Here is a 141,085-nt window from a genome sequence, read left to right on the forward strand (position 1 = left end):
AGGGTATTTCCCCGACTAAAGTAAAGTTGTTACTGTATTGGGACGTAAGAACTCTCTTCAAGGCTCTAAACTAATTTCAAAATATGGTGAGACAAGAATTTGGGTGAATCTCATCCTAGCACTGAGGAAGGAGCCAGACGCTGACAAGTACAAACTGTAGAGTTACGTCTATGTAAATAAAAGCCAGTCCTTGCTGTTGGAAGTCAGGGGCTGGTAACATGGGTGTGCTGGATGTGGGGTGGCTCCTCAAGCAGCATCGTACCTGCCCACTTTCCAGGGTGTACATCACACTTCATAAAACATTTAAAAGGTAGAGAGGGGATGCCTATAATCCCTGCACTTTGGGAGGCTGAGGCAGGCAGATCACTTGAGCTCAGGGGTTCGAGACCAGCCTGGCCCACATGATGAAACCCCCTCTCCACTAAAAATAAAAAAAAATTAGCTAGTGTGGTGGCATGTGCCTCTAGTCCCAGCTACCTGGGGGGCTGAGGCAGGAGAATTGCTTCAACCCAGGAGGTGGAGGTTGCAGTGAGCCCAGATCACGCCACTGCACTCCAGCCTGGGCGACAGAGTGAGACTCCATCTCAAAAAAAAAAAGGTAGAGAAGGAAAAGGACCAACAAGGAAGTAAACGCCGCCATGATTTTGCTTAAGTATCCATGACTAGAAGGAAAATTTCCCCAATGACCCTCCAATTTCACCTCCCAAAGTAGCCATAGTAAGAGCTTAATGTGTCTCTGTGACTGCCTGTTATTAGTCCATTTTCATGCTGCTGATAAAGACATACCCAAGACTGGGCAATTTACAAAAGAAAGAGGTTTAATGGACTTACAGGTGCACATGGCTGGGGAGGCCTCACCATCATGGCAGAAGGCAAAGAGGAGCGAGTCCCCTCTTACACAGTTGGCAGCAGGCAAAAAGAGAGCTTGTGCAGGAAAACTTCTTGTACAACAATCAGGCCTCGGGAGCCTGATTCACTGTCACGAGAATGGCACAGGAAAGACCGGACCCCATGATTCAGTTACCTTCTACCGGGTCCCTCCCACAACACAGGGGAATTCAAGATGAGATTTGCGTGGGGACACAGCCAAATCATATCACAGCCCTTTCTCTTTGAAAGCAGTCTCTTGCAGAGCAACACCAACAGCTCACTGGTGATGCTACCCCAATACCCTATTTAGGAGCTGCCCCAGAATCTGCAGAGCCACCACCCACACCACATTCAACAAACAAGACAGCAGCTCCTCCCTTGTTGAGGACCACAGGCAGCACCCAAAGGACAGGGTAGCCCGTGGGGATGTGGCTCCCCAGCGTCCCTGGGCTCAGCTCAGGGCTTGGCACACTTTTTTTTTTTTTTTTTTTTGAGACACAGTGTCACTCTGTTGCCCAGGCTGTAGTGCAGTGGTGCCATCTCAGCTCACTGCAACCTCCGCCTTCCAGGTTCAAGTGATTCTCCTGCCTCAGCCTCCCAAGTAGCTGGGATTACAGGCATATGCCACCATGCCCAGATAATTTTGTATTATTAGTAGAGATGGGGTTTCACTATGTTGGCCAGGCTGGTCAAAGCAGATGTGCCCTCAGATGAGTTTGCTTCAAATTTATTTAAAACAAAGGCTGGGTGTGGTGGCTCATGCCTGTGATCCCAGCACTTCGGGAGCCTGAGGAGGGTGGATCACTTAAGCCCAGGAGTTCAAGACCAGCCTGGACAACATAGTGAAACCCTATCTCTATAAAAAATACAAAAATTGGCTTGGTGCAGTGGCTCACACCTGTAATCCCAGCACTTTGGGAGGCCAAGGCAGGCAGATCACAAGGTCAGGAGTTTGAGACCATCCTAGCCAACATGGTGAAACCTCCTCTCTACTGAAAACACAAACATTAGCCAGGCATGGTGCTGGGCACCTGTAATCCCAGCTATTCAGGAGGCTGAGGAAAGAGAATCGCTTGAACCCGGCAGGCAGATGTTGCAGTGAGCCAAGACCTCACCATTGCACTCCAGCCAGGGCAACAGAGCGAGACTCCATCTCAAAAAAATAAAAAATAAAAAAATAAAAAATAAAAAAAATTAGCCAAGCATGGTGGCACAAGCCTGTAAGTCCCAGCTATTCAGGAGGCTGAGGCAGGAAGATCTATTAAGCCCAGGAGGAGAAGGCTGCAGTGAGCTGTAATTAAACCACTCCAGCCTGGGCAAGAGAATGAGACCCTATTTCAAAAAACAAAGAAAGAAGAAAAGGTTTTTTGCCTTCAGAGCTTTTGGATTTCTGGGTTGAATTGCAATTGCTAGATCAAAGATCTGGCCTGTGAGCCTGAAGAATCAGGGCCAAGACGGTCAGAATGGGTACCCCTCTCCCCAGCACAACAGGAACAGCAGGCTCGACGCCCGGGACTGGCCTACCCGCCGCTGCCTCACCGTCATCCCCCTGCAGCCAGCCTTCCCAGATCCCTTTGAACCGGCCACCCAGGCTTCTTGGCAGCCCTGCCAGGCCACTTGTCTTCAGGTCTGCCAGGGGAGGTGGGGAGGAGGCGGGAGGAGATCGTGCAGAGGCGGTCTGGGCTGCGCCAGAGCTTGGGGTGCTGAGCCTGTGACCAGCTGTGAGCAGAACCCAGCCATGGCCAGCCCGGGGCTGCTGCTCCTGCTCTTACTGACGGCCCTGCCACTGCTGTGGTCCTCCTCACTGCCGGGACTGGACACTGCCGAAGCTAAGGCCACCATCGCAGGCCTGATCTTGTCTGCGCTGGAGAGAGCCACCGTCTTCCTAGAGCAGAGGCTGCCCGAAATCAACCTGGATGGCATGGTGGGGGCCCGGGTGCTGGAAGGTGAGTGAGCCCCCGTTCCCCTGGCTGGACACTAGGAAGCTAACTCTCAGCTTTGTCCTCCGCCCTGCTCTGTACGCCTGAGACTTGGCAGCCTTCTGGGCCCAGAATAATCTGCCTCAACTATAAGGAGAGAGGAAGGGAAGCCGGGGGTTGCGGCCCAGCTGTTACGAAATTTTTTAGAAGTAGGAAAGATTTAAAGTCAACATGGGGAAGGATTTGGAAATGATCATTTTCTAAGAAGGAAATGATCCATTTGGCAGTCCCTCCTGACACACTACAAACAAGGGGAGTAGAGAGAGTGCCCCAAAAATGGATATTTGTGGGACGGTCCCTCCCCTGAGTGAGGTGGCTGTGGACAAAACTGACGACCCTCAAGATCGGGTTCCAACCCCGCTTCCTCCACTTCCATCCAAAGCCTCCTGAAGGTTTTGCAAAAACAGTCAAGTGTTTGTTTAGCTTTCAGAGATATAAGATCCCCAAGAAGGGGACTGGAGACAGGCCAAGGCAAACACACACATGCACACATCTCACACACAAGCATGCATGCACACATGTACACACACACGCACACATCACACACACAAGCATGCATGCACACATGTACACACACAGGCACATCACACACACACAAGCATGCATGCACACATGTACACACAGGCACATCACACACACACAAGCATGCATGCACACATGTACACACACAGGCAGATCACACACACAAGCATGCATGCACACATGTACACACACAGGCACATCACACACACAAGCATGCATGCACACATGTACACACACAGGCACATCACACACAAGCATGCATGCACACATGTACACACACACGCACACATCACACACACAAGCATGCATGCACACATGTACACACACAGGCACATCACACACACACAAGCATGCATGCATGCACGCACGCACACACATCACAAACACGCATGCATGCACACACACATCACACACACAAGCACACATGCATGTACGAATGCACACACACACACACCATGAATTGCTGTGGGCCCCTCCTTGCAGGCCATCCTGAGCAAAGTGACAAAGACCCCAGGTTGGTATCAGCAGGGGCTCTGGGCTGGCCCTGGCTCCCAGGCCAGGCAGTGGGCATCGCCCCACACCACCCTCTTTGGGTTGCCAGAGTAGTTTTCCACCTGGCCAGGACTCAGAAGTGGCAGGAGAGGCACTGGGATAGTCTGCTTCCTCGCAGCCGCATGCCCTCACCAAGTGTCCTCTCCTCACCCCTCATCCCCCACGTGGCATCCTGGAGAGCCCTGAGATCACACTCCTCCCCTCCTGGCCAGGGCTAGGGTGAGGCCAGAGATACACCCCGGGTCCCCTTCATTTAACCCAGCCCTGTCTCAAAGCTCCTCTAGAAATTCATCAGCATCAGCATCCCCCAGACTGGAGTGCAGTGGCACCATCATAGTTCACTGTAGCCTTGAACTTCTGGCTCAAGTGATCCTCCCACCTCAGCCTTCCGAGTAGCTAGGATTACAGGCATGCGTCACCACACCTAGCTAATTTTTAATATTTTTTTGTAGAGATAGAGTCTTGCTATGTTGCCCAGGCTGATCTCAAATTTCTGCCCTCAAGTAATCCTCCTGCCTTGGCTTCCTAAAGTGCTGAGTCTAGAGGGGTGAGCCACTGTGCCCAGCCTAATGTCTCTAATGGAGGAAGGGGCCCACCAAGGCTGAGATGTGGCCTTGCAAATTGGGTTCTCCCTGGGCACCTGCCATGGGTAACTGACCAGACAGCTTGCAGAGGAGTAACTTGTTTTCCTCATTCCATAGGCAAGGAAACTGAGGCAGAGAGAGTTCAATAGCCTCCTGACACCTCACAATGGATGGCTGGTGGGGTGGGGTCTAGGACAGACCCACCCAGTTACATGAGTCTCTTGAGGGCGAGTGGCATCACACTGACTCGTGTCCAGCCCCCTTGCCAAGCACAGTAGTGAGTGTGCAGCAGGTGTTGAACAAGCACTCATAGAACCAAGGGACAGAATCTTGTCATCAGGGGCAGATGGCTTCCACGGGGGCAGGTGCTTTCTGGGGTGCATGTGATAGTTAAAGCTTCAGTTCACTTAGAATCTGCTCCACGTGGGCACACCCCAGGTGCACTGTATGGGTACTTCAATACCCTCTCCCTGTCCTTCCTGAGGTTACACCCATTGTTATTATCCTCTTTTATCAATGAAGGGAGGGGGGTTCTCTTAATCATGACTGAATAGCATTCACTGGGAAAGCCCCACCACCCTGGCCTCAGATCAGGGTCCCCTCTCCTTGCAGCCACAGTGAGCCCAGCTTCTCCACCCACGCTCTGTTCCACAGCCACTGTCCCTTCCCCTTGCAATAGTCTTGCTGCATAACAGATTCCCCAGGAATTCAGCCACATAACACAACAGTGGACTCTGCCTAAAAGAGAGCAAAGGTGGTACCAGTGCCTAGAACATGGCTTCAGAACTGGTTTGCCCGGGTTCGAATCCTGGATCTCCCCCAACTGGCTGCATAACACTGAGTTATCTGCTCTGGTGGAGTCTGGGTTTCCTCATCCTTCCACTGCAGCTGGTAGCTGGGAGTATCACGTGATCATGCACATATATCACATGAGATTACGTGTCTATGTCGTCTTACCCTTGGGGCTCAGTACTTGTCAGCCATTACCATTTCCATCTATCCAAGCATTGAGCACCCTTGACTGACGGCAACAGCCTCCTCGTCTGTCTCTCTCTAAACAATGAGCTCTGCGTCAGTAGGGTCGAAGTCCCATTGCAGTGGTCCCCAACCTTTTTGACACCAGGGACTGGTTTCATAAAAGGCATTTTTTCCATGGACCTAGGTAAAGGGGAAGGTTTTGGGATGATTCAGGGACGTGACCTTTATTGCGCATTTTTTAATTTTTAATTTTTATTTGAGACAGAGTCTTGCTCTGTCACCCAGGCCCCAGTGCAGACGCCACCTCAGCTCACTGCAACCTCCAGCTCCAGTTCAAGCGATTCTCCTGCTCAGCCTCCCAAGTAGCTAGGACTACAGGCCCCCGCCACCACACCCGGCTAATTTTTGTATTTTTGGTAGAGACGGGGTTTTACCATGTTGGCCAGGCTGGGTCTTGAACTCTTGGCCTCAGGAGATCTGCCTACCTCGGCCTCCCAAAGGGCTGGGATTACAGGCATGAGACACTGTGCGCGGTCCAGTTTATGTTTGCTATTACATTAAAACATGTAATTATACAACTCGCCTACAGGGCCACTGCCCTACAGGGTTGTGGGGTGTTCCCTATTGCTGCGTTGAGGCACTGGATCCGAGAAATAAAGAGACAGGACACAGAAAGACTGGAAAAGACAGCTGGGCTCGGGGGGCCACGCCACTTACAAGCAGAGACAGTCGAGGCCCTGAACGTCCAGAAGCATCTGTATTTATTAGGTATGAGACAGGGTTTATTTATTAGGTAAGGGTCATGAGTGAGATCATCTATAGGCTTAGTGATAGGGCAGACATAATCACGTGAGTACCAAGCGAGGGGGCCACCCCATTAGGTCACCTAGTTAGAGAGGTGGGCCATGCACAGTAGGGGGCTGTGCCGTGCACAGTAGCAGAGGGTCGTGTACAAAAAAGGGGGTCCACCCCCATTAGGCCACCGAGGCAAGGAGGTGAGCTGTGTGCAACAAGTGCCGTGCACAACACTTCTTATCTGGGCGCTGGAGACTTCACAGGATGCCTACAGAAGGATGCCATAAACCAGTGCAGTGGGAGCTGGCAGTGTGCCCTTCTCTAAGATACCTTATAGGAGGAGGATTTGAGCCAGCACAGTAGCGAGCAAAGCTGACAGGGTGTACAGCCGCCGTGGCGCGATCACACCAGGGGGGTTCTTCTCCCTCGGTTGTTCGGGGATCTCGGGCCTGAGGCCCGCTTTCCACAAGAACTGAATGCGAGGTACAGCCACTCCTTTTCAGGGGGAGTAACTCTTGCTCCACGCTGGCCATGCACGGGTACTGAGTGCTGCCGTCTAGGCCCTGACCTGCCACACAGCGTGTGCCCTTTCAGGCAGGGGCGCTACCGCCTGGGTCTTCCGTTCTTGTCCTGGCCTGGCTGTTTTCCCATGTACTGTTTCTGCTCTGCCACTGCTCTAGGCATTCCTCCTGCTACAAACTACTACATGGTTATCTAGAAGGATTATATAAATCAGCATGAAATGAGTAGGACAGCTCCAACGACAATCCATGACATGATTACACAGAAAGATTATATAAAACTAAGGATGGTTACATAGATAAGCTAGATATAAGATTCTATGGAACTAAGTATAATTACATAGATAAGCTAGATATAAGTAAGCAGGAAGTTATACTTCAGGCACTAATTGTGCTTGGCGTCTGCCCAGCTCTCCAGCTCTCCTTCCTCAGCGCCCATGTGGGGGTTTACCCACACACTCGCCACAATATAGAATCAGTGGAAACCCTGAGATTATTTTCCAACAACTAAATAATCCCATCTAGGGCAATGGGAGACAATGGCAGATCACTGGACATTAGATCCTCATAAGGTGTGTGCAACCTAGATCCCTCGAATGTGCAGTTCGCAGTAGGGTTTGCACCCCTGTGAGAATCTAACCAGAAGCTGATCTGACAGGAGGTGGAGCTCAGGCAGTAACAAGAGTGAGTGACGAGAGTGGCTGTAAATTACAGACTCACCCACTACTCGCCTCCTGCTGTGCGGCCTCGTTCGTAACAAGCCAAGACCAGTGCTGGACTGAGCGCTGGGGACCCCTGTCCTGTCGGACTTCGTAGACCCAGTGCAGTCACCGGAGGAGACACTCTGACATACTGGGGACTGCTCCCTGTCGGCACTCCCAAGGCCGTCCTTCTCCCCTGCGGGTTTGCCCACGGAGGGGGCTGAGCAGAGGGGGGCGTGCAGCATCCTTCTTAACTTAGCCCATCCTCCCTAACAAGGCTCCTACCTGATGGCAGCTGCCCTACCTAGTCCCTCGCCCTCTCAGCCCTGCATGGATGCTCTGGGTCCTGTCTCCCCAATCGATGTCTGGCCACCTCTGGATCTTCTCCATTCTCTCCCACCTCATCAAAGCCACAGCTAGCCCACAGGATACCCCTGTGGGAATTAGAAGAAGGTCCTTCCTTCCTGAAGTCACTTGACAGCCATCTGCTGGGAAATTGTCTTACTACGTACACAAACCCATGATCTGAATGTGTGTTGCCACTGTGCAGTGTACAACCTGCTCACCTGCACAGGGTGGTTCTCCACCCTACAACCTGAATCGTTCCCTCATTATTCCTCATGCGCAGCAGACCCCAAGTCTCCTTAATGCATAGTAATGGCTGAACTTTACCAAGTGCTTACTCTACACTATGAATAAGACTAAGTCCTCTCTGCACATTTGCTCACTCTAGCCTCATAACCCCCTCCAAGAAGGAAGGACTATCATTATCCCCGTTTTACAGATGAAGAAAGTGAGATGGAGAGAAATTAAATTACTTTCTCTGGTCATCCAACAAGAAAGCATCTGAGTTAAGGATTCGAGGATTTGGACCTCAAGTATCAAGGATCTGAACCCAGGCCCGACTCCAAAAACCAAGCTCGCAGCCACCCGCTTCTACCACTCCGACACCCATTCTCATAGCCCAGATCACCCCATTCTGACCTCATTTCCAGTCAGCTCAGCAAATCTTTCCCGGCTGTGTGCTGGAGGAGGCAGAGAGGCTCCCACAAAGCATGAGACCTTGGAGGATTTTTTTTTTCCTGTCCCAAGGCAAAAAAAAAAAAAAAAAAGTACCAATTCCAAATGGTAGAATGAATGTACTCTGATCCCTTCCAGAGCAGCTGAAAAGCGTTCAGGAGAAGTGGGCCCAGGAGCCGCAGCTGCAGCCGCTGAGCCTGCGAGTGGGGGTGCTGGGGGAGAAGCTGGAGGCCACCATCCAGAGATCCCTCCTCTACCTCCAGCTGAGTGACCCCAAGTACCTAAGAGGTGAGCACCCACAGGGGTGTCCCATTCCTTCCGGAATATCGACTCTGGGGATATTGACTTTCATAACCCAGCATGTGCTCTCCGGGGCAAGGCTGGGCTGGGACATTCCTTTTGGAATATCGACTCTGGGGATATTGACTTTAATAACCCAGCATGTGCTCTCCCGGGGCAAGGCTGGGCTGGGTCAGTCCGTCATGAACTTCGATCTGTCTGCCAAGCAAGCCACAGATGAGCTCTGGGGACATGAGGTCATCCTTGACTTCAGAGTCTGATGGCCTCTCCCACCCACACAGAGGGGTGCGGAGTAGGCAGGGTGTCTTCTCTCACGCATTCAGTGCATGCCCATGCTTGAGGTCCTGGTTCTAGACCAGAGCAGAGGGGCTGGGCAGGGTGGGGCTATCCCAGAGGGGAGAGTGTCTAAAAGGCCATTTGACCCTTTGCACAGCAAACAGCAGAGTCCTCTATCACCAAATTATTTTAATACATTTCATTAAATGTCGGAAGAAACTCCTGAAGTTGTCCACACTCTATTTTTCTGTATTTTTAGTAGAGATGGGGTTTCACCATGTTGGCCAGGATGGTCTCGATCTCTTGACCTCATGATCTGCCCACCTCGGCCTCCCAAAGCGCTGAGATTACAGGTGTGAGCCACCGTGCCCGGCCAATTTTTTTTTTTTCTTTGAGATAGAGTCTCCCTCTGTCACCCAGGCTGGAGTGCAGTGGTGTGATCTCAGCTTACTGCAGCCTCCACCTCCCTGGTTCAAGCAATTCTCCTGCTTCAGCCTCTCAGTAGCTAGGACTACAGGCATGTGCCACCACACCAGGCTAATTTTTATATTTTTAGTAGACACGGGGTTTCGATACATTATCCAGGCTGGTCTCCAACTCCTGACCTCAAGTGATCTGCCCACCTCAGCCTCCCAAAGGCTGAAACACCATCTCTACTAAAAATACAAAAAAAAAAAAAAAAGTGGGGCGTGTTGGCACGAGCCTGTAGTCCCAGCTACTTGGGAGGCTGAGGCAGCAGAATCACTTGAACCCGGGAGGCAGAGGTTGCAGTGAGCCTAGATCACGCCACTGCACTCTAGCCTAGGTGACACAGCTAGACTCTGTCTCCAAAAAAAAAAAAAAAAAAGAAAGAGCTGAACATAGCTCACTGCATTCTCCAACTTTTAGACTCAAGCAGTCTTCCCGCCTCAGCTGGGACTCCAGATGCACACCACCATACCTGGCTACCTTTTTTATTTTTGTAGAGAGAGTCTTGCTATGTTGCCTAGGCTGGTCTTGAACTCTGGGCCTCAAGCGATCTTCCTTCCTCAGCCTCCCCAAGTGCTGGGATGACAGGTCTGAGCCCTGCGCCTGGGAATCTAACCCTTATCTGGAGCTTCCACGGGATGCAGTGGGTTTAGTCAAAGCTATCCCAACGCTCTTCCTGATGATTAGGGGAAAAGGGTTTTATAAGCAGAAGGAGCTTTCTTGAGTTTTTCAAACCCAATCTGGAACCAGCAGACAGGGCTCAGAGCCCCGAGCTGTACCTGCCAGTGGGCAGGTCTGCAGGAGTGGGTGGGTGGCCCATCCTGGATCGCCCCCACACAGCACCGAGCCTCACCTACCTATCCTCTCTGCCAGAGTTCCTGCCGACCCTGCAGCCCGGGTTTTGGAAGCTCCCACATGCCTGGACCCACACCAATGCCTCCTTGGTCTACCCCACGTTCGAGCCCCAGGACTCGTTCTCGGAGGAGACCAGCGACATGTGCCTGGTGCAGCTGCTGGGAACCGGGTGGGCCCCAAACTCACCCTATTTGCTGGAAACACAAACACACTCTGCTGGTCCTGTCCCACTCATTCTTCTCCAAGCCCCCAGGGCTGAAGCCAAGGCTTTGTGCAGATCCGGGTGCAGCTCCCTGAAGCTGCCAGGCACTGCCCTCTCCCACTCCAGTGGGGTCCCCCTTGCTCCAGCCACCCACTGGTCTCCCATGCCACAGCAGGTCTTCCAGCAGCCATGGCTGAGCACACCATCTCCAGGTCCCCGGACAAAGCCCCAGTTCTCCACCCTTCCAAGTCCCCAGCCCCCTAGAGGCCGCTTTTCAGACTCTCCAAGGCTCCCCCCACCCACCCACTAGGCCTCAAGAAGTCTGCCCTACCTCCAAACCCCATCCTACCTCTGACCCCAGCACACAGCAGACCTCCTGGGAGGGCCTCTCCAGCACCTTGTATAGCCACAGATGCAATGTGCATTTGGACTGTGGGCCTGTCCCCATCCCCAGTGAGGTTGCAGGTCCGGGAAGCCAGGACCGAGCCTAGCTGGGCTCCTCATTTTATCCGGGTGCTGGGTGGGCCCGGAGCAAGGCCCCAGGGCGGCCCTGGGTGCAGGTGCCTGTGGACAAAGTGGGCAGCAGGTGCCCAGGGCGCATCCTCTCAGCTTCCTTCAGAGCAATGCTTGGGCCAGGACACAGCTGGGCTCACGGAGGGCTTGGCCCTAGCCAGGGCTCCTGCTTTTTTTGGTTTTTTTGAGAAGGAGTCTCACTCTGTTGCCAGGCCGGAGTGTAGTGGGGAGATCCCGGCTCACTGTAACCTCCACCTCCCAGGTTCAAGTGATTCTCCTGCCTCAGCCTCCCGAGTAGCTGGGACTACAGGCTCCAGCCGCCACGCCTGGCTCATTTTTGTAGTTTTAGTAGAGACAGGGTTTTACCATGTCAGCCAGGATGGTCTAGATCTCTTGACCTTGTGATCCACCCACCTCAGCCTACCAAAATGCTAGGATTATAAGCATGAGCCATCTCACCCAGCCAAATATATACATATATATATATATATATATTTTTTTTTTTTTTTTAAAACAGAATCTCACTCTATCATCCAGGCTGGAGCGCTGTGATGTGTTCTTTGTTGGCTCACTGCAATCTTGACCTCCCAGGTTCAAGCGATTCTCCTGCCTCATCCTGGGATTACAGACGTGTGCCACCATGCCCAGCTAATTTTTGTATTTGTATTTTATTTATTTAGAGACAGAGTCTCACTCTGTCTCCCAAGTTAGAGTGCAGCGGTGAGATCTCAGCTCACTGCAACCTCTGCCTCCAGGGTTCAAGTGATTCTCCTACCTCAGCCTCCAGAGTAAGTGAGATTACAGGTGCACACGACCACACCCGGCTAATTTATGTGTGTTTAGTAGAGACAGGGTTTCACCATGTTGGCCAGGCTGGTCTTGAATTCCTGAGCTCAGGTAATCTGCCTGCCTCGGAGGTGAGGTTTCACCATGTTGGCCAGGTCTCGAACTCCTGACCTCAGATGATCTGCCTGCCTCAGACTCCTTAAGAGCTAGAATTCCAGGAGTGAGCCACCGTGCCTGGCCAGTGCAGGCGAAATAAGCATGTTGGGCCCAGATTCCAAGTGGTTTATATTCAAGTACCCACTGTTTAGGGCTGGAAAAGACGTGATTTGGGGGCCCCACGGAGCCGTAGGAAGTTTCAGCTTCGGTGGCTTCCTCAGGCCCAGGATAGCTACAGCGTCATGTCCCCTGTGCCAGGGCAGCCAGATTTAGCAAATCAAGATGCAGGACAGCTGTATTTTCTCTGGCAACCCCCATGCCCAGCTGGGTGTCTGGAATCTGCTAGGAGTTCCAACAACTATAAATAGGGGCCACATCACTACCTGGGAAGACTCAGGGTGGGTCAGCGCTCCATCTGTATGTAACAGCTTGAAACCACTTTCCCCCAGGATGGACAGCAGCCAGCCCTGTGGCCTCTCGGACTTCTGCAGGAGCCTCATGACCAAGCCCAGATGCTCGGGCTACTGCCTGTCCCACCAACTGCTCTTCTTCCTCTGGGCCAGAATGGTGAGTGCCCAGGGAGCCCCCACCATGCAGGGAAAGGGGAAGGAGAAAGGAAAAGGGACGGCCCGGTGCAGTGGCTCCTGCCTGTAACCCCAGCAATTTGGGAGGCCAAGACGGGTGGATTACTTGAGGCCAGGAGTTCAAGACCAGCCTGGCCAACATGGTGAAACCACTTCCCTACTAAAAATAAAAATAAATAAATTAGCAGGACATGGTAGCACGCACCTGCAATCCCAGCTACTAGGTAAGGCTGAGGCAGGAGAATCGCCGGAACCCAGGAGGCGGAGGTTGCGTGAGCCGAGATTATACCACTACATTTTATATGTATATATACATTTTATATATAAAGATAACCCTACATTTCTGCATATGTATATTTATATTAATAAATAAAATATATATTTATATATTTTATATATAAATATATAATTTATATATATAATGCATATATATATTTATATTTATAAATAAAAATATATTTATATAAATATATATTATATATATTTATATATAAAATATTTATATATTTTTATTTATAAATATAAATATATATATGTTTCTTTATGCAGAAATGTAAGGTTATCTTTATTTCAAAAAATGTGATTCAGTGTCCAGAAATTCTTAGCTGAGGAGGCACTCCCTGTTTTTATTCAACAGAATTTTCTAATTATTATTTCTTTGCAAGCTGTGACAGACCAATATTTTTGTAAATACAAGAAGAACCATAGTGCAAGGGAATTCTTTTGATCATTAACCTCAACAGGTGGAAAGTCACTCTGACCACCACAACAGAAGTGTCTAAAGCCTGCTGCCAACGCCAGTTCTTCTCTCCCAGCATGGGGAGCAGCCAGCCTGTTCTTGGTGCGCACTTTGAGTAGCACTGAAGCCGCCCATGGGATTAGTCCGGTTGTAGATTGCAGTGTACCCCTACCCACTCGATCATTCAAAGAGCATCTCCTAGTGGCACAGGTTTCACATTGGGTCCTGAAAATACAAAAATCAGTCTCCACTAAAAATACAAAAATTAGTCTGGCATGGTGGTGGCATACACCTGTAGCCCTAGCTGCTTGGGAGACTGAAGCAGGAGAAGTACTTGAACCCGGGAGGTGGAGAGTGTGATGAGCTGAGATTGCACCACTGCACTTTAGCCTGGGCAACAGAGCAAGACTCTGTCTCAAAAAAAGAAAGAAACTCTTCAGGCTCTGAAAGATGACTTTAGCAAACCAAGATCACACAGCTCCTCAGTTGCAGAGCTGAATCTTGAACCCAGTTTTCTCTGATGATGGAGCCCCAGCTGGCTGGGGGTATGCATGGGGAAGAAATCCTGCAGAAAGGAGAAAAAGACCTGCCCTAAACAGCCACTTGCAAGACTCTCGCAGATCTGCAAGACTTTCCCATAACAGGGCATGCGTCTGTCACCTGTAGCACTGAGCGCCTTGTCTTTGGGTGTTTGTCTTCCCAGAGCGGGTGCACACAGGGGCTGTTCCAGCAGAGCCAGGACTACATCAGCCTCTTCTGCGCCAACATGATGGACCTGAACCGCAGAGCTGAGGCCATCGGATACAAATACCAAACCCGGGACATCTTCATGGAAAACAGTATGGCCAGCATTCTGCCCCTGGGACAGAGAAGGAGGGTGTCCCCCGCCCAACACACACACACACACAGAGTTGCCAGATTAGGCAAGTAAAAATACAGAGTGCTCAGTTAAATTTGAACTTCAGATACACAGTGAATTCATTTTTAGTATAAGTTTATCCCATCTACTGCATGGAATATACTTACACTAAAAAATTATATTCATTGTTTATTGAAAACTCAAATGTCACTGGGCATCCTGTATTTTACCTGCCACTGTGTGACAGCTTCCTGCCCCCAAAGGCTGCCCCAGTGATGGAGCTCTATACAGACGGACCAGGTGACTGTCAGGCGGACCCACAAAGCCTTACGGATGAGATAGAAAAGGAGCGCTTGGGTGGGTGCTCGCTGGCTGGAATGTCTAAACCCCTCTACTGGCCCTAAATTTGGAGCAGCCCTGACCAAGGCCCTCAGTGGGAGGCGGGACACAAGCCTGGGAGCCCCTAGTTGCTCAGGCAAAGGCTGGAGCTGCCTTCTTCCAGCCCCTGCATTGAATGCTCACCTCCTGATGCTGCCTAACCCAGGCAGATGGAGGCAGCTGGCACCACAGCAGCCCTGGGGAGTGGGAGGAGGTGGGCCTGCGGGACAGGCCTGCAGAGGGCCCCATCTGTACTTTCAGTCATGTTCTGTGGAATGGGCGGCTTCTCCGACTTCTACAAGCTCCAGTGGCTGGACGCCATTCTCAGCTGGCAGAAACAGCGGGAAGGTTGCTTCGGGGAGCCTGGTGAGCTGCGCTGCCGCCCTGGCTAAGAGTGGGGGCACTAAGGGCTGGGGGGGGCGGGGCAGGGCTGAGTTTCTAGGCCAGGTGTGTAAACAATGCATTGGTGTTAAGGATGCTGAGAGATGTGTAACCTGCAGGTGCATGCACACACACAGAGACATGTGCACACACAGGTGGAAATGAGCTCAGAGTTTTGGAAGCCAAAATTCGGCAAGACAGGAGGCCATCCTGTTGGAAGGTGTTGGCCCCTTCAGCTACGTTAGCAAGCCCATTTGTATTGCACTCTTTGATGCTGCAGATAAAGACAAACCCTAGACTGGGTCATTTATAAAGGAAAGAGGTTTAATAGACTCACAGCTCCGCGTGGCTGGGCATGCCTCACAATCCTGGTAGAAGGTGAAAGGCCCGTCTTACACAGCAGCAGACAAGACAGCATGAGAGCCAAGCACAAAGGGAAACCCCTTATAAAACTATCATTTCAGCTGGGAGTGGTGGCTCACACCTGTAATCCCAGCACTTTGAGAGGCCGAGGCGGGCAGATCACAAGGTCAGGAGATCAAGACCATCCTGGCTAATATGGTGAAACCCCGTCTCTACTAAAATGCAAAAAATTAGCCAGGTGTGGTGGCGTGTGCCTGTAGTCCCAGCTTCTCAGGAGGCTGAGGCAGGAGAATCACTTGAACCCAGGAGGTGGAGGTTGCAGTGAGGCGAGATCACGCCACTGCACTCCAGCCTGGATGACAGAGTAAGACTCCATCTCAAAAAACAAAAAAACTTTCAGATCTTGTGAGACTTATTAATGAGAACCAGATGGGAGAAACAGCCCCCATGATTCAATTACCTCCCACGAGGTCCCTCCCACAGCCCGTGGGAATTACAGGAGCTGTAACTCAAGATGAGATTTGGGTGGAGACACAGCCAAACCCTATCACTAGTCATTGAGCAAGTACACACTGAGCACCTGCTAATGGGCTAGAGACCATCTAGGCTCTAGGGAAAACCAGAGCCTGGAGGAAAAGAAACGTAGATCACCTGAACAAACCGAGAATCGAGGTAATTGCAAGTTCTGATAAGAGCTATAAAGGAGGCCACAGGGTGAGGAAGAAAAGAACACCAGGGAAGGTTCTCCAGGTAGGTGGTCAGGAAAGACCACGTGGGAGGAGGTGACTAACAGGGTAGAGAGGCAGAGGACTCAGCCACTTCCTAGCCATGTGACACCTGACAGCTGGTCCCTTTGGAATAAGCCACTTAACCCCTCTGAGCCTCAATGTCCCTGTCTGCAAATAAATGAGCATAATAATAACCCACCTTCCTGAGCCGCAAGGAGAGTAGACATAACACATTTGAAGCCACACAGCCTGTGCCAGGTACAAGACAGCTCCCAGGAAATGCTATTGTCCCCATTACAAGCTTGGGATGCTCCAAGAAGCAAACGCTTTTGAAATAAGATGGTCTGTTTTTAAAACAGAGTTTAGGCCAGGTGCAGTGGCTCACACCTGTAATCCCAGCACTTCAGGAGGACAAGGCAGGCAGATCACAAGGTTAGGACACCAAGACCATCCTCGCTAACACAGTGAAACCCTGTCTCTACTAAAAGTACACAAAATTAGCCAGGCATGGTGGCACATACCTGTAGTCCCAGCTACTCGGAAGGCGGAGGCAGGAGAATCGCTTGAAACTGGGAGGTGGAGGTTGCAGTGAGCCGAGATCGTGCCATTGCATTCCAGTCTGTGCAACAGAGTGAGACTCCATCTCAAAAAAAAAAAAAAAAAAACCCCAAAAGGTTATACGATGAAGAATCTTAGGCCCCCACACGTACAGCATCGGCAGGCTGGGGATGGGGCTGTGAAACTTGCCTTTTTTGGCTTTATTATTATTCTCAATAGACACATAATAATTGTACATATTTATAGGGTACAGTGTGATATTTCAAAACATGTATGTATATAATATGTAATGAGCAAATGCATCGCCTCAAACATCTGTCATTTCTTTGTGTTAGGAACATTCCAAATTCGCTCTTCCGGCTTTCTGAAAATGTACACTAGGCTCATGCCTTATAATCCCAGCACTTTGTGAGGCCAACGCAGGTGGACAGTTTGAGCTGGAGCTCAAGAATGAGAAACCAGCCTGGCCAACAGGCAAAACCCCATCTCTACGAAAAATATCAAAAAAAAAAAAAATGAGCTGGGTGTGGTGACACACATCTATGATCCCAGCTACTGTGGGAGCTTGAGGTGGGAGAATCACTTGAGCCCAGCAGGAGGTGGAGGCTGCAATGAGCCATGACTGCCCCACTGACCACTGCATTTCAGTGTGGGTGGCAGAGTGAGACACTGTCCCCCCCAAAAAAAAAAACAAACAAAAAACCACGAAACAAATTGTTGTTAATTGCAATCAGTCCTCCTTCAGGCAGCACTAGCGCATCCCTTAACCAACCTCTGATTATCTCCTCTCGGCTATACTCTTCCCCACCTCTAGTGAACACTATTCAATACTCTACTTCTTTTTTTAGAGATGGAGTTTCGCTTTGTCAGCCAGGCTGGAGTGCAGGGGTATGATCTTGGCTCACTGCAACATCTGCCTCCCAGGTTCAAGCGATTCTCCTGCCTCAGCCTCCCAAGTAGCTGGGATTACACTCTCCTACCACCATGCCCAGCTAATTTTTGTATTTTTAGTAGAGACAGGGTTTCACCATGTTGGCCAGGCTGGTCTCGAATTCCTGACCTTGAGATCCACCTGCCTTGCCCTCCCAGAGTGTTGGGATTACAGGTGTGAGCCAGTGCACCTGGTCTCAACACTCCACTTCTATGAGATTAACTTTTTTAGCCTCCACATATGTGTAAGGACATGCAATATTTATCTTTCCATGCCTGGCTTACTTCCATTAACATAATGCCCTCCAGGTTCATTGATGTTGCTGTGAATGAAAGAATTTGTTTATTTTTATGGCTAAATAGTATTCCATTGGATCTGTACACCACGTTTTCTCTATCCATTCATCTGCTGATAGTCACTCGGGTTGCTATATCTTGACTACTGTGAATAGTGGTGCAGTAAACATGGTGGTGCGGACATCTCTTCAGCATACGGATTTCCTTTCCCTTGGATAAATACTCAGTGGTGGGATTGATTGCTGGATTATATGATAGTTCTATTTTTAGTTTTTTGAGAAATCGCCATACTGTTTTCTATGATGTCTGCACTAATTTACCATCCCATGAAGAGTATGTAAGAGTTTTCCTTTCTCTACGTCTTTGCCAGAATCCGGTTTTGTTTGTTTGTTTGTTTGTTTGTTTGTCTCTTTTTTTTCTTCTTTTGAGACAAGTTCTCACTCTGTCACCCAAGCTGGAGTGCAGTGATAGGATGTCAGCTCACTGCAATCTCTGCCTCCCAGGTTCAAGAGATTCTCAGCCTCAGCCTCCTGAGTAGCTGAGACAACAGCAGGGTGCCACCAACACCTGGCTAATTTTTGTATTTTTTGTAGAGACAGGGTTTTGCCATGTTGCCCAGGCTGATCCTGAATTCCTAAGTTCAAAGCAATCTACCAGATTTACCAGCCTCGGCCTCCTAAAGTGCTGGGATTAGAGGCATGATCCATTTTTTGTCTTTTTGATAGTAGCCATTTTAACAGGTGTGAGATAGATGCTATCTCATTATGGTTTGATTTGCATTTCCCAGATGATTAGGGATGGTCAACATTTTTCATAGACCTGTTGGCCATTTGTATGCCTTCTTTTGAGAGATATCTATGCAGCTCATTTGCCATTTTGTTTTGAATTATTTTTGTTTTTGTTTTTTGAGACAGAGTTTTGCCCTTATTGTCCAGGCTGTAGTGCAATGGCTTGATCTCAGCTCACTGCAACCTCCACCTCCTGAGTTCAAGCAATTCTCCTGCCTCAGCCTCCCAAGTAGCTGGGATTACAGGCATGTGCCACCAGACCCAGCTAATTTTGTATTTTTAGTAGAGACGGGGTTTCTCCATGTTGGTCAGGCTGGTCTTGAACTCCTGACATCAGGTGATCTGCCCACCTTGGCCTCCCAAAGTGCTGGGATTACAGGCATGAGCCACTGTGCCCTGTAAAACTTTTTTTAAAAATTAGCTGGACATGGTGGTTCATGCTTGTAGTCCCAGCAATTTGGTAGGCTAAGGCAGGAAGGATTGTGTGTGTCCAGGAGTTTGAGGCTGCAGGGAGCTATAATTGTGCCACTGAACCCAGCCTGGCCAACAGAATGAGACCCTGTCTCTAAAATAAAAAAACAAAAAGAAATAAAAATGTAAAAAAATAAAATTTATCTTGAGAAGTTCAACTTTTGCTCTTTTCCCAGATGCTGAAGATGAAGAATTATCAAAAGCTATTCAGTATCAGCAGCATTTTTTGAGGAGAGTGAAGAGGCGAGAAAAAAAATTTATAGGTAATGGAAATACCCAAGGGAGTTTCTTGACATGAAACTGAGATATCCCAGCAAAACAAAGGCCTGTGTTTATTCTTTGCTGTGGACAAACAGCACCTGGCCTTACCAAACAGGCACTAATCAGAGGGCCTTCGTGTTTGGGAGGTGGAAGGGAGGCTAGGGGTCCCAGAGGGCCTCCTCTTAGAAAGTGGGGAGACAGCCTGGGCAACGTGACAAAACCCTGTCTCTACTAAAAATACAAACCTCAGCTGGGCATGGTGGTGCACACCTGTATTCCCAGCTACTCAGGAGGCTGAGGCATGAGAATTACTTGAACCCGGGAGGCAGAGGCTACAGTGAGCTGAGATCACACCAGTGCACTCCAGCCTGGGTGACAAAATGAGACTCCGTATCAAAAATAATAAGAATAAAATATCAATAACTGCAGGCAAAAGCAGGAAGGGATACAGAATAGCCAGCTCATAGATGAGATGTCCAGCACGTGTGGGTATCTGATTCCCATGACTAAACATCTCTCCATCAGCCCCACAGTGGCCTCATCATCCACCTACAGGTGGACAGGAGTGAGGAGTGAAAGCAGAATCCAATCAGTTTTGTAGCTGCCACCAAAGGTCATGCAGGTGAAGGGAGAGAAGTTCTCGGTAGACTTCCAGAGCCCCCTGCCCCAGCTAGGCCCTCCTGACACAGGGGAAGCTGGGGCTGCCTATGGCTGGGGTGGTCAGGACCTGCTGTGTACTACCTTGTCAGCTGCCTGTCCCCAGAGCCAGACAGCCCAACATGAGGACTGTCCTAGGGACTGAAGCGGAAGCTACAGAAATTCCAGAGTCCGAGGCCTTTCGTGGGCCCCCCTAGGTTGACCAGCAGCCTAGAAAACTGCTGGGGAGTGGTGTGCTCATTCTTGTACTTATGACACATGTCCCCAGAGCAAGAGGCACCTGGCGCAGAGACTAGTAGCACGGGGTCTGAGGTCAGTCTGTGCGGGTTCAAGTCCCGCTTCTGCCTCTTACTTGCTGTGAAAGTCACACAAGCAGGCTGGGCATGGTGGCTCATGCCTGTAATCCCAGCACTTTGGGAGGCCGACGCAGGTGGATCAATTGAGGTCAGGAACTCAAGACCACCCTGGCTAATATGGTGAAACCCCATCTGTACTAAAAATACAAAAATTAGCCAAGTATGGTGGCACGCATCTGTAGTCCCAGCTACTCGGGAGGCTGAGACAGAAGAATCGCTTGAACCAGGAGGCGGAGGTTGCAGCGAGCCGAGATTGCATCACTGCACTCCAGACTGGGCGACAGAGCAAAACTCCGTCATCTGTAAAATGGGCACCAAACTGTTGGGGCTAATAACTGATCATCGTGCAAAGCCCTCCCCATCGAATTTGCCACACAGTAGCCACTGAGAGGCAGGAACTGCCAGGGTTAGTCATTCGGCACCTTGAAATCTGCATTCTCCCTTCCTTCAAGGGACCTGGCTGGAGTCCCCTTCCCTTCTCAAAGTGTCTGGGTAGTGGGGAAAGAATTCCTGGCTCCCTCCCACAAGCAGACAGATGGTAACACTAAAGGCATGCTGCCCGCTTTGAGTTGAAAGAACTAACTACATCTGAGGGTTATTATCTCAGGCAACTGCTTAGGCCTGAGACTCTAACTCCATGAGGCATGAGGTCACATGGGACTAGAAAGACTAGAGGCAGCTAAGAGGAAGCCACTGGGGTCAAGAAATGAGCTGGGGAGTTACCAGGGCCAGGGAGCTCAGCTCAGCTTCCCGAGCCTCAGTTTCCCCATCTCGGATGAGACAGGATTATAGTGCATGTGGTTTACGGAGGTAGGTAAGTCAGGGAAGCAGACTAACCCAGGCAGGAGCTAGACAGGATGCAGTCTCAGGCCAGATCACCCTGCAGGAGTGGAGGGGAATGCCTGGGAGCATAAATCGCACAACAGGGTCATCCCCCTAGGACAAGGTGGCCAGTCTTTTTTATCCTTATATTGGTAAGTTATTTGGAAGGGACATACCTCCCAGAGAAGGGAGCCCTTAGCAGCTGGTGGAAGAGGAGTCAGCCCAGCAAAGGGGGCCTAAGGGAGCATCAAAGCGCTCACACAGCATCTTGCAAATTGCCTGGAATGAGATCTGAAAAGCACTTTTTTTTTTTTGAGATGGAGTCTCGCTCTGTCGCCCAGGCTGGAGCGCAATGGTGCAATCTCAGCTCATTGCAGCCTCTGCCTCCCGGGTTCAAGAAATTCTCTTGCCTCCTCCTCCCAAGGAGCTGGGACTACAGGCGCGCGCCACCACACCTGGCTATTTTTTGTATTTTTTAGTAGAGATGGGGTTTCACCATGTTGCTCAGGCTGGCCTCGAACTCCTGATCTCAAGTGATCTGCCATCCTCAGCCTCTCAAAGTGCTGGGATTCCAGGTGTGAGCCACCGCACCCGGCTGAACTGAACTTTCAATGGAACTTTGTTGAATAAAGGCACTCACAGGGGCCTCTCTCCCCATAGATGGCTGTTCCTCCCACAACACAGCCACAGCGGTGGCAGCCCTGGGTGGCTTCCTCTACATCCTGGCTGAATACCCCGCCGCAAACAGAGAGCCGCACCCATCTACACCATCACCACCAAGCAGCCACTGACACAGACGGTTCCGTGTCTGCTGCCTGGAGGAACAGACCCCTTTAGTCCTCCTCCCTTAGATCCTGGAGGGCGTGGGTCACATCCGGGGAAGGAGGCATCTGGAGGATAAGCAAAGCCACCCCGACGTCCCATCTTGGGTTGTTTGGAAGCCCTCAGTAAGCAGGGCTAGGTGATGTGGGGGCCGGGAGGGACCTAGGTGTGAGCGGATGAATAAAGTTAGACTGCAGCTGCCCCAGAGTGGAGTCTTGTTTCTCAGCCTTGAAGACGGCCCTGGACAACCTCTCGGTCTTTGTTTCAACTCTCCGATCCCACGCAACACAAATTCTTTTTTCTTTTCTTCTCTTTTCTTTTTTTTTAATCGATGAGGTCTCACTCTGTCACCCAGGCTCACTGCAGCCTCGAACTCCTGGGCTCAAGCAGTTCTCCCATCTCGCCTCCTGAGTAGCTGGGACTACAGGCGTGTGCCATCACGCCAAGCTAATTTTTAAAATTCTTTGTAGAGATGGGGTTTCGCTATGTGGACCTGGCTGGTCTTGAACTCCCATCGTCAAGCAGTCCTCTTGCCTTGTCCTCCCAAAGTGCTGAGATTACAGGCATGAGCCACTGCACCCAGCCACAGATTCTAAAGAGCCCCATAAACTGGTGTCTTAAAGACTATTTATTCAGGTGTCAAATATTGTATCTTTCCCAGTGGGAGAAGGAAGGGTCTCTGGAAAGAATAGTTCAGGTCATGAGCTAGAGATGACCATGAAAGGCAACACACACTTCTTTTTATATCCTGAGCACGGAACTCTGCCATATGCTTACATTGCATCACACAGCCATCTGTCATTTTACAAAACACAGTATAACACAAGGGTTGATGGTGTGGTTCTGTGGCCAGGCTGCCTAAATTCAAGTCCCAGCTGTCTGTGACCTTGAGCAAAGTCACCAACTTCCCTGGGACTCGGTTTTCTCATTGCAAAATTTGGAAAATAATAAACCCTTCCTTGGTCAGGCACAGTGGCTCCCTCCTATAATCCCAGCACTTTGGGAGGCTGAGGCAGGAGGACTGCTTGAACCCAGGAGCTGGAGACCATCCTGGGCAACATAACAAGACACTCCCACCACGCACCCTCAGCAGGATAGTAGTCCCAGCTACCCAGGAGGCTGAGGTGGGAGGATCCCTTGAGCCCAGGAGTTCAAGGCTGCCGTGAGCTATGATTTCACCACTGCACTCCAGCCGGGGCAACAAAGTGAGAGTCTCAAAAAAAAAAAAAAAAAAAGCAGGGAGGGGGACGGTCAGGCACAGTGGCTCATGCCTGTAATCGCAGCACTTTGGGAGGCCAAGGCGGGTGGATCACGAGGTTAGGAGTTCAAGACCAGCCTGGCCAACATGGTGAAACCCTGTCTCTATGAAAAATAGTTAGCCAGGCATGGTGGCATGCACCTGTAATCCCAGCTACTAGAGAGGCTGAGGCAGAGAATTGCTTAAACCTGGGAGGCAGAGGTTGCAGTGAGTGGAGATCAGGCCACTGTACTCCATCCCGGGCAATAGTGTGAGACTCCGTCTCAAAAAAAAAAAAAAAAAAAAAAAAAACAGCCCCTATGTCAAAATTACCTCCACTGCTGTGAGGATTGTTTTTGTAGACTACTGGGATCAGCGACCGTAACATACTAAGTGCCAGGTAAGCGTTAGGTCCTGCCTCGAGTGATGATGCCACATTAACTGAGGACACCTCTGGAAGCTGCCAGAAGAGGCCGCTACCTTGTCACCGTTTCTCCCATTCCCAGCTTACAGCTCTTCCCTCGAGCTCTGACTCAGTGTGACTATATCTGAACGTGTTCCCTGGAGCTCTGACACGAATTTAGCAGTAAAACCTTCTGGAACCTTATTATGGGTTCCACGGCTGTCTGTGGTGCATGCAGTAGACTCCAGGGTGGAAAAAACAGCTGAAAACCCAGTCCTGGGGCTGCAGACCTGTTTCCACGCACTGTCCCTCTTTGCCTCCAGGTGGAAAATCACTGCAGATCATCCTCCTTTGGCAACTTAGTCAACTTTGAGCATCTGAATTAAAATATCCCTGGCTGTTTCTCTGCCCAGCTGAGCAGCCCAGGGTGGGCAGTGGGGCGATAGTTCTTCTCCATCTTTCCTTTGAGAGGTAGACTCCTCTGACCTGATCCTCTGCTTCAGTGCTCTGAATGACTTCCCATGACGGCTCTTAAAGTTATCAGACCCCAAGGACTGTTCCTGGATTGCGCTGACAAATTTGACTTGCTTTCTAGAGGTTGCTGTTTTCTTGGGGAACCAACGGCCAGAATGTAATATCCACATGGCCCTCTGTGTGCTTCAAGGATTTCTTTCACGTTGTCTTGCAAACAAAAGTTTTCCAAAACAGGCACACAACCTTGAGAGAAGTCAGCTGCACATCAACAACTCCAGGGGAATATGCTCCACCTCTGTGCTTCCTGAACTGGGGATGGAGTCCTCACTGGAGCCTGACACTGGTTCATTTCAGAAAGCTTCAGTTACCAAACCAGGGAGAGGGTGAAATGACTGAGAAGAAAGCAGAGTGGGCCGGGCACAGTAGCTCACACCTGTAATCCCAGCACTTTCGGAGGCTGAGGCGGGTGGATCACCTGAGGTCGGGAGTTTGAGACCAGCCTGACCAACATAGAGAAACCCCATCTCTACTGAAAATACAAAATTAGCCGGGCGTGGTGGCACATGCCTGTAATCCCAGCTACTCAGGAGGGTGAGGCAGGAGAATCGCTTGAACCCAGGAGGCGGAGGTTGCGGTGAGCCGAGATTGCACCATTGCACTCCAGCCTGGGTAACAAGAGCAAAACTCTGTCTCAGAAAGAAAGAAAAGAGAGAGAGAGAGAGAGAGAGAAGGAAAGAAAGAGAAGGAGGGAGGGAGGAAAGCAAGGTAAACATGAGTCACTTTCAAGGAAAGGGAATCCTTGCTCCCGCCTGTCATCCCAGCACTCCTGAACGGTGAGACCATAAATTCCCGTGGTTTGAGCCACCCTGTTGATGGTATCTTGCTACAGCAGCCCCAGAAACGAATGCAGCACCTGCCTCAAGAAGCCATTTCTAGTCCTAGCAACGCGGTCCCTGCAGCCCACCCATACCAGTGGGAAAGCAGACAACCTGTCCTGATGGCCTGGCTCACAGCCTAGTCCTCTATTTAAAGGACCAATGTGAAACTGAAATTTAAAAAGAACTTTCCCAAGGCAGGTGGATCACTTGAGGTCAGGAGTTCAAGATCAGCCTGGCTAACATGGTGAAACCCCATCTCCACTAAAAATACAAAAATTAGCCAGGAATGGTGGCTCGTGCCTGTAGTCCCAGTTACTCCAAAGACTGAGATAGGAGAATTGTGCACCTGGGAGGCAGAGATTGCAGTGAACCAAGATCATGCCACTGCACTCCAGCCTGGGTGACAGAGCAAGACTGCAACTCAAAAAACAACAAAAAAAAAGAACTTTCTCAGTGGCAAGCCACAGCCAAGCCACAGCCCAAAACCCCCCAGGAATTTATCCACTCAACAGACACATCCAGCCCACACAGAGCTCGTGTCCCTTCCGAGTCTCTCCTACCCTTCTGGATATTTTTCCCCGGACATGCACATGGCTCACACTCTACCTTGTCCCAGTGTCTGCTCAGATGCCCTCTCATAGCACCGGACACGGTGGCTCATGCCTGGAATCCCAGCACTTTGGGAGACTGAGGTGGGTGGATTGCTTGAGTTCAGGAGTTGAAGACCAGCCTGAGCAACGTGACAAGACCCCATCTCCACAGAAAATACAAAAATCATCTGGGCATGGTGGCCCGTGCCTGTGATCCCAGCTACTTGGGAGGCTGAGGCAGGAGGATCACTTGAGACTTGGGAGGTTGAGGCTGAAGTGAGCTACGATCATGCCATTGTATCCCAGCCTGGCTGACAGTGGGAGAATTTGGTCTCAAAAGAAAAAAGGGGAACCGTCCAAAGGGCTTGAAACGAAACTCGAGGTCAAGACAAGGAGCACCCCACAAATGAGAGTCATTGGTCCTCCTCGTTGGAGCAGACAGCTCCTAGCAGCCTCCTGCTCAAGTGGCAAGGAGAGGAAACAGCAGCCACAGGCAGATTGTTTGGAGTGGATGGGAGGAAGACAGGGCTTAAAGGAGGCTTGGGACTTGGAGTGAAATGAGAGGGCGGGGGATGGAAAAGCAGGTCCTAGCATCAACCCCACCTCAGGGCAGAGGGGCTGGGCGGGGCGGGGCTATCCCAGAGGGGAGAGTGTCTAAAAGGCCATTTGACCCTTTGCACAGCAAACAGTAGAGTCCTCTATCACCGAATTATTTTAATCCATTTCGTTAAATGTCAGAAGAAATTCCTGAAGTTGTCCGCACTCTAGTTTTCTGTATTTTTAGTAGAGACGGGGTTTCACCATGTTAGCCAGGATGGTCTCGATCTCTTGACCTCATGATCTGCCCACCTCGGCCTCCCAAAGTGCTGGGGTTACAGGTGTGAGCCACCACACCCGGCCAATTTTTATTTATTTATTTATTTATTTATTTATTTATTTATTTTGAGATAGGGTCTCCCACTGCAGTGGTCCCCAACCTTGGCATCCCAAAGAACTTGGATTACAGGCATGAGCCAGCATGCCTGGCCCCTCTTTCTTTTCTTTTCTTTTTTTTTTTTTAAGAGATGGGGTTCTTGCTGTGTTGCCCAGACTGGCCTGGAACTCCTGGGCTCAAACAATCCTCCTGCCTCTGCTGGGATTATAGCCATGAACCACCATACCTGGTTGAAAGTGTTTCCTCTTAAGATGTAAATATAAGATGTAAATACTCGCCCTCTCATTTCACTCCAAGTCCCAAGCCTCCTTTACGCCCTGTCTTCCTCCCATCCACTCCAAACAATCTGCCTGTGGCTGCTGTTTCCTCTCCTTGCCACTTGAGCAGGAGGCTGCTAGGAGCTGTCTGCTCCAACGAGAGGAAAAGGAATGAGTTATCCCAGCACTTTGGGAGGCCAAGGCGGGTGAATCACGAGGTCAGGAGTTCAAGACCAGCCTGGCCAACATGGTGAAACCCCATCTCTACCAAAATAATAATAATAATAATAATACAAATAATTAGCTGGGCATGGTGGTGGGCACCTGTAATCCCAGCTACTCGAAAGGCTGAGGCAGGAGAATCACTTGCACCTGGGAGGCGGAGGCTTCGGTGAGCCAAGATTCTGCCACTGCACTCCAGCCCTAGCAACAGTACAAGACTTCAACTCAAGAAAAAAAAAAAAAAAAGACTTTCGGAGACTTTCTCTGTCATGTTGCTTTAGTGTGAAGCAGTTGTGAGAACGGTGTCTGCAGAACTGTTGCCTGGAATGAGGTGTGAGCGAGCAGGGGAGGGCGGGAAGGGACTGGTGAGAGCCGGGGCGAGTCAAGCCAGGCTTTCATGCCTGCTTCCCCACTCCTGTCCCTCAGCGGCTAATTCTCTGCTCCCCTCGCCCACGAGAGGCAGGAAGACTGACTTGGGCAACGTCCCACCAGTATCCTTGCTTTTTCCTGGTCTTCACCTATTTCTTTCTTTCTAGTTTTTTATTTCCATAGGTTTTTGGGGAATAGGTGGTATCTGGTTATGTGAGTGGTGATCTGCGAGATTTTGGTGCACCCATCACCCCCAGCAGTATACACTGAAACCAATTTGTAGTCTTTTATCCCTCACCTCCTTCCCCCACTTTCCCACACCAGTCCCCAAATTCGGTTTGGTTTTGTTTTTGAGGCGGAGTCTCACTCCATTGCTCAGGCTGGAGTGCAGTGGCGGCGATCTCAGCTCACTGCAACCTCCGCCTCCCAGGTTCAAGCAATTCTCCTGCCTCAGCCTCCTGAGTAGCTGGGATTACAGGCATGTGCCACCACGCCCGGCTAATTTTTGTATTTTTAGCAGTGACAGGGTTTCTCCATGTGGGCCAGGCTGGTCTCAAACTCCTGACCTCAGGTGATCCACCCGCCTCAGCCTCCCAAAGTGCTGAGATCACAGGCGTGAGCCACCATGCCTGGCCCCATTTTATCATTCTTACGCCTTTGCATCCTCATAGTTTGGCTCCCACTTGTGAGTGAGTTTCCGTTCCTGAGTTACTTCATTTAGTATAATAGTCTCCAGTTCCATCCAGGTTGCTGCTAATGCCATTAATTCATTACTTTTTATGGCTGAGTAGCATTCCATCGTATGTCTATACCGCTGTTTCTTTACCCAGTCATTGATTGATGGGTGTTCGGGCTGTTTCCACGCTTTTGCAGTCGCGAATCTGCCCCCAACCCCAATCTGGTTAAATCTGATTTGTCCTTTAAGATTCCCTGAGGCTGGCTGGGCACGGCGGCTCATGCCTGCAATCCCCGTGCTTTAGGAGGCAGAGGCTGGCGGGTCACGAGGTCAGGAGTTGGAGATCAGCCTGGCCAAGATGGTGAAATCCTGTCTCTACTTAAAATACAAAAATTAGCTGAGCACAGTGGCGTGAGCCTGCAATCTAGCTACTCAGGAGGCTGAGGCAGGAGCATTGCTTCAACCCAAGAAGCAGCGGTTGCAGTGACAGAGCCAGACTCCATCTCAAAAATAAAAATAAAGATTTCCCGAGGTTGTCCCTTGCTCTATGAAGCCACCTCCCCTCCTCGCACCTGCTTTCCCTACACTGCTCTATTCAAATGCAGAATTTCTGTGGCACTGTTTATGTGCTTAGAAAAACTTGGCAAAGGAGGAGCAAACCTCAAAGTAGGGGAAAAAACAAAGTCAGAACTTGCCAAAGACGGTCTGTTCCTGCAACTCCTGAGAAAGAAAAAACAGCGCTTCTGGAGGAGGCAGGGAGCAGGCGTCAGGCCTGGGCTCTGCTGGTTATTTTTAGAGCCCAGTGAAAGATCAGAAAGATAGATTCCCTTCGCATTAATCTCTTTGCGTCAGGCCAGGTCATTTAAGCCCTGGGAGGAGCCGTCATTTTGCACGTGGTTAAAGAAAGTGAACTAGGAACGTCAGAGTTGCTCCCGGACCCCTTTGAGGTCCCTAAATTGTATTAGTTTCCAAAAGCAAGACGTCAGCATGGCCACGTCCTCTGTCAAAGCTTAAGAGTCTGGCCCACGCCTCTCTCCTGGCCCTTGGGAAATGCTAGCAATCTTTGCATTCTTTGGCTTATGACTGTGTCACCCCAATCTCTGCCTGTCTTCATCTACCATCTTGCCTCTGTGTGTATTTGTCTTTTATAAGAACATCAGTCAGATTGGATTCAAGGCCCACCCAACTCCACCAGTATCACCTCACCTTAACTAATCACATCTTCAAAGACCCAATTCCCAAATAAGTTCACGTTCTGAGATTCTGGTAAGGACGTGAGTCTGGAGGAGACACACTCGCACGTGCTCGCTCTCTCTCTCTCCCTCCCCCCCACTTTTTTTTTTTTAAGACAGAGTCTCTCTCTGTCACCAGGCTGGAGCGCAGTGGCTTGATCTTGGTTCACTGCAACCTCTGTCTCCTGGGTTCAAGCAATTCACCTGCCTCAGCCTCCCAAGTAGCTGGGAGTACAGGCATGCGTCACGATACCCAGCTATTTTTGTGTGTGTTTTTAGTAGAGACGGGGTTTCACCACGTTGGCCAGGATAGTCTCGAACTCCTGACCTTGTGATCTATCTGCCTCGGCCTCCCAAAGTGCTGGGATTACAGGTGTGAGCCCCCACGCCCAGCCTGGGGGAACACTCTCTAACCAAGTTCACTAACCTAACCCTGATCACACTAACCTAACCCTGATAACCCTGGCTCAACGGAGCAGTGGCAGGTAGACGTGCCTGAGATGAAGCACCAAAGGTGCTGACTGTGGATGAAAAGGAGCTGGCCTGGCCCCTATACCTGTGTCCCCCCTATACCTATAGTAGTGAGGGAAAAGGAAAAGAAAAATCAGTGGGGAAAATTCCAACCTCAGAAGCGGCTTGCCTGAAAAGTCACAGCAACTGGCAAAATTAAGCCTGCACACAGATAAGCAGACGGGGTCCCGTGCAGAAGCCCTTTGTTCTTTGTAAAACTAGCAGGCTCCCAGGAAAAAGTTTCCTCCCCTTTTCAGACACATACACAGTGGGCTCCATGGAAACTGGCACAGGGAGGAGGGGCTCACCTCAAACAAACCCACAGTTACACAAACAAGAGAAGCAGCGCTTTGTGCTTGCCTAGAGACAAGCATGAGGGGAGTTGCACAAGCAGCTTTACTGATACGCTACTCAGTTACAGCGAGGAGAGCAGTTTCTCATAAAAGTTTTTTGCGGCCAGGCACAATGGCTGACACCTGTAATCCCAGCACTTTGGGAGGTCGAGGCAGGCAGATCACCTGAGGGCAGGAGTTGGAGACCAACCTGGCCAACACGGTGAAACTTAGTCTCTACTAAAAATACAGAAATTAGTGGGGCGTGGTGGCGTGCACCTATAATCCCAGCTACTGGGTGTAAGGTCATTTAGGCTGATGGCACCACGGACCGCATGGTAACCTCTGTGACCTGCATGTACACCTCCAGATGAGTTCCTAGAAACAGAAAGTCTGCAGTAACTGGAAAACCACAAAAGGGAAGTAATGAGACATTCTTTTTTTTTTTTTTTTTTTTTTTTTGAGACAGAGTGTCGCTCTTGTTACTCAGGCTGGAGTGCAATGGCGTGATCTCAGCTCACCACAACCTCCACCTCCTGGGTTCAGGCAATTCTCCTGCCTCAGCCTCCTGAGTAGCTGGGATTACAGGCACGCGCCACCATGCCCAGCTAATTTTTTGTATTTTTAGTAGAGACGGGGTTTCACCATGTTGATCGGGATGGTCTCGATCTCTTGACTTCGTGATCCACCCGCCTCGACCTCCCAAAGTACTGGGATTACAGGCTTGAGCCACCGCGCCCGGCCGAGACATTCTTCTATTGTTCCTATTCCCACCTCAACTGACAAGGCCATTGGACTTTGTAACTGACCTTGGTCAACCTCATGACTGCAGACCCTACATCCCCCTCCCAGCTTGCCCTAAACTGTAACTTCTGTAACTTTCCACTGCCTACCCAAAACCTGTAAAACCAACTCTTATCCCACCACCCTCCCTGACTCTCTTTTCGGACTCAGCCCGCCAGCACAGGAGTGAATAAACAGCCATGTTGCTCACACAAAGCCTGTTTGGGGGGGGATCTCTTTGTTCAGAGTGTGCGTTTTAACACTCAGAAAGCTGAGGCAGGAGAATCATTTGAACCTGGTGAGGCAGAGGTTGCAGTGAGCTGAGATCACACCACTGCACCCCAGCCTGGACAACAAGAGCAAAACTCTGTCCCAAAAATATATATATATATATTTGTTGTATTTAGCGGTAAATCTGACAATCCACTCGGACATCCCTCTCCACTTCGGAGAGCTTTCTTCTTTCCCATATTAAACATTTGCTCCAACCCCACCCTGGTGTCCATACTCCTTAATTTTCTTGGAGGTAGGACAAAGAACCCTGGGTACTAGTTCAGACAAGGAGAAACTGCTACATTAAGGTGCATCGGCAAGACTGCAACAGTATCAGGCCAGCTAGACTTGCCATGGCTCCTGGAATGGCCATGCACTGCGCCAGCACCAAATCGTCACCTAACCCTGGACCCTGCACCGGGAGAAGGGGCCTGAAGAGACTAAGCCTCTCAGAGGAAGCTTGAAGCACATGCTACAAAATAAACTGGATTCTACACCCAGGGCCAGCTTCATGGGCTCACTCAGAAGGGCCCTGGCTTGCTGTAACCATTTGCTCTGGCCATCTTGAAATTCTGTTATGTTTTCTGGGTTTTTTAGCAAGCGTCCCAGGTTTTCATTTTGCACTGAGTCCCACAAACTATGTAACTGACCTGTCTTCAAAAATGTCAAGGTCATAAAAGACAAAAGGCTGAGGAAGCTTCCAGATTAAGGGAGATCAAAGAGACATGACAACTAAAAGCAACTCCTGGATTACAACAGGGTCGGAGGCCCGGAGTGGGATAGCTATAAGCCCCTCCCCAGCCAAAAAAAAAAAAAAGACATTATAGGGGAAATTGCCAAAATGTAAAGGTTAGCTGTGGATGAGATCACATAACGGCGTCACTGGGAAATGCCCTAATGTCATTTGTCCTGTGGTTTAAAAAATGCCCTTGTTCTTAGGAGATGCATAGTGAGGTACGGGGGAAAGAATCATGATGTCTGCAATCTGGTTGCCATTGGTTCAGGAAAAAAACAAAGTACAATTGATTAAACAGGACAATCCCAAAAAAATTGCTAACCATGAATACAAGTTCTACGGGAGTTCTTTATGCTCTCCTTACAACTTTCTGTAGGTTTGAGATTGCATCAAGATAAAAAGTCACCCGCGCCCCCCTACCCCCCGCCCCCGGCCAAAAAGAGCATTGGCAATTCAGTCCAAGCTGAAAGCCGCCACCCAGGGACTTGAGTCACGTGAAGCGAGCCCACGTGACCGGAGGCCCGGGTCCAACATGGCGGCCTCCACGGGTCGCTGGCTTGTCCTCCGGCTTGCGCTACTCGGCTTCTTCCGGGAGGCGTCCGGCGGCCTCGGCTCAGGGTGAGTGCGGCTCCCGGGGCAAGCCTGGTTCGGGGGTGGGTCCCCCCTGTCTTCTGACCTCACGAGGACAGCCCTCCGAGCTCACGCCCGCCCGTCCCCACAGGGCCTCTCGCGACGACGACTTGCTGCTGCCCTATCCACGCGAGCGCGCGCGCCTGCCCCGGGACTGCACACGGGTGCGCGCGGGCAGCCGCGAGCACGAGAGTTGGCCTCCGCCCCCCGCGACCCCCGGCGCCGGCGGCCTGGCCCTGCGCACCTTCGTGTCGCACTTCGGGGACCGCGCGGTGGCCGGCCACCTGACCCGGGCCGTTGCGCCCCTGCTCACCTTCTCGGTGCTGGAGCCCGGCGGGCCCGGCGGCTGCGCGGCGAGACGACGCGCCACCGTGGAGGAGACGGCGCGGGCGGCCGGCTGCCGCGTCGCCCAGAACGGCGGCTTCTTCCGCATGAACACGGGCGAGTGCCTGGGAAACGTAGTGAGCTACGAGCGGCGGGTGAGCAGCTCCGGGGGGCTGCAGAACGCGCAGTTCGGGATCCGCCGCGACGGGACCTTGGTCACCGGGTGAGGAGGCAGGGAGACCCGTGCTGTCGCGGGCAGAGGGGCCGAGATATGGGTTGTAGCCGTGCCTCGGTGTTCCAGTCACTTAACCAAGCTGAGCCTCTGTTTCCTCATCTACGGAATGGGGATAGGAATCGCTTCCTTGCAGACTTCATTCAGCATCCAGCATCACTGAGCACTTGCTTGTTTGAGGCAATGTGCTGCGCCCTGGTTACGATATTAGTGAGCAACACACAGTCTTTGCCTTAACAGACCTCCCCCATTACTAAAACAATCAACAAAAGCCAGGTAAATCCGTAACATACATTCTGATCGCTCTGTATGCAACAAAGCAACCATCGGGGTGAACCGGTTGTAAATCCAGTGTTGATTTTAGGGAGGGTGATCTGGAACAGGCCTCTCCGAGGTGACCTTTGAGTTGAGACTTTAAGATTAATCACTAAGTCAGCCCAAGTCAGAACTGGAGGAGGAGCATTTCAGTCCAAAGGAACCCCAAGTACAAAGGCTCAGAGGTGCAGGGGCTTCTGTGTGTGTGAGAGACTGAAAAAGGTGTCAGACACCAAATCAGCGAGATTGATGATTTGAATTGTTTTAAATTATTTGAGGCTGGGCACGGTGGCTCACACCTGTCACCCCAACATTTTGGGAAGCCAAGGAAAGTGGATTACCTGAGGTCAGCCTGGCCAACATGGCAAAACTTCATTTCTACTAAAAATATAAAAATTAGGTTGGGAGCGGTGGCTCACCCCTTTAATCTCAGCATTTTGAGAGGCTGAGGTGGGCAGATCCCCAGGTCAGGAGTTAAAGACCATCCTGGCCAACATGGTGAAACCCTGCCTCTACTAAAAATACAAAAAAAAATTGCTGGGTGTGGTAGCAGGCACCTGTAATCCCAGCTACTTGGAAGACTGAGGCAGGAGAATCACTTGAACCCGGGAGGCAGAGGTTGCAGTGAGGTGAGATTCTACCACGGCACTCCAGCCTTGGCAACAGAGCAAGATTCCATCTCAAAAAAAAAAAAAAATTAGGCATGGTGGTGGGCACCTGTAATCCCAGCTGCTCGGGAGGCTGAGGCAGAAGAATTGCTTGAACCCAGGAAGTGTAGGTTGCAGTAAGCAAAGGTAGCACCACTGCACTCCAGGCTGGGCAACAAGAGTGAGAATCGGTCTCAAAAAACAAACAAAAAAATTATTTGATGATGTCAAAGCTTGTTCTGATCCTAAGTGGAATCAGGTGGGAGAGATCGGGGAGAAACGAGGAAGCCAATGAAGAGGGCGTTACTGGGATCAGGTGGTAGTTGGGCTGAGTATGGCCTGGAGATTGAGGGCCATAGATGGATTTGAGCTCTGTTGGGGGCTGGTTGTTTCTATTCAATGGAACTTACACTGTTTACAAAGGCGCATGGGGATCGTATTGTAAGAACCCTCTCTGGCTTCAGCTCTGACAACAGGCAGATTGCTAGGGCTGTAAAATTGTCTCAGCCACACTCAGGCCCCAACATGTTCCTGAGGCCGGGGAAATCTAGCCACCAGGCTGGGATGGCCAGGGGGAAAGGAACCTAACTCCCTGCAGCTGCCCCTGCTGGTGAGTGAGCTTCCTACCTTCCCTGGATCCAGGTACCTGTCTGAGGAAGAGGTGCTGGACACTGAGAACCCCTTTGTGCAGCTGCTGAGTGGTGTCGTGTGGCTGATTCGTAATGGAAGCATCTACATCAACGAGAGCCAAGCCACCGAGTGCGACGAGACACAGGAGACAGGTTGGATGCAGAGGCTGTTGGCAACAGCCTTCTTGAGGACCAGGACCAGTGGGCTGTGGGGAGCTGTTCTTAAGTCTTTCAACAAGTTTTTATTGAGCAGCTACTTTGTGCCCAGCACTATTCTGGGTTCTGGGGATTCATGGGAATGAAGACAGGCTTTTATGGAATATATAAGAATGAAAATAGTGGTAGAATATGCTGAAAAGAATGGGTAAGTGCTCAGAAAGAAAAATAAAGTTGGAGGAAAGGGGAGAGACGGGGACAGGAGCTATGGGCGCTGGAAAAGAAAAGTGAAGAGAAAAACATCTTCATGGACCTGCAACATCAGCATGGCCCAGGAGCTTGTTCCAAAGCCCCACCCACCTCAGACCTTCAGATTCAGAAGCGAGGCTCAAGAGTCTGTTTTAACAGGTTTCCATGGTGATTCCGATGGACACTCAAGGTTGAGGACCACTGGGATGCAGAATCCTGGGGTGGGGACGGGATACCATGGTGCTGATATGGGCGTGGGCTCTTTTAGAGTCAGCAGTAAGCTGGGTGTGTGGCTCACACCTGTAATACCAGCACTTTGGGAGACAGAGGTGGGAGGATCCCTTGAGCCCACGAGTTTAAGACCTACCTGGGCAACACAGTGAGATCCATCTCCACCAAAAAAAAAAAAATATGAAAATGAGCCAGACGTGGTGCTGTGTGCCTACATGTAGTCGCAGCTATTTAGGAGGCTGAGGTAGGAGAATTGGTTGAACCCCAGAGGTGGTTGCAGTGAACCAAGATCGCACCACTGCATTCCATCCTGGGTGACACAGCAAGAGTCTGTCTTGAGAAAAAGAGAGTGAGCAGTGAAGGAATGCCTCACTAAGCAGGTGATCGGACAAAGGAACAAGCCGTGGGAGAGCTAGAGAAAAGCTCAGTTCTGGGCCAGAGGGAACAGGGAGTGAAAGTGGCTGCAGGGTGGTGAGCAGATTCCCAGGAGTTGAGGCAGGAAGAGGAAGAGGCTGGGGAGGGCACGCTGGCCCTTTGGACCTTGTTCTAAGAACGGGGGAAACCGTGAGAGGGTTTTCATCTGGAGGCCTGCACAGCTCAGTTTACCTTTAAGAGGAGCCCTCCTGGCTGCCGTGGGGAGACTGGGATGTGCAGACAGGAGGCTGGGAGATGAGCAGGGAGGCCGCTGTGCTTCCCAGGGAGATACCTCGTAGCTCAGACCGGTGGGAAGTGGTTCGGCCAGAGGCAGGAGGCCTCCCGAGGGGCTGGTGATCAGCCAGCCTGCTTCTCCTTCAGGTTCCTTTAGCAAATTTGTGAATGTGATATCAGCCAGGACGGCCATCGGCCACGACTGGAAGGGCCAGCTGGTGCTGTTTCATGCAGACGGCCAAACGGAGCAGCGTGGGTGAGTCCTGGGAGCTGAGGACCCCCGGCCGGGGCTCAGTCCTGCTGGCAGGAACACTGACCCAACCACAGCCACCCTTCTAACTTTACCTGCTTTCCAGGGTGTTCACACCTATATGTCCCTTACCCAGAGGCCCCCCTCCCCCCCACCCACCCCGCCTTCCTGCAGGATGAGGGTCCTGAGATCTTTCCCAATTCTAAGAACTCATCATCTCCAGCTTTAGGCCTCACTCTCCTGAGCCCTGGTTGGGATACAAGGAAGTGGTCCCAAAGTTAGTAGGGAGGAGACCTTGGTTCCAATCCCAGCTCAGCCATCCTGTGTCGTAGACAAATCACTCAGCCTCTCTGAGTCGCATTTCCATCCTCTGGAAACAGAGTGGGTTGGTTTGCTCGGGCTGCATAACTAGCACACATTTAGCAGCACCTCACCGGGAGTGTCCTTTTGTTTGTTTGTTTCTTTGAGACCCAGTCTCACTCCGTCACTCAGGCTGAAGTGCAGTGGTGCAATCTCAGCTCACTGCAACCTCCACTTCTTGGGTTCAGGCAGTCCTCCCACCCCAGCCTCCCGAGTAGCTGGGATTACAGGCCCCTACCTCCACACCTGACTAATTTTTGTGTTTTTAGTAGAGATGGGGTTTCAACATGTTGGCCAGGCTGGTCTCAAACTTCTGACCTCAAGTGATTCTCCCGCCTCGGCCTCCCAGAATTCTGAGATGACAGGCATGAGTCACTGCACCTGGTTAGTTTTTCTATCTGTAGTACAGACAGGGTTTCAGCATGCTGGCCGGGCTGGTCAACTTGGAAGGTTCTATGTTGAGGGTATCCCATGGACAAGATGCTGGTTGGGCAGAGCTTTTCTCGTATATGGGAAAGATCGTCTTGTTTAGGTTATTGGCGAAATTTATGTTCTCTCGGTTGTGAGACTGGAGTCTTGGCTTCCCTGCTGGCCGCCATCTGGGGCCTCAGCTCCTTCAAACTGCCCGGGTTCCTTCCCACGTGTGTCCCCCGCTCCCACTTGTCCAGCTACCCTCTCATCCCCCTCGTATTTCAGATCTCACTTGCTCTTCTACCACCAGGCAGTTCTCTGTGTTTAAGGGCTCCTGTGATTCCAGGGGCCCCACCCAGATCCTCCGGGCCATGTCCCCTCCCTTAAGGTCCCTGTGCCGTGTAACCGCACAGGCATGGGTGTGATCGCGTGTGTTCACGGCTTCCGGGGACTAGGGCGAGACATGTTTAGGGGCGGGGACCACTTAGCAGTGTGCCTGCACTGTGGGTGTGACGCCGTGCCCTCTGGAAGGCAGAGGAGTTAAATTGGTACCAGTGGTGGGCGCCGAGCCTGAGCAGAGCCGCTTTGTGCCGCAGCATCAATCTTTGGGAGATGGCAGAGTTCCTGCTGAAACAGAATGTGGTCAACGCCATCAACCTGGATGGGGGTGGATCTGCCACCTTCGTGCTCAACGGAACGTTGGCCAGTTACCCGTCAGATCACTGGTAAGCACATGAGAGTCCGCCTTCGTGACAGCTGCAGCTCAGGTCTGCCCCAGCCTGTCTCATTCAGCCAGTGGTGAGTGCCTGCTTTGTGCCAGGCCCCGGGGATTCAAGAGAAATTGCTGCAGTCCCTCCCCCAGGATGCTAGTACTACCCAGGCCTGGGAACAGGGGTCAGTTGGTCAGCAGAGACCTCTATGACAAAAACGCAGAAGTGAGATCTGAAGGCGGTGGTAGCTGGGTGGGGTGGGAGAGCCTTCCAGGCAGAGGGCACCACGTTTGCAAAGGCCCGGTGCTGGTGGGGATTACAGGGAACGGAAGAACCTATGAAAGGCTGGAGAGGACCCGGTACTGGGGCTCACACCTGGAGTCCCAGTGCTTTGGGAGGCCAAGGTGGGAGGATCTTCTGAGCCCAGGAGTTCAAGACCAGCCTGGGCAACATGACGAGACCCCGTCTCTACAAAAAAATTAAAAAATTTAGCTGGGCCTGGTGGTGCATACCTTTAGTCCCAGCTGCTCGGGAGGTTGAGGTGGAAGGATGGAAATACTTCATCTCAAAGGTAGGGAGGTAGATAAGATGGATGGGTGGGTGGGTGGAAGGAAGGAAGGAAAGACAGACAGACAGACAGACAGACAAGGTAGGGAGGTAGATAATCGGATGGATGGGTAGGTAGGTAGGTAGGTAGGTAAGGTAGGCAGATAGATAAGCTAGGCAGGCAGGGAGGGAGGGAGGTAGACAGAAGAGAATGTAGAGAGGGGCTGGGGGGCAGCCCTGGGGGAGTTGAGGGGCTGTCTGGGGGTGGCCTGTCCTCACATACTCCTCTCTGCAGCCAGGACAGTATGTGGCGCTGTCCCCGCCAAGTGTCCACCGTGGTGTGTGTGCACGAGCCCCGCTGCCAGCCACCCGACTGCCATGGCCACGGAACCTGCGTGGACGGCCACTGCCAATGCACCGGGCACTTCTGGCGAGGCCCCGGCTGCGGCGAGCTGGACTGCGGCCCCTCCAACTGCAGCCAGCACGGGCTGTGCACAGAGAGTGAGTAGGGGCTCCGGGGAGGGGGCTCTGGCCGGCCCTACCTTGCCCGGGCCCTCACCTGGCCTCCCCGGTCTTATCTCGGCAGCTGGCTGCCGCTGTGATGCCGGATGGACTGGGTCCAACTGCAGTGAAGGTAGGAGCCGCCACGCCACCCGTGGATGGGGAGACGGTGGCCCCGGCAGCGTCCGCTGCTCCCCTGCTGCCCCGTCCCCTCCTTCTGGTCTCGGAACTGCTTGCCTCTTGTCTCTTGCCCCTCCCTCGCCTGCATGTCACTGCGCGATTCCCCTGCGGCCGCTGTGGCCCATTCCACAAAGGGCTTGGCTAAAACAAGGACCCCCGGGCCTTGGTTCCAGACCCACCTTAAATCCAGGGTGATCTCATCTGGAGATCCTAACTGAAGTCCCTCTGCAAAGATTCTGCTTCCAAATAAGGTCACACTCAGGGCTAGCCCAGGGAGGCAGGCAGTGCTTTGCCTTTAGCCCAGCTCTTCGTGCGTGGGGCAGGGCGGATACCCTGCCCTGTCAAGAGAGGCTCTGACACCGGAGGCCTTGAAGTCCCTTCTCCCATCTCCTCTCCATAGAATGTCCCCTTGGCTGGCACGGGCCGGGCTGCCAGAGGCCTTGCGAGTGTGAGCACCAGTGTCCCTGTGACCCCCAGACTGGCAACTGCAGTGTCTCCGGAGGTATCTGCCCCTCCCAGGGGAAGGGCCATGGGCAGACGCTCTGCTCCGGCCCCTGCAGCCTGTCTGTGGTTTCTTACAGTAAAGCAGTGTCTGCAGCCACCTGAAGCCACCCTGAGGGCGGGAGAACTCTCCTTTTTCACCAGGTAGGTGTCTCTGTGGGAGCTGGAACCAGGGTGGGAGGAATTCCCTTCTCTCCCGCTCTCTTCTCCTGCGAGGTCTGCCTCTGCCCGGGACTGAGCAAGGCTTTAGAAAGTGTGGTCTTGGTATCCAGCTGGTATTTCCAGATGTAGGCCTGGGACAGTCACAGCTGTTGCTGGCAGCCACAGGACAATCTAGGAAGATGGTGAGAAGGGCCCCATGCTACTACCCCATTGAGACTGATCAGGAAAGGCTGAGGTGTGCATTTTCCCGGCCCGAAGACTCAGGACTGACTTTCTCAGCTCCTGGTACAAAGACCCCCAGACCTGAGACGCTCGCGTCGTCTCTCAAGCGCCCTGGTGCCCTTGGGCCTGGATTGGTGATTTTCTGTTTTCTAATGCAGTGGGTCTCGAACTCAATCCTGCCAGAGAATTTATTAAAAGAGATGGCTGGGCCCCACCCCCAGAGTTTCTGCATCAGTAGGTCTGGGGTGGAGCCTGGAAATCAGCATTTCTGATACCATCCCAGGTGAAGCAGAGGCTACTGGTCCCAGGACCCCACTTTGAGAACCTCTGTTCTGGTGGTTCTCACCTCTGATAGCCCAATCCCATTACCGGGGCACTCCCCAAACCCTGGCAGCGGGAACTCGGCCTGGGTGTAAACAAAAAGCCTCCCGGGCATTGTCCTAGAGCTCCCGGGGCACGCTCTCAGAACGGCAGATTCCAGGAACCTCCCAGAGATCCTGGTAAATCTGGGGTGAGGCCCAGAGCTGCCCATGCCTGGAGAAAAGGCCCTGAAGCGCTCAGTTTGAAAATGGACCAGGGCGAGGACACAGCTGCACCCTCAGGCCTTAAATTCAGGCTACTCCCAGTCTGAGGCTTTGTGCCCCGCTACCCTGCAGGTCTGAGAGCCAGTAGAGGCCTGGCTTCGGGCCCAGCTCCTGAGCCCTGTGCATGTGCTTGATTTTACAGTGAGGGCTTTTGCCCGAGATACATAGGAAGGTAAAAAACATTGCAAGCCCCTGCCCTTGTCCCCTGCCGGCTCCGTGCTCTAGGGGAAGGGAGACCAGTTCTCCCCACTGTGTCTGCTTTGGGGGCCTTGGAGCAGAGCCCAGGGTCTCTGAGTGCCCAGCCTGTGTGGTCAGCATCCCCCTGGAGCTCAGAATGCAAACTGGACTAGATGAGCTCCCAGCATGGGGGGCAGGGTGTTTTCTCACTCTGTCACCCAGGCGGAAGTGCCATGGTCCAATCATAGCTCACTGCAGTCCTCCTGTCCCAGCTTCCCAAGCAGCTAGGACGACAGGCACATGCCCCCACGCCTGGCTAATTTTATTTTTTACTGTTTTTTGGAGATGGACCTTGCTATGTTACACAGATGAGGTGTACGGTCCTGGGCTCAAGTGATCCTCCCGCCTTGGCCTCCCAGCCTCGGGCTGTGGTTTATTTAGCTTACACAATTTGTAAAAATTTAAAATATATTAGCAACATCTGAACATCAGTTGCATTCACATTTTTTTTTTTTTTTTGAGACGGAGTTTTCGCTCTTGTTACCCAGGCTGGAGTGCAATGGCGCGATCTCGGCTCACCGCAACCTCCGCCTCCCGGGTTCAGGCAATTCTCCTGCCTCAGCCTCCTGAGTAGCTGGGATTACAGGCACGCCCCACCATGCCCAGCTGATTTTTTGTATTTTTGGTAGAGACGGGGTTTCACCATGTTGACGAGGATGGTCTCAATCTCTTGACCTCGTGATCCACCCGCCTCGGCCTCCCAGAGTGCTGGGATTACAGGTGTGAGCCACCGCGCCCGGCGCATTCACATTTTTTAAACTTTTTTTTTTTTTTTTTTTAAAGACAGAGTCGTCTCACTCTCACTAAGGCTGGAGTGCAGTGGCGCGATCTCGGCTCACTGGAACCTCTGCCTCCCAGGTTGAGGTGATTCTTCTGCCTCAGCCTCCTGAGTAGCTGGAATTACAAGTACCCAGCTAATTTTCGTATTTTTAGTAGAGACAGGGTTTTGCCATGTTGGCCAGGCTGGTCTTGAACTCCTGACCTCAAGTGATCCACCTGCCTCCTAAAAATACGAGAATTAGCCAAGCGTGGTGGCTCCAGCCTGTACTCCCAGCTACTCAGGAGGCTGAGGCAGGGGAATCTCTTGAACTCAGGAAGTGAAGGTTGTAGTAAGCTGAGATCATGCCACCGCACTCCAGCCTGGGTGACAGAGCAAGACGTGTGTGTGTGTGTATAGAGAGAGAGAGAGAGACAAATATATGTATATAAAATAATATATATATGTATATGTATTACATATACAGTATATGCTATATACTGTATATGTAATACATATATATTACATGTGATACATATTACATAATATATTGCATGTATAATATATACTATATCATATGTATGTAATATGTATATTACATAAATGTGTGGTATAGGAACCACATGCATATGTAATATGTGTTTTCTATATTACATACATATCTATTAGGAGATGGGGCAGCACAGACCTGCATTGTACGTCATTGCTGCCTCTGCTGTTCCCTGAACATGTGTTAAATGTGGCTTCACCCTCACCTAGTCCGTTTCGCTCCTGATATTCCCTGTGTGGTCCCTGAAGGCACCTGAATGAGTGCCCTCTGTGCTGGGTGGAGCGGGGAGGCCCCTCCAGCGTTCCCCCAGCCTCGAGTCCCACAGCCCCCCACTTGGGGCTTCTCTCTCCTTCTCTCCGCAGGGCCACGTGGCTGACGCTCACCCTGGTGCTGGCCTTCCTCCTGCTCCTCAGCACCACAGCAAACCTGTCCTTGCTGCTGTCCAGAGCACAGAGGAACCGGCGACTCCGTGGGGACTACGCCTACCACCCACTGCAGGAGATGAATGGGGAGCCCCTGGCCACAGAGAAGGAGCAGCTGGGGGGCGCCCACAACCCCTTCAAGGACTGAAGCCTCAAGCTGCCTGGGGTGGCACGTCCCGAAGGCTTGTTGCCCCACGGTCCAGCTTCTGCAGGGGAAATGTCCAGGCCCCTGGCACGGACCATCTGAGTGTCCTCAGCCCCTCACCTGGCTGCCCACCGGGGCACCTGTGGCCCTAGCGATCCCGTTCTCCCCGAGGGACTGAGCCTCCTGCTTCCTGCCTGCCTGTGTCTGCTGCCGAGAAGCCTGTGCAGAGGAGGGCCGCCGCGCTGCCAGAGAGTCTCCCTCCTCCTGGGGAAAGGGGCTGCCCGCAAACCGAACTCAGTGACCAAATCATGACAAAACAGCACATCGTGGCTGGCGCCCCGGCTGCAGTGGAAGGGACCAGTTCATCCTGTGACACAGGACCCCTTTTCTGGATTTGCCAACTCGAATTGGATTTCCTGTCACGGGAAGCTCATTGGAAGAAGGGATGGGGGGTGAAATCATGTTTACAGACCTATTTTGTCATCCTGCTGCCAAGAAGATTTTTTTAATCACTTGAATAAATTGATATAATAAAAGGAGCCACCAGGTGGGGTCTGGATTCTGCATCATGGACTTCTGGGCACTGCTGGGGCTTAGCAGCGGGCGCTTATCCTGAAACAGAGGTCACCACGGCGGCTGCAAGCCAAGTCCTGCTCCCTGCTTGTTTAAGCCAGTGCTGCTCAAACTTTAATATGCCACGGGTCATAAGGAGATCTTGTTAAAATGCAGGTTGGGGCCTCAGGTGAGGCCAGCAGTTCATTTCCAGCAAGCTCGCAGGCAACGCTGATGCTCCAGGTCTCTCAGGGTCTTGCTCTATTGCCCCAGCTGGAATGCAGTGGTGCAGTCTTGGCTCACTGCAGCTTCAACCTCCTGGGCTCAAGTGGTTCTCCCGCCTCAGCCTCCCAAGTAGCTGGGACTACAAGCACATGCCACCATGCCTAGCTACTTTTTTTTAAACTTTTTACAGAGAAGTGGTCTCACTGTGTTGCCTAGGCTGGTCCTGAATTCCTGGACTCAAGTGATCCTCCTGCCTTGGCCTCCCAAAGTGCTGGGATTACAGGCATGAGCCCTTGCACCCAGCCTGCGATTTCTTTTTTTTTTTTTTTTTTTGAGACGGAGTTTCGCTCTTGTTACCCAGGCTGGAGTGCAATGGCGCGATCTCGGCTCACCGCAACCTCCGCCTCCTGGGTTCAGGCAGTTCTGCCTCAGCCTCCTCAGTAGCTGGGATTACAGGCACGTGCCACCATGCCCAGCTAATTTTTTGCATTTTTAGTAGAGATGGGGTTTCACCATGTTGACCAGGATGGTCTCGATCTCTTGACCTCGTGATCCACCCGCCTCAGCCTCCCAAAGTGCTGGGATTACAGGCGTGAGCCACTGCGCCCGGCTGCCTGTGATTTCTTTTTAATTTATCATTGTGATACCTATTTTCGTTGCCTGCCCAACTTCCTGTCTGTCTGCTAGCAACAGCCCTGTCTTAGGCTGTGTTTTCCCAGAAGCAGAAACTGAGCCGAGGATGTGAGAGCAAGTAGTTTATTGGAGAGGTGAGCCCAGGAAGCAGTGGCAGAGGACAGGGAGGGAAGGCAGCCAGCGCAGGATGCAGAAGTGAGCAGGTCTTGGCTGGAGCCGACAGGGCTCGGTCCTGCTGGGGACCTCCGGGAGAGATGATAGAACAGGTCTCAGTCGTACCACTCCGGGGCAAGGAAGCTGGGGTGTTAGCCAACACCCAGTCATCGATGGTTGAGGGCCACTCCTGGGGTTTGACTCCCTGGCACTGCCAGTCTGCCCTACACAGAGACTGAGTGTGCCTTGGCAACCACAAGGAGCTGTGGGAATGTTGCAGTGTCTTGCAACATGGAGCCTTCCATGGTAATGAGAGTGCCCGGGGAGGCGGCCAGGGCTCCAGGATCCCTGGCTGTGAGTCTCTAGCGTGTTGCTTCCAGGCTTGTATCACTCCCCGATTCTCCATCCAGGCAATTTGGGTGGCGCTGTTTTCTCTCCACATGTTGCAGGTGAGCCTCAGAGACTGGTCCAGAGTTAGGCACCTGCCCCGGGTCAGCCAGTTAGAGCCCGCCCTGGAACTTCTGCTGCAGCTAGAAGAAGAAACTCTTTCTGCTGGGATTCTCTAACTTCCAAGGTGTGGACCACAAGGAGGAGGAAGGGAAACCAACTCTTTTCCAATGTGGAGAAGACCTGATCAGAACCAAGAGGTGGAGAGGGAGAGCCAGTATGGAAATGGACTAAACCGAGGGTGAGGGAGACCATGATTTGAATGCCTGGATCCAGCTATACCTGAAGCCAGATCATTCTTGGACTTCTAAATTACATAGACTCATAAATTCTCATTTTTGCTTGAGACAATTTGTATTGAGTTTTAGGGGTGTCTCACAACCCAAAACGTGTGGCCCTTGTACTGTTAAAGGAGATGCACATTTGGGGGCTCAGGCACTTAGATTTTGGACTGCAGAGCTTAGATAGGACATGGAGCAGGAGGCAGAAGTGTGTGAGACCCCAGTACCTACCTATGGTGGTGGTGGGGCCACAGATAAACAAGAGCTGAAGTCATCAAGCTGCAGGCAAGCTGGCTGGGGATTCACATGCTCCAATCCCGGCAGTGTGAGCGTCCTCTCCCCGACCCACGGTAGTGACTAAAGACCCCCAGGTACAGGCACAGGGGTCGTGGACTGCAGGCTGAAGTCTCTGCAGCCCAACTGGGAACCCTGAGAGTTCCAGGTGCTGGGCTGTCGCCATGGTGGCACGTCTCAGCTGCTGGAGTGCTCTGCACAAAACTTGACTATCCAGTGGGTGGGCTTTCAAGGACTCTTGGGGGCCCCAAAACAAAGGAAATTCGTGCGTGTGTCCTGAGTTTTCATGGGATTTTCCAAGGAATCTGTGTCTGAAAAAAAAAAAAAAAAAATCCTGGCTCAGAGGCTTCCAGTTGTGCTTTCTGCCAGCTTGGGCAACATGGCCCTGCCACTACAAAAAATACAAAAATTAGGAGCGGTGGCACGCACCTGTGGTCCCAGCTACTCTGAGGCTGAGGTGGGAGGATCGCTTGAGACCAAGAGGTTGAGGCCACAGTGAACCATGGTCACGCCACCGCACTCCAGCCTGGGTGACAGAGACCCCATCTCCAAAACAAAATAAGATTTTTGGAGACCTGCATTCCTCCAAAATGGGCTGGAGGGGACAGGGCGCTAAGGGAGGCAGGGAAGTGGGCAGGGAGGCAGGGAGACGTTGATGGCTGCCACCGCTGGCATCCCTGGAGGTCCTGGTTCCTTTCCTCTCAGCCCTCCCAGCTCCCATGGCAGCTGCTTGCGTCCAACCCGACTCCACAGAGGTCCCAGGGGACCGCGCCCCAAGAACTGATCCCAGAGGCAGCCTCTGGGCCACAGGGAGCCCTGCGCGTGCTTTGCCTGCTCTGGAGCTGCAAGACAGGCATCAGCAGGGCCCTGCAGCTCAGGCCTGGTCCCAGCTCCCGCCCACCCTCCACAGCTCCGTCTTCCCCCACAGAGCTGTTCTTTCTCGCCACCCGCGAGTCAGCTGGCTGTTCCTTTGAAACCCGCCGCCCACAGTTCCAGAGAAATCCATGGAAGAGTCACCACCAGTGAGCACACGGAAGTGCAAGCCGCCTCCTCTCCCCTGACGAGCTGTGCTGGGCAGGGCTGGGTGGCAGAAGCTGGCTGGACAGATGAACCTTGCGCCATCACTCAAAACACCACACCTGCTCTGCTGTCACAACCGACCACCCCAGCCACCAGCTCCAGAACGAAGGCTTTTCAGAGTCCAGGGATCTATGCGGCAGCCAGCCCCATTCTTTGTGCCCCAAGAGACCTCAATGGAAGGACAGGTGGCACCCTGGACAGGGTCCAACACACTTCTGATGTCAGGACTGCGGCTGTCTTGGGACGTAGCTCTCCAGGACACCAGGTCTGGCACTGTGGTAAAACCCCAGGGGGCAGGGCAGAGCAGCCCAGGAGAGATGGATGACAGGCCCTCACTTTCACCTGGATACCTGGCAGGTAAATTCCAAGCAGTGCTGAGCAGGGCCCGGAGATCTTCATATCTGTTTAATGCAGATATAACTGTGTTTCTGGTTATCTGTTGTGTGTATACATAATAAGTTGAATAGCATGCCCCAAAATTCATGTCCATCTGGAACCTTAAAATGTGACCCCATTTGGAAATAAGATTTTTTTTTTTTTTTTTTTTAAGACAGAGTCTTGCCTGTTGCCCGGGCTGGAGTGCAATGGCAAGATCTCAACTCACTGCAACCTCTTCCCCACTAGGTTCCAGCGATTCTCCTGCCTCAGCCTCCTGAGTTGCTGGGACTACAGGCACACGCCATCACACCCGGCTAATTTTTGTATTTTTAGTAGAGATGCGGTTTCACCATGTTGGTCAAGATGGTCTCGAACTCCAAACCTTGTGATCCACTCGCCTCAGCCTCCCAAAGTGCTGGGATTATAGGCGTGAGCCACCGTGACTGGCCTGAAATAAGATCATTGCAGATGTAATTAGTCAAGGATCTCAAGATGTTACACTGGACTTAGGATGGGTCCTAAATCCAATGACTGGTGTCCCTATAAGAAGGTGAGACACAGAGAGAGGAAGGCTGTATGACGGTGGAAGCAGAGATTGAAGTATTGAGACCATGGGCCACAAGGTGCCACCAGAAACCAGAAGAGGCAAGGAGGGGCTCTCCCCTACAGCCTTCAGAGGGAGCAGGGCCCTGCCTCCGCGTTGATTCTGGACTTCCAGCCTCCAGAACTGTGAAAGAATACGTTCCTGTTGTTTTAGGCTACTAAGTGTGTGATAATTTGTCACAGTGACCCTAGGAAGCTGTTACAGTATATTTCTGCTTTATATATAAAAATTGTAGGCCAGGCATGGTGGCTCACGCCTGTAATCCCAGCACTTGGGAGGCCGAGGCGGGCAGATGACCTGAGGTCGGGAGTTTGAGACCAGCCTGACCAACATGGAGAACTCCTATCTCTACTAAAAACACAAAATTAGCCAGGCGTAGTGGCGCATGCCTGTAATCTCAGTTACTCAGGAGGCTGACGCAGGAGGATCGCTTGAACCCAGTGGGTGGAGGTTGCAGTGAGCCGAGATCATGCCACTGCACTCCAGCCTGGGAGACGAGCAAAACTCCATCTCAAAAAAAAAAAAAAAAAAAAAAAAAAAAAATTGTGATCTTCCCTCACATGGCCCAATAACCTAACCTAAGATCCTTAACTAATTACATCTGCAAAAAACCTTATTTCCAAACGAGGTCACATTGTAAGGTTCTAGGTGAACATGAATTTTGGGGCATGTTATGCAATCCATTACATATGCATACAATATATATGATACACAGTTATACCTGCATTAAAGATATGCAGATTTGCAACCCCTTGGGAATGACTGTCACCCGTCTCTCTTTTTTTTGGGGGGGGGGGGTTGGGAGGGTGGGGTAGAGTCTCTCTCTCTCACCCAGGCTGGAGTGCAGTGGCACAATCTCAGCTCACTGCAACCTCTGCCTCCTGGGTTCAAGTGATTCTTCTGCCTCAGCCTCCTGAGTAGCTGGGACTACAGGTGCATGCCACCACACCTGGCTAATTTTTGTATTTTCAGTAGAGACAGGGTTTTACCATATTGGTCAGGCTGGTCTTGAACTCCTGACCTTGTGCTCTGCCCACCTCGACCTCCCAAAGTGCTGGGATTACAGGCATGAGCCACCGAGCCTGGCATATCATCCCTGTTTCCAGTGCTCTAAAGAAAGGATGTCCAATATTTTAGCTTTCCTGGGCCACATAAGAACAAGAATTGTCTTAGGCCACACGTAAAATACAGTAATGATAGCTGATGAGCTGACAAAGAAACACACACACAAAAACTCAATGTTTAAGAAAGTTTAAGAATTTGTATTGGGCTGCATTTAAAGCAGTCCTAGGACGCATGCAGCCCACGGGCCCCAGGCTGAACAAACTTGCTCTAAAGTCTTTTAAACAACAGCTGGAAAATTCTTGTTTGAGCCCAGAGAAAACCTCCAGGGTTTTAGGAAGACGAAAATGTGAGTTTATCCAAATGGAAAACATTTAATGCTGCTGGTTGGAGCAAATGATCAGGCAAACAACCCATCATGTTTCACCGGCTCAAACAGACTTTTTTTGAAAAGAATTATACTATTCTCATTGAACAATTAGTTTTACAGGGGGAGGGGGAATTCCAGAGAATGCAGGGTAGAAAAAAAGAATCTCAAGCTCTCCATATTTCAACCTCTGGGAAAAAACGTTCTCTAACTGCCAAGGGAAATACCACTCAGAATACACTCCTTCAGACTGGAGGATTTGCCCAGAAAACAGAAACAGTTTCTTTCTTCTTTTCTTGAGACAGGGTCTCGCTTTGTCACCCAGGAGGAAGTGCAGTGGTGCAATCATGGGTCACTCCAGCCTCGACCTCCAAGCAATCTTCCTGCTTCAGCCTCCCAAGCTGCTGAGACTATAGGCGTGCACCACCATGCCTGGCTCATTTTTAAATTTTTTTGTAGAGACAGGGTCTCACTATGTGACCCACGCTGGTCTTGAACTCCTGCACTGAAGCAATCTGCCGACCTCAGCCTCCCAAAGTGCTGGGATTGTAGGTGTGAGCCACCACGCCCGGCCCATACAACAGTTTCTAAAAAAGAAAAACTGCACACCCAACTCAGAGAGAAATCGTTCTTGACGATTCTGGGTACAATCATGAAAAACAGTGAGAGGCAACCTCAGGAAGAAAACTGGAGTCTTTGGATGAGAAGCATTAAGTAATCAGAATGACCACTGACATTAATTAAGCGCTTTCTGCATTCTGGGAGCTGTGCTGAAGGCTTGACAGCCACTCTCTCATTTCATCTCACTACAACCTATTGAGGTAGGCACTGCTCTCCTCACTTTACAGATGAGGAAACTGAGGCACAGAGAGGTTAAGTCACTTACTCAAGGTTATACAGCTAGCGAAAGGAAGGCTGGGGTTTGAGTCCTGGTCTAAATTCAAGACCAAGGCGCCCAGACACCAACTGTCATGCTGCGTGTGGGTTGCTTCTGTCCTGGTCGCAATGGATTAATGAACTAATGATGTAAGCAGCCCAAGCCAAGGCACCTGCAGCCTTTGGCTCAGGGGAAATTCAAAAGCTTGGCAATCCCTTCCTTGGATTATGTTTAATTCCAGGTGTCCTGGAATTAAAGAAGAATGACCTTGATGATGTTTCAGCATGGGTCCCAGAGACCTCCACATGGAAGGAGCGCCGGCCGGAGCGACGCCACCATGGAACCTACTGGTTCTGTGGTCCAGCTTCTCTTGGCCACTGGGGGCCTGACCCTCCCAATCCTGCTGCTGCTTCTGGAGGGAATGCCAATCACAGGACCCTAGCTCCTTGCCAGTGTGGGCCACAGGAATGAACATGTGACTCAAGCTGGGCCGATCGGAGCCTTCCATGAAATTAGAGATGGAAAAGCATCTCTTAGAGATTGTAAACCCCGAAGTTACAGGCTCTGGGCTGCTGGCAGCCACCTTTGCCACCAGATGGAAGAAATAATGAGGTCAGCATGCAAAGAGATGCAGACTTGAGAGGCCTGGGTGCAGGTGAAAGGCCTGAGGACATTAAGCTTCCAGATCCAGCCATACCTGAAGCAGCCTCAGTCTGCCCATCGCTGCCTGAAACTTAGCAGAAACCCAGGGCTCTCCCACCCTCTCCAATCAGGGATGGTCAGGGTTAGGCCACACTGGCCAAGTGCTGGGGACGTGGATTTTCAGTGCAGGGTGTGCTGTTCCCCCAAAGAACATTGCCTGTAACTCACTTAACTGCTCACCAAGCACATCTTGATACTGCATAACAGAACGTTGTTATGCAATCAAATGCCCAGGTGAACACCCTGCATTTCTGCCTCCCCAGTCCCAATCCTCCCTGAGGCACCCATTAGCCCTTTTCAGAGCAGGTGGTTGGTTCCAGAGATGTGCATGTGATCCAGACTAGCCAATCACTGCACCTCACTGCAACCCCTGGGTCACAGTGATTGGTCCAGATGGGGTACATAACCCTGCTGGCCAATCAGCATTCTTCAGTGTCCCTGGCAACTGTGATAGGTTCAGGAATTGACCTGGGAACCACGCCACTTCCAGGCTAAGGCTCAACTCTGGGATGTGGGTAGAAGCCTTTGGGAAGAAGAGGCTCCCTTAGGCAGACAAGCTGCTGGGGGGGAAGGGCACCTAACAGTGATGGTCCCCTGCACAGTGAAAGCAGAGCAAGAGGTGGAGAGCGGGAGCTGGGCCTGGCTGACATCACTAAGCCTGGATCCAGGGAGACACGAAGGTGTGGCATGGAAGACGTCTTGGTCTTGGCCTTGGCCTTGGTCTTCCTTCCGCAAAGCCAGAAGGAGATGGTTCTGTCCTTGCGATCTCAAGAGCCCTGACACCACACACAAGCCTGGGCTGGATCCTTGCCATCCACTCCAGACACCCCAGCTTGGGTAGCATCTAAGCCTGGGGCTTCAGCCCACATGGTCCCAGGCCCTGCGGTGAGCTGGCTTCTCATTCTGGACATTTCCGGACACTGAAGGCCAGCAGGCGGCCCTGAAACCCTCGGCCGCGCTATCTGGAGACCAGAGAGCTGCTATGAGACTGGCCGGAGGAGGAGGACGAAGTGGCGGTGCTGAGCTGGGAGAAGCCGCTGGTGCAGGATTCCAGGCTGGACATGGAGCCCCTGGGGAGGAAAGGCACGGCACACGTGACCCTCTCACAGTGGCAAAGCCCTTAGGCTGACACGCAGCAGTGGAAAAGCTGTTGACGCTGCAGTGAGGCCCCAGGGCCCCGGGCCAAGTGCAGACGGACGACAAGCAAGAGACACCATAAAGTGAAAAGCACTACCCAATTCCCCACAACCCCATCTCCCCAGACGGAGCCCAGCCTGCCACAGACCCGTCAGGGGCTCTCTTGACATAAGGCCCCAGCATGGCCCAAGGCTGCCACAGCCCAGGGAGTCCCCGTCCCTGTGTCCAGTCTCACTCCCTCCTTGCTCTTTTCATACAAACTCCACAGGCCTCCTCCCAGCTCCTACAGTGGACTTTGTGTGTGCTGAGTCTGAAGCAGAAGCCCCTTCTCTTCTCCCCGAGCTGTCTGGTTATCTCCTACTCCAAACTGCAGGGCAAGAACTTTATTTTCTTATATAGAGATGGGGGTGAGGGGGTGTCTCACTATGCTGCACAGGCTGGTCTTGAACTCCTGGGCTCAAGCAATCCTCGCGCCTTGGCCTCCCAAAGCTCTTGGATTCCTGGTGTGAGGCACCATACCCAGCCTCTGAGAACTTTCTGGGATAAACAGCTGTATATCGGCACAGTCCCACACACCAACCACCGGCCACGTGAGCTGCTAATCACTGGAAATGCGGCCCATGCAATGGAGTTACTAAACTGTTTCATTTTGCTTACTAAGTTAAACTATTTCATTCTGCTTACTAAGTTAAATTGCTGCAGGTGGCCAGCAGCGACCGGATGGGACAGGGCCACTTTAGGCTCTCACTACTCAAAGCATGGTCCGGGAACTGGCAGCACCAGCGGTGCTGGGGCTTGTTAGAGATGTGGAACCTCGCCAGGTGCCATGGCTCATGCCTCTCATCCCAGCACTCTGAGAGGCTGAGGTGGGAGGCTCACTTGAGGCCAGGAGTTAGAGACCAGCCTGGGCAACATGGCGAGACCCTATCTCTACAAAATATTTAAAAATTGGCTGGGCGTGGTAGCTCATGCCTGTAATCCCAGCACTTTGGGAGGCCGAAGCCGGCAGATTGCTTGAGGCCAGGAGTTAGAGACCACCCTGACTAACATAGCAAAACCTGTCTCTACTAAAAACAAAAATTAGCTGGGCATGGTGGTGCACACCTGTAATCCCAGCTACTCAGGAGGCTGAGGCATGAGAATCACTTGAACCCAGGAGGCAGAGGTTGCAGTCAGCAGAGATCAAGTCACTGCACTCCATCCTGGGTGACAGATTGAAACTGTGTCTCAAAAAAAAAAAAAAAAAAAAGCTAGGCATGGTAGCATGAGCCGATAGTCCGAGCTATTCAGGAGGCTGAGGTTGGGGGATCACTTGAGCCCAGCAATTCAAGGCTACAGTACGCTAGTATTGCACCACTGCATTCCAGCCGGGGTAACTGAGTGAGACTCTATCTCCAAAGAGAAACAAATAAATAAAAAGACCCCCTGGTGACTTGGCTACACACCACTTAGATCTCACTCCAATGTCACATTCCAAATTCCTCTCCTCAGCCCTCTCCCAACCCAAGACCAAACGCCTGTCCTGTGCTCTGACAGCGCTCTAGGTTAAGCCCCCGAGCGCCTCCTGGCTGGGTGGCTGATAGAGTTTGTCTCTGGGCCCCGACCCAAATCTCCTCTGGAATTGTAATCCCCAGGTGTTGAGTGAGGGACCTGGTGGGAGGAGATTGGCTCATGGAAGCAGTTTCCCCCACGCTGTTCTCATGTTAGTGAGGGAGTTCTCAGGAAATCTGATGGTTTAAAAGTGTGTGCCTGCCTTTGCTCTCTCTCTCCTGCCCCTGTGCCTTCTGCCATGATTGTAAGTTTCCTGAGGCTTCCCCAGTCATGCAGAACTGTGAGTCAATTAAACTTCCTTTCTTTATAAATGTCCCTGGCTCAGGTAGTTCATTCGTTCTTTTCTTTTCTTTTTCTTTTTCTTTCTTTTCTTCTTTCCTTTCTCTCCCTCTTTCTTTCTTTCTTCCCTTTTTCTCTCTCTCTGTCCCTTCCTTCCTTCCTTCCTTCCTTTCTTTCTCTCTCTCTTTCTTTCTTTCATCTCACTCTGTTGCCCATGCTGGAGTGCAGTGGTACAATCTCAGCTCGTTGCAGTCTCCTCCTCCCAGGTTCAAGCCATTCTCCTGCCTCAGCCTCCCAAGTAGCTGGGATTACAGGCGTGCACCACCACACCCAGCTAAGTCTTGTATTTTTAGTAGAGACTAGATTTCACCGTGTTGGCCAGGCTGGTCTCGAACTCCTGACCTCAGGTGATCCTCCCACCTCAGCCTCCCAAAGTGCTAGGATTATAGGTGTGAGCCGCCACACCTGGCCTCGGGTAGTTCTTTATAGCAGTGTGGAAACAGACTAACACAGTGACCTTGGTCATGGCATCCATCGCTGCCCATAGTTAACTTGGGTGTGAGCATTTGTCTCTGCTCCATGACGGCACACCCCATCTGTGTGGTCCCTCCAGGATCCAAGCCACTTCCTGCCCCCTGAGGGTGACCAGGAAATGGCCTTTGAACTGATTTTCTCATGAAGCTACAGGAGGACAGGGCAGTAAGGTTCTCTCATTCTGATCACCCTAGACAAGTTGGTGTGCAGCGTCCCGTCCAGCCCAGCCCTCTGGCTTCCACATGCCCAGCTTCAGAATCAGCCTTCCCAGAGGCAACACTCCAATGCCTGTGTCTATTCCTCTGTGTCCCTCTGGGCCTCCACCTGTCACCTCACACTGAGAACCGATGGCCAAAACATGTGGCTTCAGAAAGAGTGAAATCGACAGCCACCCTCTGGGCTACCCATGTTCCTGGAATCCTTGGAGCTCCACCTGGAATTTGGGGGGTCTAGACTCAGCACCTTCCTGCAGCCTCAATTTTACCCCCACAGTAAAGCATTTAAAATACAGGCTGGCACGGTGGCTCACACCTGTAGTCTCATCACTTTGGGAGTCACAGGCGGGTGGATCACGAGGTCAGGAGTTCGAGACCAGCCTGATCAATGTGGTCAAACCCCATCCATACTAAAAATACAAAATTAGCTGGGCATGGTGGTGCATGCCTGTAATCCTAGCTAGTGACGAGGCTGAGGCAGGAGAATCACTTGAACCTGGGAGGCAGAGGTTGTGGTGAGCCAAGATCGCGCTCTTGCACTCCATCGTGGGCAACAGAGTGAATCCATCTCAAAATAAATTAATTAGTTAAATAAAAAGAATTTAAAGTATTATTTTTCAGATGAACACTAACGCAGCAAAAAAATAAAAGAAAACTAACGCAGATCCATCACAAAGCAGGGTGTGAATTCATGTTCTCTTTTATAAAACGCAAAACCTGGAAGAAATTGCCTTCTCCACCTCCTGACCTTCTCCCTGGCTTCTGCTGCAGCAGGCATACTGCATGCCCAGGGGACAGGCAGCTTCCCCCAACCATCTCATCCTCATGATACACCCACAGGGCTGGGCTCCAGTGGTTCCCATTTAAGGAATGATGCACCTGAGGCTCAGAGAAGTAAAGTGATTTGCCTGAGGTCACAGAGCAACCAGGAAGCGCTGGAGGTCTTAACCACTAGACTTCCCTGTCTCTCTGAAAGCAAGCAACTTCGGGAGAGTCGTCCAAAAGGCACTCTTTTAGAATATTCTAGAACATTCCCATGGAATTCTAGGAGTGACGGGAGGCCCACATGAGAGGATTTCAGACTCCCCTTCTCCCCTCCAACTACTCCAGGGTTTCATTGGAAGGAAAGGCCCTGCTTCGGAAGTAGAGCTGGGCCGTCCTCATACCCCGTCGGGGGCTGGGTTACCTAAGAACTCCATCCATGCCCGTGCTGGGCCCCCGCCCAGGGAGAAGCTGACCCGGCTGGGAGACAAGCACCAGGCATCTGCTCTGTAAACAGCCCCAGCGCCCATCCTGCCCAGGCCCCCTCTCCCCAGCCCTCCTACCTGAAGTCCTCAGAGGCGAGCACCTCACAGTAGTAGAGAAGTTTGCACTTGGGGCCTGGGCTGTGCAGAGCCGTCAGGACGTCGTCCACTCCTGGGAGGCTGCAGGCCACGCTGCCAGGGGGGCTGTGCATTTGCCACTGCAGCAGGTAGACTCCGGGCCACCGGGTCACATGGGAGCCCTGAAACACAGAAGCCCTGCCCTGAAGCCCTGGGTCCTCCTGAGGACACGTCGAGGGGCCTGAGACTTCTCGGGCTCCTCATCACTAGGCTTGGAAAATGGGGCTCTTCACGCTCTGTCCCTTTCACTAATCCACCAGCAAATCTTCCTGTCGGGACCTCTGGAAGCCATCATTGCTATTACCCCTGTATCCTGGGACCAGACCCTCCCTCTTAATCTGGAAAGGAGCTGAAGCCTGGGGTGGGGGTGCAATTGCAGGATAACAGAGGCTCTTAAACACCTGGATTTGGCGGGGCTTTCTCCCTGCTGAGCGGGATTTGCAAACCAAGGGGATTAGGAGAGGGATTTGGGCCAGGAGCTCACAGGTGCTTAGAGAGAATCTGCAGAGGGGTCAGGGAGAGTGGGAAAGGGAAGTGTTCGGTTTTTACAAGAAGAGCAACTTTGTGTGGCCAGATGCTGTGGCTCTCGCCTGTAATCCCAGCACTCTGGGAGGCCGAGGCAGGCGGATCACCTGAGGTTGGGAGTTCGAGACCAGCCTCACCAACATGGTGAAACCCCATCTACTAAAAATACAAAAAATTAGCCAGATGTGGTGGCGCATGCCTGTTAGTCTGGCTACTCAGGAGGCTGAGGCAGGGGAATCTCTTAAACCAGGTGGCAGAGGCTGTGGTGAGCCAAGGTTGCGCCGCTGCACTCCAGCCTAGGCAACAAAAGCATAACTCCATCTCAAAAAAAAAAAAAAAAAAAAGAAGAGCAACTTCGGGTTGGCCTGGGTTGAGATGTTCGTTGGGATCCAGGGGTGGCTGTGACAGGCATGTGCAGGACGGCCCTCCACCCTCTCCCCTGGGAGACTCCGGTGAGATCGCCAGCGTCTGCCAGTGCTCCTGGAGCCGGTGCTTCGTGTGTGCATGTGTAATTTGGGGGGTCAGAGAATGAAGATCCACTTGCAATGCTGGCCTCCTGGAGAATGTGGGGGCCAATGGGGGCAGCCCATATTCTGGCTACACATCCAAGTTCCGTTCCAAGACTACATTTCCTTTGTTTGGTTTTTTTTGAGATGCAGTTTCACTCTTGTTGCCCAGGCTGGAGCGCAGTGGTGCAATCTCAGCTCACTGCAACCACCACTTCCCACGTTCAAGCAATTCTGCCTCAATCTCCCAATAGCTGGGATTACAGGTGCATGCCACCACACCTGGAGATATATATATATAGTTTTTTCAGTAGAGATGGGGCTCTCACCATGTTGGCCAGGCTGGTCTCGAACTCCTGACCTCAGGTGATCCACCCGCCTTGGCATCCCAAACTGCTGGGATTCCAGGCATGAGCCACCACGCCCGGCCCAAGACCTACAGTTTCTTTTGCATCAGTTCTGAAACTGCAGTGTGCATCAGAAATCTGATTGCTGACCTCAAGACTTTAGCGCCTCCCCTTCCATTCACACTAACTTTGGACCCCTACGCAGTACTCACGCTGCCCTCATGTCCACCCACCCTCTCCCTGCGGCTTCCATTTTGTTCTTTCTGTTCCTTCCACCTGGAATGTCAGCCCCTCTCACCCCCTCCCAGACCCAGCCACAACTCAAGGTCTTCTTCCATATTGAAGCCACTTCAACGCATGCAGGTGACCTGGACTTCTAATTCCATCACACTCATCCTGTCCCCATGTGTGAGTTAATGCAGTGGGTTGAACAACGTACCCCCAAAATTCATGTCCAACCAGAACCTCAGAACATGACCTTATTTGAAAATAGGGTCTTTGTGGTTAAGGATTTAGGGTGAGGCCAGCCAAAGTGGCTCACGCCTTTAATCCCAGCACTTTGGGAGGCTGAAGCGGGAGGACAGCTTGAGGCTGGGAGGTGGAGGCTGTAGTGAGCTGTGATCGCACCACTGCACTCCCAGCCCCACAACTGTGTCTTGATCATGGATAGAGTGAGACCCTGTCTCTTAAAAAAAAAAAAAAATCAGGATTTAGGGTGGGTTCTAAATGCAGTGACTGATGTCATTACAGGAGATGGGGAGATTTGCGACTCAGAAGAGAGACAGACAGAGGAGAAAGCCCTGCAAGGATAGAGGCAGAGACTGGGATGATGCATCCACCCACCAGGAAGACCCAGCATTGCCAGGAGACACCCAAGGCCAGGACAGAGGCACAGAATGAACCCCTCCCTAGAGCCGTCAGAGGGAGCGTGGGCCTGCCCACACCTTCGTCTTGGACTTGTGACCTCCTGAACTGTGAAACAATACATTTCTGCTGTTTTAGGCCACCCTGTTTGTGATAACTCATTACGGCAGCCCCAGGAAACAAAAACACTCAGATCCTGTTAGGATTCCCATTTCTCAGATGGGGAAACTAAGGCTCCAGACCCTGTGCTTCTCCCAAGACACCCGCCGCCTCTCTGCAGAGTGCCTCGTGCTTTCTCGATGCTGCATCAGCTGCCTCCCATTTCTCAGATGGGGAAACTAAGGCTCCAGACCCTGTGCTTCTCCCAAGACACCTGCTGCCTCTCAGCAGAGCGCCTCGTGCTTTCTCGATGCTGCATCAGCTGCCTCCCATTGGGCGGGTGAGCACTTCATTACATGAGACACTGTGTGTCTTTCCTCCACCCTGTCCTGCAGGGTCCCCAAGGCTGGGGACTAGCAGCCCATCTGTCCTCTGCCGCATGCCCAGGAGCCTGGCACGCAGCAGACAGTGAATGAGGGATCCAGAGAATGCAAACCTGTATGCTCTCCCCTTCCCGGCAGATGAGGGGAGCCTCCACACGGCTGTAATCCCTGCCCAGGACCCAGCCTTTGTCAATCAGCTGCCCGCTGGCCCTGGTCCCTGGGTCCCGGGTGCCCGGCCTGGGCACCTGCTTGGTGTGATACAGGCTGAACACCACGTCCCCTCGCAGGATGTCAAAGTCCCAGGTGATGACCGACTCCCCTTCCAGAATCTCCACGGCCACCTGCGTGGAGACAGGCAAGGTCTGAGAGTCACAGCCGAGACGGAAGAGCTGGGGTTGGGAAAACAGTGGCAGGGGGGCTGCGGGTGACCCCTGAGGTCTTCTTTCCCAGGCCACATGGTTGTTCCCTACAGGAATGCCCTCCTTTTTTTAGTTTTCTCCTGAGACCTGGCCTGCAACAGCTCTCTGGCATAAGAATCCTCGTCTGGCATGGGCTTGGTGGCTCATGCCTATAATCCCAGCACTTTGGGAGGCTGAGGCAGGTGGACCACTTGAGGTCAGGAGTTCGAGACCAGCCTGACCAACATGGCAAAACCCCATCTCTACTAAAAATACAAAAATTAGCCAGGCGTGCTGGCACACACCTGTAATCCCAGCTACTCAGGAGGCTGAGACACAAAAATCGCTTGAATCCGGGAGGCAGAGGTTGCAGTGAGCCGAGATAGTGCCACTGCACTCCAGCCTGGGAGACAGAGCAAGACTACATCGCCAGAAAAAAAGAAGCGGAGTGTTGAATAGTGGTGAAACCCCATCTCTACTAAAAATAAAAACAAACAAAAATTAGGCAGGTGTGGTGGCCGGCACCTGTAATCCCAGCTAATCAGAAAGCTGAAGCAGGAGAATTGCTTGAACCTGGGAGGCAGAAGTTGCAGTGAGCCAAGATCGCACCACTGTACTCTAGCCTGGGTAACACAGTGAGACTCAGTCTCAGGGGAAAAAAAAAAAAAAAAGCATCCTTAATCCTCATCTCAGGCTGTATTTTGGGGTCATCTGACCTAAGATGACAGACACCACAGCCCAACAGACCCCACCCCCCGACCAGGTCCCCCTGGCACCTCGTGAGGGGCCCCTCGGAGCACACTGGCTGAATGGTAGGTCTCGCTCCACTGCCGCAGCTGGTCTGCCTGCTCCTGCTCCTCTTCCGTCATGTAGAGGGACTTGGGGACCAGCCCTCCTTCAGGGACATTACACTGCAGGTGAGAGATAAAGGGTGGCGGGTCAGGGCCAGTGGAGGCCTGGCTGGCCTGACCCACAGGAGGGTGCCATGTGACCCCAAAGCCATTCATAACAGCAACCCCTGACTGACTGGGCTGTGGGCTTCCCTGACCCAGTGAAATCCCCAGGTCCACCAGTGCAATAGAGACTATTCTTCCCGTTGCACAGAAGAAGGAATGGAGGCTCAGAGAAGTCAGGCCACTCACCCACAATCACACAGCAGAAAGTGAGTAAGCCTGGGCACAAACCCACATTCATCAGGCCCATGCTCATGTCCCTTTACGCCGGTGCCAGACTGACAGCCAGGCTGCGGCCTCTCCACTCCGCACCCCAGAGCAGCTGCCTCTTCCCACCCCTAGAAATCAGGGTGGAACCGTCGCTGCACTAGGCTAATTGACAGATTTCCCCAAACCAAAGGCACCCTGGACAGCCAGGCCTTGGCAGACCCCTCTGCCACCACCAAGCAATGATTCCCCCCACCGTGTTTCACTTGCAGAAACACTGAAATCAACAAGCAAGGCCACCCTTCCATGTCCTTCTGTAAGTCACTCTCAGATCTGCAGGCCTGTTTGCTAAAAATAAGTCGTGTGTGCCACGTGTCACAAATGGAAAGAGCAGACAAGCCTGGAAAAATTCCTAGGAAAAGACTTTTTTTAATCCAGAAATGATGCAAGCTCACTGTTGGGTATTTTCTTCTGTTAGACGCGAAGAGGGCCCAGGCCACTGGTGGCCATATGAGACGACAGGGTTGTGACCTAGAATCACCCCAGCCTGTCATTTCACCCCCAAGGGAGGCAGGAAAAGAGTTCTGGACACTGCCTCCCTTGAAGCGGTGGCCTAATCATCTCAGGCTGTGTGGCTGTGGGTTGGAGACCAGTTCTAGCTCCAGGGTTTAGAGCTGCAGAGACATTCAGGTCACATCCCTGCAGTGAGTAAGCAGGTAAACTCACTGCTGCGGCCGCATGCAGGGGCTCACGCCTGTAATCCCAGCACTTTGGGAGGCCAAGATGGGCAGATCATCTGAGGTCGGGAGTTCGAGACCAGCCTGACCAACATGGAGAAACCCCATCTCTACTAAAAATACAAAATTAGATGGGTGTGGCAGCTCACGCCTGTAATTCCAGCTACTCAGAAGGCTGAGACAGGAAAATTGCTTGAAACCAGGAGGCAGAGGTTGCAGTAAGCTGAGATCACGTCACTGCACTCCAGCCTGGGCAAAAAGAGTAAAACTCCATTTAAAAAACAAAAAGAAACTCACTGCTGTTTAGCAATATCTTTGATGGGAATACAGAATGGGTAAGCCTTTGACTGCCCTTGTCTTTAGGCTTCCAGAAACTTCTATCTTACTCACTATGTTTGAAGGACCCAAGATAAGCCCAACCTCAGAAAGGCATCACCTCTCTTTGAAGCAGCTTCTAAAGCAATCCCGTTGGCTGCCAGGAGCCAGCAAGGCCCTCCCCAAGCAGAGCGCACATGCAGCACCCAGCCCTCCTCCACCTCCCAGCCCCACTCCGGGAATCCCAGCCTCCCTGCCAGGCGGGCCCCCTCCTCCAGCCCAGGTCTGGCTGCAGACAGACGTGGACGCCTCACCACACTCTCTCCCCCAAGGAAGTCAGGGATCACTTCTCTATCCAGATAGTCCACAAGGCCTCCAGGTCCCTGGTAGTTGCTGCCACTGTAGATGAGAAACTTGTGCCTGGTGTTCTCGTTGATGAAGGGGCTGATCTGAAATGCGGACATAAAGGCAAGATGGGAATGTATTTTTTAATTGAGATATAATTCATATAACATAGAATTAATCTTTGTAAAGTGCACAATTCAGTGGCTTTCGGTGCACTCACCAGCACCTCTGTTAGACACGTTCAGCTGCCCGAAAGGGAACCCCGTTCCCAGCCCACACTGACTTCGAATCTCCCCTCTCCCAGTCCGTGGCAACCACCCATCTGCACTCTGTCTCTATGGATTTGCCTATTCGGCACATTTCTTTTCGTTTCTGTTTTTGAGACAGAGTCTCGCTCTGTCGCCCAGGCTGGAGTGCAATGGTGCAATCTTGGCTCACTGCAACCTCCATCTCCTGGGTTCAAGTGATTCTCCTGCCTCAGCCTCTCAAGTTGCTGGGATTACAGCACCCACCACCACGCCTGACTAATTTTGTATTTTAATTTTGTACTTTTGTATTTTCACCATGTTGGCCAGGCTGGTCTTGAACTCCTGACCTCAGGTGATCTGCCCGCCTCGACCTCCCAAAGTGCTGGGATTACAAGTGTGAACCACTGTGCCCGGCCCTATTCCGCACATTTCACATAAAGGAGATCACGCGGTACATGGGCTTCTGTGTCTCGTCTCTTTCACTGAGCGTCATGTGTTCAAGCCCTCTCCGTGTTGGAGAATGGATCAGTGCTTCCTTCCTTTTTATGGGCGAATGCTATTCCATTATGTGGATGGAACAGTATGCCACAGTTTGTTCATTCCAAATGGAATCCATTTCAAAACTGAGCTCTAAGCCACATGTTGATAAGGAAGGAAGGGGAGGGAGAGAAGGAAGGAAGGCGTCCTTGGCATGGTAGGAGACAGGCCAGTTCAACAGGGAACGTCATAAGCAAGAGATGGATGAGAAACCTGCAATCCCCTCCTGCAGGGCTCTCCCCTGTCCGCAGCCCCACTGCCCTCTGTGCTGTGCTGGGCCCCCAGGAGGAGCCCGGCCCAGGCTCCGACTCTTACCAGCGTCCAGAGCACGGGGAAGACTCGGGGGGCTCGCACGATAAGCAGCCGGCCCAGGGTCTCTGGGTAATTGTCTTCGACCACCTCGATCATCCGCAGCAGGGCCTTCACCCCTGGCCGCCACAGGTGCCGCATGTTGAGTCCCTCCAAGTCCAGCAGGCAGGTCCAGGAGCTGCGGGAGAAACGGCCCCAACTCCACCTGGCTCTGCCGCGTCCTGGGGCTACCAGCACCCTCCCCACGGGGGATGAACAGAGAGGCTCCGAGAGGCAGGGCCGGGAACAGAGGGGGGTCCTGCCACAGTGGGGAGCCCGCGCAGCAAAAAGGATCAGAGTGTGGACTTCGGGGCCGAGCACCCGAATTCAAGTCTCACCTCCATCGCTGAGAGCCTCGGGTCAGGGGCAGAGACCCACCCTTTCTCTAGGACAGTGGCAAAGGGAGTAATAATCCCCATCTGAAGCAACTGCTGTTAGGATCAAGTGACATGGTATATACAAAGCTCTCTGCAAGGACGGGCATGCTGCCTGCCCTCAATTAAAGCTGGTTATCATGGCTGGGCGCTGTGGCTCATGCCTCTAATACCAGCACTTTGGGAGTCTGAGACAGGGGGGTCGCCTAAGGTCAGGAGTTCAAAACCAGCCTGGCCAACATGGTGAAGCCCCGTCTTAAAAAAAAAAAATGCTGGTTATCACGAGTGGCCATTTAGGCTTAGTGTTCCATGACTGGAATGCTCAGCATGTAGAAGTTATACCTTTCCTCCTGCTCAATCTCATCACCAAGATCTGATTACAAAAATTCAAAAACTTGCAACCTCAGACATAAGTGAGTTCACTGTTGAAAAGACGCTAACTACTAAATAGAGCAGAGATGCCAAGAGCATGCGCTCCACAGTCAGATGGTCACGATTCAAATCCCAGTTCTGCCACTTGCTGTGTGACCTTGGTCAAGTCCTTAACCACTCCGTGCCTCCGTTTCATTACTAGCCATTCATTAGGAAAATAAGTGTTTGACTGCAGTGGCTGGTGTCTGGCAGCCTCTCCCTCTCAGATTTTTTTCCTTAAACCTGCACACACCTCTGCAAAGCATCCCTTCATGAAACCTCCTCATTTGAGCCATCTGGGGTGAATTATGCTCCCAGCCAGGACACTAACTGATTGATTCCCACTCCCACTCCAACATATATCTCCTGAGAAAATCTCCAGAGACCAGCCTGGCCAACATGGTGAAACCGTGTCTCTAGTAAAAATACAAAAATTAGCTGGGCGTGGTGGGGCACACCTGTCATCCCAGCTACTTGGGAGGCTGAGGTGGGAGGATGGCTTGAGCTCAGGAGGTCAAGGCTGCAGTGAGCTGTGATTGTGCCACTGTGCTCCAGCTTGGGTGACAGAAAGCCTGTCTCAAAAAAAAAAAAAAAAAAAAAAAAAAAAAAAAGCTGCTTTGCCGAAGAGGAAGCGGCTGCTTAGAATGGTTTGCCGCCTTTGGGGGCGATGTCACCGTAAGTACTGGCTCTGGGAAACAGCTCAGGAACAGCGGTGCGGGGGAGTCAGAGGACAGTGGGTGCCTGCAGAGGACAGTGGGTGCCTGGATGTGCCATGGCACCCAGGAGGTTGGCCTGTACTGGGAGACAGAGCCAAGGCAGAACACGTGGTAGAGAGCTGATGTCAAAAAGCAAAGTCAAGGAGATTGCTGAGCAGAGTGGCAGGGTGAAGTCTGTGAGCCAAAAGCCAGATGGGACCCGAGGTTCAACTCCAGCTCCGCCGTGAGCAGCTCGCAAGCTTCGATGGGATTACCATCCTGAGTCTCAGTTTCCTCATGCATAAAAGTGGGGGTGTTTACGGGCCCTGTCTTGAGGCCCAGAAGACCACTGTGGGAACTGGGGGAGAATGAAGCCCCTAGCACGCTGCCCAGTGCACTGCGCACGCACAGCGGACCCCCTCCATCCTCTGTCTTTGCTGTTTAAGGAGGATCTGTGCCCAGCCCGGGTGCTTGCCTGATGGGACGGCCCAGCTGCCTTGTGCTCCCCTCACACCGCTTCTGTCCTTCCTCGTTGACAGAGAGAACCTGGAAGGGAGAGACCGTGATGCTGAACGTCCACCTTGCTGCTCCACCCCACGCAGCCCTTCCCAGGCCCGGCCCGGCCACGGAGTCCGGGAACGAGGCCCCCGACTCACGTGCCGCAGCAGCGCCTCCTCCCCCACGGCCTTCATCAAGCCCTTGGTGTCCATCTGGCCCAGGCGGAGGATGTAGAGGGGGCGGCCGTCTTTGCGGATGGGCGAAGCAAAAAGAACAGCTCGTTATTTCGAGGGCTGCTGAGGAAGGGGCAGGTCACAGCTGCAGGTGAGGGTCTCACCTCCTCAGGCTGCAGCCCCCAAGGCCCGATCCAGCCTTCACTTACTAACACTCTGGCTGCTTCCAAGAGGGGCCGATGCCACTTATTTTGAAAGATGGGAAAATGGAAGAGTTACAGTGAGGATAAGGACCAGCGCAGTGGCTCACAGCTGTAACCCCAGCTTTTTGGGAGGCTGAGGCAGAGGACTGCTTGAACACAGGCGTTTGAGACCAGCCTGGGCAAGAGAGTGAGAACTCTTCTCTACAACACATTGTTAAAAATAGCTGGGTGTGGTGGGGCACGCCTGTAGTCCCAGCTACTCGGGAGGATGATGTGGGAGAATTGCTTGAGCCCAGGAGCTTGAGGCTGCAGTGAGCTCGGATTGCACCACTGTACGCCAGCCTGGCAACGGAGTAACAAAAACAAACAAACAAACAAAAGGAGGGGCTAACACCACTGATCATAAAAGGCAGAAAAACAGAAGTGTCAAAATAAGGATAAGTTTCAGACATGGTGGTTCACACCTGTAATCCCAGCGTTTTGGGGAGGCTGAGGTGGGAGGATCACTTGCACCCAGGAGGTGGAGGTTGCAGTGAGCCTTGATCACGCCACTGCACTCCAGCAGTAACAGAGCAAGGTCACTCCAGGATGACAGAGCAAGACTCTATCTCTAAATCAGGCGTCCCCAAAATACGGCCCGCGGGCCGCATGCGGCCCCCTGAGGCCATTTATCCGGCCCCCTGCCGCACTTCAGGAAGGGGCACCTCTTTCATTGGTGGTCAGTGAGAGGAGCACAGTATGTGGCGGCCCTCCAACGGTCTGAGGGACAGTGAACTGGCCCCCTGTGTAAAAAGTCTGGGGACGCCTGCTCTAAATAAATAAATAAATAAATAAGCATAAGGAGGTGCACCACGGGCGAAACCCAGCGAGGAGCAGGAATATAGGAACTCTCAGTACGTTGTCGGCAAATTTTTCTGTCAACCAAAACTGTTCTACAAGTAGTTCATTCAAAACAAAGTTTACAGAGGATATGAACCACGTCGTGAAGGACTACAGAGAGAGTGGGCACAATTTAGCTCTTAGCTTTCTGTCATCTGGAGGAAAAAGGAAACATGAAGAATTATTTACTAATACCGCAGATTCTCGTATTCACTAGAATAATAAGATAGTAATTATGCTCTCTAAAGCCATAGTGAACACTGAATTACAGACACTGTTTCTAGGAAAATAACAGGACTAGGTTTCCAGAAGTCTCTGGTCATAATGCTTTTTTTTTTTTTTTTTTTTTTTTTTTTGGAAACAGAGTCTCATTCTCGTCACTCAGGCTGGAGCGTAATAGCACCATCTTGGCTCTGCAACCTCCACTTCCTCGGTTCCAGCGATTCTCCTGACTCAGCCTCCCGAATAGCTGGGAATACAGGCATGTGCCACCACGCCTGGCGAATTTTGTATTTTTAGTAGACACGGGGTTCCTCCATGTTGGTCATGCTGGTCTCAAACTCCCCACCTCAGGTGATCTGCCTGCCTCGGCCTCCCAAAGCACTGGGATTATAGGTGTGAGCTGCCATGCCCAGCTCCCCTAGAACTTTCAGAGGGAGCAAGCCCTGCTGATGCCTTCACTCCAGACTTCTGGCCTGAAGAACTGTGAGAAAACACATTTATACTGTTTTAAACCATTAAGTTTGTGGTGATTTGCTACGGCTGCCCTTGGAAATGCATATAAAATGTATGCACCTGTTACCTAGACAATCACAATGATCCCATCACAAGTAATGGTGGGCTCACTTAACCCAGTGGAGAAACGTCTCTTCCTCAAGCCCCAGAGCCTTCCAGCTCTGGTTCTTCCTAGGTAGACTGTCACTTCAGAGCATTGCTAGATGCTCAGAAAAGGCAAAAGGAAAAACAATAAGATGTTAACATGAAGTCTGCCGTTTATAGCGCATTTGGGCTGGGCGGGTGGCTCACCCCTACAATTCCAACACTTTGGGAGGCTGAGGCAGGCAGATCACTTGAGATCAGGAGTCTGGAACCAGCCTTGCCAATATGATGAAACCCTGTCTCTACTAAAAATACAAAAATATTAGCTGGGTGTGGTGGCGGGTACCTGTAATACTAGGTACTGGGGAGGCTGAGGCAGGAGAATCACTTGACCCACGGAAGCGGAGGTTGCAGGGAGCTGAGATGGCACCACTGCACTCTGGCCTGGGCAGCAGAGTAAGAGTCCTTCTCAAAATAATAAATAAAGTGCATTTGGCAGTGCCCAAAGTATGCCCTACACATGATGTGGGTGGAGGCACACACCGATGTCCTGGTAATGCCAGCCCCCGGCATAGAACTCCTCCAGCAGGGCGGGGGGTTGCCAGGTCTGAAGGAGGAGATCCACCTGGTGCTGCTTCCGCCAGCTCAGGGACTGGCACAGCATTTCCCGGGCCTTGTCCAGGTGGAAGTCACGAGCCCGCAGGAAGCGAAGGATGTGCTCGTCTTTGGGAATCTGAGAGACAAAGAAGTAAAAAGCCCACAGAACGGTATTCCCTGACCCGACAGATAAAATTACAGAATCAGAAACATGGTGAGACCCTATCACTATAAAAAGTACAGAAATTAGCGCGGTGTGGCGGTGCTTCCCTGTAGTACGAGCTGATTGGGAGGCTGAGGTGGGAGGAACACTTGAGAATGGGAGCTGGACGATGCCGTGAGTGGAGATCGCAGCACTTCACTCCAGCCTGGGCAACAGAGTGAGACACTGTCTCAAAACACAAAAAAAAAATTGCACAAAATGAGGCCGGACTCAGTGGCTCACGCCTGTAATCCCAACACTTTGGGAGGTCGAGGCGGGTGGATCACCTGAGGTTGGGAGTTCGAAACCAGCCTGACCAACATGGAGAAACTTCATCTCTACTAAAAATACAAAATTAGCTGGGCATGGTGGCACACACCTGTAATCCCAGCTGCTCAGGAGGCTGAGGCAGGAGAATCACTTGAACCCAGGAGGCAGAGGTTGCAGTGAGCCAAGATCGTGCCATCGCACTCTAGCCTGGGCAACAAGAGCAAAACTCCATCTCAAAAAAACTAAAATTAAAATTAAAAAAAAAAGTTATTGTCTGGGTGCAGTCTCTCACCCCTGTAATCCCAGCACTTTGGGATGCTGAGGCAGAAATATCACTCAAGCTCAGGAGTTCAAAACCACCCTGGGCAACATAGTAAGACCCCATTGCTAAAAAAAAAAAAAAAAAAAAAAAAAAAAAAAAAAAAAAATTTAACTGGGCATGATGGTGCATGCCTATAGTCCCAGCCACTCAGGAGGCTGAGGTGGGAGGATCACTTAAGCCCAGGAGGTTGAGGCTACAGTAAATTATGATTGCACCACTGCACTCCAGCCTGGGCAGCAGAGTGGGAATCCGTCTCAAAAAAAAAGTTCTTTTTTCTTCTTTGAAATAGAGTTTCACTCCTGTTGCCTAGGCTGGTATGCAATGGTGTGATCTCGGCTCACCGCAACTTCCGCCTCCCAGGTTCAAGCGATTCCCCTGCCTCAGGCTCCTGAGTAGCTGGAATTACAGGCACATGCCACCACGCCCGGCTAATTTTTGTATTTTTAGTAGAGACGGGGTTTCTCCATGTTGATCAGTCTGGTCTCGAACTTCCAACCTCAGGTGATCCACCTGCCTCGGCCTCCCAAAGTGCTGGGATTACAGGCGTGAGCTTCCACGCCCGGCCTGAAAGTTCTTATTCAACAGAGCAGAACATAAAGTCCATGCTTGGTCTCTACATACACTGTCTATGTACACGTTATGGGAGATGGTGCCTAAAGGCAAAATCTGTTTGCCATCCAAACTTGCCCACACAAAGGCATTACGTCTCTGGGAGGGGAAAAGTGTACATGGTTTCATGCACATGGGACTATAGAACAGCAGTTCTCCACCAGGGGTGGCTCTGCCCCCCAGGGGACATTTTGCAATGTCAGGAGTCATTTTTGCTCATCTTACATGGGGGCAGGGAGCTACTGGCATCTGGTGGGCGGAGGCCAAGGATGAAATTAAACATCCCACCATGCACAAAGCAGCCCCCACCATCAAGGACCATCCAACTCCAAATGTCCAAGTGCCAAAGATGAGACACTCTGCTCTCTGTGATAGGCACAGCACGGGTGGATCACCTGAGGTTGGAGACGTGAGACCGTATGTAGTAAAAATAAAGCAAGGGCCAGGTGTGGTGACTCACGCCTGTAATCCCAGCACTTTGGGAGGCCAAGGCGAGGGATCACCTGAGGTCAGGAGTTCAAGAGCAGCCTAGTCAACATGGTAAAACCCTTTCTCTACTAAAAATGCAAAAATTCGCCAGGCATGGTGGTGCATGCCTGTAATCCCAGCTGCTCAGGAGACTGAGACAGGAGAATCACTTGAACCAGAAGGCAGAGATTGCAGTGAGGATCGCACCACTGCACCCCAGCCTGGGTGACAGGGTGAGACTGTGTCTCACACAAAAATAATAATTAATTAATTAATAATAAAGCAAGAGATAATGTGTCAGCATTATCATCTCACCTTATCATCACACCTCATCTCGCCTTTCCTTCCCACGAACCGAGGCTGAGTACCAGTCACTGCCCATTCATCCACTGCTCCAGGGGACACCCCTGTACCCACCTTGCCTTTGTGGGTCTCCTGTAACCAGTGCCGAAGCTGGATCAAGCAGCTCGCCTGCATGGGCGTGAGATGGCCCAGGCACCTCTCAATGTAGTCCGCGTCCAGCTTGTCCCCTTGGAGGAGAAGGGGGAGCTTCAGGACAACAGGGAGACGGCGAGTCTCTTTACCACGTGGTCTGTCTGCCCTTCTTTACTGGCTGCCTCACTGACTCCGAACCGTGGTTCCAAGCCAGACGGGGCCCCTGCCCCAGAGAGCAGCAGCAGGGGCTCTGAATGCATTCATTTCTCCAACAACCCGTCGTGGGGCAAACCCGGATCTCACTGTGAGACAGGGTTTCTCTTTGACCCTGGGAATTGAAGATAATTCCCACCCTCTGGGGATGTCCGAAGGATTCTTAACAGCATGGGCTGACGCTCAATGCCTGCTCAGAAGCACCAGGTCTCAGTGAGCTCTCCCCACACCCCAGTGAGGCAGGCATCACTATCATCCCCACTTTGGAGAAGATGAAACGGGCGTGGTGACTCACAGCTGTAATCCCAGCCCTTTGGGAGGCCAAGGCGGATAGATAACCTGAGGTCAGGAGTTTGAAACCAGCCTGGCCAACATGATGAAACCCGGTCTCTACTTGAGGTACAAAAATTAGCCAAGCCTGGTGGCAGGCGCCTGTAGTCCCAGCTATTTGGGAGGCTGAAGCAGGAGAATCGCTTGAACCCGGGGGGGTGGACATTACAGTGAGCCGAGATCACATCACTGCACTCCAACCTGGGTGGCAGAGTGAGACTCTGTCTTGAAAAAAAAAAGAAAAGAAAAAAGACAGAGAAAGAAGACCAAAATCGAGGCCTAGCGAGGCGGCGTGACCGGCCTGGGTAGAGGCATGTCGTGTACCCAGCATGAAGGAGGTGGTCAACAAACTCCAGCTCCCTTCACTGTCCCTACTCCACGGCCCCCACTGAGGGGTGTAAGGCTTTTGACGGACAGAGCTTAGACTTTACAACACAGCCGTGGTGTCTCTTTAGGAGCCTGGGAAGCACAGGGAATGCCCCACTGGGCAACCTCGTCCCCCACAATTGGGTGGTTGCAGTCAGAATGTTGCCAGTGTGCGGAGGCCGGGCCCCAAGCCTGGGTCCTGTTGCCCAACTCTTAGCCATTAGGGTGGCAGGTGCTGGCAAGCAGTGGCCTCTTGGCACCTCGGCAGTGGGTGCAGATGTCACACAAAGCAGCAGCCTCCATGGGCAGAGCCAGTTCTCTGTGGACAGATGGCGAAATAAGGAAACAGACTTAGTGCATGGCCAGCAGCATTCCCCGAAACAGAGAAGCCCAGAGTGAGGGGTCACGCCAACCACTATGGCAGGAGGCTTCTGGGTAAACAGAGCCGGGAGAATGCTGGCAGAGGGGTGTCTTGTCCAGACCTCGTGTGGTCAGAGGCAGAGATGCCGGAACCAGGGAGGGAGTGGAGACGGGATGAGGAGGAAACACGAGGGAGACAGGAGCTCCCAGCGCCCTTCCGGCCCCGGGCAGATATGAAGGCTCTTTCTATGTCTGAGCACAAAGCCTCAGTGATTCAGGAGAAGGCAGAAGGGGCATGTGGTTGTCCTCTGCCAGCCACCCTGAGTGCCTGGGCTGCTGGCAGACAGAACAATGGAGAAGAAAGGACGGACCTGTGCAAAATGGGGAAGGTACAGGGGACGCGGCCACAGAGAGTGTGCACAGGAGGGAGCAGGAGAGGACACTGTTGTAAAAAAAAAAAAGTGTAAGTACAACAGCAGCCTGCCAGCACGCACAGTCGGTGCACAATAAATACTTGTTGCATGTAATGCCAGCACTTTGGGAGGCCAAGGCAGGAGGATCGCTTGAGGTCAGAAGTTCAAGACCAGCCTGGTTAACATGGTGAAACCTCGTCTCTACTAAAAATACAAAAATTAGCCAGGCATGATGGTGCACGCCTGTAGTCTCAGCTCCTCAGGAGTCTGAGGCAGGAGAATCGTTTGAACTCAGGAGGCGGAAGTTGCAGTGAGCTGAGATGGTGCCACTGCACTCCAGCCTCAGTGACAGCAAAAAAAAAGAATAAATACGTGTTGCATGAACAAACCTCATTCTTCCTAAACAGAGCCCCAGATATATTATTAGTTACATGGCACTGCCATCCAAGTCTGTGAGAGTCAGAGATGTCCCCACACGGCAATGGCCCTAAAAACATTCCTAAATGTTTTTCTTAAAGGAAAAACCTTATCAACATGAGCGCACGTCTTATGCATGCCTAGAACTGGATTTGTGGTGTACACACAGTTTGTTTCCTAGGATTTTTCCTTTTAACATTACATTGTGAACTTTTTCCATGTCTGTAAAAGCCTGAATGGTGACAAAGGGCAGGTTGCCTTAATATACAATGAGCTCTTACAAACCAACAAGAAAGCAATAGGCAAATAAAAAATGGACAAAGGACAAGAACAAGTATTCGCTACTAAAAAAAAAAAAAAAAAAAAAAAAGGAAAAGGATCCCTAAACATGCAAAATCAGTGCATGATCTCACTCATAATGAAAGAAATGGTCACCAATTGACCAGCAATCACTTTTGTTGCCTTTCAGAAGTCTGAAATGTTTACTAAGAGTTTTGTGGGGAGCTGGGGTGAAGTCAGGAATAGATGCAGTTAGACACTTTCAGTGGGAACAGTGATTAGTACAACCTCTTTGGAAGTCTAATGGATAAATCTACCCCAATTTTACTTGCACATAAACTTTGAACCAGCAATTCCACTCTTAAAATGTTATGCTTTGTATATACTCACATACATTTTTTTAAAATTCTTAAGTACCCACATGTACCATATTATTTGTATTTTAAACAACTGAAACAACCTAAATAGGGTTGTTTCCTTCAATAACAAACTAGTGAAATAGACTAATTCAGAATAATTAAGGCCAGGCGCAGTGGCTCACACCTGCAATCCCAGGATCTCGGGAGGCCAAGGCAAAAGGATCATTTGAAGCAAGGAGTTCAAGACCAGCCTGGGCAACATAGCAAAACGTCATTTCTACAAAAAATAAAAATAGGCCAGGCACAGTAGCTCACACTTGTACTCCCAGCATTGTGAGAGGCCAAGGCAGGTGGATTACCTGAGGTCAGGAGTTTGAGACTAGGTGCCTGGTCAACATGGTGAAACCCTGTCCCTACTACTGATACAAAAATTAGCTGGAGATGGTGGCACATGCCTGTAATCCCAGCTACTTGGGAGGCTGAGACAGAAGAATCACTTGAACCCGGGAAGCAGAGGTTGCAGTGAGCTGAGATTGTGCCACTGTACTCCAGCCTGGGTAACAGAGTGAGACTCTGTCTCAAAAAAAAAATTAATAATTAAATAAAAATTAAAATTAAAATTAATTATCTAGACATTGCAGTCCCAGCTACCCAGGAAGCTGGGGCAGAAGGATCATTTGAGCCCAGGAGTTCAAGGTTTTGCTGAAACACAATTGCACCACTGCACTCCAGCCTGGGCAACAAAGCAAGACCCTGTCTCTAAATAAATAAAAAATAATTATTAATAAGTAAGCTATGGTGCAACCACACCATACTATGAAGTATGAAAAGAAGACATAGCCACTGATTCAGGAAGTTTGTCAGGCAACATTTGAAAGTGGAAAAAAAGCAAAATATCAAATGGAATGTATGTGTTCTCATGTATTCAACATAAGACATACATATATGTATGCATGTACACACATACGTTTGTGGATATACATACATATTATGTGCATATATATGCCTCAACAGCTTCAGGACACAGAAACACAAAACTATTGTTAGCCTCTAGGGAGAAAAAAAGAATCTCGCTTCTTTTCTTTTTTTTTTTTTTTTTTTTGAGACAGAGTTTTGCTCTTGTTACCCAGGCTGGAGCGCAATGGCGCGATCTCAGCTCACCGCAACCTCCACCTCCTGGGTTCAGGCAATTCTCCTGCCTCAGTCTCCTGAGTAGCTGGGATTACAGGCACACGCCACCATGCCCAGCTAATTTTTAGTATTTTTAGTAGAGACGGGGTTTCACCATGTTGACCAGGAAGGTCTCGATCTCTTGACCTCGTGATCCACCCGCCTCGGCCTCCCAAAGTGCTGGGATTACAGGCTTGAGCCACCGCGCCCGGCCTCGCTTCTTATATCTTCCAAGCAGTTGGAATTTTTTTCTACTATGATCATGCATTACTCATATAATTTGAAGTAGCAATAGCAAATGTAATAATTAGTAAATTAATAATAATTGGTACGTTTGTAAATAGTGAAAACAGGGAGAGGCAATGTCAAGGCACCAGAGGTGAATTTCTGATCTAAAAATAAATGAGTTTTCCAGGCGCAATGGCTTATGCCTGTAATCCCAGCAGTTTGAGAGGCTGAGGCAGGTGGATCACTTGAACTTGGGGGTTCAAGACCAGCCTGGCCAATTTGGTAAAACCCCATCTCTACCAAAAATACAAACAATTAGCCAGGCGTGGTGGCAGATGCCTGTAGTCCCACCTATTCAGAAGGCTGAGACAGAAGAATTGCTTGAACCTGGAAGGTGGAGGTTGCAGTGAGCCGAGATCATGCCACCGCACTCCAGCCTGGGTGACAGAGCGGGACTCCATCTCAAAAAAAAAAAAAAAGAAAGAAAGAAGGAAAAGAAAAGAAATAAATGGGTTCGGCTGGGCACGGTGGCTCACACCTATAATCCCAGCACTTTGGGAGGCCGAGGCGGGAGAATCACGAGGTCAAGAGATCGAGACCATCCTGGCCAACATGGTGAAACCTTGTCTCTACTAAAAATACAAAAAAAAAAAAAAAAAAAATTAGCTGGGCATGGTGGCACAGGCCTGTGGCCCCAGCTACTCGGAAGGCTGAGGTGGAAGAATCGTTTGAATCCAGGAGGCGGAGGTTGCAGTGAGCTGAGGTTGTGCCACTGCCCTCCAGCCTGTGCAACAGAGTGAGACTCCGTCTAAATAAAAATTTTAAAAAAAAGAAAGAAAAAAGAAATGGGTTCTACTCTTGGACCAGTATGGAGAGAGGGAAACGCAGTCATTGGAGAGAGGAGGCTGTATCTGTCCAAGACCCAGACCCGTTTTCAGGAGGACCTGAGGCAATTCTCCCCCACCCGCCCCAGGGCCCCCCATGGAGCGAGAGGGCCTGCAGCAGCCTCCTTGGGCTGAACTGGCCTTCGCTGCATGACCTACCATCCATACCGACCGCCTCCAGAGCGGGGCCCAGAGCACTACTGGGCCCCTGGGCCTCCAGGGAGCCGGGGTTCCTTGGTCCAGCCTGGTTGCGGGCATCCTCCTCACGGACCGGGGCAGGCGTCCAGCGGGGAATGTGCGAGGTGCCCTGGGAGATGAGCTCATTCAGGTAATGCTCAATCACCTCCTTCCCCTGGAAACCAGAGAGATCCAAGACACATGAGCATGGGGCAGGATGGAGGGAGGTCACTGGGTCCCCACAAGGAGTCACCCCCAGCCGGCTCAGGTCCCAGCCTCGACACAAGGCTACTGAGTGCTTGAATGTGGCCGGGAGGGAGGGAGAGAGGCTGTAGGTGTCAAACACCCGCCCGATTTCCAAGGCTTGGTTCGAAACAAAGAATGCAAAATAGCTCGGTAATAAGTTTTTCAGTTTGGGAGTTGTTTTTGTTTTTGTTAATTTTTTTTGAGACAGTGTCTTGCTGTGTTGCCAAGGCTGGGGTGCAGTGGCGCCATCTCAGCTTACTGTAGCCTCAACCTCCCAAGATCATGAGATCCTCCTGCCTCAGCCTCCTGAGCCGCTGGGACTATAGACACCCACCACCACTCCCAGCTAATTAATTTATTTTTTTTTTTTAGAGATAGGGTCCACTATGTCGCCTAGACTTCTCTGAAACTCCTGGGCTCAGGTGATCCTCCCACCTCAGAATAATAAGTTTTATATTGATAACACATTTGACAAAAATGTTATTAAAGTTAATTTCATCTGTTTCATCACAAGAACAGGTCTTTACTCAGGGATAAATCTGAGGTCTTTACAGCAAGCAATGATCATTTAATCTAAAATAAATAAAATAAAATAAAAGATTGGGCATGGTGGCTCACACCTGTAATCTCAGCACTTTGGGAGGCCGAGGAGAGCAGATCATGAGATGAGGAGTTCAAGACCAGCCTGGCCAACATGGCAAAACCCCTTCTCTACTAAAAATACAAAAATTAGCCCAGCATGGTGGTGTGCTCCTGTAATCCCAGCTACTCAGGAGGCTGAGGCAGGAAAATCACTCGAACCTAGGAGGCGGAGGTTGCAGGAAGCCGAGATCATGCCACTGCACTCTAGCCTGGGCAACAAAGCAAGACTCCATCTCAAAAAAAAAAAAAATTAAAATAAAATAACATTAAATTAAATTTAATTTAATTTAAAACACCACAGAATTATCTGGTGTCCAGATAATTCACCACATAAGCCTGGACATCTTGCAGTGCCAGAGCTAGGATTAAGGTGCCCCCTTTACAAACCAGTGACTTTCCATCCATTATCTCATGGTGATTTGGTCATTACTAGAGTACCCACTTAACAGATAAGAAGACTGAGGTCCAGGGAGGGTAAGAGTCTTGCTGGATGTCATGCGGCTGCCAGTAGCGGAATGAGTCTGTGTTAGTTACCTCCAGTGACTAACACAACCCACCCCTTACCCTCTTGACGTTGGCAGTGTACTGCTTCATGGCAATCTTCTCCAAGGCATTTTCAAAGCCAAAGAAGGACCGGATGTCCAGTGAGGCAGACTGCTCAAAGCAAGTCCAATCTTCGTTCTCAGGGTGAACCTGAAAGTCAGGCAGGGGCCAAGCCGGGGACTCAGTGTTGGGGGCACCCTGTCCTCCCCTGGGTCTCTCCCACCGACCTGGGCCCAGGCAGATCCTGCGATGGACACCAGATCAAGCCTGGAGAGGGTGGCAGGACCAAGGGGTCCCCACCCATAGAACAACGCAAAGTTCAAACTGTCAGGGAGCAAAGAGCCTTCTCATGAGAAGCCGGGAGAATGTGGATCTCAAATCTGCAGCCCTGCCCTTTAAATATTAAATGCATACACAGAAAATTAGATAGAAATACATGTGTTTAGGCTGGGCATGGCGGCTCACGCCTGTAATCCCAGCAAAGGATTAATCCCTGCCAAGGTGGTTGAATCAGCTGAGGTCAAGAGTTGGAGACCACCTGGCCAACATGGTAAAACCCCTGTCTCTACTAAAAAACCAAAACTTATCCAGGCATGGTGGTGGGCACCTGGAATCCCTGCTACTTGGAGGCTGAGGCAGGAGAATCGCTTGAACCTGGAAGGCAGAGGTTGCAGTGAGCTGAGATTGAACCACTGCACTCCAGCCTAGGCCACAGAGCGTCTCAAAAAAAAAAAAAAAAAAAAAAGCATGTACAATGGTCTATCATTGCTATCCTGGGGTTATCATCATAAATGTGAAAACGACCCAACAAGGCAGGATCTGCCAATGTACCCAGTTTACAGATACGCACAGTGTGGCCCATTGTCACTCACTCAGCAAGAAAGTGGCAGAGCTGGGTCCCATCAGTGAATGCCTGTGGGCGCCTCATTCCAGCCTCTGATCAAGACCTAACCCCTGTGGCCTCACCTTGTCAGACCTCACTCATGCAGTTCCCACCCCCAGAACGCTGTTCCCAGCCCTTCATGGGCAGCTCCTCTCGTTCTTCAGTGCTCAGCTTCAGCGCCCTCCCACCTCCTCTGACTCCCACAAATCTCCCTGCTGGATCCAGCCTTAGCACCATGGCAAACGCATACACACTTATTTGGTTTTGTTCCACTGGAATGGACCTTTCGTAAGGGCAGCGGTCAGGCAGTCTGGTCCACTGCTGGGTGCTTAGCACTTGGCAGGATGCCTGGCACATAGTAGGTACTCAATTAGTATGTGCTACAGAATTATTATTATTCATTATATTCAAAGGTAACATTTACATAGAACTTAATATGTGCCAGGCACTGGTCTAAGTGGTTTGTGTATTTAGCTTCATTTAATCCTCATCACGACCTATGTGGTAGGTGTGATTATTATGCCCATTTCACAGATGAGGAAACTGAGGCATAATTTCATGAAAGAAGGAAGAAAAAGAGGGAGGGGAAAGAGGAGGGAAGGGATAGGGTTGCCAGATTTAGCCAATAAAACACAGGATGTCCAGTCACATTTCAATTGCACATAAACAACAAATAACCTTTGCGTATAAGTATATCCCAAGCGATATTTGAGACACACTAAAAAAAAATGATGGGTTGTTCATCTGAACTGCAAAGGCAACCAAGCATTTTGCATCTTACCTGACAATGCCCCAGGAAGAGAGGGCTGGGGAGAGGCTCAAGGAATGTAGGGACACAGCTCTGGGCACAGGTGGGTCCCAGGGCCAAGTGGGTGCAGGGGCAGGTGGGTGCCAGGGGCAGTTGGGTGCCAGGTGCAGGTGGTTGCAGGGTGCAGGTGGGCACCGAGCGCAGGTGGGTGCCAGGGCGCAGTTGGGTGCCAGGCACAGGTGCGTGTGGGGCTCAGGTGGGCACCAGGCACAGGTGGGTGGTGGGAGTGGGCGCTGAGGGTGTCCTGGGCGCAGGTGGGCACCAGGCACAGGTGGGTGGCTGGAGTGGGCGCTGAGGGTGTCCTGGGCTCACCGTGTAGCTGCAGTGCTCGTTCACCAGCACGCGGTTGGCGAAGGTCTCGTTGTGCGCTTCGATGAGAAGTGTCCTCTCCTTCCAGTTCAAGATGTTTGTCTGCACGAAGACCACGTGCTCGACACCTGCGATCTGCAAGGGAAGTAGGGGGAGGCGGAGGTGGATGCGGGGGGTGGAGCACACAGGAATGGAGAGCAAGTCCAGCGGGCCTGCCTCAGTCATCCCCTGCCCTGATCCCCAAGTCCCTAACGCCACCTCCCAGCCAGCCCGGACCCAGGACCCCGACCACAGACTCCCGCCCTGCCGCCCACCCACCTCCCGCCTGGACCCCTGACCCCCACCTCTACTCCCCAGCCGAGCCTCCCAGCCCTCGCCCCTCCTGGGCCCGGGGTCCCCGACCAGGGTTCTGCCACCCACACCCTGGAACCCACATCTGGACATTAAGTCACACACCCACTCACCCCCACCCCGCTCCACCTCCTGAAACCGCCCCGACCCCCCCACCGCCTGGTCCCCAGCTTCCGCTCCCAGCCCTCCCGCACCCCCGCAACAGGTCCCCCCAGGGCCGCCCACCTTCCGCAGCAGCCGCGGGGCGTCCACGCGCAGCCGGCAGCTCCGTTCCACCACGTGCACTGCCCCGTCGGGGCTGCGAGACTCGCGCAAGACCTCACTGCCCAGGAAGACAGGGATCTGGGGGCAGGTGGGGAAGCGCTTCTCGTAAGCCTAGGGGCAGAGAGGCAGTCAGTGCCCGCGGTGGGGGGTAGAGGGACTCACCTGCCCAGCGCGACCTCCTTATCTGCTGTGTCACTTAGACGGGAAAGGCAGCCCCGGACGCTGGAAGGGGCAGGGATTTTGCAGTCCTTACCAACAATCCTTCCACCTCTTGTGACCCAGGCTGGAGTGCAATGGCACAATCTCAGCTCACTGCAACCTCTGCCTCCCAGGTTCAAGCGATTCTCCTACGTCAGCCTCCCATGTAGCCGGGATTACCAGCATGTGTCACCACACTCAGCTAATTTTTGTATTTTTACTAGACACAGTGTTTCACCATGTTGGCCAGGCTGGTCTCAAACTCCTGACCTCAGGTGATCCACCTGCCTCAGCCTCCCGAAGTGCTGGGATTATAGGCAAGAGGCACCGCACCTGGCCACATGTATATATATGTTGTTTAAATGTATTTATAAATATATGTGAATATAAATATATACAATTTATAGTGTGGATATATCTTTCTATACACAATGTAAAAATAGGGTTCTATATAATATATGATAATTTTATAAATATAGATAATATGTAAATACATATATATATATAAATATGTAATGTTATATAAATGTACACATGTAAATATATTATTTTTAGATGGATGCATAATATATTCCATATATAAATATATAGGTAGGCCAGGCACGGTGGCTCACGCCTGTAATCCCAACACTTTGGGAGGCCAAAGCAGGCAGATCATTTGAGGTCAGAAACTTGAGACCAGCCTGGCCAACATGGTGAAACCCAGTCTCTACTAAAAAATACCATAAAAAATTAGCTGGACATGGTGTCACATGGTTGTAATCGCAGGTATTCAGGAGGCTGAGGCAGGAGAATAGCTTGAACCCAAGATGCAGAAGTTGCAGTAAGCCGAGATCATGCCACCGCACTCCAGCCTGAGTGACAGAGCCAGACTCCAACTTAAAAAAATAATAAATAAATAATATATATATATATATATATATATATATATATATATATATGTAGTTTAAGGAGCTTATTTTACATATGAATATAGGTATTATTTAATATTTTTGATGTATGTGTTCATATAAATATTCAGCAATGTGCTTCCTATGAGCCATTAGAGGGTAGCCCTGCCTGGGTGCAAATCCCAGCCCTACCAATTATAAGCTGTGTGACCTTGGATGGGTTACTTAACCTGTCAGTGCTCTGTTGCACGGAGTCGTCCTGAGAACTGAGCAAATTCCTGTGGGTGCTGGAAAAGTGCTGGCTGGGATTATTTCCTCCAACGGCCTCTCCTTGTGTCTCAAACAGGATTTGGCCACGAGCACAGGAGGTTAAGCTGGATTCCATGCCGCTGTGCCCTTCAAAGGGAAGGGGCCCTCACTGTCCTCAGGGCCACTTCAGGTCAGCCCCAGGCTCTGTGCTGGGGCTGCTTGCTTCTGTGAGGGCGGAGTTCCTCCCAGGCGGGGGTGCAGAGCTGGGTGAGGGGGGCTGGAGGGGCTGGAGGGGCTGGAAGCCCATGAACGTGAGCTTAGGGAGGGCAAGAGTCCGAGTCCGTTCTAGAAGGGCCAGGGTCAAGGCGGTGGGGGCGCACCCCGGCACCTGTGGCTGACCTTATTCCTTATTCCAGCGGGGTCTGCTGCTAGCGCCTATCACAGCCCACGTGCCCCGGAATTGGGATCGACACACGCTCCAAAAATAGTGCCGGTGTCTGAGGACTGGCACCTCCTCCACCTTCCCTCCTGGCTCCCAAGAAGAGAGGCAGGGGGAGGGGGGCCGAGGAAGAAATGGATACATGCCCAGGAGCCCTCGGTGTCACCCCAGATCGGGCAAGGCCGGCCAGCCTGTCCTCCACCCGGGCCCGGAGGACGGAGCTGCCTCCCGACTTATCTCCAAGTTCGTTGCTGGGACAAACACATCAGCTTTGGAATAGGGAGGCCTCATTCCCCCAGAGAATGCAGCATGGGGCTCCTGGGGTCTGGACTCAGTGGGCTGGCAAGGGAGACCCCCCAAGAACTGTGTCTGCACCATAGATCTCAGCCACACTGTACTCACTTTCAAAGGAAATCATCTCCCAACAGAGGACAGGGCGCAGAGCAAAGCCAGTGGAGGCGTGGAGGGGTTTCGGCCACCTGGTTGGAAGCCCAGCTCCACCTCCTTCCAGTGAGGCATCGCTGTTTCATCATTTGGAAAAATCGTATATGTCTCACGTACTTGCCCAGAGAGGCTCACTAATTTACCCAAAGCCACACAGCATGGGATGGTGAACCCGGATTTGAATCCCAGTGGAGCCCAGCCCCCACTCCCTCCAGGAACCGCTTGCTCAGAAGCTGGGCTTGTTCTCGTGGGCAGCTCAGAAACAGAGCCAGGCATTGTTTTCCCAGGCCTTGCGGTCACATCTTCTCCTTCCTTTTCCACCCTCTGTCCTTCAGCTCCTGCCAGGCAGCGGTCACACCGCCCCTGAGCTTCTCCCCTTCCTTCTACTGTTCAGTCTCCCTCCTGTTCCTTGGACAAAATGGTTTCCGGGACGATATACTCAGAACAGGCCTTGAGGAGGCCGGGCGCAGTGGCTCACGCCTGTAATCCCAGCACTGTGGGAGGCCAAAGTGGGTAGATCACTTGAGGTCAGGAGTTCGAGACCAGCCTGACCAAGATGGTGAAACCCCATGTCTACTAAAAATACAAAAAAATTAGCCAGGCATGGTGGTGCATGCCTTTAATCCCAGCTACTCAGGAGGCTGAGGTGGGAGGATTGCTTGAACCCAGGAGACAGAGGTTGCAGTAAGCAGAGAACACGCCCCTGCACTCCAGCCTGGGTGACAGAGCAAGACTTCACCTCAAAAAAAAAAAAGGCCTTAATGCTGAGAGTATATCCTGCAATTTTTATAGTGGTCCCCAGGCTCTGTGTGATCTGCTCCACCCACCTACCTCCCACCCCAGCCCCCTCACCAGGCTCCAGCCACACCGGCCTTATGCGTTTAGAATGATACGTCAAGCGTGTCCCGGACATGGGGCCTTTGCACACTTGCTGTTCCGGATGCTTAGAACACTGATCAGTTTCCTTGACAGTGAAGGGGATGGGTCCCATGAGTCACGGAGCTTTTCGGAGGGGTAGGAGGCCTGGACTGGGGCCAAGGAGATGCTCAGGCTTCAGGGCCTCATCCATGCTAGTCCTTCGTCTTCCTGGGACACGCTCCCTGCCCCTCCTATGCGTGACTGCCTCTTCCTCAGCTCTCCATCCTTTTACCCTTTCATTTCTTTGACAGCGTTTACCGGGCCTTGTAACAAGAGACTTGAGAAGGAGGATCACCTGCTTTTCCAAAGCACAACCTCACACATGTGACCGGCTTGGTCCTCGGCACACCCTCGGGGTAACAATGCTAACTGGCAAAGAAGAAAATAACACGAATTTGCCCATGGCCCAAACAGCCCCAAGGAGGGGATCAGGGAGGGGATCAAGCCGCAGACTCAGCACACGCAGCCAGTCAAGAGCCAGCGTTCCTGACTCACTTCCCATCCTAACAAACTTCTTGCTCCAAAGGCCCGGTCTGGAGCCCCCAGATAACAGGCGCAGGGGAGGGGGGCTGGTTGGCTTGGCCACGACTTTCTCTGACTTCTAAAGGAAAGGAAGGTGCTACTCCCAGTAGGCAGTGGCTGCTCCAGTGAGAGAGCTATATGTTTTGGGAGGACCCTCGAGCTGAGCTCCCTCTGGAAGGCATCCATAGCCAGTTATTCAACATCAGAGGACTTCCATGATAGTTGGACACTGTTGTTAAGGACTTTCTATTTTTGTTGTTGTTGTTTTGTTTTGTTTTGTTTTGTTTTTTGGAAATGGAGTTTTGCTCTTATTGCCCAGGCTGCCATGCAATGGTGCGATCTCAGCTCACCTCAACCTCCGCCTCCCGGGTTCAAGCAATTACCCTGCCTCAGCCTCCCAAGTAACTGGGACTACAGGCATGTGCCACCATGCCTGGCTAATTTCGTGTTTTTAGAAGAGACGGGGGTTTCTCCATGTTGGTCAGGCTGGTCTTGAACTCCCGATCTCAGGTGATCCGCCCGCCTCGGCCTCCCACAGTGCTGGGATTACAGGAGTGAATCACTGCGCCTGGCCATTAAGAACTTTCTAAAGTGTTAACTGCCTCACTTCATCCTCACAAGGCCCTGGTGAGATGGGAACTAGTATTTGCCCTTTTTACAGATGAGCAAGTTGAAGCTTAGGAAGACAGAATGACTCACCCAGCAGCACATGGCTAGGGGGTGGTGGGATTGGTGCGTGAGCCTGTCTGCCCCCAACGCCAGTCCTGAACCCCTTGTCCTGCTTCAGAGTCACTCCCACACAGGAGGGAAGCCTGGTTCATCCTCTCAGTTCATGTTCAACCCAGTTCTGACCCTCCTCTGCCCCTGTTCCTGGGACAGTCCCATTGTGTTTGAAAATGTGTCTCTCTCCCCAGCTTGACCAAAGGCACCTCTGAGGGTCTAGCCTCTTTGCCAGGACATCGCCTACCTGCTTCTGACTTGGAGAAGATATTGAATATACACTGGCTGAGGCCGGGTGCAGTGGCTCACACCTGTAATCCCAGCATTTTGGTATGCCAAAGCGGGAGGACTGTTTGAGCCCTGGAGTTCGAAACCAGCCTGGGCAAAATAATGAGACCTCATCTCTACATAAAATAAGAAAATTACCCAAATGTGGTGGTACACACCTGTAGTCCCAGCTACTCGGGTGGCTGAGGCAGGAGAATTGCTTGAGCCCAGGAGGTCAAGGCTTCAGTGAGCTATGATTATGCCACCGCACCCCAGCCTGGGTAACAGAGCAAGAACTTGTTTCTTTAAGAAATAAAATAAAGGCCATGCACGGTGGCTCACACCTATAATCCCAGCATTTTGGGAGGCTGAGGCAGGCACATCACTTGAGGTCAGGAGTTCAAGATCAGCCTGGCCAACATGATGAAACCCCATCTCTGCTAAAAATACAAAAAAATTAGGCAGGCATGGTGGTACACACCTGTAATGCCAGCTACTCAGGAGGCTAAGGCATGAGAATTGCTTGAACCTGGGAGGAGGAGGTTGCAGTGAGCCAAGATCATGCCACTGCACTGCAGCCTGAGCAACAGAAACTCCATTCCAAAAATAACAGTAATAATAGAGCTGGGCATGATGTCTCACGCCTGTAATCCCAGCACTTTGGGAGGCTGAGGCAGGCGGATCATGAGGTCAGGAGAGACCATCCTGGACAATGTGGTGAAACCCCGTCTCTACTAAAAATATAAAAAATTAGCCAGGAGTGGTGACATGTGCCTATAGTCCCAGCTATTCAGGAGGCTGAGGCAGGAGAATCACTTGAACCTGGGAGGTGAAGGTTGCAGTGAGCCAAAATTGAGCCACTGCACTCCAGCCTGGCAACAGAGTGAGACTTCATCTCAAAAATAATAATAATAATAAATTAAATTAAACTAAATAAAACACTGAATAAAAATCAAATGCCTGCCAAGTGGATAGGGACCTTACCTAGAAGGGACCAGGGAGCCCCAGAAGATCATAGAGCACCTCTCCTTGCAGGAAGGTTGCATCTACTTTCCGTGGCTTACATATACATGACCTTACCACAGCTGACGTCCAGATGACAGCCTGGCATGAAATGGCTTTTGTAGGCATTTAATTCAATATTTGTTCATTTTAACTCAGCAAGGTTTTTTTTTTTGTTTTTTTTTGTTTTTTGTTTTTTTCTTGAGATGGAGTCTCACTCTTTTGCCTAGCCTGGAGCACAAAAGCACCATCTCAGCTCAATGCAAACTCCACCTCTCAGGTTCAAGTGATTATCCTGCCTCAGCCTCCTGAGTAAGTGGGATTACAGGCATCCACCACCGTGCCTAGCTAATTCATGTGTTTTGAGTGGAAACAGGTTTTCACCATGTTGGCCAGGCTGGTCTCAAACTCTTGACCTCAACTGACCTGCCTACCTCACCAGTCCACAGTGCTAGCCATCACGCCTGGGCCTGCAGGTTTCTTTTTGTATTCTGGAATTATTACATGTATTTGTATTTATTTTTCTTCCTTTCTAGACATTGCTGTGACCCTTGAGAAACTGTGGGCCCCGGGCACCCTGCCCTGGAGAGGCCCTGGTGGAGACCAAACAGGCCCCAGCCCATGCCTGTGGTACCTCCCAGGGCCCTACAGGATCAAACAGCTCACAGAATCTTTCTGTGCTGGAAACCTGCTCATGCACCAGCTTTGTCCCTGCCTAAGAGCCTCAGCTGCCAGCTCCTGTCCCCACAATTGGCCTAGCCACCCACGAATGAGACCAGAGCCTCTCCCTGCTAAACAAACACATGGTCTGGCACTGTCAGGGACACAAGGCCACAGAAGGATTCGGTTACAGCCCTTCTGCCAGGTGGCTGGAGAGGACATCCAAGGCTGACCGCTCAGAAAAGGCGATGGTCCAAAGCCCAGAGCCCACAGCTGCAAGGCCACAGTGGGGTGGGCAGGGACCAGGCAGGGCTGTCTCCCATAGGGCCCCCATCCTGCAGAATCGATATGGACACAATTACTGTGTTGAGATGAGAGGCTGGAGCTGGGTAGCCCTGAATTCCCACCCAGACTTGCCCAATTCCAGGCTGGGTAACCCCCTCTTGCATCTGTAAAGTGAAATAATCATAGAATCTCCCAACTAGCACTCCATTGGGCCTGTTTCATTCCTTCACGTATCACAACTGCTGACGTAGGGTCGTCAGCCCCTGACATCCCTGAATTTGCAGTGCTTTGCAAAATGCCTAGCACATCATCGACACTCAATGGACATTTATAGGATGAATGAATGAACCACAGCATAGCACCGTTGTTAAGAGAGTGGGCTATGGGGCCTGGATTGGGATCTCTGCTCTGTCTCTCACCAGTAGTGTGAACAAGACGTCAAGCTCTCAGTTCCTTAATTTGCTTGTGTGTAAAAGGGGGAGTAAGAAAAGCAGCTACCTTACTACTCATCAGAGGAACAAAGGGCTTAGCTCGTGTAATGTGCTCAGAACAGTGCCTGGCACATGCTTCATTCTACATCACCATTTGTTAAATAAATTTTAATTTTAAAAATGAGTGAGATTTGATAAAGTACAGAAAAGCTATTTCTGCTAATCATTTGACAGAAGATCCCTCCTCCCCTCCTTCCTTCCTTCCTGCTCTTCCTCATCCAAATTCAAAGGAAGCTGAAATGCTACTTACCACAAAACTTCCAGTAAGAATGCAGAAAGAGGCTGGGCACCATGACTCACACCTGTAATCCTAGCCCTTTGGGAGGCTGAGGTGGGTGGATCACCTGAGGTCAGGAGTTCAAGACCAGCCTGGCCATCATGGTGAAACCCTACCTTTAAAATAAATAAATAAATAAATAAATAAGAATGCAGAAAGAAGCCCAGGTGTGGTGGCTCACTTCTGTAATCCCAGCCTTTTGGGAGGCCTAGGCAGGTCGACCATGAGGTCAGGAGATCAAAACCATCCTGGCTAACACAATGAAACCCTGTCTCTACTAAAAATACAAAAAATGATCCAGGCATGGTGGCATGTGCCTGTAGTCCCAGCTACTCAGGAGGCTGAGGCACAACAAACATTTGAACCTGGGAGGCAGAGGTTGCAGTAATCAAGATTGCACCACTGCACTCCAGCCTGGACGATAGAGCAAGACTCTATTTAAAAAAAAAAAAAAAAAAAAAAAAAAAAAAAAAAAAAAAAAAGGCCAGATGTGGTGACTCATACCTGTAATCCCAGTACTTCGGGAGGCTGAGGAGGGCAGATCATTAGGTCAGGAGATCAAAACCATGCTGGACAACATGACAAAACCCCAACTCTACTAAGAATACAAAAAAATTAGCCGGGCCTGTCAGTGCACACCTGTAGTCCCAATTACTCGAGAATTTGAGGCAGGATGATTGTTTGAACCCGGCAGAGGCTGCAGTGAGCTGATATTGTGCCACTGCACTCCAACCTGGGCGACAGAGGGAGATGCTGTCTCAGAGAGAGAGAGAGAGAGAGAGAGAGAGAGAGAGAGAGAGAGAGAGAAAGGAAGGAAAGAAGGAAGAAAGAAAGAAAAGAAAAGAAAGAAATCACATAAGACATAGCCTTCTGCATCTGACCTCTCTCACTCAGCACCATGTTTTCAGCCCATCCGTGATATATGTACACCATGGAATACTACTCAGCCATCCTCCCAGGACTTTGGGAGGCTGAGGCAGGAGCATTATTTGAGGTCAGGAGTTTAAGACCATCCTGGCCAACATGGTGAAATCCCATCTTTACTGAAAATACAAGGAATTGTATTTTTAGGAAATAAATAAATACGTGCATCTGTGCTTCCTTCTTTTTCACTTCTGAATACTGTGCCATGGGGTAGACCCCCCAACTCTTGCTAGGGGTGTTCTACTAGAGCTGCTGAATGGGTCATCAGCCACCCCAATGGCAGCAGTGCCAACCCAGCTGATGAGGGGAAGTGGGCCTGGCAGAACCAAGCTGTCACTGTTCCGGAAGCCCTGAGATGACTGTTGTGAATAATCCATCATTGCAGCTGCAGATGGCCCGGGAGCTAAAAAGCCAGTGCTCAACCCAGCAAAGCCAGCCTGGGACACATGAGAAGGAGACACAGGTTCAGAACAGCCTCTGCAGCCAGCATACCTGGACTCAGCGAGAAGACAAGGGAGGGGTGTAGGGGAGTGGCAGAGACACAGCACAGGGTCAACATGTGACCCCAGCTCTGCCACTTGACAGCTGGGTGTCCTCAGAGCAACCTCTCTGAGGCTGTTTTTCTCAGAAAAAAAAAAAAAAGGATGAGGATGCTGACTCAGTCGAGCCAGTTTTATTCCTTCACTCCTCACACCTGCTGAAGCAGCTTCATCAGCTCCGACATCCCTGAATTTGCAGTGCTTTGCAAAAATGCCTAGCACATAGTCAACACTCAGTAGACATTTACAGAATGAATGAATGAATAACAGCATAGCACCGCCTTTAAGAGCCTGATCTCTGGAGTTGCTGCAACAATTAAAGGGGCAATGCCAGATACCACATAGTTGTTTTTTTTGTTGTTTTGTTTTGTTTTGTTTTGTTTTTGAGACAGAGTTTCACTCTTGTTACCCAGGCTGGAGTGCAATGGCGCGATCTCGGCTCACCGCAACCTCCGCCTCCTGGGTTCAGGCAATTCTCCTGCCTCAGCCTCCTGAGTAGCTGGGATTACAGGCATGCGCCACCATGCCCAGCTAATTTTTTTTGTATTTTTAGTAGAGACGGGGTTTCACCATGTTGACCAGGATGGTCTCGATCTCTTGACCTCGTGATCCACCCACCTCGGCCTCCCAAAGTGCTGGGATTACAGGCTTGAGGCACCGTGCCCGGCTGATACCACATAGTTGACTTGTTTTCTTAATGGACAAGAGCAAACCAATGGAGACTTGAGCAGAGATTTGTACACAAATGTTTACAGCAGCATCATTTACACCATGATCAAAAGGTGGAAACAGCCCCCGTGTCCATCAACAGATGAATGGCTAAATGAAAGGTGATGAAGTCAAACAATGACGGATCCTTCAGCTTTAAAGAGGAGTGAGGCACTGGCGCCTGCCACAACACGGCTCAACTTGGAAGAGACTGTGCCCAGGGAGATAAGCCAGACACAAATAGACAACTATCGCACGATTCCTCTTATATGAGGTACCTAGAATGGTCAAAGTTGCAGAGGCAGAAAATAGAATAGTGGTTAATGGGAGCGGAGGGGGACGGGGAGTGGAGAGTTAGTATTTCATGGTACAGCGTACCAGTTTGGGATGATGAAGGAGTTTTGGAGATGGACAGTGGAGATGGTTGGACAATAATGTGAACGGGCCTGGCGCTGTGGCTCATGCCTGAAATCTCAGCACTTTGGGAGGCTTAGGAGGGCAGATCACCTGAGACTGGGAGTTCAAGACCAGCCTGACCAACATGGAGAAACCCCGTCTCTACTAAAAATACAAAATCAACCAGATATAGTGGTACATGCCTGTAATCCCAGCTACTTGGGAGGCTGAAGCAGGAGGATCACTTGAACCCAGAAGGAGGAGGTTGCTGTGAGCCAAGATGGTACTATTACACTCCAGTCTAGGCAACAAGAGTGAAACCCCGTCTCAAAATAAATAAATAAATAAATAAATAAATAATGGGAATGTACTTACGTCACTGAACTGTACACCTAAGATGGTTAAACTGGTAAGTTTTGTTTACATGTATTTTATCACAATAAAAAAAATACAGAGTGAGGCCAGGTGCAGTGGCTCACACCTTGAATCCTAGCATGTGGGAGGCCAAAGCGAGAGAATCACCTGAAGCCAGAAGTTTGAGACAAGCCTGGGCAACAGAGCAAGACTCCTACCTCTACAAAATCGTTTAAAATTAGCCAGGTTCAGTGGCACCTGCAGTCCCAGCTACTCAGGTGGCTGAGGTGGGCGAATCACTTGAACCCAGGAGGTTGAGGCAGTGAGCTCCAATTGCACCACTGCACTGTAGCCTGGGCAATTAAAAAATAATAATAATAAGCCACTCACTAGATGGTCTGCAGCCCTACCAGGAGCATTTGTCATGGTTTGGAATAGGACGTTATATCTGTGTTTGTTTGTTTACAGTCTCAACGCCACCGTCTCTATGTAGGTTTCATTTACCACTGAATTCCCTGGTGCCTCATACAACAGCTGGGACATTGTAGATGTTCAGCCAATATTTATCAAATGAATGAAAGAAGGAAGGAATGAGTGAATGCCCAGGTGCCAGGAAAATAAAATAGGACAATGGAACCATCTTTCTACATATCCCTGGGAGATTAAGTCACATAAGTACGGGTCTCCCTAGTCTCAGAGTGAGTGGATCTACGTCTACACTACCAGGGCACATCAGCAGGTGCACAGCCCAAAGCTCTACCTTCAGAGAGCTAGGTTCTGGAAGATACTTACTGGGCAGGTGAATAAAAGAGTAACTCCCCCTCAGTTGTCAGAACAGGGTTCATCCACAGGGATTGAACAATGAATCAGCCATCAACAAAGCTGGAGAGGGAGAGTTTTGCCTGTTTCTGTTGTTGTTGTTGTTTGTTTTTTGTATGTTTGTTTTTGAGGCAAAGTCCTGCTTTGTCGCCCAGGCTGGAGTACAGTGGCAAGATCACAGCTCACTGCAGCCTCAACCTCCTGGGCTCCACAGATGCTCCTGCCTCAGCCTCCCAAATAGCTGGAATTATAAGCACACACCACCATGCCCAGCTAATATATTTTTTTAAGACAGAGTTTCACTCTTATTGCCCAGGCTGGAGTGCAATGGCACGATCTCTGCTCACTGCAACCTCTATCTCCCGGATTCAAGCGGTTCTCCTGCCTCAGCCTCATGAGTAGCTGAGATTACCAGCATGCACCACCAAGCCCGGCTAATTTTGTATTTTCAGTAGAGATGGGGTTCCTCCATGTTGGTCAGGCTGGTCTCAAACTCTTGATCTTAGATGACCTGCCCACCCCAGCCTCCCAAAGTGCTGGGATTACAAGCATGAGCCATCACGCCTGGCTATTTTAATTTTTTGTAGAGACAAGGTCTCGCTATGTTGCCCAGGCTCGCCTCAAACTCCTGGGCTCAAACAAACCTCCTGCCTTGGCCTCCCAAAGTGCTAAGATTATAGGCATGAGCCACTGCCCCCTGCCACTTTTGCCTGTTTTTAATAAGCTCCCTATCCTGTGGCTGCAACTGGAGACAAAGTCAGCTGGGGTCTAGTTCTTACTACTTCCTGCTTCTGCACAATCGGATATACCTTTAAGCTGGGAAGCCGTGTCCCCTCCACATGAGGACTCACCCTGGGAACACCTGGCCTCTCCAGCACTGGGAGAATGTCAGCCCGTGCCACCCATGTGCACACAAACCCTCTGCGGAGTCTCAACCACGCGTCAGGAGCAGGGCCCAGGGACTCTCAGGATCAGCTTGTGCCCCTGATGGCTCTGGGAGGGTGGATGACTTAGCAAGGCCAGCCCAGAGCAGCTTGACATTTACAGGATATGTCAGGATCTTGCTCAGAGGGGAAACGCTATTTTAAATTTTCCAAGTGTCTCAGGAGTGCCTCCAGACCTCCAACGCCTCTGCTTCCTGCTCCCCCACGACGCTGCCAGCCACTTTCTAACCTGTACTGGGCTCCAGTTGAGCTAGTTCAGTTCTTGGAGAGACAAGTTGTGCCCCGTTGGCCTTTGCAGAGGCTACACCCTCCCCAACACCCCCCACCTCCCCTCTCCCTGCTTCCCCAAAACTCTCATCCTGGCTAGTTCAAATGAGCTTCCCATGGCTTCCAATGGGTTCTTCTTTGTGTTCCTAAAATGCTCTGTTCTTCCCCATTACAAATAGTTCTACATGGCATTTGCCTGTCAACCCCTCACCCCACAAGACTATGCTGGGTGTTGCCTGAGGGCCGGAACCACATCCAAAGAACTACAGAGACCAAGGGCAATGGCTCAAGCCTGTAATCCCAACACTTCGGGAGGCAGGCAGTTTGCTTGAGCCCAGCAGTTCATGACCAGCCTGGGCAACACGGTAAAAACCCATCTCTACAAAAGATACAAACATTGGCCTAGCATGCTTGTACATGCCTGTACTTCTAGCTACTTGGAGGGCTAAGGTAGGAGGATCACTTGAGCCTGTGAGGTTGAAGCTGCAGTGAGCTGTGATCACAGCACTGCACCCCAGCCTGGGTGACAACCAGAGACCGTGCTCAAAACAAGGAAGAAAGAAAGAAAAAGAACCAGACGAACAAGGCAAGACAGACATAGCCTTGACTTCCTAGGGCTTCCCTTAATGAAAAATACCCATATAAACAAGTAAACAAGCAAATTCCATGTAAATAAGGAAACAAATGAACAGAATTAATGATGCATTTCAAAAAATACAAAATCAGGCCAGGCATGGTGGCTCATGCCTGTAATCCCAGCACTTTGGGAGGCCAAGATCATCTGAGGTCAGGAGTTCAAGATCAGCCTGACCAAAATGGTGAAATCCTGTCTCTACTAAAAATACAAAAATTAGCCAGGCATGGTAGTGAGCACCTGTAATTCCAGCTACTCGGGAGGCTGAGAAAGGAGAACAGCTTGAACCCAGGAGGTGGAGGTTGCAGTGAGCCAAGATCACACCATTGTGCTCCAGCCTGGGCAAAAGAACAAGACTCTGTCTCCAAAAAAAAAAAAAAAAAAAAAAGGCTGGGCGGATTGGCTCACATCTGTAATCTTTGGGAGGCCAAGGCAGGCAGATCATAAGGTCAGGAGTTCGAGACCAGCCTGACCAATATGGTAAAAGCCCCATCTCTACTAAAAATACAAAAATTAGCTGGATGTGGTTGTATGCGCCTGTAGTCCCAACTACTTCAGACGCTGAGACAGAAGAATCACTTGAACCCAGGAGGTGGAGGTTGCAGTGAGCCAAGATTGTGCTACTGCACTCCAGCCTGGGTGAAAGAGCAAGACTCTGTCTCAAAAAAAATAGTACTAGATCAGTGCACATTTGAGCCTCGAACTTTGGAAGAAAAAAAAAAGTTCTAGGAATCCACCTACCACAGTCTTTGGCACACAGCAGTAACTCAAAACCTATTTCTGGAACGCACACATATATGAATGTATAAATAAGTGTACACAGAAATGAATGAATGAGGGCCTTACATTTATTTCAGGGCCCTCTGAGATCAGAAGACACTTTTCAGGGCAGAGGATCACCTCTGTTCCACCAGCCCACATCAGAGCAGCATCCAAGGTAGAAAACATTGCCTGCCTTAATCTGTTAGCAACAGGATCAGATGACCGGCTCCAGGGAGCTAATTTAAACTCATTTAAATAAGGCCCCTGCTGCTTTGTTAAAACTATGTCCATAACAACGAATCCAACTGTAACTGCTTTTGGCCTAAGCCACAGAATTTACCTTCACAAGCTGCTTCTTATTAATAATGCATTGGCTAAATCACAAACTGTTTATCAATACAGCAAGGCCATGTCTTTAAATATTTTGACCTTAATTGCTGAAGGACAGAACTTCACTTCCATAACCCTTCCTCCACAGAAAAAGCCTTTTGCTTGGGAAATTCTACTTCAACTCATCTTCCTAATTTAGCTTTGCAAAACAAAGATGACCTGAAGCTACTAGGCTTTGGGGCCCCACCGGGACACCCAGACAGTGGCCGGACAAAAAGCGACCAGGCCGTTCCTAAAGCCACGATACTGCTGGTGGCACACAAATGTTTTCGGAAAGTCAAGGCCAGGCACAGTGGCTCAGGTCTGTCCCAGTGCTTTCGGAGGCCAAGGCAGGACGATGACTTGAGCTGAGGAATTTCAGACTAGCCTAGGCAACATAGGGAGAGCTCATCTCTACAAAAATGTTTTTTAAAATTAGCCAGATGTGGCCAAGCACCGTGCCTCACGCCTGTAATCCCAGCACTTCGGGAGACCGAGGTGGGCGGATCACCTTAGGTCAGGCATTTGAGACCAGCCCGACCAACATGGAGAAACCCCATCTCTACTGAAAATACAAAATTAGCCGGGCATGGTGGTGCATGCCTGTAATCTCAGCTACTTATGAGGCTGAGGCAAGAGAATCGCTTGAACCCGGGGAGCTGGACGTTGTGGTGAGCCAAGACTGAGATTGTGCCATTGCACTCCAACCTAGGCATCAAGAGTGGAACTTCATCCCAACAACAACAACAAACTTAGCCAGGTGTGGTGGCGAACATCTGTGGCTCACTATTCAGAAGGCTGACGTGAAAGAATCGTTTGACCCTGGGAGGTCAAGGCTGCAGTAATCCATGGTTATACCACTGCACTCCAGCTTGGGTGACAGAGCGAGCCCTGTCTCCAAAAAGAAATAAAATAAAATAAAATAGAGAGAGGAAGGGAAGGAAGGAGGGAAAGAGAAAGGAAATAAATGTAAGGAAGGGAAGGGAAAGAAAGGCAGGGAAGGAGATAGAAGGTGAGAGGGGAGGGGAGGGGAGGGGAGGGGAGGGGAGGGGAGGGGAGGGGAGGGGAGGGGAGGGGAGGGGAAGGAAGGAGGCCAGGTGTGGTCAAATCTATAATCGCAGCACTTTGGGAGGCCGAGGTGGGTGGGTCACTTGAGGTCAGGAGTTGGAGACCAGCCTGGCCAACAGGGTGAAACCTCTACTAAAAATACAAAAAATTAGCCAGGCATGGTGGCTCACGCCTGTAATTCCAGCTACTTGGGAGGCTGAGATGGGAGAATCACTTGACCCTGGGAGGTAGAGGCTGCAATGAGCTGAGATTGTGCCATTACACTCCAGCCTGGGTGACCAGAGCAAGACTTTGTCAAAAAATAAAAGTTAAAAAAAAATGGGGGATTGGGGGAAAGAAAGAAAGTTGGAGCCAGAATCCGAAGAGTCCAGCTGTGGGCTCTGACTGTGGGATCAGATTCCCTAAGTTCAAATCCCAGCTCTGAAATGTATTCCCTAAAATTAATATGTTGAAGTTCTAACCCCTGGTGCCTGTGAATGTGACCTTATTTGGAGTTATGGTCTTTAGAAGTAATCAAGTTAAAGCGAGGTTATCAGAGTGTCCTTATAAATCTAATATAACTGGTGTCCTTATAAAAAGGGAAATCTGGACACAGTGAGTGACCGTGTGAAGACTAGAGTTATGCTGCCCCATGTCAAGGAACGATCTGAGGCTGGGAGTGAGAGAGGCCAGGAGCAGATCCCGTCCTAGACCCTCCAGAGGGAGCGTGGTCCTCCTGACACCTTGACTTCAGGCTTCTGGCATCCAGAACAGTGAAGTAATACACTGATGTTGTTATAAGTCACCCAGTTTGTGGCTCTGTGGGACCACGAACACTGGTCACTGACAGACAGTGTCCTGGACCTTGCTGAGCCTCAGTTCCCTCTCCTGCTACAGATCTGACTGCAGTAATCGACCTGCCTCTGAGCTGGCCTAAAGAGCTGGCCACAGGTAGTGTTATAAAGGCTCCCGGGCTTGGCTGGTGTGCCAGGGGCCAGAGTCTGGGGGGGTTGCACTGTGTTCTCCTTTGCAGGGTTCTGAAAGGGTCAAGGCATCCTGATGGTAACTGCCTCTGGCCCCTGGACCACACACTCGGCCCAGATGCCACCGCAGTGACCAGATCCTCCATCCGGCTCTGAGAAACAGTTGAGCTCATAGTTGGGAGTGTAAATTCTAGAGCCAAACTGCCGGAAGTTGAGTCCCCGCCTGCCACATGCTTGCTTTGGAGGCTTGAATAAGCCTCTCATCCTTAGTCTCCTCCTCTGTCGAATAGGCTACCCACAGAACGCATCTCACGGGATGCCTACGAGGAGTTAAGAAGTGAATGGACTCAGAACAGTGTCTGGGGCCAGGTGCGGTGGCTCAGACCTGAAATCCCACCACTTTGGGAGACCGAGGCAGGTGGATCACCTGAGGCCAGCAGTTTGAGACCAGCCTAGCCAACATGGTGAAACCCCATCTCTACAAAACCACAAAAATTTAGCAGGGCATGGTGGTGGGCACCTGTAGTCCCAGCTACTCAGGAGGCTGAGGCAGAAGAAGTACTTGAACCCAGGAGGTGGAGGTTGCAGTGAACTGAGACCATGCCATTGAACTCCAGCCTAGGCAATAGAGCAAGATTTGGTCTCAAAAAAAAAGAAGAACAAGAATTGGGGAATGTGCTGAGGCCTGGGGCAGAGATGGAGACTGGTGGGTCTGGTTCTTACCCACCACCCACTTGGGAAAAGAGACAGATAACCTAGGTTCGACTCACAATAGCCTGGGCAGAACATGGCCTTTGGGACCCAGGTGACCTGACCCCACAGCCTAAGACACAGCCTTTGCTTCCTCTATGCAAGAGTCTTCACAAGACACCGCCACCCACTCACCTTCTGGGACCCTCTTCAACACTGGATACTCCCGCTGCCTCCACTGTCTTAATTGTTTTTTTCTGTTTACCAAGATAATAAAAGCTCACTGTTTTGAATCCAATGATACAGAATGCTGTCACGAAAGAAAGGAAGGCTGGGCGTGGTGGCTCGTGCCTGTAATCCCAGCACTTTGAGAGGCCAAGGTGGGAGATCACTTGAGCCCAGAAGTTCGAGAGCAGCCTGGGCAACAGAATGAGACCTCATTTCTATAAATGTATATATAACTTTTGATATACAAAAATTTAAAAATTGGCTAGGCATGGTGGTGCATGCCTGTGCACCCAGCTACTCTGGAGGCTAAGGCAGGAGGATGGCTTGAGCCCAGGAGATCAAGGCTATGGTGACCCATGATTGCACCACTGCACTCCAACCTGGGCAACAGAGCAAGACCCTGTCTCAAAAAGAAAGAAAGAAAAAAAGGTGGCTCGTGCCTGTAATCCCAGCACTTTGGGAGGCCAAGGAGGGCAGATTGCTTGAGGTCAGGAGTTTGAGACTAGCCTGGCCCACATGATGAAATGCTGCCTCTACCAAAAACACAAAAATACAAAAATTAGTTGAGTGTGGTGGCACACACCTGTAATCCCAGCTACTCAGGAGGATGAGGCAGGAGAATTGCTTGAACCCAGAAGGTGGAGGTTGCAGTCAGCCAAGTTCACACTGCTGTACTCCAGCCTGGGCCACAGAACGAGATTTTGTCTTAAAAAAAAAAATAAAAAAATAAGTTGAGGGAGGAAAGATCCCCTAGAATCCTTCCCTTTGGAAGCAAATTTCACGTGAAGGGATTTAGAGAGAGATGTCCATTCATTTGACTAGATAAATTTTTGAAGTGAGAGTATTAATTTTAAAAAACTTTAAAGCCAGGTCTAGCAATTTTGTAACCAATTCCTCAAAGCCCAGTTTCAGTCCTTTGTGTCACTGTCAGTGGACTTTTGAAGAAGCAAGGGGCATTTTGATTCCGAAGTCAGTTTTGTTAGAAAAACTGAAAGGCCAGCTTTTCTGGTCACTTGGATGCAGTGAAAATAGCTGAGTTCATCTGAAACTTCCCCAGCATCTGACCCACACTGAGAGCAAGTGTTTAACTGAGAAACAAAGACGAACATTAAGTACAGAAAACCCCTTCTGTGCCTCCACAGTGTGCAAGTTATGTTGAGTTATGCAGCTATTTTGGGGACAGTAATGTTTTGTCAACAGTCGGCAAAGTGGCTTTGTTGTCAGTATTGCTGTGGCTTGGGACCATTTCACAGACAAGGACTCTATGGAAGACAGGATGACATGGTTGTGCCGTCCCTTTGAAAAATACAAATAATTTAAATTAAGTACAAATAATAAAGATTTTTTTCTTTTTTCTTTCTTTTTTTTTTTTTTTTTTTTTGAGATGGAGTTTCACTCTTCACCCAGGCTGGAATACAGAGCCACGATCTCGGCTCCCTGAAACCTCCATCTCCTGGGTTCAAGTGATCCTCCTGCCTCAGCCTCCTGAGTAGCTGGAATTATAGGTGCCTTACACCACTCCCAGCTAACTTAGTATTTTTAGAAGAGACAAGGTCTGAGGCAGGAGAATCGCCTGAACACGGGAGGCGGAGGTTGCAGTGAGCCAAGATCGCACTGCTGCACTCCAGCCTGGCCAACAGAGTGAGAATCAGTCACAAAACAAAAAGAAATGGGCTCAGAAAAGTTCAGCAACTTTCTAAAGATATACAGCCAGAGAATGCATGGCAGAGCACAGTGGAGCCCTCAAGCTTCCGAATCCACGTCCCTGGATCACTTCACCATCCCCTGATGTTCCACTCCCGTTACACAGAAGCAAAGTCACACAGCCACAGATAAAAACAGTAACAATCGTAGCTGGATCTCAGTGAGCATTTGATCTGCGTCAGCCCTGTACCAGGAGCTTTTATACACATTGATTCATGTAATCCACAGCATGACACAAGGATTTGGAAGCCAGGAGATTCCCATTTTAGAGATGAGAAGTGGAGGTAAAGTGACTTGCCCCACGGTCACTCAGCTAGTCAGTCAGGGAGCTAGAATATGACCAGCACACCAGTTCCTGCCTCTTTGCTGTCCTAGAACCATCTGCCTGTAACAGCACAATGTAAATGGATGGTTTTAACGATGCTTTTAAATCCTCTGTGTGACAATAAACACACATGTGTGTAGATTCTTAGAATAAGACAGGACACACAGCCACCAAGAGATATGAAAGTTCCTGGAGAGAAGGCTGGAGTTAAGCCGTCAGTGCTGGGGTGGGACAGATGGAGGTGGATTCTAGTGTTTCTTACACTTTCAATACATTAATTAACAAGACTTTGGTATAATAACAGGGACAGCATATTTTGTGAGCTTCTTCTGAGTGCCCAACATACAGCCAGGAGCATGAAGAATTATCTCATTTATTCCCCTCCCCCACAACCTCACAGCATTGCCCCCATGTTATGGAGCTGGGAAGTGAAGCTCCGAGAGGCAGAGGGATGGAGCCAAGAAGGAATCCCATGTCCACCTGTCTCCACCTCCTGCCCCAGGGTGCAAAGACCAGTGATCTAGGAGGCTAAGGATCTGGCAGCCAATTCTAGGCATCCAACTGACTCGCTGCACAACACAGAGCAAACCTGCCCTCCCACTCCCTCTCTCCTCCTGTTGTCAGCTTCCTTGAAGGGGAGGGAAGAGGGTCTGTGAGCAGAAGGCGGGCACTGTGGTTAAATGTGAGGTTCTAGAGTCTACTCTGCAGGGATCTGAGCTCCCTAACTGCACCTCTTCCTAGCTACAGAACTTACCATCAACCCTTCACCTGTCCAAGCCTCAGTTTCAGGGAGGAAAAATACAAATAATAACAGCTATTGGGAATTGGAAGAAACATCATTTGTAAAGACAGTGCTGTAAACATTCAATGAATGGCTGCTGTCATCACCACCACCATTCCATTTATCACTGCAATTATGCCATTACATGAAATGATGGCAGTGGCTTGGCCCCTGATACCTTTGTTTTCTGTCAGGGGACTCTAAAGTAAGGGAGCAGGTCAGCTTCAACAAGGGGAAGGAAGAAAGATCTTGTGTTTTGGTCACTGGGCCAAAGATAGGATGGTGGGATAGAGGGGCCACTAGTTAGAAGTTAAACCCACCAGGTCAGCTGAGTAGAGCAGTAATTCCTTCTGATCTGGGAGTCTAAGTAGCTCTATCTTCCTGCCACCATAGCTGATCTCAAATCCCTCCAACTGTCACGTGGGAAACCCAAGAATCAGAAGTCACTCACCGCCATGACCAGCTCAAATGGGTACTTGTAGACTCGGACAGGAGACTGGTATCTCTGCACCATGTTCAAGCCGGAGCACCAACGGAAGCCACCAGGCAGGGATGTGCAGAGAGCCTGGGGTGAGGGGTGACTGATGAGGTCGCAGCTCCCTTGAAGGGAAGCAGGGATATCACCCATCAAGTGAGAGGGGCAGCCCCTGGTCCCACCCACACAGCTCCCCAGCCTTCAAAGTGAGAAGGCTGATGCGATCCCCAAATGACTCCAGGCCAGGCCCCAACGGCTCCTCTGCCATTAGCCATGGCCCCAGATCATGCTCAGCCTTCCAAAAGCAATCAGCACCTCCAAACTTTCCTCTACCCCCACCCCTTCAAACTGAGGGCCCCCAGAAGCCTCACTGCCACCCTCACAGACACACACACACGTTTGCAGTTCTTACACTCCCACGGTTCTCTTCACGCATGCACCCCGCAGCTTGTCACAGACGTCCTGGCCCACAGCCCACCCCCAAGTCTCCTTGCACCTGCCCTCCCATTTTCCTCCCAGACAACCTGATTACACACACAACCTTCACCACATTTCACAGGCACTGTCTCTGCCACACACATGCACACACGCAGGTTCCCCTCCCACACGGGACTGCCCTTGCTCACGCCTCCAACTTTGCACACACATCCAGCTCCCCGAAACACACACCTGCCCAACTCCACACACACAATTCCCCTGGTGTGCACATACCCTTGCGCACATGCACACACACGTACACACACGTAGACACACTCGCACACACATGCACGCACAGGTTCCCGCAGCTTTGCTCACCCTCGACCTCGGGAGCCTTCGGGAAAGCAGCCTCGGGGAAGTGCCCTAGAAGCCCGCCGGGTTGGGAAGCGCAGCGCGCCCGGGCTCTCGCGGCCGCCGGGCCCGGAGCGCAGCGCCTGGGGCGGGGCCCGATCGCGGCTGCCTAGCCTGGGGCGTCCCGCCGTGAGTACCCTGCGACTTGGACAGCCGGGGAGGGCAGGAGTGGAGGGAACGAGACCTTTCTGGCGGAGAGCGTTCCAGCACCCGGGACAGCGGAGATCCTGGCCTGGCCCTGCCCCTGATCTGGCCCCGCCCACGCCCCGGTCATGGCCCCGCCCAGGTTGGCCCTGCCCCCTGACTGGTCCCGCCTCACTCTGGCCCCGCCCCAGACTTACTCCACCCTGGTTCTATCCCCGCCCCTTATTTTATACGTCTCTTGCTTGACCACGCCCGCATCCCAGATCTTTCTGCAGATTGGTCACGCCTCAGGGAGCCCCCGCCCCCTGCACTGGCCCCGCCCCTAAGGCACTCGGCTTCGGGAATGGCACGGCCCTAGGAAGACCCCCAACAATCTAGCTCTGTCCGTAAGCGGATCCTGCTTCCGGGCCGACCTGCCCCTCTTAGTACTGTTTACATTTGTAGATTAGCACAGTTTATTTCTTTTCCTAGCTCAAATTAACCTCTCCCTCACCCCGCTGCACCTGGGTTTGACCGGCTCCTCCACCTGTCCCCAACCCACGCCCCGCGCATACACCTTCGCTCACTCTGCACACCTTCACAGCACCGGGTCCAGGAGCTGGACAGCTGCCGGTGAGCAACACCACGAATGCAAACCCTGGTGGAGTTTATATTCCAGTGAGGAGACAGACAATAAGGCAAAACATATGATGTGTGAGGTGGTGAAAAATGGTAAGGAGAGAAAAATAAGCAGGGAAGGGGCTCAAAAAGCCAGAGGAGAGGGAGGACAATTAAAAACAGGGAAGAGGCCAGGCGTGGTGGCTCATGACTGTAATCCCAACACTTTGGGAGGCCGAAGCAGGAGGATCGCTTGAGCCCAGGAGTTGGAGACCAGCCTGGGTAACATAGCAAGACCCCATCTCTACAAAAAAAAAAAAAAAAAAAAAAAAAAAAAAAATTTAAGTAGACTGGGTGCAGTGACTCATGCCTGTAATCCCAACACTTCGGGAGGCTAAGGCGGACAGATCACCTGAGGTCAAGAGTTCGAGACCAGCCTGGCAAACAAGGTGAAATTCCATCTCTACTAAAAATACAAAAAAAGAAATAGCTGATCATGGTGGTGCACACCTGTAATCCCAGCTACCTGAGACAGGAGAATGGCTTGACCAGGGAAGTGGAGGTTGCAGTGAGCTGAGATCACGCCACTGCACTCCAGCCTGGGCAACAAGAACGAAACTCAATCTCAAAAAAAAAAAAAAAATTAGCCAGGCTTGCAGTCATGTGCATGTGGTCCCAGCTACTCAAGAGGCTGAGGCAGGAGGATCCCTTGAGCCCAGAAATTCGAAACTGCAATGAGCTGTTACCTGGCCACTGCCCTCCAGCCTGGGCAACAAAGCAAAACTCTCCTCTAAATAAACAAACAAGCAGGGAGCACTGAGGCTTCCCTTGGGAGAGTGACATTTGCCCATCACCCTCATTTTAACTCATACTTAACCCCTTCAAGGCCTCCCAGGACTCCCAGGGGACCAACCTTGCTCCCAGAGATCCTGCCTTGCTGCTCCTCAACTGTGTGGCCTACAATAGCTAAAAAGCTGGCTCTAGCCGGGCGCGGTGGCTCAAGCCTGTAATCCCAGCACTTTGGGAGGCCAAGGCGGGTGGATCACGAGGTCGAGAGATCAAGACCATCCTGGTCAACATGGTGAAACCCCATCTCTACTAAAAATACAAAAAACTAGCTGGGCGTGGTGGTGCGTGCCTGTAATCCCAGCTACTCAGGAGGCTGAGGCAGGAGAATTGCCTGAACCCAGGAGGCGGAGGTTGCGGTGAGCCGAGATCGCGCCATTGCACTCCAGCCTGGGTAACAAGAGCGAAACTCCGTCTCAAAAAAAAAAAAAAAAGCTGGCTCTAAACCAGGCGTCCCCAAACTTTTTACACAGGGGGCCAGTTCACTGTCCCTCAGACCGTTGGAGAGCCGCCACATACTGTGCTCCTCTCACTGACCACCAGTGAAAGAGGCGCCCCTTCCTGAAGTGCGGCGGGGGACCAAATAAATGGCCTCAGGGGGCTGCATGCGGCCAGCGGGCCGGGCCGTAGTTTGGGGACGCCTGCTCTAAACAGCACTGTCATCCATGTAGTCACTCATTCAACATTTACTGAGCACCTACTACATGCCAGCACTGGCTGAATTCACCCCTTCATGCGAGGGAAATCAGAGGTGGCCAGGGAGATGGACAACCTCTGATATGTTTCAGATATGCCATTGCACCCAGTGAAAACCAGCTCTCTTTCCTTCCTAGCCTGCATCACATTTTCATCATTGTGTTTGTTCGTTTTATCTATCTGTGGGTTCTTGGCAGTCTCTCTCAGGACACTGGGAGCTCCCTGAAGGGGCCATGGCTGCCTTATTCACCTGCCTCCATGTTGGCAAGGGTCTTACTTGGGACCTGGCAGGCAGACAGCAGGTGCCCAGTACTCTATTAGCTAAGCTATCAAGGATGGAAATGGGACACAAAGTTCCCATCCCTGTCACAAGGTGGCAGCAAATGATAGTCCATGGCTCCCGGAGTAAGCACAAGGGTGAGTAGTTGGGGGACATAGGGTCCAGAGATGACTCCTCTCTAACTCAGGTTCTTCCAGTAAATGCCCACCTGTGCCCAGGCATCACCACGGAACAAAGTGAATGTTAACACTACGAGCTGCTGTGACCAGCACCAAAGGCGTTAAGTCCACCTCTCCTGCCGCCCAACATTGAGGGAAGACAATGACTCTGCGTGGGAGACAGAGGTGTGACAGCCCTGTGGGTACACAGAACTCAAAGTGGAAGCTGGGGACTGGAGGGGAGTAAGAACCTCACTCTCTCCTCCTCCAGCCCCAGGGAAGGGAATTAATAATATCACCACCACCCACTCCAGCTACCTTTTTTTTTTTTTAGATGGAGTCTCCCTCTGTTGTCCAGGCTGGAGTGCAGTGGAACAATTTTGGTTCACTGCAATCTCCACCTCCTGGGTTCAAGCCATTCTCCTGCCTCAGCCTCCTGACTACCTGGGATTACAGGCATGCACCACCAGGCCCAGCTAATTTCTGTATTTTTAGTAGAGACAGGATTTTGCCATGTTGGCCTAGCTGGTCTCTAGTTTCTAACCTCAGGTGATCCACCCACCTCAGCCTCCCAAAGTGCTGGGATTACAGGCGTGAGCCACCTCGACCGGGGCCAGTTACCTATTATTAACACTGTTCTACTAATTATTCCTACCACTTACTGACACTCCATTGGCACTTAGTATACCTGGCACCATTCCAAATCTTTACAAACTCAAATGCAGTTAATCCTCAAAGCGATGCCAGAGCAATTAAAATGTCTTGGAACTTGATAGAGGTGGTGATTGCACAACATTATAAATGCACATACCCCTGAATTGTACATATTAAAATGGTTAATTTTATGTCACATGGCTTTCATCTCAATTAAAAACCACATACAGTCAAAATTATTTTAATCCTCATTTTACCTGCAATGAAACTAAGGCACAGAGAAACTGAGTAACTTGACCCAGGCCACACAGCTGGTAAGAAACTCAAACCCAAGACTCTGGTTCTCCAGTGACTTATTCTCCCAGAGCTGCAGCTGATGCTCAGGGAAGATGTGATTTCAGGGAAGCCCTGAACTGCAAGCTCTCCAGGCACCCTGGCCCCAGAACAAGAGGGCGCCACGAGGGTGGGCTGGTTCTCCCAGGGGTGCTACGCGTGAAGACAGTCCCAGGGCAGGATCTTCAGCCTCTATCTGCATCCCACCTGCCCTGCCAGAATGGCCCAGCCAAAGCTGCCTTGTGGGGAGGTGGCTTTTGGGAAGCCCGGAAACCACCCCATGTCTCTGAATGTCTTCCCAGCAGGCAGGCCGCTGCCAGAGAAGATTCAGCCATTACTGATGCATTTGTCTGAGTAAAACACTGGACCCAGTCCCAAGGCAGATATTCCTGGAAGGCATCCGGCTGGGAGTGTCCTGAGTTCCATGGCTCAGTGTGACCCTAAGAATGGAGGTTAAAGAGGATGTTAGGAGTGGCAGAACCCAGCGTCCAGACCCTGATCTGGGCCCTGGAATACATCAGCGGCCCTGGGTTGGCTCTAAAGAGGGAGAGGATGCAGCAGGCAGGGTAAGGTCCCCAGCTGAATTTTACTGTAGCAAATTGGGCTGGGCGCAGTGGCTCACGCCTATAATCCCAACACTTTGGGAGGCTGAGGTGGGTGGATCACCTGAGGTCAGGAGTTTAAGACCAGCCTGGCCAACATGACTAAACACCATCTCTACTGAAAATATGAAAATTAGCCAGGCATGGCGGTGCATGCCTATAATCCCAGCTACTCCAGGGGGCTGAGGCAGGAGAATTGCTTGAACCCGGGAGATAGAGGTTGCAGTGAGCTGAGATGGAGCCACTTCACTCCAGCCTGGACAACAGAGTGAGACTCCATCTCAAAAACAAAAAATGCACATAAGTTACCGTTTTAACCGTTTCTTAGTGTACAAACCCGTGGTTTTTGTTATATTCACAAGACGCATGTGCAGCCAACTCCACTTTCCGGTTTTGGAACATTTTAATCACTCCAAAAGAAAACACACCCATGACGCTGTCACTTCTCCTTCCTCCCTTCCTGCAGGCCCTGGAAAGCACTCATCTGCTTATCTCCTTCCTAGAGGACTCTCAATCGTCCCGGGTAGCCTCTGCATTGTGTTGTTTCTTACCCCTTCTCGAAGCACAGCCCAGAGGCCTCCTGGAATTGGGAATCTCTAGGGCTGTCAGGATGCTTGGCAGGGCCGCTGTATGCAGGTGTACAGGTTGCAACCTGCACAACTCTATGCAGCAGTCCTGGTGATGGGGGCAGCTTTGACTGAGCAGAGGCTGAGTTTGGAGGATGAGGATTCTGACCCAGTGGGCTGCACAGCCAGGACCCACCCACCTTGACGCCCAGCCTGGCCCCCAAGTCCATTCACTTCCACAAAGACTTCCAGATGCCACCAAGTGCTGCATGAAGTCCAAAGGAGAGAGTGACCCACAGTGGGAGGTGGGTGGCCCAGGGGATGGGAGCGGTGTCCCTGTGGGAGGGGGTCAGGTGGCCAGGCACTTGGGGTGGGTACAGGAGTCAGACCAACCTTATGTGCATTCTGACCCTTTAAAAATGGGGTAACATGGCCTTTCGGCCGGAACCGCCATCTTCCAGTAATTCGCCAAAATGACGAACACAAAGGGAAAGAGGAGAGGCACTCGATACATGTTCTCTAGGCCTTTTAGGAAACATGGAGTTGTTCCTTCGGCCACGTATATGCGAATCTATAAGAAAGGTGATATTGTAGACATCAAGGGAATGGGTACTGCTCAAAAAGGAATGCCCCACAGATGTTATCATGGCAAAACTGGAAGGGTCTACAATGTTACCCAGCATGCTGTTGGCATTGTTGTAAACAAACAAGTTAAGGGCAAGATTCTTGCCAAGAGAATTAATGTGCGTATTGAGCACATCAAGCACTCTAAGAGCCGAGATAGCTTCCTAAAAGGTGTGAAGGAGGCCGGGCGCGGTGGCTCAAGCCTGTAATCCCAGCACTTTGGGAGGCCGAGGCGGGTGGATCACGAGGTCGAGAGATCGAGACCATCCTGGTCAACATGGTGAAACCCCGTCTCTACTAAAAATACAAAAAATTAGCTGGGCATGGTGGCACGTGCCTGTAATCCCAGCTACTCAGGAGGCTGAGGCAGGAGAATTGCCTGAACCCAGGAGGCGGAGGTTGCGGTGAGCCGAGATCGCGCCATTGCACTCCAGCCTGGGTAACAAGAGCGAAACTCCGTCTCAAAAAAAAAAAAAAAAAAAAAAAAAAGGTGTGAAGGAAAATGATCAGAAAAAGAAAGAAGCCAAAGAGAAAGGTACCTGGGTCCAACTGAAGCGCCAGCCTGCTCCACCCAGAGAAGCACACTGTGTGAGAACCAATGGGAAGGGGCCTGAGCTGCTGGAACCTATTCCCTATGAATTCATGGCATAATAGGTGTTAAAAATATATAAATAAATAAAAGACCTCTGGACTGTTAAAAAAAAAAATGGGCTAACATGGGCCAGACACGGTGGCTCTCACCTGTAATCCCAGCATTTTGGGAAACTGAGGCACCCAATCACCTGAGGTCAGGAGTTTGAGACCACCCTGGTCAACATGGCAAAACACTGTCTCTACTAAAGATACAAAAATTAGTAGGTGTGGCGGCGCACACCTGTAATCCCAGCTACTTTGGAGGCTGAGGCAGGAGAATTGTTTGAACCTAGGAGGTGGAGGTTGCAGTGAGCCAAGATTGTGCCACTGCACTCCAACCTAGGTGACAGAGCAAGACTCCTCAGAAAAAAACAAAAAAATAAAAATAAAAAAATAGGGCTGGGCACAATGGCTCATGCCTTTAATCCCAGCACTTTGGGAAGCCAAGGCAGGTGGATCGCAAGGTCAGGAGTTCAAGACCAGCCTGTCCAAGATAGTGAAACACTGTCTCTACTAAAAATACAAAAATTAGCCAGGGGTGGTGGCAGGCGCTTGTAATCCCAGCTACTCAGGAGGATGAACCAGAGAACTGCTTGAACCCAGGAGGCAGAGGTTGCAGTGAGCCGAGATCATACCATTGCACTCCAGCCTGCGCGACAGAGCAAGACTCCATCTCAAAAAATGCATAAATAAATAAATAAATAATAAAAATTAAAATGGGTAACATGGGTCAGGCACGGTGGCTCACACCTGTAATTCTAGCACTTTGGGAGGCAGAGGTGGGTGGATCACCTGAGGCTGGGAACTCAAGACCAGCCTGGCCAACATGGTGAAACCCCATCTCTACTAAAAATACAAAAATTAGCTGGGTACAGTGGTACACACCTGTAATCCCAGCTACTCGGGAGGCTGAGGCAGAAGAATTGTTTGAACCCAGGAGGCAGATGTTGCAGTGAGCTGAGATCGAGCCACTGCACTCCAGCCCGGGTGACAGAACAAAACTCCATCTTAAAAAAAAAAAAAAAGCTGTGTGGGGGGAAACACAGCAAATTATTCAGCGTTAAAGAGGAATAAAGCACCCACATGTGCGACAGCATGGATGAACCTGGAAGACACTATCCTGAACGGGCAAGAACTGATTGATTTCACATGAGTCGCCCAGAGAAGCCCAATCCATGGGGACAGAAAGTAGAATGGTGGGGGCCAGGGGCTGGGGGAGGGGCATGGGGAGTTATTTAATGGACACAGAGTTTGGGTTTTAGAAGATGAAAAGAGATCTGGAGATGGGGTGGTGTGATGGTCACACAACAACGTAAACAGCACCGAACCACACACTGAAAAATGGTTAAGATGGGCAATGTCATATGTATCTTATAGCAATGAAAAAAAATCACGCAGGCCGGGCGAAGTGGCTCACAGCTGTAATCCCAGCACTTTGGGAGGCCGAGGCGGGTGGATCACGAGATCGAGAGATCGAGACCATCCTGATCAACATGGTGAAACCCCATCTCTACTAAAAGTACAAAAAATTAGCTGGGCGTGGTGGCACGTGCCTGTAATCCCAGCTACTCAGGAGGCTGAGGCAGGAGAATTGCCTGAACCCAGGAGGCGGAGGTTGCGGTGAGCCGAGATCGCGCCACTGCACTCCAGCCTGGGTAACAAGAGTGAAACTCCGTCTCAAAAAAAAAAAAATAAATAAATAAATAAAATAAAATAAAGTGTGCAATTCAGCTGGGTGTAGTTGTTCACCTCTGTCAACCCTGAAGTTCGGGAGGCAGAGCCAGGAGGATAGTTTGAGGCCAGGAGTTCCAGGCTGCAGTGAGCCATGATCACACTACTGCACTCCAGCCTGGGCAGCACAGCAAGACCCTTGGCCAGACACAAGGGCTCACACCTGTAATCTCAGCACTTTGAGAGGCCAAGGAGAGAACATCAGTTGAGCTCAGGAGTTCAAGACCAGCTTGAGCAACATAGTAAGATTCCAGTCCCCATAAAAGTTTTTAGACTGCCGGGCACAGTGGCTCACGCCTGGAATCCCAGTACTTTGGGAGGCCGAGGCGGGCAGATCACGAGGTCAGGAGATTGAGACCATCCTGGCTAACACGGAGAAACCGCCTCTACTAAAAATACAATAAAAATGAGCTGGGCATAGTGGCACAAGCCTGTAGTACCAGGTACTCAGGAGGCTGAGGCAGGAGAATCACTTGAACCCAGGAGGTAGAGTTTGCAGTGAGCTGAGATCTTGCCATTGCACTCGAGGCTGGGACACAGAGGGAGGCTCTGTCTCAAAAAAAAAAAAAATAAAAAAATAAATTTAAGGCCAGGTGAGGTGACTCACACCTGTAATCCCAGCACTTTGGAAGGCCAAAACGAGCAGATCACGTCAGGTGTTCAAGACCAGCCTGGCTAACATAGTGAAACCCCATCTCTACTAAAACAAACAAACAAAAAATTATCGGGGAGTGGTAGCATGTGTCTGTAGTCCCAGCTACTCAGGAGGCTGAGGCAGGAGAATCGCTGAATCCAGGAGACAGAGGTTGCAGTGAGCCAAGATCGCGCCATTGCACTCCAGCCTGAGCGACAGAGTGAGACTCCGTCTCAGAAAAAGAAAAATAAAAGAAATTTATTCAGCATTAAAGAGGAATAAAGGACCCACATGTGCTCCAACATGGATGAATGTGGAGAACATTATGCTGAGTGAAAAAAAACAAATTAAAAAAAAATAGTATTCCAGGCCGGCCACGGTGGTTCACACCTGGGAACCACGAGCACTGTGGGAAGCCGAAGCAGGTGGATCACGTGAGGTCAGGAGTTCCAGACCAGCCTGGCCAACATGGCAAAACCCCATCTCTACTAAAAATACAAAAATTAGCCAGGCATGGTGGCACATACTTGCAGTCCCTGCTACCGGGGAGGCGAGGCGGGAGAATCGCTTGAACCCGGAAAGTGGAGGTTGCAGTGAGCTGAGACCATGCTGCTGCACTCCAGCCTGGGTGACTGAGCAAGACAATGCCTCAAAAAAAAAAAAAAAAATTAGTATCCGTTATACAAAATGGAAGTGTGTAACAAAGTGCATGGCTAGACCACAATTTGTTTATCCCACGTTTCACTGACAGACATGTGGGTTGATCACTGTCTGAATCATTGGATAAAGAGTATTTGGACAATGGGGAAAGCGAAAACACCACGCAGGGAAGAGCCCAGAGACGGGAAGGAGACGCTACATATGAGCAGAAGACGCTGTGCGTGTGCAGTGACGCTGGACTACGTGAGCAAGGGACGCTGTGCGTGAGCAAGGGACGCTGTGCGTGAGCAGGGCAGGCTGTGCGTGAGGAGGGGACGCAGTGCGTGGGGAGCGGACGCAGTGCGTGGGGAGGGGACGCTGTGCGTGAGGAGGGGACGCTGTGCGTGGGGAGCGGACGCAGTGCGTGGGGAGGGGACGCTGTGCGTGGGGAGAGGACGCTGTGCGTGGGGAGAGGACGCAGTGCGTGGGGAGCGGACGCTGTGCGTGAGGAGGAGACGCTGCGCGTGGGGAGCGGACGCAGTGCGTGGGGAGGGACGCTGTGCGTGGGGAGGGGACGCTGTGCGTGGGGAGCGGACGCTGTGCGTGAGGAACGGACGCTGTGCGTGAGGAGTGGCGCTATGCGTGAGGAGGGGACGCTGTGCGTGGGGAGCGGACGCTGTGCGTGAGGAACGGACGCTGTGCGTGAGGAGTGGCGCTATGCGTGAGGAGGGGACGCTGTGCGAGTGGGGAGGACGCTATGCGTGAGGAGTGGACGCTGTGCGTGAGAAGTGGCGCTGTGCGTGAGCAGGGGACGCTGTGCGTGTTGAGGCGACGGTGTGCGTGAGCAGGGGACCCGGTGCGTAAGCAGGGGATGCTGTGCGTGTGGAGGCGACGCTGTGCGTGAGCAGGGGATGCGGTGCGTGAGGAGCGGACGCTGCGAGTGAACGAGGACACTGCGTGAGGAGCGGACGCTGTGCGTGAACAGGGGACGCTGTGCGTGAACGGGACGCTGTGCGTGAGGAGCGGGCGCTGCGCGTGAGCGGGGGACAGTGTGAGGAGCGGACGCTGTGGCGTGAGGAGCGGGCGCTGTGCGTGAACGGGGACGCTGTGCGTGAGGAGCGGACGCTCTGCGTGAACGGGGACGCTGTGCGTGAGGAGCGGACGCTGTGCGTGAACGGGGACGCTGTGCGTGAGGAGCGGACGCTGTGCGTGAGGAGGGGACGCAGTGCGTGGGGAGCGGACGCAGTGCGTGGGGAGGGGACGCTGTGCGTGGGGAGGGGACGCTGTGCGTGGGGAGCGGACGCTGTGCGTGAGGAGGAGACGCTGCGCGTGGGGAGCGGACGCAGTGCGTGGGGAGCGGACGCAGTGCGTGGGGAGGGACGCTGTGCGTGGGGAGCGGACGCTGTGCGTGGGGAGCGGATGCTGTGCGTGAGGAGGAGACGCTGCGCGTGGGGAGCGGACGCAGTGCGTGGGGAGGGACGCTGTGCGTGGGGAGCGGACGCTGTGCGTGGGGAGCGGATGCTGTGCGTGAGGACCGGACGCTGTGGGTGAGGAGTGGCGCTGTGCGTGAGGAGGGGACGCTGTGCGAGTGGGGAGGACGCTATGCGTGAGGAGCGGACGCTGTGCGTGAGAAGTGGCGCTGTGGGTGAGGAGTGGCGCTGTGCGTGAGGAGGGGACGCTGTGCGAGTGGGAGGACGCTATGCGTGAGGAGCGGACGCTGTGCGTGAGAAGTGGCGCTGTGCGTGAGCAGGGGACGCTGTGCGTGAGCAGGGGACGCTGTGCGTGTTGAGGCGACGCTGTGCGTTGCGCAGGGGACCCGGGGGGGACGCACCGGGCATGCCCGTGCACAGGGGACGCTGTGCGTGAACGGGACGCTGTGCGTGAGCGGGGGACTCTGTGAGGAGCGGACGCTGTGGCGTGAGGAGCGGGCGCTGTGCGTGAACGGGGACGCTGTGCGTGAGGAGCGGACGCTTTGCGTGAACGGGGACGCTGTGCGTGAGGGGCGGACGCTGTGCGTGAACGGGGACGCTGTGCGTGAGGAGCGGACGCTGTGCGTGAACGGGGACGCTGTGCGTGAGGAGCGGACGCTGTGCGTGAACGGGGACGCTGTGCGTGAGGAGCGGACGCTGTGCGTGAACGGGGACGCTGTGCGTGAGGAGCGGACGCTGTGCGTGAACGGGGACGCTGTGCGTGTGGAGCGGGCGCTGCGCGTGAACGGGGATGCTGTGCGTGAACGGGACGCTGTGCGTGAACGGGACGCTGTGCGTGAGGAGCGGGCGCTGTGCGTGAACGGGACGCTGTGCGTGGGGAGCGGACGCTGTGCGTGAACGGGACGCTGTGCGTGGGGAGCGGACGCTGTGCGTGAACGGGACGCTGTGCGTGGGGAGCGGGCGCTGTGCGTGAACGGGACGCTGTGCGTGGGGAGCGGACGCTGTGCATGAACGGGGGACGCTGTGCGTGAGGAGCGGACTCTGCGTGAACGGCGACGCTGTGCGTGGGGAGCGGACGCTGTGCATGAACGGGGGACGCTGTGCGTGAGAAGCGGGCGTTGTGCGTGAACGGGACGCTGTGCGTGAGGAGCGGGCGCTGTGCGTGAGCAGACGCTGTGCGTGGGAAGCAGACGTTGCGCGTCAACGGGACGCTGTGCGTGAGGAGCGGGCGCTGTGCGTGAGGCGCGGGCGCTGTGCGTGAACGGGACGCTGTGCGTGAGGCGCGGGCGCTGTGCGTGAACGGGACGCTGTGCGTGAGGAGTGGGTGCTCTGCGTGAACTGGGGACGCTGTGCGTGGGGAGCGTATGCTGTGCGTGAACGGGGGACCCTGTTCGTGAGGAGCGGACGCTGTGCGTAAGCGGGGGACTGTGTGTGAGGAGTGGGCGCTGTGCGTAAGCGGGGGACCGTGTGAGGAGTGGGTGCTGCCCGTGAGCCGGGAATTCAGGACGCTGCCCCACCATTTTGGTGACTCTAGTTGGGAGATACAGGATGAAGGCAGGAGCGGATGGTGGAAGGACAGTCCCACTCCTGAACCCCAACTGCCCACCTTCACCTGTGACCTTCCACTGGCCCCGGGTCACCCTGATGGCAGCAGAGAAAGTTTCCCATAGGGTGGAGGAGGCCTCCCTTAATGTCAGTATTTCATGGCCACTGCAACAAATTGCCACACACTGAGTGACTCAAAAAAATAGGAGGCTTGGTGCGGGGGCATACACCTTTAATCCCAGGTCCGGAGGATCACTTGAGCCCAGGAGTTCAAGATCAGCCTGGGCAACGTGGTGAAATCCCAGAACTGCTAAAAATGCAAAAACATTAGCTGGGCATGGTGATGCATGCCAGTATTCTCAGTTACTTGGTAGGCTGAGGTGGGAGGATGGCTTGAGCCCAGGAGGTCGAGGCTGCAGTGAGCTGTGATTGCGCCACTGTTCTCCAGCTTGGGCAGCAGAGAAAGAGACCCTGTCTCTAAACATTAAAAAAAAAAGTTAATTAAAAAACAAATTTCTCATCTTTCTGCAATTCTAGAGGTCAGAAACCTGCACTCAGTGTCACTGCACTAAAGTCAGGGTGTGGGCAGGTCTGGCTCTTTCTGGAGGCCCTGAAGGGAGACCCTGTTTTTTGTGGTTTTTCAGCTTTTAGAGGCTGCCTGCAGTGGAAGAGGCACAGGAGCCGTGGAGCCTTGCAGAGTCCTCCCAAGTTGAGGTAGGTAGGCCTTTGCAGCCCTGCATCTGCAGTGATGGGCATGGGAAGGAACACAGGCCAGGTGGTGACCTCAGGGAGGGCTCTGCTGTGAGCCGTCAGCAGCCAACACTCCTGGTCACTGGGCCACGTGTGCCTCGTCCCAAAGGGATTCCCCTTTGGGAATTGGGGCACATGCAGCCGAAGCAGCGTCTGCATCCCCAAACACTGGACTAAGAGAAATGGAAATTTAGCCTGTCCTGGGGCTCCCTCCCCATGTTCCCCAGGGGCCTCCAGAGGACCCACAGAGCCATGCTGGAGGATACTGCAGGGAGAGGGGTCCCAGTCCCCACTGCTCACCCAGGTCTCCTCCTTGACCAGGGCTGCAAGCCCCTGAGTAGGGGGCAGCAGGGAGTCTGCTGTTTCTCATAAGCTCTGGGGTAGGGGAGCACTGGGCTGTGTCCAGGTCCAGGCTCCCCGAGTGCACATGGCCCCATTCAGAGCTACAACACAACACTGATAAGTGCTGCCAAAGGCCAGGCTATGTACCGGACACTGCGAATACTGAAGTGAACAAAAACCAATCAACAGACAAAATCCTGCTTTGGTGGAGTGCCTGTTCTGAAGGAGAGCACATGTGTGACCCATGAGTGACTTTTTTTTTTTTTTGAGACAGTCTCACTCTGTCACCCAGGCTGGAGTACAGTGGCATGATTTCGGCTCACTGCAACCTCCACCTCGTGGGTTCAAGCAGTTCTCCTACCTCAGCCTCTCGAGTAGCTAGGATTACAGGCACGCATCACCATGCCTGGCTAGTTTTTTGTATCCATGAGTGACTTCTGTTGTGGGTTTGGTTGCACTGAAGGCCTTGATTGGCGGGAAGGGAGAAAATATTGGAAGTACAGGGAGGATTACAATCTAAATAGGAACCGGGTGGGCTGTGCTGAGAAGGTGATATGGAAGAAGAGCAGGTAGGCCACGCCAAGACGGGTCCAGTGGGTAGCTGGTGCAAAGGCCCTGAGGCAGGAGCATGCTTGGCATGAGGAACAGGGAGGCTGTCAGTGCGTGGTGCAGAGTGAGTGGGAGGGAGGTGGCAGGGAGGAGAGCAGACTTGGAAGAGAACCTGAGGGAGGGGTCTCATGGGTTGTCTGGCACTGATGCCGGGCGACTCAGAGTTCCTGAAAGGCAATGGGACAAGGGACTCTGCTGGCTTCACTTTAGCCCTCTGGTCCCTGTGTTGGGAATGGGTTGTAGTGGACCTTGGTGCGGGAGGGGGCAGGGTACAGAGAACATGGAGGAGAAGCCAGAGGAGGAGAGAGGAGCCAGGAGGGAAAGGGAGGAACCTGGAAGAGGAGAGAGGCTACCAGAGTGACCTCAGGAATCCGGAGGTGAGAGGGGTGAGACTCCAGATCTCTTGCCCAGGTAGATGCTGCAGGAATGGAAAGGCAGCACCCAGATGAACCAGGAAGGGGACACTGTTCCCAGAGAGCCCATCAGTGGAGTGGATGCAGACAGAGGAGCCTAAGGACAAACTCTTGTCACTGGAGCTCAACACTCCCACCTGAAGGTCAGCTTTGGTCTTCAGGACTGCTCAGTGTGTGATTCTGCCTACCAAGCAGGGGTCAGACCAAGAGACTGGCTGATGGGGAGGGGCCACAGGCACCAACACCCAAAGCTCAGCCCCATTAACAGAGTGACTCCAGGAACCCCCACCTCAGTGCCTGAGGCCCCAGCTGCTCACCCAGCCCCTCCAGGCTGCCCCTGCCTGGAAGAGGACCGGGGACCTTCCGGGCTGTCCTCTTCTCCATACTGGGCCCAGGTGGAACCTGTGACAGCCACCAGATGCCTGCCGGCTACTTAATGTTTGCATTAATTAAATTCTGTAAATATGAATACGTTCTGTATTTACATAAGTAACAGTACACATAAACAATGAAAGTAACAATTCAGGCTGGGCATGGTGTCAGGTGACTGTCATCCCAGCACTTTGGGAGGCTTAGTCCAGAAGATGGTTTGAGAGAGGATCTTGGGAGTTCAAGATCAGCCTGGGCAACATAGTGAGAACCCCCCACATCTCTACAAAAAATAAATTAATAAATTAAAATTTTTTTTTGAGACAGAGTCTCACTCTCTTACCCAGGCTGGAGTGCAGTGGCACAATCTTGGTTCAGTGCATCCTCCACCTCCAGGGTTCAAGCAGTTCTCCTGCCTCAGCCTACCAAGTAGCTGGGATTACAGGCATGAGCCACCTCGCCTGGACAAAATGAATTTTTAAACATAAATAATTCAGTTCCTCAGTTGCACTAGTAACATTTCACGTGTTCAGTAGCCACACATGGCTTGTCGCCACCATGTATACAGAATATTTTCATCGTTACAGTTTTGTTGGACGAGGCTACACTGAAATGTCTCCACCCCCAACCAGGGTTGGCCCTTTGGCTGGGGGGTGGGGACAGGATGGTCTGGGTAGGGGTAGGACAGGGACTTCAGAGCTGGGAGGAGGGTTATTTGCCCAGAGCAGAGTCCTGGGGCTGTGTGGGGATTTAGCCTGAGTTTGTGATTAGAGAATGGCCTGGGAGGCAGCTGATGGGGGCTTGGCTGTCTGATCTCGGCAGGAATGTTTGAGCTCAGCAGAGAGCTTGAACTAAGGGCAGAGGCAGAGCCAGACAGGCAGGCAGGACAGGGTAGCTCTGTTCTAACCTGTAAATGGCAAAACACGACACCTAATGGCAGGCAGCTTCCTTATTTCACTTGACTACACCCTTGGCTTCCCTGTGAGGCCCATAGACCTCACTGAATTCCTCCCAGACTAGGGCAGTTTGGTAATTTACCACCACTTCCCCATTGATGGGCACTTGAGTTATTTCATTTGTAAAATGGTTATCTGTTTGCTTTTCTGTCCCTCTTCCCTTCCAAGATAGGGGGACCCCCAGAATGTGGGGGCTATGTTGTGTTTACTGCTATATCCCCAGAGCTGGGTACATAGTAGTTGCTCAATAAATGATTGAGTGACTTGTTGGAGGTATTGTTGGGGCAAGAGGTCGAGATCCTCTGCTGGAGTCGGGGAGGAGCCTGTCTCCTGGGAAACACCAGTGATGCAGAGAACATGAAGGCATCTGGCGACCTTCAAGCCAGGGCCTCCCCTTCCTCACTGGGTCCTCAACCCCCCTCAGACGGAGTCTGGGTGCTTTCTTCATAGTGTCCTGGGTCCCCACTTGATGGTGGCTGTGTGCCTACTGCAGACTGTCTGCTAGGGCACAGAGGAGAGGCGCCATGATCCACCCAAGGGGGCCTCAAACTTAACACTGTTTGGCCATTCCCATTTCTGTCACCCTCAGCAAGCTCTCTGGGGGCATGAACCAGAGTCTGTTGGACTTGATTTTGTATCCTGAGTTCCTAGAACAGGACTTGACACGTAGTAGGTGCTCAATAAATATTTGTCAAATGAAGGAATGGATTCAGGTAGGGAAAGATGGATGGATGGATGGATGGATAATGAACAAACCAGTGAACCCCTTTTCTTCCATCATAGTTTTAACTCGGGACCTGCTAACCCTTCCCTGGTCGTCCTCTAGGGGGACCTTCCCTGGGATAACAATAGTGCACTGGTCCTCCCACTCATTCATTTGTTTATTCATTCAACAATGATGCTGAACGCATAGTCTGTCGCCCAGGCTGGAGTGCAGCGGCATGATCTCGGCTCATTGCAACCTCTGCCTCCTGAGTTCAAGTGATTGTCCTGCCTCAACCTCCCAAGTAGTTAGGATTACAGGCAGCTGCCACCATGTCTGGCTAATTTTTGTATTTTTAGTAAAGACGGGGCTTCACAATGTTGGCCAAGCTGGTCTCGAACTCCTGACCTCAGGTGATCTGCTTACTTTAGCCTTCCAAAGTACTGGGATCACAAGCGTGAGACACCATGCCTAGCCTAAATTTTTTTTTAATGTGCCCTTTCTTGCATATTCATTATGTCTTAATCAAGCTAGAAGAAAAAGTACCAGTCTCCAATCTTGGTACCTAGCATGTGGCCTGGTTCATAGTAAGTGCCCCAAAAAAGTTATTTGCTATGATTCCATGTTTTCCTTTATTGAAACTTTTGACCCTGCAGAGCAGGTGTTAAGAGTGTCCCCATTTTGCAGATGGGGAAACTGAGGTTGAAAGAGGTGAAGACATTTGCCCAGGATCACACAGCTAGGAAACAGAGCAGTTGAGATTTGACACCTTGGCTTACTGGCTCTTCCCCATGTTACAGAGAGGTGAAGCCACCAACCCATGGTCACAAAACCGGGCACATGGCAGAGCCAGGGTTCAAACCCGGGTTGGCTTCAAGCTAAAACCTAATTTGGCTTTGTATTCTGCCCCTTGTGGCTTGGTCTGTCCATCACTCAGGCATCCTGGCTGGAGAGGAAATGGGGCCTGACCTCCTGACCTGGGCTGTCCCCTGTCACACCTGACACTGGCCCCAAAAATGCAGCCCCACCAGTCTGGGCAGCTCGAGGTGAGGTAGGGCAGGGAGGAAGCAGGCTTGGGTGTTGGACACAGGACGTGAGTTTTGGGGCTGGGTTGGGCAGCCTGTCCTGTGGGGATCTTGAGCTGGCAGAGCCTTTCCAGCCCTGCCCAGCCCCTCTCTCTGTCCTGACAGTATGACTTCCTTATTTAATGCCCCCCGATGAAAGGCCTAGGGCCAGGCTTGACAAGTGGAAGATGTATAGCAGGTTGTGTCACATAGTGGACCAGGGGCTGGGCATGGTAGCTCACGCCTATAATCCCAGCACTTTGAGTGGCAGAGGTGGGAGGATCGCTTAAGCCCAGGGGTACAACATAGCTAGAGCCTAACTCTACAAAAATTTTTTTTTTTTTTTTTTTTTTTTTTTTTGAGACGGAGTTTCGCTCTTGTTACCCAGGCTGGAGTGCAATGGCGCGATCTCGGCTCACCGCAACCTCCGCCTCCTGGGTTCAGGCAATTCTCCTGCCTCAGCCTCCTGAGTAGCTGGGATTACAGGCACGCGCCACCGTGCCCAGCTAATTTTTTGTATTTTTAATAGAGACGGGGTTTCACCATGTTGACCAGGATGGTCTCGATCTCTCGATCTCGTGATCCACCCGCCTTGGCCTCCCAAAGTGCTGGGATTACAGGCTTGAGCCACCACGCCCAGCCAAAAAAATAATTTTTTTTTAAATTTTATTTTGAGACAGAGTCTTGCTCTGTCGCCTAGGCTAGAGTGCAGTAGCATGATCTCGGCTCACTGCAGCCTCCACCTCCGTGGTTCCAGCGATTCTCCTGCCTTAGCCTCCTGAGTAGCTGAGATTTCAGGTGCCCGCCAACACACCCGGCTGATTTTTGTATTTTCAGTAGAGACGGCATTTCACCATGTTGGCCAGGACGGTCTTGAACTCCTGATCTCAGGTGATCCACCCACCTCGGCCTCCCAAAGTGTTGGCATTACAGGCATGAGCCACCTCACCTGGCCCAAAAAAGTTAAAGCCAGGTGTGTTGGTGACCCTGTGGTCCTAGCAACTCAGAAGGCTGAGATGGGAGGATTGCTTGAGCCCAGGAGTTTGAGGCCACAGTGAGCTGTGATCATGCTCCTGCACTTCAGCCTTGGTGACAGAGTAAGACCCTGTCTCAAAGAGAAAAAGAAGAAGGAATGTGGCCCAGAGTGCAAGATGAGGTGTCTGAAACCCCAAAAATCTGGATCGGCAAGATGGGCTGATGGGCTGGTCGTCATCATGGTGGACCCCAGCCTTGGGTGAGGCAGAGCCCAAAAACCCTTTGCTGAGTCCAGGACTAACCCCTTAATGGCTGGGGAGGGAAAAAAACAGGGTTACCGGGGGCTCAGAGCAATCACTATTCAACTACTGGTCGGGAGCTGGTTCAGTATTTTGCTAACACTCAGGCTGCACAGGTGCACATCTGCATCCAGGAGAGAGCCAAGAGGGCGGTCATCAGAGCAGCGACTCCCTGGGCTAGAAGGAGGGCAGGGCTGCCTGACAGGCGGGGGGAAGTGGCATTCTGCCAGGGGGCCAGGGCGGGTAGGGGCCTGAGGCGCATTCTCAGGGGATGACTCAGGGCCAGGCAGAGCGTGACTCACCGTGGACCCTCTCCTGCTCCAGCTGCCAGGGCCTGGCCTCCCCTCTGGCCCCAGGGGGGACTGTGGGGAGCTCACAGGGCCCCCAGCCCGGAACTGAGCGTGAGTCAGCCCATATGGGCTGGAGGGCCAGCACAATTTTCCACCCCTTGAATTGTCCCGCAAGAAAAGTAAACACGTTACAAAATGGGTGAGGCTGGGCCAGCCCCCTCCTGTCCCCTTGAAGTGGGGGCAGGAACAGGGTCTTCATGCCAGGCGCTGTGTACACGTCCCTGCCCACCAGCTCTTCCCTATTTTATAGACAGGGAAACTGGGGTTTAGAGAGGTTAAGAGAGCCCCCTGCCCAAGGTCTCACAGCTGAGTTGTGAGGTGAAGCCAAGTTTGTTTCAAACCCAGGTCAGCTTTAGGCTGAAGCCTGTGTCTCCTGGCTGTGGGCAGACCAGGGCCTGAGCTGCTGCTGCATCTGTCTCTGTTTACAGCTGTGTTTCTCAGGGTGGCCCCAAACCTTCCTGCCTCAGCATTCCAGGGAGTAGGTGTTTGTTAAATGCAGATTCCTGGCCAGGTGTGGTAGCTTATGCCTTTAATACCAGCACTTTCGGAGGCCAAGGCTGATGACTCATTTGAGGTCAGGAGTTCTCAACCAGCCTGGCCAACATGGTGAAACCCCATCTCAACTAAAAATACAAAAATTAACCAGCGGTGGCAGTGGTGCCTGTAATGCCAGCTACTCAGGAGGCTGAGGTAGGAGAATCACCTGAGCCTGGGAGACAGAGGTTGTGATGAGCCGAGATCACACCACTGCGCTCCAGCCTGGGTGACAGAGTTGAGACCCTGTTTAAAAAAAAAAAAAATGCAGATTCCTTGGTGGCTCATGCCTGTAATACCGGAGGCAAGAGGATGGCTTGATCCCAGGCATTTGAACCCAGTGTAGGTAACACAGTGAGACCTCGTCTCTGTAATTAATAAATAAATGCAGATTTCTAGGTCCTGCCAAGACTCACCCGACTCTAATCTCTGGGAGGGACCCTGGAATGTGCATTTCTAAATGTACCCCAGGTGGGGTGAGGCCATACAGCTCAGATGGGAGAATGGCTGTCCCGGAGAGGAGGGACCCAGGCCTCCACCCTGGGAGAAGGCTTCGAATCTGTCCCACATGTCACTCTGTCTCGGGCTGGGGGAATGTGGCCCTTCTTGTTTTATACTGATTCACAGGTAAATACCCCAAACACCTCTCCAGCTGCTGGGGCAAGCAACCGTGATGACAAACGAGGGCGGGTGAGGGGGACCTTTCCAAAGTTCGTGGCCTCCCATGAGCTGGCTGCCCAGTCTGTCTCCAGAAGGAGCACAGGTATCAGGGTTGCCGAGGGCAGCCCGGTTGCCAGGGAACCAGTGGCCCTGAAGGTGCAAGCAAACCTGAGGAAAGCAAGTACCCTCCCCCACCCCGGCAGGCTGGCCCTCCACCCACAGCAACAGAGGGGATGAGTCACTTGGCAGGAGAGGGCTTCGCAGATCCAAACAAATCCCATCTGCACAGAGGAGGATGCATGGGGTGAGAACGGATCTCCCACCCTGTCCGGCCTGCCCACAAACGTGTGGCGTGGACACGTGTGTACACACGTGCGCACACACACAACCACACCAGTTCCTAGCCCAGCTCTTAGAGAATGGAGAGGGGAGGGATGGTGAAGCACAACTCAAATTCCTCCCTAAATTGGCTAATTCTCTCCGCCACTCCTGGGCCAGGCTCAGCTGAGTCAGTGGGAGACCAGCCCAGCTGCCCCGAGCGTAGGAATTAGAACTCTAAAGAGTGGAGGCAGGCAGGGGTCTGAGAGCCCAGGCCTGGAGCAGGCTGACCCAGATGCCAGCCCACCTGGGCACTGTGCTTCTCAGGGCCTGTTCCCTTCCCTGCAAAGTAAGAGAGGCCAGGCACATGGCTCATGCCTGTAATCACAGCACTTTGGAAGGCCAAGGTGGGAGGATCATGTGAGGCCAGGAGTTCTCAACCAGCCTGGGCAACAGCAAGACCTCATCTTTACAGAAAAATTTAAAAATTAACCAGGCTTAGCCAGGCGAGGTGGCTTATGCCTGTAATCCCAGCAGCATGTTGGGAGTCCAAGGCAGGCAGATCACTAGGTCAGGAGATGGAGACCATCCTGGCCAACATGGTGAAACCCAGTCTCTACTAAAACACACACAAAAAAATTAGCCACGCGTGGTGGTGCGTTCTGCAGTCCCAGCTACTGGGGATGCTCAGGCAGGGGAATCACTTGAACCCAGGAGGTGGAGGTTGCAGTGAGCTGAGATCGTGCCACTGCAGACCAGCCTGGTGACAGAGCAAGACTTCATCTCAACAACAAATTAGCCAAGCTTTGTAGTGTGCACCTGTAGTCCCAGCTACTCAAGACGTTGTGGTGGGAGAATCTCTTGAGTCCAGGAGTTCGAGGCTGCAGTGAACTATGTACTGCAGCCTGGGTGACAGAACAAGACCCTGTGTCTTAATTAAAGAAAGTAAGACAAGGAAGTGGCTACCTCCTAGGCAGGAAGCACTGCCATGCTTCACCCAGTGGGGGTGGCTGGGCATATGCCATGCTGCCTGGCAGGGAGTTGGCCCTCAATAAACAAGAGGAACAAGAGGTGACATTACTATTATCAGTGTTACTGTTATTCAGCGGCTGAGCTACGTGCCTGCTGACCTAGAGGCCCCTGGTCCTCTTCCCTCCCTCAAACTGACTATCACCTTCCTAGGAGTTGTAGGGAAAGGAGATGTAGCAGATTGGAGGAGCCTAGAGTTTTGACAGTGTTTGGAGCTCCTGTAATCACTTGCACCCTCAGTCCCACACGCACACAGTCTCTAGCTACAGGTAGAATCCCCTACCCTTCGTCAGGGCCTCCCTAACTACCAGAGGACATACTGAATACCTAACAAACTTTCATCCTGTGAAGTTGATGCTCGGCTTGTGCCCACTTCCCAGATGAGGAAAACTGAGGCTCAGGCAAAATGATTTGCCCATATTCACACAGCTGAAAGGGACTGAGTGGGATTCAGGCTCCGGTCTGGGCCTGGCACAGTGGCTCACGCCTGTAATCCCACCACTTTGGGAGGCTGAGGTGGGCAGATCACTTGAGGTCAGGATTAGAGACCAGTCTGGTCAATATGGTGAAACCTTGTCTCTACAAAGAAACAAAAATTAGCCAGCTATGGTTGCGCACACCTGTGATCCCAACTATTTGGGAGGCCAAGGCAGAAGAATTGCTTAAATCCAGGAGGCGGAGGCTGCAGTGAGCCAAGTTCACGTCACTGCACTCCAGCCTGGGTGACAGAGCGAGACTCTTAAAAAAAAAGGGGGGGGGGGGCCAGGTGCAGTGGCTTACTCCTGTAATCCCAGCACTTTCGGAGGCCACGGCAGGTGGATCACTTGAGGTCAGAAGTTCAAGATCAGCATGGCCAACAAGGTGAAACCTCTTCTCTACTAAAAATACAAAATTAGCCATGCGTGGTGGCGCGCACCTGTAATCCTAGATACTCAGGAGCCCGAGGCAGGAGAATTGCCGGGAGGTGGAGGTTGCAATGAGCTGAGATGGCACCGTTGCATGTAAGCCTGGGCAACAAGAGTGAAACTCAGCCTCAAAAAAAAAAAAAAAAAAAAAAAGACCCAAAACCTAAAATGCAATGAAAAAAAAAGAAAATTCAAACTTCTTTTTTGTCCTTTTTGGGGAGATTCAGCTAACAGTTTCTCATGTATCCTTGCAGAAGTTTTTTGTGCATAGGCAAGCATATTACACACCGCATACTTTCTTTCCCTCTCTTTTTTGCACTTTGCATCCGGCACTCGGATCTGTGTGTGATCTACATATGGCCTCCACATCTGCCCCTTTTCCAGCTGCAGGTCTTCCCAGTGTAGGCAGCTCTGGATACCTGACCAACACCCTCCCAATGGGAAGCAGTTTCTCCCCAGATCTTCCCCATGAGCAACCATGTTGCTAAAAGCATCCCAGAATGCACACTGAGCACAATGTCAGCAACACTGTTGCAGTGACCATCCTCTAAGGCAGGCGTCCCCACACTTTTTACACAAGGGCCAGTTCACTGTCCCTCAGACCATTGGAGGGCCGCCACATACTGTGCTCCTCTCACTGACCACCAATGAAAGAGGTGCCCCTTCCTGAAGTGCGGCGGGGGGCCAGATAAATGGCCTCAGGGGACTGCATGTGGCCCGCAGGCCATAGTTTGGGGACGCCTGCTCTAAGGCATGCTGAGCCAGAGTAAGAGCCCACCCGTGAGGAGAGTCATAGGGTGTCCAGGCAGAGGCAGAGTGGGGGCAACGGCAAGGACTGATAAGTTCCCTGGGAACCCCTCTTGGGTGGTGGGGATGCACTCTGTGTGGTGAGCCAGCTCCGTTTTGAGTTCAGGCTTCTGCAGGTCCCAGGTGACTCCCCACACCGGTGTTCTGAAACCCCAGCTCCTCTCTAACACCTCCTCCCAATGTCAGCTGGTTGGAGGGAGCATCCCTTCGGGGACCTAGAACTAGGCAAGGAGGTCCCTTTTGGACCAGGGAGGGCATTGTGACACCCTTAACCTTCTAAGGAGGAGTGCCCCGCTGGGGACAGCACCTGAGACAGAGCCAGGCAGAGTCGGGTTGGGGGAGGATCAGGTTTGGTGGGGAGCTCTGTTCAGGCCTGCCTGCCTGAGTAGCTGGGGGGCTGCACACACAGGTCTCAGACCACCTGGTGAGCTCTCCAGAGTTCACATTCCTGGGTCCCTCCTTCCTCAAACCCACCAATCAGGATGTCAAGGGTGCCAGGGACACAGAATATGCCTTTTACAAACTCCCCTAGAGATTCTAAGGTGCAACAACCTCAGAACCACTGTCTCTCCCAGGATCTTTCTCCTTCATAGGTCCCAGACCCATGTAAAAAGTCCACAGTTTGGCTGGGTGTGGTAACTGATCCCTGCAATCCCAGAAGTTCGGGAGCCTGCAGGAGTTCCAAGACCAGCCTGGGCAACAGAGTAGAGTGAGAGCCCATCTTTACAGACAGTTTTCAAAATTAGCCAGGCATGGTGGTTCACAACTGTGGTCCCAGCTACTTGAGAGGGAGGCTGAGAAGAGAGGATGGCTTCAGTCTGGGAGGTCAAGGCTGCAGTGAGCTTTGATTGCACAACTGCACTCCAGCCAGGGTAACACAGCAACAGCCTGTCTCAAAGAAAAAACAGTCAACATTTTTAATATGTGTCCAGTGCCCCAGGACCTGAACGCTCGCAAAGAGAAAGGCCCTTTTGTGTTTCTTCTTCTTTTCCCTTTTCTCATCTGTGTACAACAAGCAGAGCCAGGAACACTGGGGCTGGGAGAGTGATGAGAAACATCTGCCAAATGAGTGAATGACTGACTGCACTGAGCAGTACATCCTCCCTCAGAAACATGCACATATGGACACACACATTTTGAAAGCAACTTTAGGGCTGGGTGCAGTGGCTCACGCCTGAAGTCCCAGCACTTTGGGAGGACAAGATGGGAAGATTGCTTGAGCCCAGGAGTTCAAAACCAGCTTGGGCAACACAGTGAGACCCCATCTCTACAAAAAAACATATATAGGCCGGGCACGCTGGCTCACACCTATAACCCCAGCACTTTGAGAGGTCAAGGTGGGTAAATCACCTGAGGACGGGAGTTCAAGACCAGCCTGACCAACATGGAGAAACCCTGTCTCTAGCCAGGCATGGTGGCACATGCCTGTAATCCTAGCTACTCGGGAGGCTGAGGCAGGAGAATTACTTGAACCCGGGAGGCAGAGGTTTCAGTGAGCCAAGATCACGCCATTGCATTCAAGCCTGGGTAACGAGCGAAACTGTCTCAAAAAAAAAGACCAGAAACAAAAAACATGTAAACATAAAAGTTTTAAAAATTAGCCAGGTGTGGTGGTTGACACCTGTGAATCCGGCTACTCAGGAAGCGGAAGTGGGAGGATTGCTTGAGCTCTGAAAGTCAAGGGTGCAGTGAGCTATGATTGTGCCACTATACTCAGCCTGGGCAACTGAGTCTCAAAGAAGAAAGAAAGCTAGAAGAGAGAGAGAGGAAGGAAGGAAGGAAGGAAAAGGGACAACTTTAGGAGGAATCACGCCCCTAAAAATTTATGCCTAGTGTTCTATTATTGGAACACTATGCCTGTGGGAGTTATTTATCTCCTGCTGCTCAAGGTCATTGGCAAGGTCTGATTGTTCAATTAAAAAAATTGCAACCTCAGGCATAAATGTGTTAAACCCACCCATAGAAGCCCCATTAAGAATAAGGTTGGCTGGGTGTGGTGGCTCACACCTGTAATCCCAGCACTTTGGCAGGCCAAGACGTGCGGATCGCCTGAGGTCAGTAGTTCAAGACCAGCCTGACCAACATGGAGGAATCCCATCTCTACTAAAAATACAAAATTAGCTGGGGTGGTGGTGCACGCCTGAATCCCACCTACTCGGGAGGCTTAGCCAGTAGAATTGTTTGAACCCAGGAGGTGGAGGTTGCAGTGAGCCAAGATCGTGCCATTACAGTCCAGCCTGGGCAACAAAAGTGAAACTTCATCTCAAAAAAAAAAAATAAGGTTGGGTGGGCATGGTGGCTTATGCCTGTAATCCCAGCACCTTGGGAGGCGGTAGGCGGGCAGATCACTTGAGCCCAGGAGTTCAAGACCAGCCTGGGCAATACGGTGAATTGAAACCCCGTCTCTACAAAAAATCGTAAACATTCACTAGGTGTGGTGGTGGGTGCCTGCAGTCTCAGCTCCTCAGGAGGCTGCGGCAGGAGGATCACTTGAGCCTAGGAGGTTGAGGGTGCAGTGAGCCCGCGTAGGCAAAACAGTGAGATCCTGTCTCAACAACAACAACAACAACAATAATAATAATGTTTTCCTAGAGTTTCCTGTAATACTTAGAAACCACAGTCCTTCCGTGGCAGGGACAAGAGAGATCTGGAGAACACTTAATTTCTTAGACACTCTGGGGCTGTGGGCAGGAAAAGCCCTTAGAAATGAATTCCCCATCAACCTCCTCATTTTTTTTTTTAATTTTATTTATTTTGGGACAGAGTCTCACTCTGTTGCCCGGGCCAGACTGCAGTGGCACGATCTCGGTTCACTGCAACCTTCACCGCCCAGGTCAAGTGATTCTCCTGCCTTAGCCTCCTGCGTAGCTGGGATTACAGGTGCAGGCCACCCCAGCTAATTTTTGTATTTTTAGTAGAGACAGGGTTTTGATATGGCTGGTTTCAAACTCCTGACCTCAAATGATCCACCTGCCTTGGCCTCCCAAAGTTCTGGGATTACAGGCGTGAGCCACAGTGCCCAGCCCAGCCAAGCCACCTTATTTTTTTTTTTTTTTTAAGATGTTGCAGTTTTGAAAGCATCTCAGGCAGAAGGAGGAGAGTGCAGTATCCAGCATGCATTACTCTATTTATGAAACAAACCCTCTGAGATGCCACCAGGGAAGGGGGTCACTGAATAAGGTTCTGCAAGTACAGGTAGAAATAACTATCTAGGAAAAAAAGTGAATACGTGTAAATGTGAACTTATTTATAGATGCAGGTGACAGAGGTTTGAAAACATCAGAAAAATATGCATCTTCTAAAATTTTGAATGTGGGGAACACACAGTGGGGGAAGCATTCCCATATTTTCCATTATAGCAGAAAAAAAAACCCATATACTCTTGACAGGGATGCATCTGGATTCCCTTTAAGATTTGAAGGAATGGCCAGGGGCAGATGGGCTCACGCCTGTAATCCCAGTACTTTGGGAGGCCGAGGTGGGGGATCACCTGAGGTCAGGAGTTCAAGACCAGTCTGACCAACATGGAGAAACCCCATCTCTATTAAAAATACAAACTTATCTGGCCATGGTGGCACATGCCTGTAATCCCAGCTACTTGGAAGGCTGAGACAGCAGAATTGCCTGAACCTGGGAGGTGGAGGTGGAGGTTAGCTGAGATCGTACCATTGCACTACAGCCTGGGCAACAAGAGCAAAACTCTGTCTCAAAAAAAAAAAAAAAAAAAAAAAAGGTTTCCTTCCTCAGAAGAGACTTCCCAGGAAAACCTGCCTCATTTTTTTTTTTTTTTTTTCAACCTCCACCTCCTGGGTTCATGCGATTCTCTGTCTCAGCCTCCCAAGTAGCTCAGACTATGGCTGGGTAATTTTTTATATTTTCAGTAGAGACAAGGTCCAACCCCGTTAACCAGGATGGTCTAGATCTTCTGACCTCATGATCTGCCTGCCTCGGCCTCCCAAAGCGCTGGGATCACAGCCATGAGCCACCTTGCCCAGCCTAATGTTCGTATTTTTTTTTAAAAAAGAATAATAAGAAAAAGAATAAAGAAGAGGAAGAAAGAGAAAGAGGAAGAGGGAGAGAGAATGAGGGTATTGCTTTGTTGCCCGGGCTAGAATGCAGTCTAAATATGGGTATGCCTATGATTGTCCTTAATAATGGAGACATGAAAGAAAATGAGGGAAGAGAGTAACAAGGAGCCAACCAACATTTCGCTTAAACTTCTAAGTTGATATGATATGGTACTGATAAGAGTGTATATTTTGTGTAAAGTGGAGAGTTCTATAAATGTTAATTACGTTTACTTGTTCCAGATCTGAGTTCAAGTCCTGGATATCGTTGTTAATTTTCTGTCTCATTGATCTGTCTAATATTAATGTTGAAGTCTCCCACTATTATTGTGTGGGAGTCTAAGTCTCTTTATAAGTCTTGTATGTCTGGGTATTCCTGTATTGGGTGCGTGTATATTTAGGACCTTTAACTCTTCTTGTTGTTGCATTGATTCTTTTATCATTATATAATGTCCTTCTTTGCTTCTTTTGATCTTTGTTGCTTTAAATACTATTTTATCAGAGGCAAAAATTGTAACTTCTGCTTTTTATTTATTTTTGCTCTCTGGTTGGTTGGTAAGTCTCTCTCCATCCCTTGTTTTGAGTCTTTGTGTATCCTTGAATGTGAGATGGGTCTGGATGCAGCATACAGTTTTAGTTTTTTGTCCAAATTGCCTGTCTTTGAATTAAGGAATTTAGTCAATTTAAATTTAGAATTAATAATGATATATGTGAGTTTAATACTGTCATTTAATATTAGCTGGCTATTTTTCCCATTAGTTGATGTAAATTCTTCATTATATTGATGTTCTTTACTTTTTGGTATTTTTTAGAAAGGCTGATACTGTTTGTTCCTTTCTATGTGTAGTGGTTCTTTCAGAAGCTCTTGTAAAGCAGGCCTGGTGGTGATGAATTCTCTGAGTGCTTGCTTGTTCACAAAAAACTTTATTTTTCCTTCACTTATGAAGCTTAGTTTGGCTGGATGTGAAATTCTTGGTTGAAAGTTCTTTTCTTTAAGGATGTTGAATATTGGTCCCCACTCTCTTCTGGCTTGTAGGGTTTCTGCTGAGAGATCTGCTGTTAAGTCTGATAGGTTTCCCTTTGTGGGTAACCTGACCTTTCTCTCTGGCTGCCCTTAGTATTTTCTCCTTCATTTCCACCCTGGTGAATCTGACGATTATGTGCCTTGGAGTTGCTCTTCTTGAGGAGTATCTTTGTGGAGTTCTCTGTATTACCTGGAGCTGAGTATTATCCTGCCTTACTAAGTTGGGAAAATTTTCCTGAATAATATCGTGAAGCATATTTTCCAGCTTGGATTCATTCTCTTCCTCACTTTCAGGTACACCTATCAAGCGTAGATTAGGTCTTTTCACATAGTCCCATATTTCTTGGAGACTTTGCTCATTCCTTTTTATCCTTTTTTCTCTGATCTTGTCTTGTTTTATTTCATTGGGTTGGTCTTCGACCTCTGATATCCTTTCTTCTGCTTGATCAATTCGGCTGTTAAAACTTGTGCATACTTCACGTAGTTCTCATACTGTGTTTTTCAGCTCCATCAATTCACTTATTTTCCTCTCTAAATTTTGTATTCTTGTTGACATTTCGTCAAACCTTTTTTCAAAGTTCTTAGTTTCTTTAGATTGTGTTAGGACAAGTTCTTTTAATTCACAGAAGTTTCTTATTATTCACGTTTTGAAGCCTGCTTCTGTAATTGGAACACACTCGTTCTCCATCAAGCCTTGTTTCGTTGCTGATGAGGAACTGGGATCTCCTGCTGAGGAAGAGGCGTTTTGATCTTGGGTATTCTCAGCCTTTTTTGACTGTTTTCTTCCCTTCGTTGTAGATATTTCAATCTGTGGTCTTTATAATTACCGTCTTTGTAATTGGGTTTCTGAGTGGACGTCCAACTTATTGATTCTCAGCGCCGAAATCTGAGCAACCCGCTGCGCCGACCAAATCAGCGGCGTTAAGATTGATGGTGCTTTTCTGACTCTGCACCAAGAACCGACGCTCTGAGGCGCCGGCAAAACCGCCTCGCCGATCACAAGAGTCGCGCTGGCGACCCGTGGGGCTCCTCCGCTGGGAATCTCCTGGTGCGTGAGCAACAAGAATTCATGTGAAGGTGTGGCGTCCTCTCGTTCTTTGCGTTTTCAGTGGGAGCTACAATCCCGAGCTGCTAGTGATCAGCCATCTTGGATCTCTCCCATCGCCTCCCAAGCCACCTTATTTTTAAACACAAACAAGTGGGGAAGAGACTGGTATGAAGACTCAGACAGCTGAACTTGAACCCAGGACTCCAGACGCCCAGTTGGAGGCCCCTCCCCACAGGCCTTATCACTCCCTATCTGAGCCCTAATAGCCTTTTGGCCAAAACATAGTCTTTGGATCGCTCCCTTCTGGGGTCTCCCCTGGGCTCCTGCTTCCTGCTGGGCTCAGACCCTTACCACCCACCACATTGGCGCTGAACCCTCCCCGCTGTGAGGCCCCATCCGGGCTCCAGGTCAGATTCGATTTCCGTCTAAGGGCAGCCTTCTCCACTGGCATACAGTCTGAGCCAGGACATGCTGGCAGATTTGTGCAACGTCGTTGTTCTGAGCCGGAATCGAGCAGCTTTTATGACCAGCCATGAAGTGCTTTTCTCGTGCCAGGGCCTAGAGTTATTGAAGTTTCAAAGGCGTTTTTGTCCACCGGAGATGGCAGGCTGAAAGCAGATTCGGGCCAGGGCACTGCGCTCAGCGCCTTGCGTGCATTACCTGCAGGGACATCCCCACTGGCCTTTCAGATGGAGTGGCGGTTATCATCGTTTGACAAAGAAGTAAACAGTAGCTGGAAGCAGCGAAACACTTTGTCCAGGAGTGCCAGCCGACGTGGGGGTGGCAGGATTTGAACTCGGGGTGGCAGGTTTTGAACTCAGGCCGGCGTCCTCCGCAGCACAGCCCCCTTTTGTCAGTTGCCACCATCTCAGTGCAATTCACTAGCTGCTAGGGCACAGGGCCCGGTGCGGATCTCTGCTGCACCTGTCTTGCGGGGGCCCAGCTGGGTGTCCGCCAAAGCACCAGAAGCGCTGAGTTCCCGGCAGCGCAGAACCAGGTGAAGGCCTCCGCCAGAGGCGCGCCGCGCCGGGGAGGGTGGGGCTGCGAGCGCTCGCCCCGGCGGCCTTTGCGCCCCCGCGCCTTCCTGGCCCCGGGGGTGGGCGGTGTCCGGCCAAGACCCGGTGTCCCCACCCCCACCCCCGCGCCCAAGCCCCGCCCGCGCGGTTGCCCCTCCTCGGGAAGGTAAGCGCCACCTTCTCGGGGAGCGGCCAGCAAAGCCAGTGGCCGGCCGGCGCCCCGCCCCCCGCGAGTAGGGACCCGGTGCCGCGGCCGCGCTGCACTCGGGGCTCCCGCGCCACCGCTCGCTCACCTGCGCTCCCGCCCGCCCCTCGGTGCGCGTCAGGCCCACCAGCCGCCGCCGCCCGCACCCCGAGCGCTACCATGAACTCCCTATTCAGGAAAAGAAACAAAGGCAAATACAGCCCCACCGTGCAGACCCGCAGGTGAGGAGGCGCCCGCAGCTCCGCTTCGGGACGCTCTCGGGCCTGTGGGCGCACGGGACCAGGAAGACCGCCCGGGCGGTATAGGAGTAGGGGGGCTGCACGGGGGCCCAGGAACCGGTAGCTGAGCCCCGAGTGCGGGACACGCGGGACCGAGTCCACCTGGAAGCTAGGAAGCAGCGCCGGGTGGGAGTGGACTGTCGGGGGTGCCCGAGGGGGCTAATAATTGGGGACATCGGGGACTCAAGGAGCCGAGGGGGCATTGCTTTGGGGGCCTAGGGCATGGGCAGCTGAGCTGGGGGTACAGGGCACTCCCGGGTCCCAGGGTTGTTTTTGCGCCGAGGGTCGCCCAGGACCGGGAATAGCCACCGGAATGCGGTGGCGGAGTTTTCGGAGGACCAGACACTCAAGGCGGGATCGCTCTGGGGGACCCAGGAAGCTCTTGGGTGCGACTTTCACACCTGAGGTAGTTCAGTCCAGGGGGCGCCCTGAGGCAGGGAAATTGAGCTGGCGTCGGAGGGGCGCTCTCCGGTGCCTCTGAGACCGCGCAGGTGTGTCCTGGCGCCGGGGAGGTAAGGGGTGGGGGTCCGGAGGGGGCGGGCCACCTGCTGCTGCCCGGCACCTGCCCCCCTGCCCTCCATAGCCACGCCCAGAGGCACTGGGAGGTGCGGGGTCCGGTCCGGGGACGCAGGCGGAGGCACCACTTTACCTCCCCACTCTCTGGGTTCTGAGGAGAGGCTGCGCGGCGTCACGGCCTCGTCTTCGAAGCTCGGTTTCTCAGAGGTGTGGCTCCCTGCCCCCATCCCAGCCCCGAAACTGGCGGCGTCTCTGAGCCGCGGGTTCCCAGGGCAGCCTGGGAGGGGAATGACATGTCTTGATGTGTTTGCAGTGAGACGCAGCCCACGTCCGTTTTGATAAGCCTAATGTACTCACTTAATAACCAGTTTAGGGGAGCCTGGTGGAGATGCTGAGATTGAGGGAGGGGGTGGGAATCCAGCCCCTGCCTTGTCCCCCTACTTTGGAAAATAGAATGGAGGCTCTCAGCTAGCAAGGACCATTTTGCCAGCTTCCGGGACAAGAGGCTTCAGGCAGGTGAGGGGGCCCGCAAATGGCATGGGAGTTCTGCCCCCAAGCTGCCCTCACTGGGAGCCCCCACTGTGCTCTCCAGCAGCTCCTCACTCCCTCCCTAGCCCCCAAATGAAGGCAGTGAGACGCCTCTGGGCCCAGGGCTCCCACCCCACCCCTGCAGTCAGGCCTAGGCCGACCAGTCGGACAGGTACAGATGGCGGCGGGGCCCTGGCAGGCTGGAGTGCGACACTTCATTCCTTGGCCTTCCAGGCCTCAGGAAGCACCCCCTACCCCTCCCCCCGCCAGCCCTGTGATTCCCACCCCCCAGCGCATCTCCTTTTGGGCCGTTTCAAGCTCAGAAGCATCACCCGCCTTTGGAGATTTCCCCACCCCTCCCCTGTCTTTCACAACCCCAGAGACTGGGCAGGGCCCCCATGCAGGCTGCTTCTCCGTGGCTGCGTCCAGCTGGCACTCACACCCAGTCAGGGGCCCGTCCAGTCCCTGCACTGCTCCCTGAGGCATTGCACAATTGGATGCTCTGTGCCAGCTGTGGAGAACCGTTCTGTACTCTCCAGCCCAGAAACTAGGCCCATCCAGTCCTTCACGAGTGCAGACGCCCACATACCAGGAGAAGGGCCAGGCCTCACCCAGCCCTCTGCCTCCTCATAGCCTCCCTCCTTCCTGCTGTTCTCCATCCCTGAATGCCCCAGCTTGGACCTGACAGGAGGTTCTAATGAACCCAGATGAGCTGGGAGGGGTCGGGCTTTCTCGGAAGCGTGAGGATGAAAGGCCTCCCATTCTTTACAGCTGCAGGGACTCGGAGGGTTTGGGGCAGCAAAGATTCAGAGTCCTGTCACCCTGTGTATCCCTGGCCCAAGGCAGCCACTGTCTGTCCTAGGCTAACAGCCATTGGTCCCAGACATCAGTTTAGAGGTCTCTTTCTCCAGGAAGCCTTCCTGATTCTCTCCCCAGCATGGGGTGAAAGGCCCTTCCTTTGAACCTTGCCACTGCAGCAGAGAAAGAGCACAGCCACAGTCCTGAGAAGCTGCCAGATGCCTCCCTGGATGGTCTCCCAGCCCAGCACATCCCTCTGTCCCCCCCGCTTAGCGGGCACTAGTTCTCAAACTGGATTGTGAGGTGGGAGCAGCCCTGTACCCCTTTCTCTCAAAGGCATCTCTCGAGCATTGGCTGATGCCTGGCTAGCATCATAGCAAGTGTCGTGGCAGAGGGTGAAGGGGACAGACTTGTGGCTCTAGGCTGTGGTCAGTTATTTCACCCTGAGTTTTCCGGGGGCCCACTCCATTGCCTGGGGGAGGATGAGGTTGCTGGTGAGATTGGGCATGGTGGGGCGGGTAGGAGCTCCGGCGCTGACAGCAGAACACCTCACTGTTGATCCTGGTGTTTCCACCCTGGAGCTTCTCAAGCCTTGTTTTGCCTTTCTGCACAGTGGGGGTGGTGATACTGAGTATCTAATGCATGGGGCTGCTGGGAGAAGCAGTGCCGTGGCTCACAGGAGGTGACCCGAAGGGTGCCCCCCTTCTGATCCCAGGGGATCCAGGAGCCCCAACTTGTGACTTCCACACCCAAGGCAGTCAGGGCTTCGGACTACAAAATGTAGGTTAGCAAATGGAACACCCCACCAAGAAAGCCACCCCTTCCAGTTTGTCTGCCTTTTAGCAGTTGAAGCTTGGGAGGGCTGGGGCAGGGTGTGAACCCCATTGTTACCGTTGCCTGGGTTCCTAATGACAGGTGTGGGAGCTGGTGTTCACACCTGAGCTAATGATACAGTGAGGCGGGATGGTGCAGATCACTGAAGACAGCATCCAACCTGGCAGAGAGGCCCTGGAGGAGACACACTCCCACCCTCCTGGTTGTGCAACCTCAGAGGAGCTGCTGGGCCTCTCTGAGCCTCTCTTCTCACCTGTGGAATGGGAATAAGCACGGTGCCTGCCTAGCGATGCTGGCTGAGGATTAGATGTAATAATGCATGGGAGGCTGGGCACAGTGGCTCACGCCTATAATCCCAGCACTTTGGGAGGCTGAGGTGGGCAGATCACCTGAGGTTGGGAATTCAAAACCAGCCTGATCAACATGGAGAAACCCCCCCTCTTCTAAAAATACGAAATTAGCCAGGTGTGCTGATGCATACCTGTAGTCCCTGCTGCTAGGGAGGCTGAGGCAGGAGAATCACTGGAACCCAGGAGGCAGAGGTTACAGTGAGCCGAGATCACACCATTGCACTCTAGCCTGGGCAACAAAAGTTAGTCTCAAAAAAAAAAAAAAAGAAAAAGAAAAAATGCGGAGGAAAGATGGAGAACAATAAGAAGGCTCAGATAATGGCAGCATGATGATTATAGTTTTTAAGCACATGCGGGCAAGGTAGCTGTGTTGTACCCAGGGTTCAACTTGATATCATGGTGGACAGGCTGTGCACTGCAGAACTCCATAGCACTGTTGCCGGGGTTAGCAGGTGGACATGGAGGAGACGCTGGCAGTCATGTCAAGAGAGATAAGATGGAGTTAAGTTTCAGTGCACATGTGAATACATGAGCCTCAGGATGATGGGGCCAGGCAGGAGCAATGGAGCATACTGCTGGACGGATGAGGTCTGCAGCCTGGCCACCAGCATACTTTGTGAGTGGCCTTAAGTGAGAGCTGTCACAGTCTGAGCCCAGATGCTGGGAGGTGAGGGAGGAACTCCCAGAGGAGGTGTCTGACCTGGCATGGAGCAGCCAAGACCCAGCTCTGCAGTCAGCCTGAATTCTGCCTCTGTTGGAATAGAAACAGCCTCCCTGAGCCTTAGTTTCTGAATCTGTAGAATGGGATTAATCTTGCCCCTCCCCCAAGACCTGCATCCCAGTAAACACCCAGCAGCCTGGCCTCAGCTAGACGGGTCTTTCGACACTGGCCCAGTCCTGATGGAGGGAATCCTGCGTAGAAGGCAGGACCCCAGGTTTTTGAGGGAGAGCTGGGGAAAGGGAAGCGTGCTCTACCGGGAGGCACCTGGAGTAGCCTGAGCCTCTGGGTGGTTAAGAAAACAATGTTGGCCGGGGGTGGTGCCTCACACCTGTAGTCCCAACACTTTGGGAGACCGAGGTGGGTGGATCAGGAGATAAGGAGTTCAAGACCAGCCTGACCAAGATAGTGAAATCCCATCTTTGCTAAAAATACAAAAAAATTAGCCGGTTGTGGTGGCAGGTGCATGTAATCCCAGCTACTCAGGAGGCTGTGGCAGGGAATTGCTTGAACCTGGGAAGCAGAGGTTGCAGTGAGCCGAGATTGTGCCACTCATCTACAGCCTGGGCAACAGAGCAAGACTGTCTCAAAAAAAAAAAAAAGCAAGAACACAGCATTTGATGGTTTGATCTAGCCGGGTATGAGTTCAGGCCCCAGCTCTGTGTCTCCTAAGCTGCTTGATCTTGGGCAAGTCATTTAATGTCTCTGAGCTTCAGTTTCTTCATCTGTGATGTGGGGTGATAAGAGCAACCTCCAGCTGGTACGGCTGCTGGGTGGATCAAATGAGAGGTTGCACGTGATGGGTCCAGCCCATGACCTGGTTCAGAGCGAGTGCCTGGCAAATCATAGCAGCTGATACTAGGAAGTGCACACTGCTATTAGGAGTCACAATGTGTAATCCCAGCACTTTGGGAGGCCGTGGTGGGCAGATCACAAAGTCAGGAGATCGAGACCATTCTGACCAACATGGTGAAACCCCATCTCTACTAAAAATACAAAAATTAGCTGGGCGTGGTGGCGTGCACCTGTAGTCCCAGCTACTCGGGAGGCTGAGGCAGAATTGCTTGAACCCGGGAGGCGGAGGTTGCAGTGAGCCGAGATCGGTGCCACTGCACTGCAGCCTGGTGCCTGGTGACAAGGTGAAACTGTCTCAAAAAAAAAAAAAAAAAAAAAAAGTCATAATGGCTGGGTGAAGTGGCTCACACCTGTAATCCCAGCACTCTGGGAGTCTAAGGTGGGCGGATCACTTGAGGTCATGAGTTCAAGACCAGCCTGGCCATCATAGTGAAACCCATCTCTACAAAAATAAATTTTAAAAATTAGCCATGTGTGGTGGTGGGCATCTGTAATCCCAGCTACTTCCTGGGCTGAGGCAGGAGAATCACTTGAACCTGGGAGGCAGAGATCGTAGTGAGTCGAGGTCACACCAGTACACTCCAGCCTAGGAGACAGTGAGACTCATCTCAAAAACAAAAAAAAATGGGCTAAGCCCAGAGTTGACCAGGCAACTGACTCAAGCAGACACATGCACCCCTCGATTAGTGACGGTGGGAATGCCTGATGGATTTGGGAGAGGGCCCTTCCAGCAAAGCCCGTCCACCTCCATCCACCATGTGGGTGATGGCTTAGAGAAAGCTGCCCTGCCATCTCTCAGGCACGCACTGTGAGCCCAGCAAGGCTCTGGGTGGTTCATCTAATTCTGACAGTGTGCCTGCCTGGCAGATGGGAGTGTTCTGTTTCACAGAGGGCTCACATTCACCTTGGGCTCATAGCTCAGAAATGACCAATGCAGGGGGACCAGGGAGGCCCAGGGAAGGAAATTGGGGCTCTGCACCCATACCTGGGGCTGGCAGCAGCTGTGTCTGGGGACTGCTCCAGGCCACACGGTAGAGTCACTGGTGTTTGTGTTCACTGTGTCCACTCCCAGCAACCCCTCCACCTCTCTTCCCTCTGGCCTTGGCCCTTCATGCCTTGCCCAGTTCTCTTGGCAGAAGGAATGAGACTAGGGGAAATTTGATTCAGGACGGAGCTGAGCTTACCTGGAGGAGCAGCTGCTAATGGTAGCATTTCAGGCATTGTGGGGTGGGGGGTCATTTGGGGAGAGGGTGTTTTGGGGGAGAGACACAACTCCCTCCACACCCTTTAGGCAACACCCTAAGGGTATGGTGGAGGGAGGCCCTGGAAGTGGGGAACCTGGGGGAGAAGATGCCTTAGAAAGCTTCCGAGGCTGCTCCTCAGGGAGGAGAACCCAGGCTTCCCAGCGTGCGGCTGCTCTGCTCCTCCAGGGCTGTGCCGGGGTTGGTGGCACCACCTTCCATCCTCCCAGCCTGCCTGCCCCGGCCTGTCTTGGGAACAAATGGGGAAATGGCCTCTGGTCTTTGTTCTCTCTCCGATTCTCTCAGTGGGGTGCTATGCTACAGCCTCTGGAGCCTGAGAAACCACTCCGTGTCCCTTTCCACCTCTAGGCGGGACAGAGCTCTCTTCAGGTCCCAGCACTGCCCTTCCCTAACCCAATCTGGTTCGTTGTTTTTTGTTTTTGTTTTTGGGGGGTGTGTGTGTGTGTGTGTGTGTGTGTGTGTGTGTGTGTGATTAATTCTTTAGAGACCAGCTCGCTCTATCACCCACATTGGAGTGCAGTGGTGCGATGGTAGCTCACTATGGCCTTGAACTGCTGGGCTCAAGCAGTCCTCGTGCCTCAGCCTCCCAGGTAGCTGGGACTACAGGTATGCATACCACCATGCCCCACTAATTTTTATTTTTTTGTAGAGATAGGGGTCTCACTATATTGCCCACTCTGGTCTTGAATTCCTGGGCTCAAGTAAGCCTCCTGCCTTGGCCCCCGAAAGCTCTGGTTTTACAGCCATGAGCCATTGGTTGCATCAGTCTCTTTTCCCTTTAACTGGACCCCCACTTCTCCCCTTTAAGTGGACCCCCACTTCTCCCCACCCGCAGAGCCAGCAGCCCAGCAGGTCTTCAGCCCCTCCCCACTCTTGCTTCTTCCACTCCGGTGCTCTAGTCCCATTTCCCCATGGCAGCCAGAGAGCTCCTTACAACATAAAAATCTGACCATACCTCTAGCTGCTTAACCCCTGGCCCAGACCTTCCTTTGCTCTTAGGCCCTGGCAGCTGGTGCCCTACACAACATCAGTACCTGCCAGCTGCTGTCTTATGTCCACGCTACACCCAGCCACAGTGGGGAGACAAGACAGTGTCTTTCCCTGTGGCATTCCTACTGCCCAGAATGCCCCCAACATTCCTTCATTGCTGCTCTTCTGCTTCTGGATTCACCTCCTGCTCCTCAGGGAAGCCCTCCCCAGCCTCTCTGCTGGAGCAGACCCAGCCATCCTATGGTCTCCTCGTCTCCTTGGTAGCTCTTATCTCAGCAGCCATGTGAGTAGGATAGCCAGATGTGGCTGGGTGGCTGCCTTTCCCCAGAGACTGGTGCTACACATGTGCTGAATGAATGAGGGTAAGCCATGGGGGACTGCTAAAATTCTCCGCTTCCCTCCACATCTCAAGAGAGCACACACAGGAGCAGCGGATCCTGGAGGTGGAGGTGGATGGGTGGGGTTCCAGCTAGCCTAATGGAATGTGAGGCCTGAGCAGGCTGTTCCCTGCCCTGTCCCCATCCAGTCACCTCCTGGACACAGGCTAGTGAGCTGAGAGTGGGCTGAGTACACAGCTGTCAGCAATGCGGGGTGATAGGCAGTGAGATAAAGGAGGGCCCTGACCCACCCACGGGGGCTTCTGCAGGAGGGGTCATCTAAGCTGAGCCCAGGGGTTAGCTGAAGATGGGTGGATAAAGAGTACGCAGTTGACAGAAAGAGACAGGGACATGTGTATCCATGACCTGAGAAAGCATGATGGTAAGCAGGCAAAGCAAGCTGATGAAGGATACAAAGACTTTCTTGTATATGTACATTTTTAGAAACATACACAGAGCAATTCCATATACTATCCCTGAATGCAGCTGTGTCTGTGTGTTGGAAGGCTTAGCAGACTGGATGCAGTGGCTCACACTTGTGGTCCCAGCATTTTCAGAGGCCAAGACGGGAGGATGGCTTGAGGCCAGGAGTTAAGACCAGCCTGGGCAACATAGCGAGACCCTATTTCTAAAAAAAAAAAAAGCCGAGCATGGTGGTACATGCCTCTCGTCCTAGCTACTCAAGATGCTGAGGCAAGAGGATCCCTAAGTCCAGGACTTCAAGGCTGCAATAAGCTGTGATAGTGCCACTGCACTCCAGCCTGGGCAACAGAGCAAGACCCTGTCTCTAAATAAGTTAACAAAATAAAACAAGCTTAGGAAGAACCAGTAAGTCTAAAATTCTGCTGCTTCTAAGGAGAGGGCCGAAAGGATAATGAACAAATCATTTTAATTCCTTTTTAGAAAAATCTGCAGCAAAGATGGCACTGTGAAAACCTCAGCTAAACCCTGGTGGTGGGGACATGGGTAGCTGATTCTTTTCAGTGCTTTTCTGCGTGTCTGAGTAGATCATGAGTTTTACCGTTTAGGTGAGGGGTGGTGTAGAGAAGGCGAACTGGGTGGAGGGGGCGCACAGCTGGTGGGAAGAGCCTACAGGGAAGCCCTGAGTCCTCGGTCTCAGTTTAGTCCATAGCAAAAGAAAGGGTCTGGGAGAGGAAGGAGAGGGGTCTCAGGAAGCAAAGGGGGCCCATTCCAGGAAGGCAAGCAGGCAGTTTCTGGATGAGGAGACAAAAATGGAGAGTCTCTGCGAGGAAGTGGGTGAGTAGAAGGGGAGGGGACCAGAACTGGGAAAGGTATGAACACAGAAAGTCCTTCAGGTTGGGTCTTAGCTTAAAACAGTCACTCTAAATCATGATTGCACTGAGACCAATTCTATACTCAGCTCTCTTTTCCACCCAGGCTCAGAGAGTTTGAGTGACTTTGCTCCAAGACTCTGAGTGGTTGCTTTTCTTGAGACAGAGTTTCGCTCTTGTTGCCCAGGCCGGACTGCCATGGAGCAACCTCAGCTCACTGAAATCTCCACCTCCCAGGTTTGAGGGATTCTGCCTCAGCCTCAGGAGAAGCTGGGATTACAGATGCCCACCACTATGCCTGGCTAATTTTTTGTATTTTAAGTAGAGACAGGATTTCACCATGCTGGCCAGGCTGGTCTCGAACTCCTGACCTCAGGTGATCCACCTGACTCGGCCTCCCAGAGTGTTGGGATTATAAACATGAGCCACTGTGCCTGGACATCTCAGCGGTTCTTACCCAGACACCCTGAGAGGGCTGGCAGGGTGTCCTGGCCACCCCGCCCATCCTTTCCTAGGCAGAGGGTTTTTGTCAACACCTTGTAAGATAAAACACACTGGGGCTGCTGGCTGAGCCTGCAAGGCCGCAGAGCTACAGGAGAAATAGAATTTGCAGCATTTTTTGCTGCCCCCACTGCCTGGGCTTGGACTTCCGGCTGATACCTTTTAGGGTTTCAACTTCTCTGCCTTGGCCATGGGGACACTTTGTTTCCCATTGAAGGCTGAGAAAGTATTCCAAGTGTGTACCACAAAGAAGACACAGGGCTTTAACCCTGCTTCAACCCCAAGAAGCTTAATTTGGCCAGGTGCAGTAGCTCATGCCTATAATTCCAGCACTTTGGGAGGCTGAGGTGGTTGGATGACTTGAGGTCGGGAGTTTGAGACCAGCCTGGCCAACATGGTGAAACCCCACCTCTACTAAAAATACAAAAATTAACTGAGCATGGTGATACGTGCCAGTAATTGCAGCTACTTGGGCGGCTGAGGCCGAAGAATCTCTTGAACCTGGGAGGCAGAGGTTGCAGTGAGCCAAGATCTTGCCACTGCACTTTAGCCTGGACAACAGAGCAACACTCCATCTCAAAAAAAAAAAAAAAAAAAAAAAAAAAAAAAAGCACAGTCATTCCCTACTATAAAATGGGCAAGCAGACCCTCCTATTACTGAGGAGTAGCCAAGGTCTGTGAGGAGGGACTGAGGGCTGAGGGGTGAACAGAAAGGCCTGGGCTTGGGAGCTGCGGACCAGGCTACGTCACTTGTCAGCTGGGAGGTTGGCTACATCCCTGTCCTATTCTGGGCTTCTTATCACTGGTGCATAAACTCCGATAACCCCAGAACTGTGCCTAGTGTGTAGTAGGTGCTCAAGGAAGAGTGATAGAAGGTAAGTTTTGAATCTGTGTGTTGAAGATGTGTAGGATTGTGGAGAGGATTGAGAGTATGTGTGTAAAGCATCAGGCACCTAGTAGGTGCTTCAATAATGGCGGCTAGGCTGGGCCCAGTGGCTCACACCTGTAATCCCAACACTTTGGGAGGCTGAGGTGGGAGGGTAACTTGAGGCCAGGAGTTTGAAACCAGCCTGGGCAACAGGCTGAGACTCCTGTCTCCAGAAAACTTTTTTTTTTTAATTAGCTAGACATGGTGGTATGCACCTGTAGTCCCAGCTACTGCAGAGGCTGAGGCTGGAGGATCTCTTGAGCCCAGGAGTTCAAGGCTGCAGTGAGCTATGATTGCACCAGTGCACTTCAGCCTGAGTAACAGAGCAAGACCATGTCTCAAAAAGTAAAAAAAAAAAAAAAAGAGGCTGGTACTCTTGTCCACTGGTTTTCAACCCAGAGTGACATCCTGATGTCTGGGGGCCCCCAAGTTGGCTTGAGCTCTGTTTGTCTTGTGAGTCTAGGAATTCAAGGCTGCAGTGAGCTGTGAATCCTCCCACCTCAGCCTCCTGAGCAGCTAGGGCTAGAAGCATCCACCACCATACCCAGCTAATTTTTTTTTTCTTATAGAAATAGGATCTCACTTTGTTGCTCTATCCTCAGGACATGCCTTGGTGTTACCAGAAGCAGCCTGAACTTCTGTTGGTAACCAGAGCCCAAAAGAACCCTAGGCCCCGTCAGAGGCCTAGAGGCAGGGCAGAAACAGATTAGCCTTTAAAAACAGACCTGGAATTACTACACCAGCAACCCTCTCATCTTAGGATATATTTCCCCAGGGTTAATAGCTGGGTGTGAGGACATTTACTGTCTAATTAGCACAGGAGTT

General features: G+C 51.7%; 4 protein-coding genes across 6 annotated transcripts in view; 3 read left to right on the forward strand and 1 right to left on the reverse strand.

The window, feature by feature from the left end:
• The first annotated feature begins 2,483 nt into the window (after positions 1–2,483).
• On the forward strand, positions 2,484–22,279 carry C12H16orf89 (chromosome 12 C16orf89 homolog). Its single transcript, XM_003928498.4, has 8 exons — positions 2,484–2,816; positions 8,661–8,810; positions 10,440–10,590; positions 12,528–12,645; positions 14,105–14,240; positions 14,900–15,004; positions 19,331–19,417; positions 21,911–22,279. The coding sequence occupies exons 1-8, from the start codon at positions 2,609–2,611 to the stop codon at positions 22,039–22,041; spliced, it is 1,086 nt and encodes a 361-aa protein (XP_003928547.1). The 5' UTR covers positions 2,484–2,608; the 3' UTR covers positions 22,042–22,279.
• A 10,204-nt stretch (positions 22,280–32,483) lies between these two features.
• Positions 32,484–43,139, forward strand: NAGPA (N-acetylglucosamine-1-phosphodiester alpha-N-acetylglucosaminidase). 2 transcript variants are annotated; one of them, XM_039478330.2, is made up of 10 exons: positions 32,484–32,596; positions 32,700–33,155; positions 34,769–34,908; positions 36,187–36,295; positions 37,657–37,785; positions 38,612–38,817; positions 38,903–38,950; positions 39,398–39,499; positions 39,579–39,642; positions 42,373–43,139. In XM_039478330.2, the coding sequence occupies exons 1-10, from the start codon at positions 32,511–32,513 to the stop codon at positions 42,578–42,580; spliced, it is 1,548 nt and encodes a 515-aa protein (XP_039334264.2). In that variant the 5' UTR covers positions 32,484–32,510; the 3' UTR covers positions 42,581–43,139. The 2 variants fall into 2 exon arrangements, with proteins under 2 accessions (XP_039334264.2, XP_039334265.2); XM_039478331.2 differs by lacking the exon at positions 39,398–39,499.
• Positions 43,140–48,465: 5,326 nt separating this feature from the next.
• On the reverse strand, positions 48,466–99,726 carry SEC14L5 (SEC14 like lipid binding 5). 2 transcript variants are annotated; one of them, XM_010339166.3, is made up of 16 exons: positions 99,446–99,726; positions 98,627–98,740; positions 78,301–78,450; positions 77,728–77,859; positions 75,746–75,874; positions 74,276–74,468; positions 69,080–69,192; positions 66,738–66,927; positions 64,279–64,367; positions 64,098–64,168; positions 62,110–62,281; positions 60,979–61,113; positions 59,229–59,363; positions 58,168–58,395; positions 55,274–55,452; positions 48,466–51,302 (listed from the first exon to the last, which is right to left on the reverse strand). In XM_010339166.3, the coding sequence occupies exons 2-16, from the start codon at positions 98,687–98,689 to the stop codon at positions 51,191–51,193; spliced, it is 2,091 nt and encodes a 696-aa protein (XP_010337468.1). In that variant the 5' UTR covers positions 98,690–98,740; positions 99,446–99,726; the 3' UTR covers positions 48,466–51,190. The 2 variants fall into 2 exon arrangements, with proteins under 2 accessions (XP_010337468.1, XP_010337467.1); XM_010339165.3 differs by having other exon boundaries at positions 98,627–98,775.
• Positions 99,727–130,029: 30,303 nt separating this feature from the next.
• Positions 130,030–141,085, forward strand: part of PPL (periplakin) — a 58,181-nt gene continuing 47,125 nt past the window's right edge. The window contains exon 1 of the mRNA XM_039478255.2: positions 130,030–130,254. Within this exon, the coding sequence (XP_039334189.1) occupies positions 130,193–130,254 (62 nt within the window). The 5' untranslated portion in view covers positions 130,030–130,192. The remainder of the gene's footprint in view (positions 130,255–141,085) is intronic.

This window comes from Saimiri boliviensis, chromosome 12, assembly GCF_048565385.1.
Source record: "Saimiri boliviensis isolate mSaiBol1 chromosome 12, mSaiBol1.pri, whole genome shotgun sequence".
Classification (NCBI taxonomy): domain Eukaryota; kingdom Metazoa; phylum Chordata; class Mammalia; order Primates; family Cebidae; genus Saimiri; species Saimiri boliviensis.

Excerpts from the sequence above, each read along its gene's own strand:
- C12H16orf89 (XM_003928498.4), top strand. The coding sequence starts at position 2,609 with ATGGCCAGCCCGGGGCTGCTGCTCCTGCTCTTACTGACGGCCCTGCCA. Across the intron at positions 10,591-12,527 it reads GTGCAGCTGCTGGGAACCGG|GATGGACAGCAGCCAGCCCT; the intron begins GTGGGCCCCAAA and ends ACTTTCCCCCAG. Across the intron at positions 14,241-14,899 it reads GGACATCTTCATGGAAAACA|TCATGTTCTGTGGAATGGGC; the intron begins GTATGGCCAGCA and ends CTGTACTTTCAG.
- NAGPA (XM_039478330.2), top strand. The coding sequence starts at position 32,511 with ATGGCGGCCTCCACGGGTCGCTGGCTTGTCCTCCGGCTTGCGCTACTC. Across the intron at positions 32,597-32,699 it reads TCCGGCGGCCTCGGCTCAGG|GGCCTCTCGCGACGACGACT; the intron begins GTGAGTGCGGCT and ends CCGTCCCCACAG. Across the intron at positions 36,296-37,656 it reads GGCCAAACGGAGCAGCGTGG|CATCAATCTTTGGGAGATGG; the intron begins GTGAGTCCTGGG and ends TTTGTGCCGCAG.
- SEC14L5 (XM_010339166.3), bottom strand. The coding sequence starts at position 98,689 with ATGGTGCAGAGATACCAGTCTCCTGTCCGAGTCTACAAGTACCCATTT. Across the intron at positions 62,282-64,097 it reads CAGCTGGGCCGTCCCATCAG|CTCCTGGACCTGCCTGCTGG; the intron begins GCAAGCACCCGG and ends TTTCTCCCGCAG. Across the intron at positions 61,114-62,109 it reads TCCCCGTGCTCTGGACGCTG|ATCAGCCCCTTCATCAACGA; the intron begins GTAAGAGTCGGA and ends TCCGCATTTCAG.